This window comes from Paramacrobiotus metropolitanus, unplaced genomic scaffold (assembly GCF_019649055.1).
Source record: "Paramacrobiotus metropolitanus isolate TYO unplaced genomic scaffold, Prichtersi_v1.0 Parri_scaffold0000041, whole genome shotgun sequence".
Classification (NCBI taxonomy): Eukaryota; Metazoa; Tardigrada; class Eutardigrada; order Parachela; family Macrobiotidae; genus Paramacrobiotus; species Paramacrobiotus metropolitanus.
This window is the reverse complement of record NW_026570261.1, coordinates 266,578-387,680: the sequence shown is the minus strand read 5'-3', so window position 1 is coordinate 387,680 and position 121,103 is coordinate 266,578. Positions and strand designations below refer to the sequence as shown.

General features: G+C 42.2%; 12 protein-coding genes and 2 non-coding genes across 19 annotated transcripts; 7 read left to right on the top strand and 7 right to left on the bottom strand.

The window, feature by feature from the left end:
- Positions 1–4,966: 4,966 nt before the first annotated feature.
- On the bottom strand, positions 4,967–6,225 carry LOC129590724 (uncharacterized). Its single transcript, XM_055486081.1, has 2 exons — positions 5,409–6,225; positions 4,967–5,254 (listed from the first exon to the last, which is right to left on the bottom strand). Exons 1-2 carry the CDS (start codon positions 6,153–6,155, stop codon positions 5,150–5,152), a joined length of 852 nt encoding a protein of 283 aa, XP_055342056.1. The 5' UTR covers positions 6,156–6,225; the 3' UTR covers positions 4,967–5,149.
- A 23,397-nt stretch (positions 6,226–29,622) lies between these two features.
- Positions 29,623–36,210, bottom strand: LOC129590678 (proteinase-activated receptor 1-like). 4 transcript variants are annotated; one of them, XM_055486025.1, is made up of 4 exons: positions 35,809–36,210; positions 31,624–31,918; positions 30,110–31,300; positions 29,623–30,019 (listed from the first exon to the last, which is right to left on the bottom strand). In XM_055486025.1, the coding sequence occupies exons 3-4, from the start codon at positions 30,983–30,985 to the stop codon at positions 29,915–29,917; spliced, it is 981 nt and encodes a 326-aa protein (XP_055342000.1). In that variant the 5' UTR covers positions 30,986–31,300; positions 31,624–31,918; positions 35,809–36,210; the 3' UTR covers positions 29,623–29,914. The 4 variants fall into 4 exon arrangements, with proteins under 4 accessions (XP_055342000.1, XP_055341999.1, XP_055342003.1 ...); XM_055486024.1 differs by lacking the exon at positions 35,809–36,210 and adding an exon at positions 32,025–32,372; XM_055486028.1 differs by lacking the exons at positions 31,624–31,918; positions 35,809–36,210 and adding an exon at positions 31,444–31,578.
- On the top strand, positions 36,076–40,643 carry LOC129590677 (ectonucleoside triphosphate diphosphohydrolase 1-like). Its single transcript, XM_055486023.1, has 7 exons — positions 36,076–36,815; positions 37,768–37,915; positions 38,436–38,607; positions 38,702–39,214; positions 39,782–39,916; positions 39,992–40,135; positions 40,200–40,643. The coding sequence occupies exons 1-7, from the start codon at positions 36,488–36,490 to the stop codon at positions 40,377–40,379; spliced, it is 1,620 nt and encodes a 539-aa protein (XP_055341998.1). The 5' UTR covers positions 36,076–36,487; the 3' UTR covers positions 40,380–40,643.
- Positions 40,644–41,302: 659 nt separating this feature from the next.
- LOC129590632 (cytochrome P450 2U1-like) lies at positions 41,303–45,678 on the bottom strand. The gene is made up of 6 exons (XM_055485964.1): positions 45,082–45,678; positions 43,837–44,352; positions 43,181–43,254; positions 42,860–42,951; positions 42,479–42,753; positions 41,303–41,804 (listed from the first exon to the last, which is right to left on the bottom strand). Exons 1-6 carry the CDS (start codon positions 45,443–45,445, stop codon positions 41,599–41,601), a joined length of 1,527 nt encoding a protein of 508 aa, XP_055341939.1. The 5' UTR covers positions 45,446–45,678; the 3' UTR covers positions 41,303–41,598.
- Positions 45,679–47,668: 1,990 nt separating this feature from the next.
- LOC129590622 (mitochondrial import receptor subunit TOM70-like) lies at positions 47,669–54,307 on the top strand. 2 transcript variants are annotated; one of them, XM_055485943.1, is made up of 11 exons: positions 47,669–48,155; positions 48,215–48,406; positions 48,819–48,945; positions 49,155–49,264; positions 49,629–49,741; positions 50,282–50,501; positions 51,029–51,163; positions 51,710–51,934; positions 52,555–52,658; positions 52,761–52,883; positions 53,884–54,307. In XM_055485943.1, exons 1-11 carry the CDS (start codon positions 47,820–47,822, stop codon positions 54,071–54,073), a joined length of 1,875 nt encoding a protein of 624 aa, XP_055341918.1. In that variant the 5' UTR covers positions 47,669–47,819; the 3' UTR covers positions 54,074–54,307. The 2 variants fall into 2 exon arrangements, with proteins under 2 accessions (XP_055341918.1, XP_055341917.1); XM_055485942.1 differs by having other exon boundaries at positions 47,671–48,155; positions 49,629–49,747.
- A 1,123-nt stretch (positions 54,308–55,430) lies between these two features.
- Positions 55,431–58,403, top strand: LOC129590623 (secretory-abundant heat soluble protein 1-like). Its single transcript, XM_055485944.1, has 5 exons — positions 55,431–55,566; positions 56,278–56,436; positions 56,995–57,167; positions 57,840–57,950; positions 58,136–58,403. The coding sequence occupies exons 1-5, from the start codon at positions 55,542–55,544 to the stop codon at positions 58,193–58,195; spliced, it is 528 nt and encodes a 175-aa protein (XP_055341919.1). The 5' UTR covers positions 55,431–55,541; the 3' UTR covers positions 58,196–58,403.
- A 2,412-nt stretch (positions 58,404–60,815) lies between these two features.
- LOC129590624 (orexin receptor type 2-like) lies at positions 60,816–64,322 on the top strand. The gene is made up of 3 exons (XM_055485945.1): positions 60,816–61,245; positions 62,295–62,539; positions 63,326–64,322. Exons 1-3 carry the CDS (start codon positions 61,095–61,097, stop codon positions 64,166–64,168), a joined length of 1,239 nt encoding a protein of 412 aa, XP_055341920.1. The 5' UTR covers positions 60,816–61,094; the 3' UTR covers positions 64,169–64,322.
- A 15,089-nt stretch (positions 64,323–79,411) lies between these two features.
- LOC129590628 (unconventional myosin-Ia-like) lies at positions 79,412–98,265 on the top strand. 2 transcript variants are annotated; one of them, XM_055485950.1, is made up of 26 exons: positions 79,412–79,992; positions 84,972–85,348; positions 88,537–88,652; positions 88,731–88,825; positions 89,131–89,235; positions 89,304–89,350; positions 89,429–89,492; positions 89,564–89,577; positions 89,648–89,732; positions 89,814–89,920; positions 90,001–90,148; positions 90,436–90,557; positions 90,645–90,797; positions 90,865–91,032; positions 91,484–91,784; positions 91,843–91,898; positions 91,959–92,092; positions 92,320–92,536; positions 92,618–92,821; positions 93,826–94,308; positions 95,800–95,931; positions 96,159–96,265; positions 96,349–96,484; positions 96,864–97,016; positions 97,095–97,222; positions 97,781–98,265. In XM_055485950.1, the coding sequence occupies exons 2-26, from the start codon at positions 85,193–85,195 to the stop codon at positions 97,944–97,946; spliced, it is 3,597 nt and encodes a 1,198-aa protein (XP_055341925.1). In that variant the 5' UTR covers positions 79,412–79,992; positions 84,972–85,192; the 3' UTR covers positions 97,947–98,265. The 2 variants fall into 2 exon arrangements, with proteins under 2 accessions (XP_055341925.1, XP_055341926.1); XM_055485951.1 differs by lacking the exons at positions 79,412–79,992; positions 84,972–85,348 and adding an exon at positions 88,275–88,317.
- Trnar-acg (transfer RNA arginine (anticodon ACG)) lies at positions 94,500–94,572 on the bottom strand. Its single transcript has one exon. It is a non-coding gene; the product is annotated as a tRNA-Arg (tRNA).
- A 2,552-nt stretch (positions 98,266–100,817) lies between the features above and the next one.
- LOC129590682 (uncharacterized) lies at positions 100,818–102,249 on the bottom strand. The gene is made up of 2 exons (XM_055486033.1): positions 102,034–102,249; positions 100,818–101,935 (listed from the first exon to the last, which is right to left on the bottom strand). Exons 1-2 carry the CDS (start codon positions 102,101–102,103, stop codon positions 100,926–100,928), a joined length of 1,080 nt encoding a protein of 359 aa, XP_055342008.1. The 5' UTR covers positions 102,104–102,249; the 3' UTR covers positions 100,818–100,925.
- A 2,766-nt stretch (positions 102,250–105,015) lies between these two features.
- On the top strand, positions 105,016–108,468 carry LOC129590647 (uncharacterized). Its single transcript, XM_055485982.1, has 4 exons — positions 105,016–105,674; positions 106,047–107,599; positions 107,738–108,016; positions 108,189–108,468. The coding sequence occupies exons 1-2, from the start codon at positions 105,135–105,137 to the stop codon at positions 106,455–106,457; spliced, it is 951 nt and encodes a 316-aa protein (XP_055341957.1). The 5' UTR covers positions 105,016–105,134; the 3' UTR covers positions 106,458–107,599; positions 107,738–108,016; positions 108,189–108,468.
- Positions 108,469–109,002: 534 nt separating this feature from the next.
- LOC129590672 (inactive non-canonical poly(A) RNA polymerase protein Trf4-2-like) lies at positions 109,003–111,508 on the top strand. Its single transcript, XM_055486015.1, has 2 exons — positions 109,003–109,620; positions 110,684–111,508. The coding sequence occupies exons 1-2, from the start codon at positions 109,210–109,212 to the stop codon at positions 111,263–111,265; spliced, it is 993 nt and encodes a 330-aa protein (XP_055341990.1). The 5' UTR covers positions 109,003–109,209; the 3' UTR covers positions 111,266–111,508.
- A 4,958-nt stretch (positions 111,509–116,466) lies between these two features.
- On the bottom strand, positions 116,467–116,538 carry Trnaq-cug (transfer RNA glutamine (anticodon CUG)). The gene has a single exon. It is a non-coding gene; the product is annotated as a tRNA-Gln (tRNA).
- A 2,218-nt stretch (positions 116,539–118,756) lies between these two features.
- Positions 118,757–120,447, bottom strand: LOC129590667 (uncharacterized). The gene has a single exon (XM_055486005.1). The coding sequence runs from the start codon at positions 119,825–119,827 to the stop codon at positions 119,207–119,209; it is 621 nt and encodes a 206-aa protein (XP_055341980.1). The 5' UTR covers positions 119,828–120,447; the 3' UTR covers positions 118,757–119,206.
- Between the last annotated feature and the right edge of the window lie 656 nt (positions 120,448–121,103).

The window sequence follows — 121,103 nt, the reverse complement described above, 5'->3', positions numbered from 1 at the left end:
AGGGACAGCCCCAGAAGGCTACCGCGGTGGTGGCCATGTATAGCAGCATATTGACATGCTATACGGAAGTTGCTCTCAACTACCATACTCGATGACCAACCATACACAGTCGGTACAGTGGGAATACACCTTGGACTCCGATGAGTGGTCGTACACAACAAAGCCTACTTCCGCTAGGTACAGCGGATGTGCCTAACGAAAGCTACCGAAACCCAAACACTCAGGAACTTCCCAAATGTTTAATCAACAGAACAAACGCACTTCTACCAGAAGGCCACACCAACTTTCTAATAAAAGCTAACTTCACAGTCTTCAGACTCTTCTCACACGACAAGCCAAAGACTAACCATGCAATCAGAATCGCTAATCGAATTAGTGATCACAAAAGTTAGATAAGAACAGCAAGTCATGCGTAACGGAACCGACAACACGTACGTCACGTAATACACGCTTTCTACGCATAGCGTGTTAATATAGTAGCTGCAGAGTGCCGCCGATAACGTTATGCCCAGAGGCGCGAGGCCGAATTGGAGTATTGTCACGGTGCATGCTAGATGTATGGCGCAGCCGCCCTAGGTGGCTGCCGGTATAGATTTCCTGCATTTCCTGTGGAAGCGATCAGTTTATTGCTTCCCTTTTCCCATATTTCTGTATTTTTCCCCTTTTGGACAATAAACTCCTCATTTGTGGGAGACCCGTGTTCTCCCACATCCAGATTTTCTGTTATTTTGAGGGGTGTTAAACCTTCCTCGTGACAGTATGTAAGAGGGCCAGTGGAGAATGACAAGTTGGGATTCGGTGCACATCTGGTGGAGCAGTAACAGACGGGTACCGGCGAATAAAGACTTGCGCTTGATAATAATGGTTAGAAGGATGACGGTCAGAATGCTGGTCATTAAGCACAACGAGCTGGAGACGCTGATGAAAAGGATGAAACCGAAAGTGTTCTCGCGCCGTAGCGGACTGATAGCGGAGCTGTTGGGGTTCAGGCCAGCGTGTCTCGTTTGATCAGAATCTTTGTGAGAAAGTAGCGCAAAGAGTGTGTTTTTGTGGATGACCCCCTGTTTTGGCGGTAGGCAGTATACTTGAAGTAGTCGTCCAAAATCAGGAAATTATTAGAATGTACAGGGGTGCTACGCCAAGTTCGGACACTTTTTTAGAAAACCTGCCACAGGTCACCCATTACAAATAACTAACACATTACATTTTTATATGTGTCTACTATCTTTTGGACTATCAATCCTTACGCTGAGATCGTGTTTCGAATTGCAGTTTATCCGAAACTAGAGCGGACCAGTTTCAAAATGCTGTTCGACCCATGTACCACGGGAGCCTTCCTCCCAATTATAATTCGCTTAAAAATTCAGTTGACGTCGTTCTCCAAACTAAATATGTCTGACATGTTCGTCACTTAAGGCTCTTGCGAATTGTATCTCAGATCGTTCGGTTACACCCAAACCTACGTGATCTTTGGGATGTAACTATAGGCATAGTTTAAGTGCAGAGTGACCCTTTGTACACGCTTGCCCTACAACGTAGTGAAGTTTTCGACGACATTTTTTTATAAAATCTCATCTGTAGGATACTAAGTGATAGTTTAAACGCTTTAGTCCACCCAATAAGCCAAAGACAAGCTGATTTAACAAACCCAAACGGCAACCATCACTTTTTTTTCCTGTCGCTTTGTTAGCTTTTCCTTCCAATTTTCCGGCGCTTTCCCCTCCCTGTCTACGCAATAGATATTAATTAAAACGTTAAAATCGTTTAAAATGGACCATGTTCCATCTACGGAATATATCAGCTTGACGTTACTTACTTCTCTGTGCTAGGCAGCCCCATCCTTCGGTAGGTACGTCATAATATACAAGTCTATGGGAGACACAAGTTGTTTCGAAGCTGTTTCGATCACCAATGATGCGAAATTCTTTTCGTAACCCAAAACAGACACCTTTTGAGCCACTCAAAAGTTTTAAAAAAATTCCGTGCAAAAATATCGTTTGGGGAATTTTCATAAAGGCTGTTATAACCATCCCTGAAACGCTCACTGCCCCTCCCGCTTATTAAGGGCATAACTCGTTCCTGACAGACTTAACGGATCTGATTTTTGTATTATTAAATTTGCCATAAAAAGTTGCACTAGAAAAGTGCAAAACAAGAAACGAAAAGACCAACTGAAATACTTTATAATTTATTTTACCCAACTGTCCGAACTTGGCGTAGCACCCCTGTAAATAAGGCGTTGCCAAGCATGTTTCGTTGCCGAAATTTCAACTGGCGTTACTTCTGTAGTTTGTGTCGATAGAATAATACGATAATTATACGGTAAATTCATATTATGAGCAATAGGTACCTGCAATGTACAACGTACCTTATGTATGCACCGTATGTATATAATTTGTACATATGCAATAGTTAACCGCGATACCGACTACTATTGAACTGTTTAATATGTTAGTCAGCCCTCATCATTTGCCTTAGGCCATCGCACAACCTCGGAATAAAAAGCAGTGTATCAACTTTTCGACTACCTAAATCTTTCTGAAGTCAGCCACGTACAGTTAGTTAAACATACAGCTTCTCACACAAAGTTTGCAGTCTGTTCAGTCTGACCGGGGCTTGCCATGCCGCAGCTCAGCTGTACTGTCAACCCCAATCTCAGATTGTTCCTCTCTGTGCTGCTGCAGTCTGTCACGCCATCTTTTATTAATTTTGTCCAGAGCTGCCGGTACTACCGTGATCAGCGGCGGCCGAACTTTTCTCGTTCTCGGCGAAACAGCGGAAATCGCTTTAATTCGTAAGTGTACGATACAGCGGCGGCCACTGTGGACCCGTGCATTTGCGGACGAAAGCGATTTCCGCTGTTCCTAAGCGGGATGGAAATGCCTCTGCACCGCACCGGGATATGGTTGTGCACCGACATACGTGGTCGTTATGCAGCGAAAGCTAGCGGTGTGTGTGTGTGATCCCGTATTATCCCGTGGGATTCAACCGGTTTCAGCACGACAAAATTCGGAGACACGGCATACGACGACTCCCATTCCTCAAACCTTGTCATTTGTTCAATTAGTTTTCGCTGTTGCTTTGACTGTTCTTCTTAATTTTGGATTAACCACTAACTAGCGGCTACGCAGGGGCTCATTTACTACTTAGGGTAGGTGCAGGAGGCGCTATGACTCCCGTAAGCTACGGCTTGAATATCTTTAAATGTCCGGTAGCACCGGTACCCCTTACAGAATTTTAAGGGTAGATTACGAAAAAGTTAAAATATTTGCAGAGCAAAACACATCTGGTGGATAACGACTATATTATTTAAATATGCTTAAGCCAAGCAGATACTGTAATCTTAAGATCCGTATGCTACTTAATTTGTTCAGGATATTGAACTTTTTAAGGAAGATAATTCTGTGCTGAGATTTTTAAGAAAAGCAGTATAAGCTAAGTTTTCGATAATCATCCTTGAAGGTGGATAGTGGCGTGACATGGGTCCATAATTGCGTACGTGAATAACAATACGTGATTAAACGTTGCAAATCTTACAGCATCCTTAAATCCTTATGAAGCGTTTAATACGTTTCATCCTAAGAACCGTATATATTCACTTAATTAGAACCATGCTTTGTTCGATGTCTACAGAGCACAGCAGCTTAAAACTTAAATGACTACTTTTGACAGATGAAACCAGTCTGGTGCTGAGTAACCATAGCTGCGCTGGAACGGGAAGGGCAGTCATCCTGTCACGCGTTCTCGATAAAGACCGATTGGAACAGTCGTTCAGTATCTGTACATACAGATAGACATACATACAGACATACAAACACTAAGAAACAGACTTCTGTTACCAGTGTTTTACAGAAAGCAAAATGAATTTCCGATTTGTTAACATTTGTTATAATAATAATGGACTATCCAGAGGGGAATGAAAAGTATCTGGAATCTTTCTTAATTTAAAGCAGCAGCACCATTTTGTCGCGACGGCAAGGTATCTACAGATACAGACACATGTTAAAGTATAAATTTTTGTTTCTTGGAATTGTATCTAGTGACTGGTATTTATCCTGCATGTATCTGAACACTTTGTCGTCTTCTTCTTTTACTGCCGTATCCCGCAGTAATCTCTATATTTGCCGTTCCACATGTAATCTTTTAAGAATTCTAAAATGCCGTTCCACATGTAACCTGTTAAGAATTCTAAAAGATCTATTAATTTCATTAAAAAACTAATCCAATAAGTCTAACAAACTAATATTAATCAGTAAATAATAATATACGGTGGATACGTTGGCATACGTTGGTAAGGATACGTTGGCATTCTGGTGTTACATGTGGCTACTAAAGTTCAAATCGAAGACAGTTGGATACATATGAAAAATGGAAGATACATAAGAGATGCTGCGAGCATCTCTTATGTATCTTGTGTTGTGAGGCCTCGTGAGTCATGACTGCCTATCTCTGCATCTGCATTATGGATGATGCACATCACTAACGATGTAGGGGGGAAATGTGTGGTTTATTGATTGCAAAAAGGAGGGAAAATTATTTTAGTCGAACCAATTCACGGCCCTGCTTCCGTCACCCGGCTGGAGTGTGACGTTCCGGCAGTGCATATTTTTAAAGCCGGCGCGGTACATATACGGTACATGTATAAGGTTTGAGTAAAGCGGTTTTTCTCCTTATAGAAGTACATCGAGTATATGTACATAACAATTTGCGCATGGCACTATAAATGTTTAAGCACTGACTGTACATCACTACGTACTTACAAAATATGTTTGCTCCTCCATGCCAATTTACCTAATGTGTTTTGCTGCCCAAACTGTTGTCACGGATTTTAGTATTTGCGAAGTAATTAAGCGGACAGGAATATTGCCACGGGCAAATTTTTTCCTCATTACCCGTGGCAATTTAACGTACTGGATTTCAAGCTTTTTTTGCGCTGAAGCTTTACAAGCCTGCGTTTGCAGCGTCCACATAACTGGCAGCGGATGAACAGCCATACCAGCTTATTATAACACCGAGAAAATTTAACGAGCATTTGAAAGTATTTTCGGAAATTAACAAGATTCACTTTCGCGAATAGCGGAAACCTTTGAACGTTAACTAATAACACCATGTTACGAATGAATCGATAAAAAAGTTACGCAATATGGAATTACACTTTATCAGCAGACGCAACGGTGGTTGTAGAGGGCGGTGGCTTGATGAATATCCTTTTGGCACCTTCCCAACATTCCTTATTCAAAGCGAAAAACATCACCTGCAAAGATTGTCAGCACACGATTATTCTTCAAACTTTCTGTAAAAACAAATGAATGTGTGCGTATATGTTATTTAAAAAATATAGTGTCTAAAAATATATAAATGCGTATCTATGTATGTTTAACGATGTTAACTTCCTATGGTAAACACACCGGTGTTGACAGGTAGCCGAGACAGAAAAACTGACGCACCCATACTCGCGTCATCGGATCGCGATTATACGCTGCCGCAAAGAACGACTGCAGCACCGGGATGCTGGCAAAGCACACCGTGTGCACCACCGTCATCGCGAATAAGAGTCGCGCCAAGCGGATACGTCGCCGGAAATTTTGCACCAGCTCCGCCGACAGACTGCCCGACGAATTCCAGATCTGGCGTTTCCGGTTAATCGCCACGGCTTTAAGGAACAACAGGATATACATGAGCCCAGCCAAACCCAGCGGAAGATATGTACTGAAGATATTGGCGATGGCAAAGCTGATGGCCGGTCGCTGAAAACTGCAGATACCGAACGGCGACGTCGGGCCGAATCCGCCGTCACCGCCCACATAAAAATGCAGATGATCGAAGAAGCCAATGAACCAGGGAATCATGATCAACACCACGTTGATAGATAGGCGATTCCAGTGGGAATAATTGTGGGGACTGGCCACGGCCAGAAAACGATTGCCTGCTAGAACAGGCAGCCCCCATAAGCCGGCGGTCATTGTCGTCATATAAGCCATATTATAGTGCTGACAGAATCCCGTGGAAAAGTGGTAACTGTGCTGGGATAAGGCGAATTCTAGGATATACACCGGCCAGTGGATTACGGTCAGTTGGGATTCCACGAAAAGCTGGTGGAGAATTAACAGTTTGGCGCCGCTAAAGAGTGACCTTTGCCGGATAATGACGACCATTAGGAGAATGGTTAGACTGCATGTTACCAAGCATAGACACGATGAAACGGTAATGAATGCGATGGAACGGAATGCGGTTTCGTGCCGCAGCTGAATACCATGTCTTGCGGAGATGTTTGAAGCATTCATGGTTGCAAGCAGAACTTTAAAAATACTGTGGCTAAGTAAACACTATAGTATATTTTCTGGCGCTATTTTCGTGTTAAAGGCCAAAATGCATTGATGTGAAGAGATGGACTGGTAAAACTGTTTCCTGTTATTGTTCCGCTGAGAGTACTTTTACGTTAAATGAGTCTGTAGAAAGATCTGGATACCGCAGGCGTTAGTACCTGATTAATCAAGTCAAGTGGATTAATGCGTGGGTTTGTGTAATCACTGTGATGTCGTCCTCGTCCGTGCAGGGCGTTTATAGCGTTATTCACTGCGCATGCTCAAACGTGATTTTATTCCGAATTAACCAGAAAGATAACCGCAGATACGTCACGTGTTAATCAAGATCGAGGCATACATGCTAAACGAAGTGCCCATATAGTTTAGAAAAGATGAGCCGTGATTTGTTCTGCATGAAATTTCTAGGACAGATTAGTTGGTTTCTTTTAGCGTGACAAAATAGCGCAGTCAGCTGTCTACGTATAATTTTCGCGCGTATAATTGCCGCTAATTCCGGAAGCGACCTAATTATTTTAAAAGGCTGTCGTACACTTTTTAAGTTGTAACCTTGCGAAAACAACGATCAAAATAATTGTAAAAACTGCGAATGTCATCCACCCGCGAATGATTAGTCAAATGGAGTGGAATAACGAACAAATAAGGGCCGTGACGAAAGCTGCTGACTTTTTGCACTGTGACGGCAAGCGCCCTTTCCCCAGGGTGTTTTCGTAGGCCGTCACCAGAAAAAGCAGACAACAAATTAAAGTCACTTACCCAGTGTGTTCCCGAGCGAAAACCTGTAAACATTACCGAGAAATGTGGCAAGAAACTGCGCCCAAAGTCTATGCATTATTTCTACAAACATTCTGTTCACCGCAGCGTGATACTACTCTATCACGCCGCGTAAAAATGTGCGCTCATGCAGGAACAAATGCTAGTCATCATTAATGCCCAAATTTCATACGAGCATCTCTATTCGTGGAAATATAATCATCTGTTTTTGTATCGGGCTATCTGCATTTATCCCATTTTACTTCAGGTCAAAACTTTTACAAGTAATTTTGGACATACTGCAAAAGCTATAGGTGATCCTAAAACATCTCCATCAGAATTTGTTTATCTTAATTTATGCAGAACTTTCCATCCCATTTTATCCAGAAGCATGTTGCACGCACAATATACAGATTTTCACGCCAATGCACAAAGATCACATTTTGGATATACAATTTCATAAAACGATGCAGTGTCATAAAAGTGTTTCAGTACGTGCGAAAGCGAATGTCACCGGGCATGTACGTAAATCTAGTACTAGACACCGATCACTTGTACGCGTAAATAAAGTGTCGCTTGTGGGCAAAACTCGAATGGGCTTTACTGTTTCTGTTTACAAAAAACTGCCGTTGCTTTGTGCACAAGTAGTCCATGGATATAAATTGGCACTGCAAAACCATCGCGTACGTATTTAGTGTGAGTCTTACTCACCAATCCAGTAGATGTGGAACGGGACCTCGACTGCAAAAAGGCGGGGGTATTTTATGGTGACTTAACTAATTAATACTAGCATTCGTGCTAAACCTGGAAAGTAATGCTTTCCGCGTATAGGGCGAATGCCAGTATTACAACCACAACTGCAATCACGGCGTGTTGTAGTTCCGTCCATTTCAGTATCCACAGTAGGTAGTCCGATGGCAGCAAAAATTCTTGTTACTTATTCCGTTGAACGTATAAATGTAATAAACTAGGGAAGTGCACCGCTGCTGCTCGCTCGCACTAAAAGACCGAAGCGAAGCTAGAAATATTTCGAGAAGTATTTAGAACTGGGGGATTGAACTACACGCAGGGATGTTGAAGCAATGAGTAATTTTTCCTTTTACTGACCCTAATATCTATAATACTGACTGATAGAAAACTGCATGATATCAGATACTTTAATAGATTTATTTACACCTAACATTTACGAACGATATACTGTACATATGTATACTTACAATTAGTTAAAAAAAGCTGGCACAGGGCGTTTTGTTTTAACTGGCCAGTTCTCTTTACTATTGAGCGGTAGCTTTTTTCTCTTTTGGGGACTGCAGAAGATTCAAAGGGAAACCTGATCTAATAAATAATAATATTCGTTCGACCGAATAAAAAACAGAACTTTGGTAAGAATCAATAAAAGCTCACTAATTTATGCAAAAAAAGCTCACTAATTTATGCTCAAAAAGCTCACTAATTTATGCAGTTATTGATGATGATGCAGATGATGCAATGACTGCATTTATGTAGTTATACAGCGTCTCACCTTCTCCTTCAAGCCCGGAATTTGAATTTTGCTGGGTGAGGACATTTACCATATCTCCAGTTTTGCTACTGCGATTATGATGTAACTATGCGCACAATAGCATAACTGGAGACAGCGGAGCGCAAAATACATAGGTTCTCCCCTGCTACCGAATATGTTCCGGCAATAAGAAGGATCGGCAATATTGTAACACAGATTGGCATCAACACTCGGAATAAATTATTTAATGCAGATTGTTGATACCGTACTCCCATGATCCATCTTACAACCATTACAGGGCAAAGATTAGCAGATGTAACAAGCAATATGCAATACAGCAGCCAAGCATTGCCTGCTGTATTGCATACTGTTTGTAGCATCTAGCTTTTACGTAAATGTTAGATGTATCTTTGTCACTACCGGCAGCACTGGGAGCAGCATTTCCATGGAAAAATATTATTCCAGCGGTTGTCATACAGCAGCAGCGCCAGCAAAGAAACTTCTGTGGAGTTTACACTGTATTAACCGTCACATTTGTAGTTTGTTGCATGTTCTTTTATTTCCAATAGAGCGATAACAATATCAAGATTCAGTTACACTTAAACAAAACAGCAGTAGTACAGGTACAGCGTAAACTCCACAGAAGAAACCCAACTGAAGCACCGTTTAAAATGCAGTACGGGTATTCTGGTCACTAGGTAGTAGGTACTCACTGGTAACTGGTGTAAAATCCACGGAAGAAAATCAACCAAAACTGAATATTATGATAAACGGCTACAACGAGTATTATCGAATATAGAATTTCATACACTTTTTTTAAGTGCCCTTGATATTTGCCCAGTAGCACGTTAACTTAAAATTGTTAAGTAATTTTCAAAAGGCCTATCGCGCGTTTAGGTACAGTGCGAGTGTTACTCACTTCAATTTCTGCAATTTTGCCCCGTGTCACTTTGATTGGACAAGTGAGCCACTTGTCCAACAAATGTAACACGGGACCAAAGCTGCAAAGGAGGCGGAGGCAACTCACGATACCACAATCGCTAATGATATTTAACAGCACTTTCACGTTGTGCGCGAAGGCCAGGATAAACTACCACCTAAACTACCTTCATGTAATAGTGTGGTTGCATCCGTTTGTGTGTCCACAGACTCTGTGGATACACAAACACATGAAACCAAACCACTGAAACTTCTGCGGCAGAGATGTCTGCTTAAGGCGAATTGTCAACAATGCGTTCACAGGAGTAAAAAATGAAAACCATAGACTAGCAACACTGATGGTATCGAAAAGGTCACATTGTTTGTTTTTATTTTGACTACTTATCCGCTTTCGCGCGACTACGTTGATTTTATTCCTGCAGATCCACGATCGAGGAAGAGAACTCGCGTAACATATTAATCATTAGGATTACAGTGGAACCTCCTACTCTGAACACCCCCGAACGCTGAACACCTCCGAATCTTGAGCAACTTTTTTCGTACCGGCGCTTCTCGTAATGTATAACATTAGGGGGGACCTCTGAACCGTGAACACCTCTGAACTCTGAACCGTGAACACTCTCTTACGTACCGTAGTGTGTCTTCTTAGTAACTTAGACCTCCACGACTTGAACAGAGCAGTTCAGCAAAACATCCGGGCAGATCAAGCGTTCATGGTGTTTAAGTATATTAATCGTAACTATTCGTCTGCCGTTTAGTATTTTATTTTGTGGACAAATTTTTAGTTTTTATATGAACAGCACGGCAAGAAACACGTCGCGGACAAGCTAACCGCTCCTTATTCTGATAAGAGAAACTATATTCTGGATGATTTTCGGCCGACAAATATTAAAATTTGTCTTTTTAATTCTAATCGTCGTTTTAACCTGGTATCGAACTGAACATCAAAACAGGATACAAATAATACATTATAGATAGCTATATATAATTGATATAAAGCCAGGGGGCCTCCCTAATTGAAGGTTTCCGCCCCTAGGGGCAGTACCTCCGAATCATGAACACCTCTGAACCCTGAACAAGAGACTGCGTACCGAGAGTGTTCAGGGTCGGGAGGTTCCACTGTATCCTTGATCTATTCTTGCATGTACCGCACAGGATGGAAGAACAATTTTAGCTTCAATCATTCAGCCATTTACTGTAACAAGAGAGCCTACATCCACGAACGTTTACCTCGTGTTGTTTAATAAATCAGCACTAGTTAGACATTCGCAGATGTCTGCATCAGCTTGGCCCACAGAAAGGTGACAGTTCAGTTACCGGTTGTGCAGATCATCAGATGTAATCATGTAGAGGATACGCCATATTGACAAATGCATGTAAAGCGGAAGGAAAGACGCCAACATTTATCTTCACACGGATCGCACCACAAGTTGTACTGGAAATTACTGCATAAATGTCCATAATTAAAATGTGACGCAGGCAACCGACTATGTCAAAGTCAGCTGCAGAAATTAAACGACGAAAGATGAGCGTAATGTCAGTGCAGGTAGTCATCCTATCCTGTTGCTGCTTTTATAAGCACTCAAAATGTACATTTTATCGGAAACCCATTTGCATGCCCATGCACATAAGTAAACAGGCGCCTTCATTGTGCAAAAGCGGAGGTTAACATATAATACGTACAAGAGCTGGGTTTTTAGCTTGTGCTTTTGCACGTATAGCTTGAAAGGTATCCGATCGTATGGCAGGTAACCGGTAATTATCTTCGTTCAGTATTATTTGTTTAAGAAGAACGATTTACCATTGAGTACTCAACACAGTACGTTAGCACCCAAAGTGGATATGCATGCGGTACCGCAGTTGCCGCAGTACCTTGTCTACTCTAGTGTTAACGTTTTAAATGCTTCTGTACAAGCTGTTTGCTACCTGTAAGAAACGGATGTTTTGGCATCGATGAAGTATTTGCACTTTCTTAGTAGTGCAATATGCAGTTTGTGTGTGGCACAGTAAATACTTTATGTTTTCTCACCATCCTGCTCGGAAAACGCAGGAAAAAAGGACGTACTCGAGTAAATATGCATAGTCATATGGAAATTTCAAAGAAAATATTCAGAATGCCTGTTCACTTGGGATGACCAAATTCTATCATTATATTAACATTCCGGCAGCTTAAAAGGAGCCGCATTACGCCAGTACGGAAATGATTACAGCAGAAAATGAGGAAACAACGGACACAGCAGCATTACAATTAACCTTTAACGCGGCGTTTAAGTGCTTAATAGTAGACATTTTTATTACGATTACAGTACTATTTAAAGAAGTCACTGTAAATATTCTGCCGCAACTTATTAAATCGTTTCGCATCAGTTCTATCATTACTGTATTTATAGAAGTATTCTTCTGCTTTAGCGCGGTACCAGTTTTCTGCGGCAACGGAAATGCTTCCTTGCAGAAATATAAAATCAACTGTTTCCTGTTTTGGCCCTTTTGTGCAGCGTTAATGCGGTTGTTACACTCTTTTACTAAACGCTGGTGATAAATCCATTAATTTTTTAAAGTTCCATAAATAATCCGTGTCCAACCGTCTTTTTATGATTCAGCACTCTAGCACGAATATAAAATACAATGAAATTGCTGTAGGCACAGCTTGACTTTTTTTTGCATCACATGAGAGGAGAGTTACTAAAGAAAATGTGTTAATGTAAACGACTCATAATTGCGATTTATTACCTTTTTTGCAACTGCCAGTACTCTGACTGGCATTCATCTTGACTGCATAACCTGGCTTTCGTGGTTTTCCTTTGCCGTTGCACAAACTCGGAACAAGGAAGTTGAAGGAACTTTCCTGATAGCTGTCTCGAGGCAGTTTGTCTACAATTTTCCGGTTTTTTTGTAAATGCAGAAACATTGGGCATACCGGTTTATATATATGGATTCATGAACAAAGCGACTCTATTACTTTTCTTACTGGTGAACAAAAAGAATAAATGTTTTAGAGCAACGTGTAAGCTTGCCGCTGCTTTAACTTCACTTTCCCAGACGGTGTCGGTTTTTTTAGTTATTTCAAGATGCTTGATAACCAGTCCCGCAGTGTTTGCCTCCTTCTAATACTGATTTGGACAGTAACCGGCTATGTCTTTGCGGGTACTGTTAAGGAGACATCTAACGCAGCCTCATCGAATGCAAAAAATATTACGGCATCTGCAGCATCGAGTGCGAAGAATGTAAGTCTGCCTGCATCCAATGCCGCGTCTGCCAGCATAAGCAACCAGAACCCTTTGTCAAGCCAGCCAGCAGTGCCCAGCCTTGCAGCGTCTAACACAACGAGCCAGAACGCTAATGCTACGGCTAACGCTCTCCGTCCCCCAGTTAGTACGCGAATGAATCCGGGTGGACCTCAGGGTTGCGACCTACTTATTTTCCGAGATTATTGCAACTGGTCAATGGGAAATTTGTTCAAAGGTAAAAAATAGTTCAAAGTTTCTTGCATTTTCCGCAGTCTGAATGTGGATAAAGCTACTTGTACCGTAGCTTACCCGAAATTACTGTTTTTGTGAAGCGATTAAATGCATTTATTGTCCCACAACGAAGGTGTTGCTTCTAATTAGAAAATAAAGTAAGTGTCGTGACTACTCCAAAGAAGAATATTTTGAACGTCTTTGCGAATGCAGCTGATGTTTTTATCTAATGCTGTCTGCCACGGTGACGGAGAGATCAGTAAGACTGGAATAATTACCGTAATAATCTATCCTACCGACCTTTCTCAACGACAGAGTATGAGCTAAAATCTCAATGTGGCATTGCTAAGCCTAACCATGCCAGGATAGTGCCATATTGCTGATTGATTGATTGATCAATTGATTGTTTATTGAGTAGCCATGCTTGTCAACAGCCATTATTACATATCCTTAATCGCGAAGAACATCAAAATACCTAGACTAATCAATTCCTTAAAAATCGAGACTTACATCACTGAGTAGGATAAAATCTGTACTGTGTATTTTTGTATTAAAGCACTTCGTATTTTTATGTGATGATTTCGTTTTCGTATCAATAAAATTTAATTATTTGAAATATTTTTATTCCTCATTTTGTAACGAGCTTATCATGACAGATCTACGGTGCACAATGTAAGCAGATCGTCAGATGTAACAAAATTTTAGTACGTACTCGTAGCCCGTAGGCAATTAGCAGGCCACGGTAAATTTGAACAAGTATTATAATAATTGCACCAAGACCATATTACGAACGCAATGCCGAAGTGCCGATTACTTTACTATAAGTAATTACAAAACGTTAAAACTATGTTGAACGACGAATTTTATAACGATAACAATAATCAAGCTTTTTCAGGCATCCAGATTAAATTCTGCAAATTGTTGGCAATGTAGGTTCCTTGTTAACCTTGATTTTAGACGGGTTTTTTTAATCTGTAGAATTTCATTTATTTTTGAAACGATTGTTTACACGGCTTATTGCGGTTGGTGGGTGTGGGTCTGTTTGAATTCTGTAATTATTAACCACACACATGCAGATATTGTATCTCCCCGCCCGAAAACTATTATTAGCGTTTTAACACTGCCGATGTACATTGTGCAGTTCAGTTTGATTAACTCGTAGAAGCTCGAACGAAGGTTAACTAAATCAGTGGAGACTTTATCAGCAAAAACTGAAAATCGTAAGTAATTAAACTACTCATTCCAAAAAAGTTGTTCAGTGCAGATACGACCAAAGCGATGGGATGGAAATACAGCATTGCAGCGCCAAACCTACAGCTTCGATACAGGAAACCGATAGCGAACCCAGTTTCGATGTACGTTGCCTGTACCGTATCTTGGTGGCACGCACCAAAAAGTGTTCCATTTCTGTACTGCATACGGTGCTGTACCGTAGCGAGATACGCTACGAGGAGGATTATAGTTGAGTCGGTAGCGCATAGCTGCTGCGAGTTAAACTGAACACTGTGTTCGTAAGTTTTTGACGTAATTGCCAACCGTGGATGGTTGCACAAGCCAACAGCTGCGGTTGGTAAGTAAGCAATGCTACCCCCCACGGCTGACTTTTGCTCGGTTGTTGGAAATGCAATCATCCACGGTTGACTGTTACGTCATTAGCTTACGGAAATGTTGTTCAATTTAACTCGCAGCAGCTATTCGCTAACGACTCAACTATAATCCTCCTCGTATAGATATGAGACCATCCCTTATATAGACACGGCGCATCCGTGTAGAACAACCAAAAGTAAATCCGAACACAAAAGAGAAACGTCGAGAAAGTACAGTAGAAGAAATAACAGAAAGTACGAATAAAACCGTCCATTTACGTATCGCTACAGTACCAGTACAGTATCTATAATTATTTCGTCAATGGTGAGTGCTACCGTGAGACGTACAAAGTGCCGACCGAATACGAAATTGACAACCAGTCACTTACTATTTAGTTGTACGAGTATGTACTGTGTAATAAGAGTAATAGCAAAGTGTAAACGGTAAGAGGAATAGACAATAAAATGACCATTTTGTTCAAGACAGACCAAACATTGACAAATAATTCAAGTGCTGCACAATTACGTACCTAACTCATTTATTTTGACAATATACTCGTGTACTTCGGCCCCAGATCTCATTAATGTGGAGTCGCTGGACGCATAGAAAGAAATGTCCATGAAAAATGTTTTATGTATCGAAACCGTCTTACCGCCGCCGCAAATTTTTTTTCAGAGTATCTAAGACGTTACGAAATCGCCGTGAAAATACGAAGTATAAAACAAATTTTAAGCTGTAATCGCAGTAGCAAAAGTACAGAGAAATGGAATACCAAATAAGTAGCTCATTGGTGCCGAATCTGTACAGGCAATAAGGCGGCTTGGCAATAAGGATGAGAATATTCTGGGCAATTGTGGGTAAATGCAACACACAATACGCAATACAGTTAGCGAGCAGTCTCCTTGTTGCATCTTTGTTGTTCTCGGGAGCAGTATTTTCTAGGGCAAGTGAGGTTTTGCGGTTGTTATAAAGCAGCAGCGCCAGCAGAATCACATTCGTGACTGTTAACACCATGTACACCCCAAAAAAGAATATCAACTACAAACCGAAAATACTTGTGCCATGGCGTACATTTAGGTAAGTATGTACGAGAATTTTAACTCACCTGTCCAACTAAAGTGACACGGGTCCACAACTGTAAAGCAGGTGGCACCTCCGCCTTCTGTCCACTTGTGCTTGCATGGTGTCTTAACCAATAATAGTATTCAACGGCACCTTCCAGGTTCAGTGCAAAGGCTAATATAAAAGCCACCAGAACCGCCATCACGGCGTACTGCGGTTTCATTCGCTGGCGTAGCCACACTGGTCGGATTATCGCCACCATGCGCTCAACGGAATAGATGATGAGAATCCTGTAAGAATAAATAGTCAGAATTGTAATTTAATTTGTGCAGCTATTGATGACCGTGTGCAGAGTAGTTGACGTATTTCCAGTGTAGTATTACTAGTTGTATGGAGTTTATTATTTACCCTTTTTGCTGCGCTAATTGGCCGGTATTTTCTGTTTAAATCAGGAAGGAACATGATTTTTACTAACCCTGTAATTTTTAACCAATCAACGTTAAGTAATAGTCTTACCAGTCAATGGTGTGTATAATGGTGTTTTTGATACATGTCATCGCGCCATAAGAATTCAATAAAAACAATGCCAGCGAACTGTTGGCATGATGGGTGTCCTGTGCACTTTGGTAATCCGCGATCCGCTCAGGAAGCTGAAGCCACCTATAAATCGTGCCATGATTAATAATTAAACTTTCTTTTCTCAATGAGTAATGCACAAGATTTTTCTAAGAACCCATCGATTCGCTCGCACCAAAGCGGTCAGCTTCTTTGAATACAGTTCTGTATTACCGATGCTAGCGCTGATTATGTTACTGTATCTACTGAGTATGTGTACTTCGAAAAATTAGTTATATGGGCTCCTGCACAATACTTTCAGATATATGGGCTCCCGGGCGCTATCGGCAACCGGTCTTGTGCGCAGTTACGTAGTTACACAACAGTTTCGCAGCCGTTGATGTTATTAGTCATTAGTGGATAAAAATTTAGCTTTCTTGAACGAAATTAATTTATCTGTGCAAAGGCAGATTTTTGTCAGGTACTGAAAAATTGAGACTTATTATTTACAAACCCTAACTTATAACTCGGTAAATGGATCGCGAAGAGGCAGTTTTTGATTTTTTGGTTGTTTTCGTTGGTAAATTTGGTCGTTATGATCAAAAGAATATTTTGTTTTAATTTCTAGTAGTGTCAGTTGAGCGGGCATTTTCAATTAGCCGGGAGCCCATATATCTGAAAGTATTGTGCAGGGAGCCCATATAACTAATTTTTCGAAGTACAGTATTTCAACATCACGTGCTGTAGCCAGGCAAGCTTGCCTTAAAATATTTTAAGGAAAGATTTTCACCCGGTTCTTCAAATTGCCCAACATGGTTAATGCCTTTATAAAGGTCACAATATTGATTATTTGTTTCACTTGATTATTTACCTATTTCTATCCGTTCTATTATATAGATAATGTTGATTTAATTACGCACGCTTTCACTGATTTATTACTAGGCGGGTAACCACATCACACACAATAATTATACAGGATATTTTTTCTTACATATACACGATGCAGAGGAAGGACATCATGACCAGGTAGAAGTTTGTGGATGACTGCGTCAGCTTTCGACTCCACAGACAGACAATAGCTCCATTGCCGATAGTACAGAGTATCAACAAAACAGGAAACGCTACATTACCCAATACACGCAAAGTGGCAGGAAGGATGCCAACATAATATTGTTCGACACAGGTTCTGTTGGACTGCACTGTTAAATTGTCCATAACGAAAAGCATAAAGACGGCAAGCGACTCGGTATGACAATAGTTGGCGGCAAACGTCCACCGAGGTAAGAAAAGCGTAATGCGAGTGTAGACTCATCGTGCCGTGTTTCCCCTTTGTATCAGCTTCTTATAAAGTAATGTCCACTTCATCGTGTCGTCATGGAACGTTAATGCCTTAGTGTATGCACAGTCAAACTGGAACTTGCAAAAAAGAATCCAGGCAAACAAGGATCTCACCAGGAAAAACGCAATTGTGCAAGTCCATCCCAAGTAAACAACCATTTTCAAAACCATAAAAAGGTCAAGGTTAGTGTAATGCGTACAATGTTATGGTTTTCAGCAAACACTGCACCTTCCGCAAGTGTAGTTCGAAACCTAATCGATCTTTTTACTCCATACATTACTGTTTGTTGTAAAACATCGGCTGATATCGTTGAGTACGTTACCAACACAAACACGGAAAAGCATCCGGTGGCGCAGTGTTATCTATTGTGGATATTATGTATGTTCCTGTTAAAGCGTTTTGTTACCAGCATCGAACAAGCACGTTTTGCATGGTTGAAGTATTTACTATGTGCCAGTGTAAAACACTGTAAAGCGGTAATAGAGTGCACCTGCTGTGCCACACTGTCCGGATTCCTCAGAAGCACTAGACGTACCGCCATGAAACGGAAGTAGTGCACTTCTCGGACAAGCTCTTCTTTGCTCGGCCTGCGTAGATTTCGCTACCATCGAAAATAATACAAGTGACACGTAGGTCAGCGCCTCTCCTCTCTTCCAAGGGATCACTCTGTCCGGCCTTTTACCATCGGTTCTATAACGGGCAACGGAACCGGCTGATACTGCTCGAAATATTGCTAACCCAACGACTGAAGATACCACAGGAAATACAACGCTATATATACAGAACCGCTCGTACAGGAACAGGAAATACAAGAGGCGGGACAACCAAGCACATACTCGTACATACTAATACATGAGACAGGAATCCCCCGTTACACTCCCCTCTTACCAGACTGAAAACAGAATGTTTTCAGGAAAAAACTAAGAAAAAACATATACAAACGAAAATATAAAGCTTGCAATAGCACTAGAGAAATCGATCAGATTTTTTTTGGGAGTACAAAACGTAGATTTAGTTCGAAAACATTAGTAATAAAATAATAGGTAAATAAGGCAAATATGATCCGAATTCCGAAGCGTTCCACGTACGACGATAGTTGCTGTTACCGTCCGGTTCTACGTACGACGTTAATTGTTGTATCCGTTCGACGATCCACCCCACGTTGAAAAATGACCACTTAGTCCACACAGACATGCGTCATCGGGGTTCCTAATGGTCTTGGGAAAGGAAGAGTAATATCGATGTCCACGACGTCAGTACACCAGTAGAAAACCATTACAAACTTCTGGTTCTGAAAAACTCGAACACGCATTGACGCAACCCTACTTATATTTACAAATATTTTGTTCGTAATTTTGATATAACGCGCTAATTTAATTCAAGGATTCAATCATTGCAATTGCCGCAAAAAAATCGGATATTCCCGAAACGCAACCTTTAAAAAAACCTCGCCAAATTCTTACAGTCAGTGAAGTGTATGACATTGTATGGCTTAATAATGCGACAATGATTCATGAATGTACAATGACTGGAGCGAGATAAGGGACAATGCGCATGAAATGAGGTAAAAGAACAATGCGGATGAGATGGGGAGAGGCAAAGGCACGTGAGCAATACTGCGTAAAGCGAGCGCATTACAATGGGGTGAATTCGTGTGATAATTGGCAAGACAGAGTTATGAGGATCAGCAGTGCAGACAGGATGCTAGGAGCAAGAGATAACATGTGCTCTCTGTTTGTGTGAAGTGATGCGACGGGTATGCATGGACGCATGAGAACTGGTGAGGCGTGAACAAGAGAAAAGATAGAGCGGGGAGAGAATCGGGCCAAAGTTACTTTCCTAATAAAATCGAGAGGTGCTTTATCGGGCCAAATGGAAAATGAATATCCAGCGAATGCAGTGCTCTTCCCTGTTCTGGCTATACAGATTTGCTGAGAATAGTATGACAGGATGAAAAAGGTAAACGACCGGTATGACCAAGATTGGAAAAACTATAAGAGATGGAAAAAAAAGTGACGAAATTTTGGATGCTAAAAAAATTATGAGTGGCAAGAAGTCAGGATATGTATACAGTCATTGCTACGGATTCGGCAGTTCTCTCTGTTAGAATTCCCGTACTTCCGTTACTGAGATTAATTTTTGCTTTCACACTATGACCTATACATTAGCGACATAAGTACAGAAAATGTGAAAAAGCACGTTGACAATTATAATGTCACTATCGGCGGGTTCATAAAAAATTATTCGCACGGTCAAAGTTAAGTACAAACCAATATCAGCAAAACACCATCGCACGATGCATGACTTCAGACCAAAAACTTTATGATACCCATACTATGGGAGGGACGCCCATCTTTCCAGTACCGCGATATGCGCACGAAATATGAAAAAAATTTTTTTAAACAGCTTTTATGTTTTAAAAAAACAAAATACTTACCCTTAAAAGCACTGTGCAGCAGCGATGATGGTAGACTACCAACAGGCGAGCTCGACCGGGGTAACACAAAGTTGCCAGAAATTATTTGCTGTTGTGCATAAGGCAAATGTTTTCAAAATTAGATAACTTTTTTAGCATTTGCTCATTGAAATCGTCAGATGTTTAGGGCTTAATTGAGGGAATTGAACCAACAGGGACCGTTTATAGGCGCACCTGGATGACGACACGATTACAATAGAGACAGAGGGCACGGACAAGGACAAGCGTTTATAGCTGTGGCCCGTCTATATGATCTAGCATAAGATTACCACGCGACAAAACAAGGGTGGGCGTTTATAGCACGCACCCGTATATGAGCGAATATAAATAGGTTGATGCTCGTGCAAAGCCCTTTTTTATAAATTGTTCTTGATCTTCTTCAATTTCATTTTACGTGATTAGCGTTAATCAATTCAGCACAAATACTTACTTGAGCTGCCGTGGTATACAAGGGTGACCAAGCTGCGGCTTCTGTTCGACGAGATTATTAGTTAAATAAAAGAGCGCATAATGTTTACCATACACTTTACAGTTTACACAACCATAAAATCGAACCATTCAGTTATTTTCTTCGTAGTCAGAACGAACATTCATAATTGTCCGTTGCCCAAAATCCATGCGCATATTGCCGTAGTAAAACATAACCGCACCAGTTAATGGGAATTTCGAAAATAATATTTATGTTTTTGTGCCAAGTATGCCGTCATGTGTTGTGAACGCTGACATTTAAATTTATGATCTTGTTTTCGCTGGAATCGAAAAGCTTTAATTTATTTTTAACTTTTACTGGCAGTACATCTGGATTTTCACGATTTTATTCAAAATTTTATAATTTAAGTTGACATTAACGATCTCTGCCTGCCCGAAACAAGACGACAACATCTGGCATTTTATGTCATAAGCCGAACCAGCGGCGAGAATTAATGATAAATAAGATTTAAGCAATACTGCACATATGCGATAACAGTTTAAATATATCCCAAAATTATTTCTGCACATGACATTGACATTAACGATTACCGTTACCATCGCGAGGCTTTTCACATCTGGCCATCATCAAACAAAAATTCAGCAAATCAGCGCTGTCAACCTCAAAAATTTTCTCTCATCTGCCCTCTCCTCAATAACAATAAATACTGCTGCAGCCTTCAAACTCAACGGGCAGGCATCACTAATTATTAAACGCAATACCAAATTACGAACAAATTTTAAAGAGCACAAAAATTTACAAAACCTAAACAAATTTTTACGTACGAATGACAAATAGACCAGAAAAGTTAAATCTGCCATCTCGAATACGCCGATTGTGCACTACCGGTGACCTGAGATTCTGCAGACCAAAACTGCTGCGCCTAAGATGGTAATTTACCGGGTGTGTTAAAAGTCGGTTGCTGCGTCGTTGGCGGATGCTGTGCTACACCGAATGACATCGGATAACGATCTTCAGCTTGTTCTCCCTGTGCATACTGTGCCTGCGTAGAGTGGCCACCTCCAAACGGGCAAGCATACGAAAGATGATCATAACTACCGCAATTAGAGCATCCATTAACCTGGCCTGGCGCATCTGTGAGTCGAAGGGTTGACCGGTTCGCATTACCCGTTAAGTAATTCTGAGAAAGATCGTAACTGCCCTCTGATTCGTTATTTTCCTGTAAACACTTTATTTGTTCAGCAAGATGCTTCAGTCTTTCATCCAAACCTTTCATAAGGTTATGAGCGACAATCTGTATCTGATTCGAGGTAGGCGCTGTCGGTTGGCTGTATAGCGACAAAAGATTTGACTGATCTGCAACATTATTGAACGCCTGATATGAAGAATTTTGATTCTGCATTGCGAGCCTGTATTGTTGCTTAACGGACACATCACGTAAACGATTGAAAAATCGGCTACGGTTCTGGGGCTGTTAGTCACGAATGCCGGTTTAAATTCGGGGGCAAGGCTTCGAAGAGACGAACTGTTTTTCTACTTCGGTAGCTGCGGGATTACTGGTTTCCACGTAATCAAGAACACGATGGACAAAAGTACGAGGATCTGTAAATGCTAATGTACGACAACCTTCATTCATAAGATCAAGTTCAAAACGAGTTTTTCCGAAAGCTGTTAAAAAATGAGATCGAAGGTCTGGCCATGCGATACCTGCTAGTTCTGCGGTATACCAGCGAAGGCGTTATTCCGCAAACAGAGCGCAAAATGTTGGATTCTGTTAGCTGGTGTGAAGTTATTAGCAACGGCCATCGTCTCAAACTGCGTTAAAAAGTCCTGAGCGTCTTCGTAAGAAAAACCACCAAACTTCGGTAAATCGCCCAATTCGAGAGATGTTATACGGGTAACTGCAGCGGCATTTTGATTATTCAAAAAATTTAATAAATTCTGATGGGCGGTTGCGTTATCCTGAAGGCTTTGCTGTAAAGCGGCGTTCTGCTGTGCAGTAGCGAGATTAACGGTGTTAAGAATATTTTGCAGTGCTTGGGGGTCTAGAGCCATGATACTGGCTTGCTGGTAATTAGTGATATCAATTAAAGTCAGCCTCCTAACTGCGTAAAGTTGACTTTGCAGTTATCAATTAAATTACTTAAAAATGGCGCGTTATGGAATTCGAAAACAGCATTAGGTTGAAATCAGTTACAGCTGTTCTTTTGGAAAAAAATTGGACGTGATACATAAGGACTTACCTGTTGGCTGTTGGAACAGGGAGGCGGAGGGGTAGCGGTGGTAAAAGTTAAAAGGGCACTGAAACTGTCGACTTGGAAAAAAAAATTTCGTTCTCGGTATGCGACTCCAAGTATAACGGGCAACGGAACCGGCTGATACTGCTCGAAATATTGCTAACCCAACGACTGAAGATACCACAGGAAATACAACGCTATATATACAGAACCGCTCGTACAGGAACAGGAAATACAAGAGGCGGGACAACCAAGCACATACTCGTACATACTAATACATGAGACAGGAATCCCCCGTTACAGTTAGAGAGATTCCACAACGTTCTAGTTATTGTTACATCGAATTCGAAAGTCACATTTCTAATTCAGGCTAACCTAATTATAAGTAAGCCAGGATTACCGTACTCAGGGGTTGAAGTAAAATGCAATCCCCGTGTCGTAGTCTGTACAGGAAAAAATGGGACAGAACGGCTTATTAAATAATCATTACTCTTAACAAAACTAAATTACAGAAAGTATTAACACCGCGGAGGTAGGGCGTTCCCGTGCCGATTTCCCATGCACAAAGAGCAAAGTCAACACCAACAGTGTGGACGCTAAACATCCGGTTTACAGTTGAAATGTCTGTAGCTGTGCGTACGTAATGTACATAGAGGAATTCGGTGTCGCGTTATACACCTCCCTTGGAGTGCTCCAGTCAGCCGTACGGTTTGACATGCCATGACAGAACGGTAGTATTGTAAAGCGCTGCATTTATATAACTGCACGCGGATGCGGATAAGTAGTACATGTACCGCGCACTGCGCAGTGCTCATCGAACAATTTCTGCAGTGGAAAACAATGTTCGGAATAATTAATACAGTTTGAAAACTTTCGATTTATATTGATTCCTGATGTCGTTTATTAAGTATATATTTCTTTACAAGAGCTCATGTCATTTAGTGTTATTGTATGCTTCCTGGTTAGTATTTGTAAGCGATGACACTTTAGATCAGGAAGTGGTTTACAGCGGATACTTGCTTTGATAAGGCAATTAGGCAAGGAAAAACTTACATACTCGTTAGTTTTGCACTCAGATTAATGAAAAGTAACAAAGATTAGGACGGTACATGTACCTGCATCAGCAATCAGGTATAAATTTGGCGCTTACAAAACCCCTGTTCAGTCTTGACGTGTGAGACCGTAAGGATGACTGGAGCAGTACAGGGAAGGGAAGGTGTAATGCGTAATTGAGTTTCCCTTACGACACCATGAATTACAGGACATTTTATTCCGCTTTAAGCTCTATTGTCCATAAGTCGATCTGGGGTACATAGTATGTGAATAAGTAAGGGAGCGTTTGGAAATCTTGAATTTGGCGGCGCATCTTTTTGGAATGATAATCCCCAGTACCCATCCGTATCCTGACATATACATATCCTGCATGTATCCTCTTAACTTTTGGGATCATTTCGTTTCCGTACCGTATGTTACCGCATTCTCGCAGGATCATCTGTTTACCCTCCATGTATTCTACTGAAATTCCAGAAACTGAGAAACCTAAGAAATAATATAGCAGAATATACATACAGTATATGCGTTTAACTGCAAATTATAAATGGACCCTATCGCTATAGGTACCGTTGACTGAGCGCTTTTGGTGTGGTTAAACCACAAGCACCAACCTCTCGCCCGATAATAGGATAGGGAGGTACTAACAAGGAGCGTTCCCTAACAGGGAGGCTGATCCGATTCTATCACGGTCAGGAACGCTTCTTGTAAGAACAAGATCACGAAAACGAAGTTTACCTGACGTATACCATGTGTGCACCAAAATGTAAGCCAGAGCAAGTTTAAGTTTTCTGCAGATATTGCGAGAATCGTAACGGTATGCACAAACAAAAACCGATTTTCTCAGTGACCATTTATTAACGAGGAAAACCGGAAAAAACCGAGGCCGGTTACCAGCACACTAAATGTAGGAAACTTTCCAAAAGCAGCCTAAAGGTTTTTGACTTTCTAGCAGATACCATATCATTCAGTTAAGTATCCGTTTTTCAATTTTATTAGCGTCCTGTTCGTGCTTTTACGGAGTATGAAGTTGCTGTTTATGGATAATATTATCATACGAGTACTTCGACTGATGACAGCAAGGAAAGAGTACGGCAATTGTGGGAAGTAAGCAACAAAGAGTAACCAGTATAAGTTTTACTCAAAGCGGAATTTATTCGCCCATAACTTCCCAACCAGACGTTTCAAACCTTCCCCGTCGTTTTGTTGCGCGCACAAACGGTTTTCACACCAGCGTATACAAATTATTTGGCTACGGAATGCAACAAAACGATGCAGAAAAGTCTGTGGGAGTGCGCGAAAGTGGAAGCTTTCGTGTATGTATCCAGATTTGGCATCGTGTACCGGGCCACTTCTCTTAACATTTTGGCGCCGCTAAAGGATGACCTTTGTCGGATAACGACAACTATCAAAAGAAGGGTTAGACGCATGCTACCAGACGGGAGGCATAAACACAATGTACCGGTAACGAAAGCGGTGGAATGAAACGTGGTTTTCGTGGCGAAACTGAATTCCGTAAATCGCAGATGTGTTTTTTATGCTCATGGTTAGGCGACCTCGGCAAATGCATTGTGCATTGTACAATCTGTACAAAAATAGCAGGAAATGAAAGCGATTGTTGTGTACTCACTTTTGGACAGAAAACGTTTCATAATTAATGAAATACTCCTCCAGAACCGGACATGTCTAGACGTAATCTTCGTTGCGATGTCTCGGGAATTACTTGTGGGTACCCTAATAAAAAACAGATTTATATTTACTGCACTCTGTGATTCAGTTATACGGACAAAATCCAAATCGGCTTAAGTAAAAAACCTCGATACACGTAAATTGCACATGGGTAATTTACACTTTGACACGTACAAGCGTTGGGCTGTCAGTAAACAGAACGCCTTTTACATGTGGAGCTTACAACGAAATCGATCGTTTTTCTTTGTTCCTTTTTTGTTGTACATACATACTATCATTGATGACGCCATCAACAACAATCAGAAAGCCTCCGGTAGCGCGTTGAGTCCTCTGGTATTATAATGACGTCTTAAGGAGAATTTGTACTATGGTAGCAAGACTGAAAATGAGATTTTCGAAATTCTTCAGTGTAATAAGAATAGTTACATCTATTACTGGGCGAAAGTTGAGTAGATTCAGGCAGCAACGAAAAAACTTATTTAAGTTTTGTCGTTGCCGACCAGGAGCGATTTGACGGGCTAGCGTATCTTCCTACAGTACTGCCACCTGTGATCAAAATTAGTGAAAGAAAGATTGCACCGAGATGTGCTTTCGTTCCATCTGGAATATGCCTTGTGGCTCTTATATTCCATGCCAGATTGCAAGTGTAATAGACCCAGACAAGGCTCATGTTTACACAGTGAGGACGAATACAGCATAACAAAGACGCTAGAATGGAACACGTAGCGCTATCCCGTGAGTGCACATGAAAGAGTGGCCAAAGTCCACTCTTCGCTGTGCACACACTCAGTGTGGCGGCACTGCAAGCGCAGAATCGGTAAGACCAAAGGAAAGCGCAGAACAAAAGAAGGTTTTTCGTCACTTTCTGAAAATTTTTCCAAAATCGACTTCTAAATTCAATGACAGTTTTAATAGATGTCAGAAAATTCTGACATTTGATCAGATTCAAGCAAAATCATTTTCAAGAAGAATTGTGGAGCGTTTTTGTGAAAAATGATTGCGGATTCTGTAAAAAATAATGGAAAGTAACTTTGAGGTAAAAAAAGTTTGTTTTTCCAAGAATGGTTGAGTTTTTTGGAAAAACGCTCCACAGAACTTAGCGGAACACATCGCTACGCTTGAAAGAAAAATTTCAAAAATCTGCTTGAATTGTTATTGCTTCCGGAAAATAACGGCTTTTGATCAGTGACTTTTACATTTTAAAATTGTCTAACCAATTTCAGACTTTCAATGTATGTAGCGAAAATATCATAGTGTTAGGTCAGATGATTAGTTATGATGCAGCACAAGCGCACGGATTGCGCCAGCGAGAATAGTCAAAAGAGGTCGAAATCGGTATAATCTCTTCTTAATGTCCTGTAGAAGCTGCTCTGTATCTGTATAAGATACTTGTAGCAGGTTTCGCAACGATGAAGATTGAAGTGTATAATCTGTGCAAGAGGTTTCTCTTTAAATCTGTAACAGAACTCCTTACACCAACTCCTGTACTTGTTGCCGGTTGGAGTATGTGTCGTCGCGGCAATGCATTCGGCGCCGAATCCGAAGCGGCACATACGCATCTGGTTCAACTACGACGGATAACTTAGAAACAGGAAGCGTAAGCTGTTAAATGAAAGTGCAAATAGTGCAGATCTCAGAAGCCTTTCGTGCAGAAGCCCTCCGTATTCTTGGTCCCGCATGGTCGGGGGCCCTGTATTTACGTCTACGAACTCCAAATCCTAACTGTGTATGATCATGGTTTGAGAATTCAGGTTTCACCGCTCAAATTACGGCAGCAGGGATTATCCAGAAACACAAATCTCATAAAACTGTAAACTCTGTAGTTTACTGGGATAAAGTGTGAAATAACGGACCGCCATGTAGCTACTAGCTACTGCATGTACAGATCTGTATAAGGAAGCAAATACAATACATATGGACACGTTTAGAGAAAACATGCAAAATACATGGAAACTTCGTACATTACAAGGTATGTCTGGCAATACATCATTTATTTTACTATCGCAACATGCCTATCAGCGCAAATGTTTCGGAATAAAGTCTTAGAAAATTCGAGCAAGTTGCAACGGTAGCAGTACCCCTTCTAACGAGACACTATGGGACGTTTGTTGCTGGTGTAGTCCAGTAATAAAAACACCGCGAACAGGCCTAGATATTAAACCCGCACAGCAGCATGTGGAATGGTCCGAGTGTTGCGTAAATATCTCCTGGTTGTCCAAACAGGTGGAGCTAGCTGAACTGCACCATGGGATCCGCTCGACAGTTTCCGGAGAGCAAAAATAACCGGCGCAATAAAGGAGAACACGATGGCGAAACAGTATACAAGTGCAAGTGGGCCGAAGATACCTTTGTAATACCCTACGACCCATATATGCCAAATAAGCGTGGTTCTCTTGTAATGTAAGCACATCTGTACATGTATATTACAGACAGCATTGCTTATGATTTATTCCGAGAAAATCCTTTTAGGGAAGAGCAGTTACCGGTGCTGGCGAAAATGATTAGTCCGAAACCAATTAGGAGCTGCAGGGTAACAAATATCCGGATTAGGCGTCGACGCGGACTAAGCCAGACAGCATCATCAGTCTTAACAGGAATTCCAGCGTACGGTGCCATTTTCCGTAAAGCGTAAAACCGCGTCGTTTTTTAGTTACGTATTTTAGGGGTATTTTTGCTTTGGCTGTTCATAAACACAGAATACGGGCTTCTCCCGGATAGACCGAACAGTTGTCATTTAGCTTGATGCGAACGATCACGAAGAGCTCACTAAAGCGTGTTAATAGATGGTAATAAAGGGCCCTTTTGCAATATCTACCGACTACAGAAGTGTATACGATTACGGATTGGTTTGAAGTGCTAAACTGTAAGCACCAACCTCGCGCCCGATGAAAAGATAAGCAGCCTAGATATCGCGGTAAAGATGTTTACATTGTTGACACCCCGCATGCGCACTTAAGATAGTTAAGTCAAAGCAGGTTTAAAAGTTTACTGCATGCAGAAGGAGTACTCTGCACTTCGATTACGTATTTTGACTACGAGTATCCTTGTACTGTAAGAAAAAAAGAAAGTACTGTAAATCACACAGCCGCGCACGCGAGAGTTATTAATTGCACCCAAAAACCGGATTTGTGGCGGCAGTCTTCAATCCCTGACTCACTGCTACAAGTATAAACGTGTACATACGTGCATACGTGCTTGTCGGCTGTGCGGTTGCCGGCAATTAAGGGCAGTCGACCGCCTCAACCGTGTACGCCTGACAGCAAAACGCCATTCCGTGCTATAAAATTGGTCGCCTCGTCGTATCTTTCTCCATTGACTCTTGTGTTAAACTCAAACACTTGCACCTCCTTCATTTCTCCACAGAATTACCTAACCGAAATTTTAAAAGATAGCGAAAAAATAAAGAAGATTTTTGAAACCAAATAAGGTGCTGTTAAAAGCGAGTATGACAACATAGAGCCATTAGGGATTTCTCGTAGGCTACGGGTAAGCATTGAATGCATGGTCAGGGTTGTGCAATACGCAGAGATCCTATACCATGTCTACGAGAATTCGAAATGGGAACATCTTGGCCTAGTAGCCATCAGTGGTACCTTGTTTGGTATCGAAAAACTTCTTAATTTTGTCTTTACCTATGAAGATATCGGTTGCATGGTTTCATTTAGAAATCTGTAAAACACAAGTCGAAGAGCTTAACGTACTCGTATAAGTCTATGGGATAAAACACTGTAAGGCGGCCAATTTCACAGCATTGTCACGCTGTTTTGCCCAGGGAGGCGTACACGGTTGAGGCAATCGACTGCCAGTCTGCCATTAACTGTATTATGTGGTCGGAATAGTCAAAAATTAACAATCGAAGTACCCTAGGTCAGGGTAACTATAATTATTATAATACATATGAAAAAGACACGTTACAGTACTTCCCTGTAAAGACTCTCCATATACAATACGGTTGCATGCACCAAACGGTTTCGATTCTCCAGGAAACAGTTTCAACAAACGAAAACGGGAAAACCTGAGATGAGTAAATGCATGCTGACTGTCTCACTGTGAATAAAATTGCCGAAAGTGCCACATAATGTTTTTGACTTCACACGTCATGTCGTTCAGTTATATCAATTTTTTATTTTGTATTCTTTTAACAGGTGTTCTGCTTATAGTTTACAAAGTACTAAATTAGCGACCCTTAATGGCCATTCTAATAGACTGTACATGTCGCGCTGTTTTAATCATGGTCTGTCGCACTGTTTAACATGAGGGAAAGGATAACGATAACATAAAGCGTTCTGCCCATAGTTTGTGACATTACTACTTAGGTCATTCGAGTATGTACAACTATAATGTAAACACCTACTCAGTACTCTGTACGGTAGAAACAAGTAGTGATAATCAGAAATCAGAAGAAACAGGTAGCAGCAATCTGGATTGATAAGTTTGACTAATCAGGACGTTATCTCCGGGCTCTCAGCAGAAAAGAAAACCTAAGGAAAATCAAACGATTACGAGTGTGCGGAATCAAACTTTTTTAACAGATGTATCCGTGGGTGTAAGCGGCGGTTGTTGGAGAAAAATCCTTTTGGCACCTTCCCAGCATTCCTTATTAAGAGCAAAGAACATCACCTGTAAGAAAACGCATAATAAAAGAATCAGCAATCAACTTTTTGTGTATAATACAAAAGCTGTTGCGTTCTCGAGAATCCACCTACGCACCGGTGTCGATAGATAGCCGAGGCAGAAGAACTGCCGCACCCATAACTGCGTCATCGGATCGCTTTTGTACGCTGCCATAAAGAATGACTGCAATAAGGGAATGCTGGCAAAGCACAGCGTGTGTATTACTGTCATCGCGAATAAAAGTCGCGCTAAGCGGATACGTCGCCGGAAATTCTGTACCAACTCCGCGGATAAGCTGCCCGACGAATTCCAGATCTGGCGTTTCCGGTTAATCGCCACCGCTTTAAGGAACAACAGAATATACATGAGCCCGGCCAAACCCAGCGGAAGATATGTACTAAAGGTATTAGCGATGGCGAAGCTGACACCTCGTTGCAGAAAAGTGCAGATGCCGAACGGCGCCATCGGACCAAACCCACCGTCACCGCCCAAATAAAAATACAGATAATCAAAGAAGCCAATAAACCACGGAGTTATTATCAGCACCACATTAATGGACAGGCGATCCCAGTGGGAAAAATTGTAGGGACTAGCGATGGCCAGCAAACGGTGGCAGGCCAGAATAAGAAGTCCCCATAAACCGGCAGTCATTGTCGTCATATAAGCAATCAAATAGTGGCGGCAGAATGTCGTTGAAAAATAGTAATCATTCTGCGATACGGCATATGCGATGATATGCACCGGCCAGTGAATTACGGTCATCTGAAGTTCGACAACAAGCTGGTGGAGGATCAACATTTTGGCGCCAGAGAACAGTGACTTTTGTCGGATAATAACGACCATCAAAAGTATCGTCAGGCTGCATGTTACCAAGCATAAACACGAGGAAACGGTAATAAAAACGATGGAACGGAGTACGGTTTCGTGATGGAGCTGAATCCCGTGGCTGGAAGATGCGTTTGTGAAGTTCATTCTTTAATTCTGCAGCCAGGCGCGAAATATCATAATGCATACGCTGGTATGGGGAGAAATCCAAACTGCAGTCTGAAGTGATGTAAAGAAATTCGCGCAATGCCAGGTATTAGCCAGGATTCAGGCGCCCTCGCTGAACGAAACAATCAATTAACCATACGAGGAGGTACCCAGTCACGTTTCCGGTGCATTAATTCCCCCGATGAATATCCGTGGAGCTACCTATCACGTCGCTAGCCGATTCATTTATGCAGCGATAACCCCCGCTGTAACAGAATCCAGGAGAACTGATTTTCGATGCACTCGCATAAATCCCTAGAGCAGATTAGATGGCTTATACTCGTACTTATTACATACGAAGCTGAGATAATAACGCTGGCTGTTATTTACGTAGCTGTTGCTAGTTCTACTCGTAGTAGTTGTTATTACTTGTTAACAACTGCGAAACGGCTTACAACCTTGGAGACATCTTCCTTCCATTTAAAAAGCTGTAATATAATAATATCTTGATTATTTGAATTTATTTCATTGCGAAAACAACGGCTGAAATACACAGAATACCAAAAACAAATGAGACAATAGCTGCAAAAGTGTTACAATGTTAAACCAGCGCATAACAAATGAAATGGAAAATTTACCAAGAAGAAGACACAAGGTTTGCGTGTGGCAGATACAGTATTATGGGCTGTTGCCTGCTGGTATTGTGGCGGAAGGCGCCCTTCCCCCAAGGGTATTCTCGTAGTCCGCCATCAGATAAAGACGCAAAGAATTAGGGCTGCAGATGCCCATGTGTGACGCCGATCAAGCATAAACATTACCGGGAGATATGGTCTAGAACTGCGCGAACATTCGATGCTGAGTTCGGTCATATTGTTGCTTACACGCCGCCGGATGTGCTTTTGCACTGCAGGACGTGCACTCGAGCCAAAGTTCCTGTAAATATTTAATACTAGAAAAATGCACGTTAGCGTGCATTGGCAGACCGGAGCCTGACTTAAGGGAAATGACCAAGGAAATGGTACCAAATTGGTGTACATACACGAAAAACTTCCGCTTTCGCGCACTCCCAAACACATTTAAATTTCAGAATATAGGGGGCAAAACCAAACGTGATCCACCGTTCCGGCTACTGCTGATGTCAGCCAGCTGGTGGTTTACATTTTGGCTAAAAAGCATTTTATGTATTGCGCTGCTCTTGGTTGTGGGATAATACATCAGTCAAATTGCAATAAACCTGCGGGTACCTACGCGGGCAGACACAATGATTTTAAATTTATTAACATTGAAACGACAGCTAAAAATCGTTCGTACGTTAGTGTTTGTAAAGTTTTAAGAGACGCGTAAATCTTCAAACTTGACTCACTGTAATTATTAGAACCGTTTTCTTCTCAACGTAATACAACATGACAGCGTTTATTTTTTGGAGAATGATGCCAAAAAAAGAGCCTGCATGTACTAGTATTTTGCAACTTAACTGAACGAGGTGCTGACTTTGACCATTGTGATAAAATCGCTGCATTTCATATTATTTGTTTGCTGTCAGATGGTGAGTTGTAATTAGCCACGCTAACTTGGAAACCCGCCCATGGCTAAAACTTGCAATACAAAAGTAATTCATGGACCCTAACACTGCTTCAGATACGGATAGACCGATTGAAATCAAACATTTTCGGGTCCAGCAAGAGCGGTTTAGACCCCTCGATAGTGAGTAATACGGTGCTCTTAATTTAATCTAAGAGCAACATTTCAAACGGCGAGCTGGTCCAAAAGAACATATCCACTCTGCTGTCACGATAGAAATTGCGGTATTACTTACTAAGTTTGTACTTGTATTACGATACTTATTAAAGGTTCATAAAAATAATTACGGTAAAAGCGCTATCTGTAAAACTTGCAAAAGCAGTCTCTTTGAAACAGAAGCATGGGCCACGTATACTCAACGGCTTTCTTGACGCTGTGTTTCGCAGCAGCATCCATTGCTGATGTCGCCAAAATGCAGCCACACCCACAATGCAAATCTCTGCCTAGCAGTGGCCTCTATTTCGAACTGCACTGCACCAAAGCGAATCTAATCATTCCCACCAACTTCAATATCAGCGCCCTGACTACACCCACCGCCTCCCGGTAATTGACATTATTCTGGACTGTCCAACCAGCAAAGCGCGTACCTACTGCAATGTCATTCAGAAGGATGCAGCGCCATTTCCACCTATCAACTCTCTAATTGCCATCCACTTGATTGGCTTTAAAGGATCTGAAGGGCCGCGTCTGCCGATCGGACCTTTGCTGGCCAACGTCAAACACGCTCTGACCAAGTTGGTAGTGCAGTATTCGCGAGTTGGCCAACTGGATGCGGAGTTCTTCGCCGGATTTGACAAGCTCAACTCGTTGGGCCTGCGAAATAACGATATCGCCAGTATTGCAGCAGACACCTTTGAACCGCTGTCAGCCAACAGCCTGGTATATGTGAATTTAGGCGGGAATGCGTTAAGCAGTTTCGACTTTGGAGTCTTGAAGCCGGTTGCCAGCAAATTGGTACCTACTGGGACGGTACATATATCATTGGCGGTATATATACTGTATATCATTGGCATAACTGTTAATTTTGTTTACTGCAAAAGTAAACTATGAAACTCTTATAGAGTAGTACAGCTTCCTTTCGGGGCGATACGAATTTAAGGCTGTTGGTTTTGAAACATTCGGCAGTTTTGGTACATCTGCCAAAGGATTTGTTAACGAGATTGGGAAGAGAATTTTGCTACAAACCGGCGAGATTCGTAGTCTGGAGATTTTGAAACAGAACATCTCTTTAGCAATTCAACGTGGTAATGCTGCTTCAGTAATGGGGACCGTCGAGAATGTTGTTTCGTTTGACCGTAATTAGATCTTGATATTGTTATCACGCTATTGAAGAAAATAATTACTGAAAACTATGAAACTCAAATAAAACAGTAGGTTTTTTACTTTGTAAACGATTCGGTTTTTATTGACGTTTTATATGGGTTTTGTCCACATGCGCAAGCTTTGTACGTACAGCGTGCGTGAGCTAAAACGAATTTTGAATTAAAGCACTCGTTTGCATGTTTTTCCAGTGTATAAACTGAACCACTGTTTTAACTACTGTGTTCTTTAAAATTACTTGTACCAGTGCCGTAAGTACAAAACTGGAAAGCAAAACGAGTGTCAGCTGCATTATAACCGATGCAGCGGTGTTACTTGTAGGTAAAGACTAGTAAAAGTAATAATTAATATAGAATAATGGGTAATGATGAATTAACAGCATTCAAAAGAGTGTTTGCCGACACATGCTCATTTCAATAAAGCGGTCTTCTGATAAACCGTCAAAAACCTCCCTTGCAATCCCTCCAGCGCACTACGCCATCATTCCCCTTGAAACTGAGCATGTTGGCCCTTGCCGACGGTCGCCTACCATACGTTCCAAAGGACGTTCTGGAGGTGCTGGTCGTCGATAAGAATAAACCAATGAGGTTGCTCATGAATCACAATCCCGTCTGCGCCGAGCACGACACCTGTACTTGCTGCGACCTGAAGGAGTTGGCCCACTGGTTTGCTAACGCCAGTCAGCACACCGACAAAGTCGAGGTGCACATGCATTGTGGCAAAGGATGGAGTACTAGTGAACTGCTTCGATACCGTCCTCGGGATCGCCCGCTATTGCCCAGCACGTTTCAAGCGTGCCAGTGAAGTCGCAAAAATTGCTTTCAAGATTCAACTCAGCCTTAAGTTCCAAGGTGTTTTAATGACCTCAGCATTTGGGCACAATAATTTGGTACCGTACAACGAAGTTTCTCGACTAATGCTTATTTAATGTTGTAGTGAGTTGTATTGTATTGGGGATTATCGCAGCGCGGAAAAGAAAATTACCTTCCTGTTTTTTATCTAAGATACTTTTAATTAAGAATATCTTTAATTAGCAACTACTTAGCAAAAGAGATAGCGGAAATAGATTAAAAGGAGGTGAAGGTTGAAATTTTGATGGGTATTGCATAAGAATTACTGTAGCCCGTGCACAACTTGAACCACAGAGTTTGTGCACGGGAAACCAGCATACGGGCGGCGCGTGTAGTGCTCGGGCAATGCATAGGCAAGCAAATGCTGTCCATGCGCTCATTTCCCCGTATACAAACTCTGTGGTTCAAGTTGGGCGAGCGGCTACAGTATACGTACAAATCATCGCCCATGCCACTTCACAGTCAGTGGTTGAAACTGTTAAACTCAAACGCTAAAACACGCCGGGATGATCATACGTTTTTTTACAGTCTGCTAATTGCAAGTTGCAGTGCACTTTTTCAGACCAAAGATTTTTTCCGGAATAGCTAAAAAAAATCCATTTGCACCACATTCTCGTAGCGGTGATCGTGTTCTTCAAATGATAGTCTGCTCTCCTTGACGGATCGGTTTAATTGCACTTGAAAAGAGCTTTTTCCCAACTCTAGTATCATCGGGGAGTTAAACGTGCCACCACCGTAAAAACGCTGCCTTTACGCCGCTAACCAGCTTCCCAATCACATTCAATCGCAAACAATGCCCGTTCAAATTACCGTCAAACCCGGCACTAAATGCCGATGCTCCGCGGCCATCGATTGGCAGCGTGTGTATGTGTGTCGGTTGCGGCAATTACCGCATTCTTGTTTCCCTCCCCACCCCATCAATTAGACACTGCACGACAACGCCCGGATAATTCCCCTTATATCTCTCCATAATCCGCTGACCAGTCACTTGGCACCATCTCGTCAATGGAAACATGTTGGCCCACACATTTCTGCACCCTAAAACCCCGATATAAACATTTACGTTCGCACCGGCTGCCGTTGCTGATGGCGGCGTTCACTCGTCAGCTGTGTGCCACTGCAACACATACACATCTGGCTGTCCACGCCTTCCACCACGCTCAACATCCTCCATTAACACGGCAGCCCGCTCTCGGTCCCGGCTTAAGAAAGAAAGGCATTAATATTTTACGCACATCACGCATACGCTACGGGCTAAAGAAGAGTTTACAACTCGGGCTGTAACCGTTTTCCAAACGGACGCTCTGTTCTTAAAATCGCAGTCGAAGGCAAAGTGGGCCCGGAAACGGCGCCTGCGTGCGGGCAGTATACGTTCGTGTGTGTGACAGCCAGTTCAAAAGGCGGATCAGTATTATGTGTAGTGTGTCGAGTTAGCATGACAAATTGCCCGCCACTGCAGCGAGATTAATTATCCTTTCCCAGATTGCCGATAAAAGTGAGAGCGTGCGCGCAATTTCTTCTAACACGTTATAGCATCGCGCGTTTGCCGGGCTGGCTACTTATCGCTCGTATTTACATACAATGCCGGTATTATCCAACAGCAACATAATACCCTTATCGATTGCCTGTATTGTACGCTACGGCAATCGATGATAATTTCTCCAATGTTGTGTGGACATAATCTTTCACTGCGTTTTCGTCCGCTCGCGATCTGTTGATTTATGTAGTATTTTTTTTCCTGGACGGGAAAATGTTCAATGTGTTGATTGCGTTGTTGAGCGTTAGCGCGGCGTCAGGATGGACCGCCCGGCGGCTAGCGCCGTTGCCGGCCCCGGCCGTCGTCCGTCCGCCGCAGACCTACTCCACCGCCACCCACAGGATGATGGATGTGCGGACCACGCGCGATGTGGAATGGGCGGCCACGCTCAACGCCCACAATGCGTCGCTGCTGCAGTATAATTATGCCGTCTTCTTCGACGCCGGTTCCAGCGGGACGCGCATGTATATTTACCACTGGAACGAGGTGATGAACAATACCGGCCTGGTCACCCCGCAGAACGATGCGCGGAACTGCAGCAGTAAGGGTTGTAATTATAGAAACGTCAGTTTGCTGGAGCGTCATAATCGCTCAATGTTTTATGGGTTTTTCGCTCGGTCGTAAACATATAATATCGGTCATTTCCCGTCCTTGCGCACTAGTAACAACTGACGATCAATTTTTCCTTTATTTTTTCAGTTGAGCGTAAATTTTTATATTCTGTTCAACTATACGAAGTATTGATTTTCAATAAAATGTTCGATGAATATATCCGTTGAACATTTGTTTACGGTATGCTGGGATGAACACTGGGCAAGACATTGCTGCAGGATATTTTGTGCAGACTTGACTATCTCTGTGTTTATTTTACGCAGGCAGTGACTGCAGAGATAAACAACCATCAGTTTGTGTTTATTCCGTATCGTTATTTTGTGTACGGCAATATGGGTCATGGGAACAGGAAAACCTTTCAAGCTTTCACCGTCTGCTATAGTACCGTTAATTCAGTATTTGCAAAATAGGTTTTAGAAAAATCGTGTGTCTAGAAGCTGGACCCGTGCTGCAATCTACAGATAACTAGGTATCGCTTCTCAAAGAAAACTGCAAGAATAACTTGTCTATGCAGAATTCTGATAACATTGATTGCGAACTGTTCGCCTAAATAAATTGTGTTTTGTAACAGCCCGTATTTTGTAACAGCTATAATTACCGGTAGTAAAAATATTTAAGTTGACTACATTACAAGTGAAGTACGTACTATGAGTCTATGATCGTATTGTTGCGATGTAACTTTAAATCAATGGGACTTTCTTAAAATTGCTCCGCGTTGCTATAAATCGATTTTTATTAGTACGGTATGGGTCCTGGTCGTTTTAATTAACACCGATGCAGCGCTAACGTAGTTAGAAAATTGCACAGGTTGCTTGTCAAATGCAATTACTGACAGCTGACTTTCAACTGCGCATGTGATTAATGACGTTGTAAACTTACAGCACGGCTAAGCGATTTTCGTGACGAGCCGGAAAGGGTCGGACCCAGCCTGAAAGCCTGCTTCGATTTTGCCGCGCAGAGCATTCCAGCGGATAAGCACACCGCGACACGGGTTCGGTTGGGAGCCACAGCCGGCATGCGAATCGTTGCGTAAGCACGTAAATAAAAGTATTTACTGTTCATTTAGTGTAACTACTTACACAGCTCAATAAGGCTTAACATTAACAAAACTTTGAAAGCGCTATGCAGCCAAAAATTTTGAAGAGCAAAGTTTAACTTTGCGCCCGAATTTTTCCGGTGTTTAGAAGTGACCTTACATTATGAAGAAACCGTTAATAACAGTGTTTTTTGTAATTACATGACAATACCTTGTAAACAAATTTTTTGTCGGTTTAAATGTACTGTACTGCTACCCTGCACTTGTCCATTTATTTTGCAGTGCAGGCGCACGTACGTTGTATGAGCCCATTCAGCTCGCTGTTCACGATTCACATACACGGCCTACAACTGCGTGCAGAGAGCAGGCAACTGATTGAACGTGAGCGGCTTTAGCTCTCACTCGCCTACAGAGTCTACAGTGTAGACGACTCAAACCGTACAAAAGTCTGGACAAGTGCAGGGTAGCAGTACAGTAACTAAAAAAATGTTGACCTTTGTGCATTGTTGCCAGCACGGAAAATGCCACTGCCGCTAATGGAGTATTGACCGCCATCTACCAGTATCTGCGAGCCAATTACAATTTTTCCGTCACCGAGGGTGACATTCACATACTGCCGGCTGAAGACGAAACAGCCTACGTCTGGGCGGCTGTCAATTACGCTGCCAAAGTGCTACAGGATCCGGTATAATACATTTTCCCTTTAACGCTTTAAACGCAGGATAAGCGGTTTTCCATCACGCAAGGCTTCCATAAAATTGTCCCTTGTTAATTTCCAGCTGGAACGCAACAACACATGGACTTCATTGTACATGGGCGGCGCCTCCACCGACGTCTCCATGGATGTCAGCAAGCGGGACAGTACAGCGACAGCCGGATTGGCTGCCGATTACTCCTTAACCCTCTTCGATCATACGTTTCCGTTATTCATTAAAAATTTTATCTGTTACGGGAAAGATCAGGCCTTCCTGCGCTATCAAGCGCTGCTGGTGAAGAGCAGCAATTTCGTCAGTCCGGTGTATAATCCCTGCGGGGCCTGGAATCACACGATTATCGTCCGCCATAAGGATCTCTTTAATGCCGCCTGCAGTACGGTGCGTGTGCCCGAGGAGCTGACGAGCCAGGAGAGCTATGAGATTATCGGGACGGCGGATTTCCAGGGCTGCCGGAATATGACGCGGCGACTGTTTATGCTGGATTTTGCGCTGCAGCCGGCGCAGTGCCCGTTTAACGATGCTGGGACGTGTCCGCTGGTGACTGGAGGCGGGCATATTTTTTACGGACGGTTATTGGTGGGTAGAGTTAGTTGTTTTATGGGTTTCATAATTACTACTCATTTAATTAAAACGTAATTTAACCAAAATGAAGCCACAACTGAATTAAAAATATTTTATTCTTTAGTGTTGATTTATTATTGATTAAAATGTTTTATTCTTTAGAGTGCGTCATACTTAAACGCTGTTTCTATTTAATAGTAATTATTGTATTAAGTACGCAATCGTCTGTTCCGTATTCGAAAGATTGCTCTCAAATTCATGCGCCCTTCGTTTGGCTGGATTTATTTAGCGCCTTTTTATTAACTGTTAACTGCTGAAAAATAAACTGTGTTTCTAAAAACAACTTTGCTACACTTTTCTGCTTGTAAATTTAAAATCAAACCGGATGTAACAAAACAGTATTATCCAGTACACTCTGTACATCGATTACGCTTGTCTGACGGATTAGTTCCCAGCTTAATTATAGAACAAACTGCACGCTAGCAACTTATTACCGCCGGTCGTTTACCTAATGATGCAACAAAAAGCCCACTTTGTTGTTGTACCCTTTACCCATGCGTTTATCTTCCCACACGCACACAGGCTTCTGGTGGATTTGCCTACGATGCCAGCACACTGAGTCTGCTATCCAACCGGACGTTTGTCGTCAGTGTGCCGTTTGACATTGATGGACAGCGGCGGGCGCTGCATGAATTATGCTCCACACGCTACGTTGACGTGAGAAGAAAAACTCCTCCATTAATTATTAATCTACAGCATACTTGGATGTATGACATAATCATAACACTGCAGGTCATGGACATGGCCTACTCCGCTAATGTGAAAGCGGAGTTTGCCCTGCGCGCCTGCTTTGACGGGGTGTACAGTGGGACGATGCTGAGTGATGTGTACCGGCTGGATGATGAGACACTGAAGAATTCCGTGTTCAGTCGATCGGTTAGAAAAATAATCAGCAGTGCTAATTTAAAAAACTGACAACTTAGTCGACGCTAATTTGTAGGTGAATGATGAGGATGTGAGCTGGACGTTGGGATGGGCGCTAATCACTTCCGTGACGAAGAATACGACGGTTACGTCGCCAAACTCTGCCGGTGTATTGCGAGCGGTTTCACTTTCGGCAGTATCTTTTCTTGTATTCGTTCCGTTTCTATTTTCTTTTGTGATACACTTGCAATTTTAACTAAATTTCAAACTGCAATGCAAAAACCGATCAAGCCCGGGTTGTAGAGTTTACGACGACTGCATTGCAGAGTAGCCATATAGGGTATTCTGAATTCGATAAAGCTGCAGGAGATTCGAAGAAACACGAGCAATTCAAAGGTCACTATCGTTGGCACATTGTTCTGCCGTCACTATTTTGCTATAAACTGCATACGTCAACCGATTTTTTAACGACAACGGTTGCGTTACGCCCCATTCGCCCCGTGGCCAAGGTCACCATGTTTTGCATAATCTTCATCTCTCGTCTTTCGGTATGAAAATTAAAGTGATTGGCTATGAGGTTGCTGCAGCAGGCGCTTATAGGTATATTACAGCGCACGACCCTTGTTTCGCCACAAAAGTATGCGGGACCAGGAAGTTATTTGATCAATTTTGAAGGGATCAAGAACGTCATGGTACGTGATGTGCTGATATATTGCAGCCTTAGCCGATCGACCGGAAACTTTGCTTCGATACTAATAGCGACCACATCGGTTCCAACATACAACGCATGTACCGGTACATGCATGCCTTGTATATGCCTACTTCACGATTCTCTGTATTACAAAAGTTTCTGGAGATATCTTGCGGGACGTTATCTGAATGTCCCTCCACGCTGACAAAGAACTGTGGATATTTTTATCCCGTTTACAAAGACTGAATATTTCCGTCCCCGTGAATATTTTTACAATAAATTAGATTATGTGGTTTTTTATAGCACGAAACGCCCAATTTCAAAATAAGAGCTAATGGTACACTTGAAATTGCTATTTATTGAAATTGAGATTGCTATTTATTGGCCGTTGATGATCATGCTGAAATAGTTCTATTGACATGAATGTACGTTCTTTGTTGTGTATACTGTAGTTTATAAAGTTGTAGTGAGTAATGCGTATCGGATGAGTTTATTTTTGAGCGTGTGCCGGCAGTATTGCACAGAAAAAGCTTTAACGACGATCCCCAGTTACTGGAAATGGTATCGAATATCAATAATGAAAATTCTGCAGAAACGATAATTCTGGTCTATGTGCACATTTGTACAGGACTACAGGTATCTGGGGCAACAAAATTACAACAATTAAGTACTCGTATTGTAACAAACGATTCTATAGCTGCAGGTTCCAGACACATGTAAATACACTGCAGTGTGCCTGTTGCATAACCATAGTTATATACAGCTGGTAAGCGTCCAGTTTCCACTACTCAGGCTGATTTTGTTCCGGGCAGATTGTGCGTTTACTAATAACAATTTGGTAAGGTTTAGCATCGTACGTCGATCCCGTACTGGGAGATAAATCGGGAACCACGCCGGCCGGGAGACTAACGTCAAAGTTCTGCAACAACGTCCCGACGAAGAGTAGCAGCTCCATCTTGGCCAGATTCTCACCGGGACACACCCTTATTCCTGTCAAGCATACAATAACTGTTTACCACTTGGACAGTAAAGGGAAGTGGCCCGGTACATGATACCAAACTCGTGTACATGCGCGAAAACTTTCACATTCGCGTACCCCCGGTTCGGGAGTTAATGTTGTAAGAAAATTCCAAAACGTTTAAGTGCATTCACGTGTACGGAAACTTTCTTTACGCACCGATCTCTTAAGATTTTGCACGTAAATGGGCGTAACTATGAAGATCATTTTTAGTACACCGGATCTGCATAATTTCTTTCAAATTTTCTGTAAGAATTCATTTTAAATTTTGAAAAAAATTCCAAAAGCGCGGTACGGTGTAGAAACAATCTTCAAAAATATCATCAGCATATGTGCGGTTACATGCAAAATTTAAAAACGATCGGTTAATAAGTAATGAGACTTTTTTATAAGTGAGTGCATTTAAAATTTTTGAAATTTTCTTGCAGCAAAAATTCCCTGACCAGATGTTGCGCGCACAATCGGTTTTCACCTCTACGTATGCAAATCATCTGGCTGCAGAATGTCATAAAAGGAAGCAGTAAAGTGTTTGGGAGTGCACGAATGTGAAAGCTTTCGCGCATGTACACGAATTTGGTACCCTGTTACCACGCCACTCCCCTTAAATCGCTGTATATTTTAAAATAAAATCCGTAATTAATTCTACCTGTCCCAAATGGTAAGAACCCCTCGGGGATTTTCACATGTCCATCCGGACCGATAAACCGGCTGGGGCAGAACTTGTCGGGTTCCGGGAATAATTGCGGATCATGGTGGATGTACCAGGCATTCGGCAGCAGCACCGTATCCGCGGGAATGTAATACTCGCCGATCGTGGTGTTCTGGAGAGTCCGGCGTGGTATAAGGAACGGCACGACCGTGGCCAGACGCTGCGACTCCAGGATGGTGGCTTCCAGGAAGGTCAAGCTGGACCTGTCGGACCTGCGTAAACATTGCAAATGGTTACGTAATTCTTCTCGCAATAAGCTACTTATTGTGGACCACACAGTGTATCGGCTTCGGGCAAGTTAAAACAGTTTTTGCGTACCATTGTAGCTGCCGGGTTAAGCCGACATGTTTATCCAGTTCAGCGTGTATGGCGTCCTGGATATCACGGTGTATGGCAATGTACAGCAGTATCTGCATGGTGAAAACATTTCTCAGAAAGGTACAAGTGAGTGCCATAAGGTTTAAACGCTGTTGTAATACTTTATCCAGGTTGGTTTACGCACGGTGTGCGAATACGCTTTTGACATATATGCTGAATTTTTTCGTGTAAAGTGATATTCGATTTCTGCTGATTTTGCGATGTAGAAAAAGATTCTCATAATTGCAGACGTTTATTTATGAGCAAATGCTGTAATCGTACCCAGCGTATGGTTGACGCGGTGGTGGCGAATCCCGCCGCAAAGATCTCACCGACGCACTGCCGCATTTGGAAATCTGCAAATCACTTTCGCGTTACTACAATTTTTCGGACAGAAACATTTAAGACATCGGCAATAAAGAATAATTAACAAGGTTTTAGCGCGCGGCGTATGGAACAAGGCCGTTAATGAAAAGATTTGCATAATTACTATAAACGTAATATCAGCGTCATTCGAGGATTTAATTGGCAGACGTATTTGCAGATCAATAAATCATTAAAAAAAAACAAACGTTTATGTATATCTGCCGGCATAATTCTATAACATTTTAACATGCTGTACTAGCAATGTTACTAATCTGTCTTTCGTCCATAAGAAACTGTTGCTTGTCACTACACTACAATTCGCATATGCCATAGCACTTCTGTGAACGATACGTCGTATTAAAAGCAGAGAGCGAAAATTCGCTTGCTTATCAAAACAAAAAAACTGAAATTTTCAAGAAGTATTATTCTACATGAAACATACCATAAATACTAGAGTAAGTAATTCAGAATATTATTCTATGATCGTAAACAACTTTGACGTGTGACTTACAAATCACTAATGATGCTACCGATTTGTATACTTTCCAAATCTCCCACAGTCCCATACATACCAGTAAAATACGGATCTTTCGTTGTTTCCATATGACTCAGGAACGCATCGACATAATTCTGTACCGACGCATCATGGACCGGCAGTTCCCCGCGGCCTTTGATCAGCATGGCCTTCCGCTGCCGGAAGTGCTCCAGCTCCTTGCGCAGCGACTGATACTGCCGGGAGAACGGCGGGATATACCGCAGCCAGGGAAAGAAATTCAGCAGCGCCGAACTGGCCATGTTCTCTTCGATGGTCTGATCGATGAACTTCACCGTGTGCCGGAAGTTCTCGTCTTCATGGGAGAAGCGCGTGCCAAAGAGAATGTAGGCGATGACGTTGCCCACCGCTTTCTTAATCAACCACGTATTATCAAAGGGTTTTCCGCATTCCTGCTCGAAATCATTGCACAGTGCCACGGCTTCCTCGTTGATGACTTGCTCGAAGACGTTGGTGCCCACGCCGAAATCACGGAAGACTTTCTGCGCGAAACGCCGGTGCACTTTCCATGCTTCGCCTTCGTTCAGGACAATGCCTAAAGGTTAAATAGAGAACGGTGGTTTAAAAATTAACGGAAAATTACGCTTTAATTTACCGCTTTACGTACATAACGTCACTAACGTGTATTATCTTAAATAATTTGTAAATTTTCTTAGCGCAATACAAACTACAGATACTGGTGCAGTTCAATGATAATTAAATTTTAATTATGCTCCTAAATCGTAATACCAATTTAATGTACTGTAACTGCAACCTAGCGCTCTTATCCCGGTATAAAATTATGCGTACAAGTTTAAATAGAACCTGTATTTTGAAAACAGTAAAGGATTATTCAACGGGCAGGTTGAAATTTGTGTATCGTATTACAGTAAGCTCATATATTTTATCATATACAACTACTAAACTCGGTTTAATTTTTCTCAGGTAAACAAACCAAAACACATGTACAGAGTATACGAGCATGCATTAAAAGTTCCATTTTTAAATGAGGAACGTATTAATTTGTATGTAGCGTATTAATATTTACGATCTGCTTAAAAATTCTTTCAGGAGCTTATAATCAACGTAATCAAAAAGAACATATATACGTAAATAAACATACATACGTACGCTCGTATAATTTTTACAAGGTTTTTTTTTTTTTTTTTACATAATATCTACATAGCACATACCACAGTACACACATATGAAATCAAACAGAATTCATGCCATAAAAACAGTGTGCCTTTAAGTGAACTGCATATACACCCTGTATGTAACCAACCTTTGGAAAACGGCTCATCTTTCTTCAGCGACATCTGCGTGAGGAAGAAATTGGGCCGTCCCCCAAACACCTCGCAGGAGGCATGCAGAATCTGCTTGACCAGCCGGAAGTCGTTGAGGACAATGTAGACTTTGGGTCCCAAGTAGCAGGAGAAAATATTCCCATATTTCAACGCCCATTTACGCAGGGTTAAATGCAATCCAGCTGGATCCACAAACGGTAGCGATCCCAGGAAAGGAAGGGAAAACGGCGAAGGCGGCAGTGTTTTCTTGCTTTTTAAGCTGGATCTCCGGACAACGCGGGCGGCCGCCATAATCATCAACGCACAAACGGCCAAAACAGACGCTGCGATAACAACATCCATGACTGATACAAATAATTTAAATAAATGAAATTAAATCCAATAAAATTTATACCATCAGAAAACGGTAAAACATTCTTCTGCGTGCAGCACTGTGATGATTTTATTAATCCAGTATAATACGACTGTTATCACTGCGGGAAGAATTAGGCTTGCACACCATCTGATATTTTTAAAGCAAGAAATACACGTTCATTGAAAAAGACGTTGGAAATAATTCTGCACCACCAACAAACCGATTATTACCAGCATTTTATACTACACAAGGCGTTTCGTACATGCACACGATAGACAACCGTAGTCAGTGAGGTTATTGATCCGGTTTTAACCTTGAACTTAATACATTACGCCAGCAAATGTCACAGCCTTATCGGCGACACACTCGACACGAAAGGTGAACGGACAAACCGGTTTTATCAGCACACTTCCGCATGGCCTGCACGTATATCTGCACCGTTATAATAATTATTGTTAACGTGATTTTGCGGTGTTACCACATAATCTGCCCGTTAATGATTTCTTACGATGCGGTACATGTTTATCTTGGCTACAGTGGCCCGCCGGCTATCATGATACGCGGCCAGGCATGCATGTTTGTTTGATAATTGTAACGATTTCCTATCAGTCGTGATGCACAATACGATTATATGATTTTTATAGTATAGTACTGACTTTGCCCTGGCGATGTATACGTCCTTTATTCTGAAAACCTTTATCGTAAACTATATTCAACGCATGCGGAGACCAGTTGGTTCGTTCACACCGAACGGAAGAATGGGCTTGGGAAAATTGTGCCGGTTCCATTTTCCACATCGAAATTTGGTAGAAGGTGTTTCGTTGCCGTTACAGCACTTATTTGGTCCTAATACCATCTTACCATCTATCACTTTTATCGCGGCATTATATGAATATTTTATATTTTACTTTGGAGTCGAACGTAAAAAAATGGACGAACAATATAAAAATCCTGCGAATATTTCTCTGGCATACAATGCTCTTAGCTTATACAGATTTTGTACTTTTCATTTTGAAATTACGTAATATGAGTCATATGACTCTGCATATCTATAATATGTGCACCTACAGATACGGCCACGGTTGTAGTATGTACTCTGTACAGGACATTGCATTCGCTAAATTATTTCTTCAAGCGTCTTTCTCATTCTTAATTTCTTAGCGGATACAAACTATAAACTAAGAATACTCTGTGCAGAATAAGTAATAATATTAAGTAGATTCATTTTACAAGATCGGCATAGTTATAGTAATTAATATGCAATTATTTGTAAAGCTGAACGAATACTAACGTACTGTATAATAATCTGAATTAGAAATCAGCCGCAGAATTCTTGACACAAATCCACGTAGTCAGTTAATGAAATACCGTATTTTTCGGATTAGAATTTTCATTGATACCCAGGGGGAGGGCCGGGCCCGGGAGGCTTATACGGTAGAGTATTTTGAAAAAAACAAAGGGGGGAGTATGGTAAATTCAGAGGGAGATGGGGCTTATACAGATATGGTAGAGGACGCTACAATTCTGGAGAAGGCTTTCATTTCGAGAAATACAGTATCTTAATTATTTAACAGGCGAACACATGGTAGCATGTCGATGACGGTACGCAATAGCCAGATTTGAAAGCTCCAGCATCCGACCGCACATGTTGATGCACAACACATACTTCCGGTCACGGGTGATTTAAACCGACCCGGCCAGTAACACAATCCAGTGGCAAGTTCACCTGCAACTGCCTGCGCCACTGCCTGGCAAATTGCTCCAAATCCTCGAAAATAAATCTACTCGGGAAAAGAAGCCGTATTTGTTTGACTGGATTACATGTACAGGCACAAAGAACAGTAATTTAGGAACGCTACCAGCTAGAGTAGGTACAAATATCTATATACAACGACCGCGTGGGAATTCCACGTATAAGCACATAAATCTTCGCTTCCCCTTGTGGAATAGGACTGAGCGCGTGCCCCCACCATCATTAATTATGGTAAATTAAAATCATTACTTAATTTATTTACCACAACCTGGTTTTATGAATAATCTGTGCTAGCGATTCCCATGCAGTTAATGTCTTCTTCGTTTTTTGCAAAGCATATTGTACGTCGTAACTGTAAGTTTGTAACTTGTGAGATACAGACTTGAATGAAAATACTTTTATTCACCCCCCCCCTCAGTAAAGCTAAGCGCGTGGCCCCGCCACAGCATTCTATACGCCAGTGACCCAGTCTGCAGAAACATGCTGCAGCAGAGTAGCAAACCTAACAAAAATTTCTCCAGTTATCCATATCTTGTCTCCATCGGAAATTCACCATTCCCAAAATCACATTCGACGTTATTTTTGTCCAATAATTTTCGGGTGACACGATGCCGCCTCCGGCTCATCCCGCCGCGTACCCGTTCACCCCCAGCCCTCCACTCGAGACCCCCACCTTCCTCACTGCATCCCCTACCTGGCAGCTGTCCTCCCCCGCCACCTGGCCCAAATGGGCCATTGCCCTCCTCATCGGCGTACCCGTCACAGCGGCCGCGGCCTACCTCTACCTCCACCGTCAGCCCCCTCGCTCGCGCCCCAACGGCCGCACCCCTAGCGATCGGGTGGACCGGGGGAAGACCCGCGCGTACCATCCGCGGTCCGCCGGGGATGCGCCGTCCCAGACGGGTCTGGACGCCGAGAAGGGCGGTCGTCCGCTCAGTGAACCCGTAAGAACACTCAGACAACTTCCGCGGGCGGTTGGTGATAGTGTCAGGGTGTGTTGTAGAAGACCGTGGCGGAACGGCTGAACGCGCTGAAGAACCAGGGGAACGCGCTGTTCCGGGATAAGCGCTTCCTGGAGGCCAAGAAGAAGTACTCGGAGGCGGTGGAGTTGGCGTGGGCGTTCCGCGAGAATAAGGAGGTGAAGGAGGATCTGGCGCAGTCCTTCCAGAATCGCGCGGCCTGCAATGAGAGCCTGGTAAGACGGAAATTATGGTGCATAGTCATACGTGAGTTGGTCGTTTGGATCAGCGTTGTCAGTTCTCCTAAGCACATAATTTGGTTTTTTATTCATTTTTGTTTTCTCTTACATTTTACTCTAATTTTACGTTTTTTATTTTTAATCTTTAACACCAGAATAACTAAATTGTTTAAAATAGGATAGGATTGTTTGTTTAAAATACGGCTCCTCTCATTGCTGTTTTAATTCTCGAAAAATTGATTATCAGCGTAGTTTGATGGCTTCCGAGTTGAAAATGACTGTTTCTACCTATTTCTGTGGATCGTTCCATGTAAATTGCAAATAATTGCTGCTAATGGAGTTAACGAACAATTTATGCCGAATTATGTTTTATTTTAGAATAAAATAAATACGTGGTTTTTTTTTGTAGAAATTATTCGAGGATGTGGTGAGTGACTGTACGGAAGCGCTGCAGCTGGATAATCACTACGCGAAAGCCTACGCACGGCGCAGTCGCGGACACGAACGCTGCGGCAATTTATTACAAGCCGTTTACGGTAAATTAAAATATTAGACTTTTTTCCACGCACGCCTACAGCTAAATTGGCTGCTTCTAAAGTTTCTGAAATATACGGAAAAATTCAGAGATACGGATACAAAAATGTCAAATTTCCGAAAAAATAAAAACAGAAATTCAGTGGTGATATTATGGCATTTGCTGTGGTACATTTGTAACCGTAATTTCATTCTGTTTTTCTCTGTTCAGATTTAGTGGCCGCGGCCATTCTGACCAATTTTAAAATCGAAGAATACCGCGAGCGCTCGGAGAAGCTCATGGTGCAGCTGGCCGTTAAAATGGCCAAAGACGAGATGCGGGTGAGTTCACTGGCAAACCGAAAAACAAATGTTTATAAAATTTTCTAATTCACCCAGAAGCATTTGTCCAGCATCCTGATAAAATACTACACTTGCTGGATTTTGGATTCTTTTTTTGTGGAATAATAATTAAACATCGTTGTGTCGTTAATTTCATTCGACATTTTCTGCCAGGCAACTATCTGTAGGTCTGATTTTTATTCCGGTTTATATGAAATATTTTCTGATAAGTGGAATATTTTGTGATATATATGGAATATTTTCTGATATATTATGTATGGAATATTTTCTGATTATTTGCACCGTTATATGGGATTTGTTTTGCTTGTCGCTTTGACGGTTTTTGTGGATTTTATTATTCCAGAGACGTTCGTCGGAGGGTCACACGCCGAAGCTGAGCAAGGTCTTTGTCCGCCAGTTCAATCAGGGTTTCAGCCAGGATCCCATCCAGATTGCCGTCAAGAATATGGACTCTAAGTATGGGTAAGCGGGAATTAGTGAACAAATGATAAATAAAAGAAAATTGGCGCTGTCTGTGAAATAAATCGATATTTTTATTTGACCAACTATTTGTGATGTGTCAGTGTATCCAACTGTCCCGTAAGCGCCGGGGAAGATGATTATCCGCTGACAGGTTTCATTTTCGATTTATTCCTTTTTTATCTATTTTAAATTTTTTCATTAATATTTGTAAGTTTTTTTGCGTTTGTTGTTGTGCTTATTTGTTTCTTACTTTGATAATTTGATGTACTCATTTTCCTGTCAATTTTGTAATGTATCTGTATTTGATTGTGCTATCGTTCGTTCTGGTGGTTACGTATTTATTCAAACAATTTCGTTTACGGTTATGTTTCTATTATAAGTTTTTGTACTTTTGTACCTGCTGTTGTTGTGATAATTTATTTCTTATTTTATCAGAGTAATTTTTTTTTATTTTTGTTGATTTTTATGGAAATTGTGCTGGGTGAGTACGGGATTGTGTGTTGCTGATGTTCTGTGTCTGTGTATTTCCGGCAGATCGACGAAGAAGGCGCTGGAAGCCTGGTCGCGGCACCGCTACGACGCCGTACTGGAGGAGTGCGAGAAGGTGGTGGCCGAGGCTTCGGCGCTGGGCACCCGCGACGATCTCAATCTGGCGCTGCTGCTGCGCGCCACATTACAGTTCCTCATGGGCCACATCCACGACGCCAAGGTCGACTTCAACCGCGTCATCAACGCCCACGACGCCTCCACGGCGGTACGTGGATTTAGCCAAATTTCAAACAAACATCAAAAGCTTATCGAATTAAATTCATTAAGTTGAATAATACAAATAAACTAATATCAGTTTTCGCAAAAAAAAATACTGTATAAATATATACTGAAACCATATGCTTTTTTATTCATAAATGTATAATATGTAGTTGTTATCGATTTCGGCTGTTCTTCTTCTCGTACAGTAGCTGTACAACGACTGATAGGAACGATGAGTACTGTAGTGCAGTGGCTTGTTGAATCGGGCTTGCTTTTGGCTGGATACCAATATCCCAAGCAATATTATCCGCAGTAATTGTTAGCACGTAATTTATCAGTTTTTTATTTTTTTTATTCAGTGTATTGACAATTTGATCAGTAACATGAATTCTCCGATTCACACTTGTTTCTTCGTAAAAGAAAAACGGGGGAAAATGTAATAAAAAGGTTACTTGACGGTTTTGGTGGTTTCCGGTGAATGTGACTGTGTGTCGTAATTTTTATTAATATGATTCGCTATTGTTTTGACAGGAGAAGACCAATGCCAAGATTAAGATGGCCTGCATCCATCTGCAGGAGAACAATCCGGAGCAGTGTCTGGCCGTGCTGAACGAAGCCCTGAGCAGTGATCCCACCTGTCCCGACACCTACTTCCACCGGGCCCAGGTATGCGTGGGGCTTGTGACAGCCACTAAGAATTTTTCTGATTGTGATTATTTCGTTTTCTTTTTACTCGGTTATTTAGTCGCTTTTAACCTGTGTAATAAATTTTTCTACTTTGTTTTTATTCCTGATTTATATTTCTATAATTTGTTCCTGTGTATCTGTTTTTTTATTGTTTCATTGATTTCATTTGCTTTATATTTTTATTTGGCTATTGTGGTTAACTTGTGTGATAAATTTTCCTGTTTAATTCTATTTATACTCCTAATTTATTTATTCTGTTTTGTTCCTGTAAATCTGTTTTTTTTAATTGTTTCATTTGATTTCATTTGCTTTATTTTTTTATTAGGCTATTTTGGTTAACTTATGTGATAAATTTTCCTGTTTAATTATATTTATACTCCTAATTTATTTATTTTGTTCCTGTAAATCTGTTTTTTTTTTGTTGGTTAATTGATTTCATCTGCTTTTTATTTTCATTAATTTTGGTTGTTCTGTTTGTATTGACTGAATATTTCGGTAAGATAAGGTGCCTTTGCTGGTGAGTAGGTGCACATGCTGGTGAACAACATGGAGGACTGCCTGACGGACTTCCGGCAGTGCAGCACCCTCAACGGCGGCTGCGACCCGGTGGCGGCCTTCCACGTGGCCCACATCGAGTACCGGCTGCATGTGCTGCAGGAGCCGGCCGATCAGCAGCGCGCCCTGCGCATCTTAGAAGAAACCGTGTGTAAGAATATCAAGAGCGTCGATGCCTACACCCTCGTGGCACAGGTCAGCATAATACGCTTTTTAAAAAAAATTTGTTGGATTATTTCAAATATTATTGTGGAATATTGGTGAACTGTTCATGGAACCGACGTAGTAAATTATAGTGCAGTGGCACAGTGTTATCCTCGGTGAGCTGACGGTGATGTTACAGTTGTTAGAAAAATATTACGTCGAAAGTTTAAACTTTTTTTGATTTCTAGCGAAACACTGTTTATCGCGTTGATAATACTTAATTTGTTTATCAGCTGTAATACGAGTATGAGCATAATATTCGATTATTTTCAGTTACTTGTATTTTGATTATTTCTTTAGTAGCAGCTGCTTGTACATTTGGTATTCGCTTCGCGTGCTGTTGCCTGTTCGCATTGTATGACTGTACATATTTCACACACTGAACGTTAAATCTTGTTTGACTTTCCGTAATTTCCACATTTTTGAAATTTATTTTCGCCTAAAAACTCTTGGTGTAAAATTGACCAAAAAAGATTTCAGAAAATAAGTGGTAATTAGAAGGAACTAAAATAAAAGACAGTTATTACTGATGTCAAATTGCAGTAATAACTTATTCATTGTTTACGATTTTCTCCGGGTTTCTGCCTAATAAAAACGGCTGGTCCTTGCAGTTGTACATGGAGCTGCAGGAATTCGATAAAGCGGAGCAGCTCCTAAAGCAGGCTCTGTCCAAGACCAGCGATCCCCACAACGCCGTTGTATACACACAACTCGGGTAATAATAATAATGCGTTTTTAATCCGGAATTTTCGCTCAAATATTAAAGGAAAAATGGCCGATATTCCGGTGTGTTGAAACGGTTGTTATTTGTGGGTAGTTTGGTGGAGTGTGTGGCGCGGGAGAACCGGGACGCCTGCATTGTCCTGCTGACCAAGGCCATGGAGGCCGACGAGCACTACACACCGGCCATCGAGATGCTGATGGATATGGAATTACAAGCGTACGTTAATCTGATATGAATAGTAAAATGGACGTTTCACATACCAAATAATGTTATTCTGCAATGCAAAGTGAAAAAATATTTTTTTTATTATATAATATGTAAATAAAAAAGGAGAATCGTTATAGTTTGAGGTTTTAATTTATCGTGTGCCGTGCTATGTTAAATGTATACGGTTAACTTTGGTGATCCGGAAGGCGTAAGCCACTCTACTACATTTTATCATGGATACTGTTGGAATTGTGGCTGTTGTAAATCTATTCTGTATACTGCGTTTAAATTTGCTGTAATTCTACAATTATTTCTAAATTTAATATAAGAAAGTCGTTGTTTACAAATGTGTATGTATGGAATTTTTTGCTACAGCTCAGATCGCTAGTAAATTGTATAAAATATGCGGGATTTATTTTGAAGACTGAAGCCGTTTTCAAGCCGATTTATTTTTATATATGATTGTGACAGTATGTCGATTTATTTGGTATAGTTTATTATGAATATCTGTACAATTTAACTTTTAAACAGCCAGTGTGATAAGTATGAAATTTGACCATCCAGAGTGGGCAGACAATTTCGAATGCATAAGCCGTCTATACAACGTTTATTTTTACCTGGAAAACGAGGGTGTTAAGCAATTTTTAGTCATATCAATTTAATTAATAATATGTAGAAATTTTATTAATATTAAAAATTTGTTTGCTACAGATTTTTCGAATTTTGATTTTTAGTTTCATCTCTGTGGTTTTGAACGTATTACACATTTAGACTTTTAATTAGAATGCTTTCGAAGCGTCCAGTGGCAGTGGGATAAATAGGAATACGGGAAATGTTCGAATTTTATTTTGTTTTTATTTTATTCCTGGCATCCAGGGTGGGCAGATAATATCAAACGCAGGCGGTCAACAAAGCGCTATTTTTACCGGAAAAACAGTTGAATAAAATAGTATTTAAATGGTTGAATTTATTCCCCATGGCCCCTAACGTGCGTCTGTTGGCTCGGCAGGGGGAATCTGCGGGAAGCGCGCGTGTTGTACGAGCGCTGCCTGGATCTGGCCAAGAGCGAGGCGGAGATGATGCCGCTGATCCAGGCCTACCAGGTGGGCGAAGCCGGCCAGATCGTCCACGAGCAGCTGGGGCTGGCCGTCAAGAGCCCCGCCGGCGGCGCCGTGGGGGCGGCACATCCCGGCTTCTGATCCTCTCTCAACGCCGAACGGACCGACCGGGATGATTTTATTGTGTTATTGTCGTCTTCTTTCTTTTTCTGTGCTGGTGTGGGTAGGTGGTTTTTTTTCTATTTTTCTTAAGGAATTGCTGGTGTCATTCCCCTGCGTGGTGTTTATGGGGGGTATTTATGGGAGACGGTGGAATGGGGTTTTTATTGAGTTTCTCTCTTGATTTTGTAAGCGTTATTAAATTGACAGCGTGGAGCAGAGCGTCGGCTTTCAGTTATTCAAATGGCGATTGACGTCCGCAGGTGAATAAATTATTAAAAGAAAATCCTTTGAAGCCGATTGCCGGAAACTGCTGACTTGAATTTACGATAAAATGCTAAAAAATAATTGAATAATAAATAAATACTGTGGATTAACGACAGCATATTTGGTTACAGTATAATAATTATATAAATAAATACAGTGGATTGCACTGACAGTGAAAATTGCTAAATTAAATTTGCCATCCAATATTTGCTAATAAATACATAAATAAACACAGCATCTTGCACTGAAAACTGCTAAATTAAATTTGACCAGCAAATGCCTGCTGATAAACAAAAGGCGCTAATAAGGAAAAATTTCGCTAATAAGTAATAAGCATAAAAAGAAAAAATTCAGCGGATTACACTGAAAACTGCTAAAAGAAATTAAGGATAAAAATTCTAATAAATAATCTGCACGGTTTAAAGTTTAAACCTTATGTACAGTACTGCACATCCTAACAGCGTACAGTATAAGGATTTAAATTCAGAGGGAAAATGCGGCCGCTGCTTTGGAAGTGTAGGTTGTTTTAAAGAGTTAGAAAGGTTGTTTTACTTGATCTAGTCTCTTTTATTTTGAACTTGATACGTATCTGTCGGTTCAAACATGTTGTTTTTGGGATTTTCCTAAGCTTTTCGCATCTGCCAACGTATACGGTTAATGTAGTTTTACCGTGGCTTATGATTTGCGATATATTACCGGCAACGCACGTAAATTCTCTCAGAAATAAAAACCACAGAAAACGCAATATGGATATTACAGAATAATATTAAACATAGTCTGAAAATAAATGGATAACATGACGCTTATAAAAGCGTCAAGTTAAAACGGCAGTAAATACGTATACATGAACAACTTCAAGCAAATTGTAGTAGTTTTTTTCTTCTCACGGCAAGTCAAAGGTCAGCTTGACACCGGCATTGTGCGGTGTTAATGGACCCGGTGTCAGGCCAATCTCCACGTCGCATGCAAAATTAATTATTGTTTACCGATGACCTTTGCACGGTGCGCGTGGCAATTTCCGCACATCTGCACCTGATGCGTATAAATCGCTGCAAATAATTCATGGCGGCTATTTCAGGCTGTTGTTTCATTTCGCTCCGGTGCACACCTTTCGTTGACATTTTTGCCTTCTTCACCTTCTGGTACAGGCTATTTCTTCACTTTTCCAATTAACACCGGCCCAATGTTGCGTGAAATCTTCGTCATTGGTAAGGGGAGAAGCGAGGTGTTTAATAGGCCAGCTTTAGGCGAATCAAACTCATTTATTATTCGCCTTTTAATAATTTCACTGGAACGAAATAGAAATAGAAATAGAAATTAATTATGGAGTAAAAATGTGCGATGCGTTTATTTTAAAACTTGTTATATTGCGAATTCATTGGTCAATGACACATTTATTGAAATTCTACTCGTAATTTACTGAACCAGTATAAATCTAATTAACTGAGTATATGTTATTTAACAGTATTCGTCTTCCAGGAATAATAATGTTCATTATTCAGCGTTGAAGATATTTTTAGACATCCAGCTTGTTCTTAAAATATTTTTGTTGTTGGAGCTGTTATTTTTATTAAATTCTTATTACTGTATTATCATTGATAATATGTTGCGTGTACTACCTCAATGTGAAGAAATCGATAATTAAGGCCGACTTATATATAATTTTGCATAACGAACCATGATACCGGTTATGAGGTGTTGTTTGTACTCACATAAATTTCTGCTTAAAAATTGGATAATTATAGCGCAATTATTAAAAGTAATACTACAAAGTAGTGATACGTATCCTGCATAAAAATAAATATTAAGTATTATTTTCAATATGTATGTCAGCGTTGAGGTAACAATCAATGGGTAGGTAAATGTTATGTAATAATTATATGTACAAAGTCAGTATTTACGCATTTATCTGTTTTCAGCGGCAGTGTGCTTTGTCGGCGCGCACGCTGCCGTCGGGCGGGCGCACATGAAGAATCAGGGCGGCTCCAGCGACGAAAACGTGGCGCATATGTGGCTGGGAAAATGGGAATCCGAGCAAGGAAGTGAAGAGAATTTCGACCAGTTACTGGATGCCATAAGTAAGATCACTCTTTCCACCCGGCACAGTTGCACGCATAAATTTTTGTGTAGAAATATTTAGAATTTCACAGTACATTAGTAATTCTTTGCTATTAAGTGTGATTATTATGATATTGTGCGTCGCTTATAATATGGTCAGTGAAAAACGTAAAACGTTTGATCGGGAAATCCTAGCTAATTATTTTAAAACAGTTTTATGTATGTGTCTAATTAAATTTATACCCGAGGTTTTTTTATGGATCTTAGTTTATGAAAAAGGCTTTTCGTGCATTTATAAATCCGTAATAGAAATCTTTGGCATTTCGGATTTTATTTACATAATTACTTTATTTATGATTACTTTAATTAGCATTTTTGATTACTTAGACAGTTAGACATGTGCATAAATAATAAAACCAACAGTTTGTTGTAATAAATTCTGGTGAGAATTTTTTTTTAAATTACTGCCTATTTAATTAATTTAATCTATTAAATTATTTTTTAGGTTTTAATTATTAATTTAATATTAATTTGTTTATTAATATGTTGATTACGAATTTGATAAACTTGTTTTGCAGAGGAGGCTTTCCCATACTATACCAATAAGAAAATTATCCACGACTTTGTCCGCAAGAGCGATGACGACTACGTGCATAAAGTGAAGATCGGCCAAGGTGAAGATCAATATCAGGTCAGCTTCAAGCTGAACGAAGAAGGGACCCTGCACAAAGCGGGTGCGCCGGAAGTGAAGGTCAGTACGTACACAGTGTCGTATTGCCGGTTCTTCTATTTCAGTACACTCCAGGAATTCTGACGATTGCCTTTAGCAGTATTTGGGTGTAGTTCAGTGTCATATCCGCTCATCTATCCGAATTACTTTAGCTAGTACGCAGCCGATGTTTTACTTTTGTCTTTCAACGCATAAAGCATTTCTTATTATGTCGATTAAGTGGAAAACTAACACTAGCAATAACTATGTAGCTGGCATACGTATCTTTACTCAGTGCACGATAAAATCTCAAGTGATAAAATTATCAATTCACGACAGGAGATAATGTGCATAACATTTGTGAAAAGGTCAAAAGTTTTGCTGGTTTACTTATCCAGTGCTTACAACTTTATGTACAGACTCTGTATGTGCATTATGCGCATGCGTCATCGTGTACACGCGCTGCATAAGAAATAACCGCTTATTAGTGTAATCTTCATAGGATTTTGATAAAATTTGGTTTTGTTTAAATAGTACGAGTAGGCGGTTTGAAAAAAATACCTGGTACGAGTGTTGAAAAGTCTGGTATATTCCCTGAATTAATTTATTTTGCTATTTTACTAATTAGTTGATTTGTGCATATAACAATTTCGCCCACTGGCGCTTTGGCGAACTGTACGGTAAGACGCTCTCATTCTTAATTTTTTTTTGCAGTTTGTCTACAAGGAAACGTCCGGCAACAAACTGGTGGTCCAGCAGCGTGTGGCCTCCAAGAACATTGTCCTGGAGGAGATCTACAACGTCCAAGGCGATAAGATCATGAAGGTAAGCGGGACAGAGCAAAACCGTGTCGAATCGATAGTACTGCATAGGGGTGCGGCGCAATGTGCCGGTAAATGTTTAAATTTAATCAGCGACGTCGAGCCGCTTTTGTGCCGGCGATTGGTTCCGCCCCGGCGAAACGTGGTGGATCGGCGTGCGCATTGACTAATTGTTGCACTTTGTCGTAGGAGTATGTCAGCGGAGATATCCGGGCTAAACGGATCTACCGCCGGATGAACCACTTGTAAATCCACGGCCGACCCGCGCACAATGCTTTGTTGGCTACCGTTTTTATATCTGCGTATTGTGGCATGAAAATGCTTCTGGTTAACGATTCACTCCTTTACGCGGTAATATCAGTAGGCCTAAGATTTCTTGACATTTGCTCCGCTGCTTGACATTAAAATGGACGGTTTTTCTGAAATTCGTCTGGGAATATTAAAAATAAAGGCGGCGTTTGAACAGCAGTGTTCTGCTCCTTCTTATTATGATGTAAGGTCACCACTGCCGGATCGTGTCCGTTTACACAATCTGAATGTCACCGCGTGCATCAGCGTGCAACAACACCGATGATACTGTATGTACTCTGTAAATACAGATAAAGGTTTATCTTAATGTTATTTTTTTTTTAAGTAGTGCTGTAGACGTAAACATAAGGTCATCGATAACCCATCTAAGAGCAAGTAATTCTACTCTGTAGATCCTAACAAGATTTATCGACAAAAGCGCAGTTAAGGTATTCAGCGAAATACAAAACCGATGCCAGTCGACTTTTACATCTGTGATGAAATTAAAATTGCATCATAAATTTCGGACGTGGAAGTACGTAATTGAACGATTGCATAATAAATACATGTAAATACGTGAGAACGAAGAGGGGAGGTGCTCCGTCTTGCCACTACAAACACGTATAGTTTTCCTTCCTGTCGTTACTGTACATACTCTGGTTGAAGGAAAATGATCTAGTAAATCCTTCAGGCTTTACAATCAGGATTTCTTGTTAAAACTGTAGCCGATCGCGCGCTCCTGATAGTTCTTTTAAAAATACCGTACTTGTTGCGTTTCGCCATTCTGCAGCGTGTACAGATGTGCACTGGTGTAATACGGAGTACAGACGCAACAACCGGTTGGACAAATGTATGAGTATTACGAGTATAGAATGATGTTAAAAGGTTAATATTTATTAAGCGCATGCTGGAGCATTGAAAGTCCACTTTCGGAATTTCTTTTTGTGGCTCACAGTGAGTGCATATGAAACCAAAGTTTTCACATCAGAACAAAGTCGTGGTGGTTTTCTGAAATTTCAAAATGAACTGATACAAATTTACAAAATTAAGAAATTTAAAAATCATACGAAGACGGCCAAGGAAAGTTAAATCCAGTTAAAGTATTTCATAGTGACAGGTAGAAATTATCTGCGTAAATAATTACGTGCATTTACGTGAGAACATTAAAGAAGAACAATCCCTAACGGAGTAACGGGACGTTCAGGGAACTAACATGTGCCCAATCCTATCGGATTTATCTTATCCAAATCTGCTCAACCGGATGTTGCGCCCACAATCCGTTTCCACACTAAGAAAAAATTATACCAAACAGTTGGATTTTATAGATCGTACTTGAAAAACTGTTATATATGAAGTGAAGCTATTATATATGACCTTTAGCAAATGGTGATTATAAACGGTCATATCATGAACCCGGCAGCCGCTTGCGGTGGTTGCATATTTACCGGACTTTATTTAAAATTGGCTTTCATCAGCCATTTCAGATGACTCGTGTCCAAAAGACGTGAAACATCATTCGAGAGAATAAGGAATGGTTTTTCAAAATAACCACTGGTGACTGTTGCATAATAAAAGTTTCAGTTTCCTGTAGAAATTATTGTACCGATTTCTTTCTCGAACGTGGAAGCATCCGCTGTTGCCGTGGCAACGCACGTTACAAAATGGCTTAGACAACTGAAAAAAATATTCCGCCTTTAAATCTCTAAGAGCTTTTTCTCTCTATCTTTTTTCTTTAAGAAACGTTTAGCACCCGAACTGTTGGAATATCAAATCTACTTTTGCGTGACTTCATTAATTTTGCTGCTGATTATTTCTATAATATAGCGTAAGAGCTGTTTAAAATATTTGAACCCAAGTACAGCATTTACAGCTAGCGTATCGTCTAGTTTATCTGGTACAATTTTAGAGAAACGTGACCTCCGGCAAAACCTACGAGAAGGATAATCTAAATGCACGACATCCCTATCACTGCAATAAAGAGTAATTATCTCCTGACAAATTATTCCCAAATCCCAATTATCCTACGCAAACAGTGACGTCACTTAACGAGCGGCGCATTGTATTACCATGAGTTCCTCATGACAGATGACGGCGTTGTCCTGTAACTCACTGCCGGCCATTTTATTTATACTAAAACAAAAAGTAGGAAATGTTCCCCATAGAGCAGCGATCAGAATCCCCTGCCACCGCTAACCATCCCGAGTACAATCCCCTAACTTCTTAGCAGATAGCTCGGGATCGGTGCTGTCTCAGCAATCAGATCCAGCAAGCGGAAATTTATCCACCCACGTATGATGCCTTAAATATCCTATCTTTTCAATATCACATACCGGCCACCGTCGTCATCCCCAAACATACGCAAGCAGTCTCATTATTTCTTCATAAAGGCCAGCACATCATTTCCAGATTGTTATATATAAACGGCCCGACACAATATAAATAACGCCACATCGGCTATTTGATAGGGACCTGACCAAATTGCAGGACTAATCGCTTTTTCTAATAATACAACGCGGGCTCAGCGCTGCCGGCTACGCCGAAAGTCGGGACTCCGGTATATATCCGTTTGTGTAAAGGGCAATGTGACCTCAATCTGTTACCAGCGGTGTGTTGTTTCAGTAATCAGCGCTGGGCTGTGTAATTGTGCGTGTACTCTGTATATAAGGCATCGGTGTGTGAAGAATGGAGATCTGTCGCTTGACTCACGTGAACCTCTTGAATCGACCAGCGAGCCTGCGGCAGTTTGGTGCTTTTTGACGGGTCGGAGTCGTTTCAGTGTCTACGGACTGGATGCTTTCTTTATTGGAGCGCGATTTAACTCGGGAAGATATTGATTTAACCGTTATTTAATTGCCCGTTGATGATGGATGAAGAGATGGATAATTCCAGCATCTGGGAGTTTCTCAACAGCACCGATGGACTGAACGGCGCTCAGTCGCATCCTACCATTTACCCGCCAAAATGGCTAATCATTACGGCGTATGTTATTGTCCATACTGCGTGCATTTTTGGTAAGTAAAACCAATTTTTTTATCATGAGATTATAAAAGATAGTCAACTAAAAAATCTTCCTTGAGTAATTGTCCTTAAAGTATAACTGATAAGAACGTGCGCTTATATATGTAAACAGCATATGTAAAAATAAAGCTGTTATTTACCGCTTTCTGTGAAATAAACCGGGATTTTCAATACTCATACATAATTTATGATTAACTTTAATCAATTACCAACTCGTACTTTTAAAAATCGTAAAACTTTATCGAATGGTTGCCTACTATATGCATATGACTACAGCTACAATGTCCTTTACGGTATTTGCAGTTTCGACCAACGATTTTGGGCCGTGCACGTGCTATCGGCAACATTTAATCGAATTTTTTTGTCTGTTAGGATATGATATTAAAAAAATTTCCAGCAGTTTGTGCAAGCACGTATCTTTCATTATTTAGTAATATTTACTACTCGTACGGCTAGATGCCGCGCCTCTAAATTTAGAAAAATCTTCACTCTAGGAAAAAGCTAGAATGATTTCTTTCGTACTGTACCTTAAAGCTGAAAGGCAGTTCTTTCGGTGATGGTTAACATCACTACTAAACAAAAAACTTATGGCTAAACAAGATAAATCACTACATATTACAATACTGTACGGACATTTTCCGGGAATTTACAGAGTACATATATTTACAGAGTACTAATTCACAGAAAATGTTTTCAAGTTTACTACGGTAGTAATTTACCTTTCTGCCAAAAAAGAGAATTTTCTGAATTTAGACCCGCCGAATGTCTATGAAAGATGTACATACTTAGTTTACGGAACGATTATAATTTCTCACTATGGCCGCAGATATAGCGTTCTCCGAAATCCATAACGAACCTGATACAAATTAATCTATTTTGTACCGATTTTTTAGAAATTTATTGCGTGCCACATTAGATCACGTTTCTGTCACATTTATCTTTATGCTTTTACTATTCATTTATTTATATGTACTCGTACAATGCACATATATAGGCGCGCCTTGCTAAGTAATAACATACGTAAATCATTTATTACGTTCAGGCAACGCCTTGGTATTGGCCGTTGTATCCACCCATCCCAAGATGCGCGGCATCACCAATTTCCTGCTAGCCCAACTGGCCATCGCCGATCTCTCCGTGGCGCTCTTCTGCACCGGTCAACACTATATCCTCCTTATCGGCCTAGAAGACTGGATATTCGGATTCGGTCCCGTCGGGCAGGGATTATGCAAAGCGTACGGATTCGTTCGCAACGTGGCGTACATGTCATCCATTAATGTTCTGATGGTGAGTGTCCGTGCATGGTGTCAACAATAAAATAATGTCGCGTCGGTGATAGATGCCAGCTTTTGTAGTTCAGCTAGTTTCGCGCATTTGAAATATCATGCTTTAGCCACGTGAATACTAAATGCCGCATCCTGATTTTAATAGTAGTGTAATATTAACGATCTAACAACATAGTACGAGTATATCAAAGACATATTAATTATTTATTCCTGTACGTGGGAATGATAGGATGGCGTTCTAAATAAGAAATAACTTGTTGAACCCAGTGCACCCGCTACTGTTTACTAGGGAATTCCGGTCTATATTTAGACTTTAGCACAGAATATTCATGTGGTTTGTCGCCGTGTAAACGTCAGCTGTACAATTAATCTTTCATACTTCCAGCAGTTTTAATTGTTTTGTTTTCACGAGACGCGATCGCGTGAAATGGTTTACGCTGCATATCACGGCTAGAAGAAGCGTCATCAGGATGTTTTATTGTTGAACTTTTTTCCATTTGCTTTTGCTTCGTTACGCATTCCAGCTTTATTACTGGAAATGGTGACCGGGTACATGCACTGATGCTATGCTATAGTACAAGTGCAACTAGAAATCCATTAAGCTTCGTTTTACCGGATACGAATTACTCTGTTTGAGCCCAGAGCTACGGATTTATGCACACTGGACTCCGGCTAATTTGTTGATTTCAATAAGTAAAAATTTTGAACCGTAGACCGACTGACCGAATTCCACTTTTTAGTCGTACATTGTTATACGGTAACTACTGTAACTGGTGTTTCTTTGCAGTTGATCGCCCTGGAGCGCTTTTTGGCCATCGTCCACCCGTTCAGCAGTCGCACCTTCCTCATGTCACGGACCTCTTTAAAAATCATGGTCATCCTCGGCTGGCTGATCAGCTGTATCGTCAGCCTACCCAACATTCTCGGCTACGAAGCTTTCCCTAACTTTTACGTAGAATACATCAACGGCGTCCCGGTAATCATCAACCAGACCATATGCTCGCGCAACTACAACACCACTTCCCTCTTCTTCACCTACATTAACTGGACCACGTACGACTTCATCACCTTCGCCCTGTGGTACGCCGTCCCAGCGACCCTGATGACGGTCTGCTACGTCGCCATCAGCCGGCGCCTGTGGAGCTCCAGCAAACCCGATCTAGGCGTCAACGACTCGTTCCGCCATACGGTGTCCCTACGCAGCTATACCTCTGTCTCCTCGCATCCCTCCTCGCCCGTCCGCACACCGGAACGCGAAGCGATCAACGGAGGGTTCGCCGCGGCGGCCGCGGTCCCGGTGGTGGAGGATGTGGAGGAGGAGGACCGGCGCCGGCAGAGCTGTGTCATCCACAGCCGGCGGAAGGTGGTGCGCATCCTGATGACGGTGGTGGCGGTGTTCGTGTTGTGCTGGCTGCCGTTGCATGTCCGCAAGGCGGTTTTCTATTTCCACGGGTATGAGGACTGGATTGGGGATGTGTTGATGCCGGTCAGTGACTGGTTGATTAATCTCAACAGTGCACTGAACCCACTGATCTATACGGTGTTCTCCCGGAAATTTCGCCGCTGCGCCTATGATATGCTGACCTGCCAGGCGATTAAACAGCGCTGGGTGCGCCGGCCCATGATATGATTACGCTCTTGCCTAGTTTACAATCAGTGCATTGTAAATGCATCCTCTGCTTACGGAACGATATCCGCTCTTTAATATTTTTTGCTGTTTCCTTACAATATTTTTGTATTTTCTATTCCTGAAGCATACTATAAATCTTTCAGATTACTCTGTATACGTGTCCTTATCTTTTTGCAGCGTGGCAGACCGTTTTTGTGATTTATGTTTGCATACATTGATATTCTAGTCTTAGATTCAAATATACCTTTTTTTGTTGGCATCAATTCTGTGAATATCGAGAATGAAATTTATTTGGATAAAAAACTGCGTCTTGTTAGTTTACGAGCCCCTCAGTTCCAAGAATCACAACATATATCAGCGTACATGATATAAATTTGCGAACGCATAAGGAAGACGAAGAGCTGAAAATTAAGCAAACAGGCTTTGTACAAAGTACGAGAAGGCATGCACTTTCAAATGTACGACCATAAACATTTTCGTTTAGCCAACAAACCGAGTACGTACTCGGTACTCGGTTTGCGTAGCGTAGTACAAGCTTTGTGCAGTGTAGTAGAAAGAACCGTTTTTCCCTATAGTTGCTGGATATAATTAAGCGCTCTCGCCATGAATGACTCCTATTTTGGTTATTCGTATATTTATTTATTATGGATCTCGAGCGAATTTCGCACGTAAGTTTTGACTTGAGCACCGCACGGTTCCACATCGCCTGTCAAAGCTGTCTTCATCGAAATTTCGGAGTACTGTGTATGATCGGAAGATAACCAGATCAATATTAACAGAAGGCTGTGTTTTTAGTCAGCTGTGGTACAACGAAAGTTTTATACATAACCACGCCACCCAAGTTTTTACAGAAGGCAATATGTTATTGACAGGCACCTCTCTCGCCTCAGAAAAGTGGAGACTTTTGCCGATCCTAGGTTGCGCTGAATAAGGTTATCCTATGACCTTTGCGCCTAAACTTTTGGTCAGCTAGCACTACTTGAGTGTTGAGTACTTGGTATTTTTACTTTTCCAAGGCGGAAGCCGATGGCAGTGTGCCGGTAGCGTGGCGCGGCTGCGGACCGGTAGCATGCAGAAATGTACCAGTCGTATTACGTAACGTCGCCCTGTGATGACGCTGATAAGTTAGACCCGGTGGACACCGGTTCCTTGCCGTTCAACCAAATCCGCTTGTTTTTGGCTTACACTGAACCCAACGGGAACCTGCGCGCCGGGACGGTACAGTACTACAAAACGGAGAGTCACTGCAGATACCAGTCTGTGAGAGGTTTTCCTTTAGAGAGCATTTTCTCGAACCACACGTCGGTGAGTCGGTGTTTTCTTAAATGTTTTTTCATATGACATGGAGATAACGGTTTTGTACTTATTTTTTGGTGACTTATTTCTCACGATGTACGTATCTGTATGTGATGCTTGTAGACTGTACAATAGGTTCTGGACAATCTCAAACCGTCTCCGGTGGGCATTGTTAAAAATTCTCAAATTAAGCAGAAAGAAACAAATTCAGTAGCCTTGATGATTATTGGACCTCTACCTTCATGCCAGCGGCTGTAACGAGATGAAACGATATTCTATAAAAACGAACAACATGATCTTATTATGCGTCTATAGACTATAAGGATACAACACTTTATAGAACACTCTGGTGTAATAAAATTTTCGCAATATTCATATCAGCGAGCACCACTCACTGGCACTCAGTAAATTAAACGAAGAATTTGTCCTAGTTAACAAGGGATGGGACTGTACACAAAACACTCATAGCGCTACCACGCATTATTTCCAAACTTAAACGTCGAAACAAAAAAACAAGAGAGGGACTCTCATAAACAGTTTCTTGCCAATCTCTTTTAACGAAACCACGGTGCCCTCACAAAACGTCCCAAATGTCTCGTAGGCAATGGGAACAAAATTACATATCTGGTGTACTTGTTGGCAATGACCTTGTCTGAAATGGCGGATAATACTCTCTACCATGTGTCAAATGCAGGTTTATTGTCCTTACAATGAACCGCCTATCTATAGATTCGTATACTCCTACGTTCTTTTTTTCGCGAAATTATCTCCTAATTCAAGGTTCACATTTCAGAACCGTTCATATTTTTAAAAAACCTAGCGTCCATAAAAGGTGGTCACCTGCACTTTGAAAAACATTTTTGGTCTTCCAGAACGTTTTAAAAACGTTTTTAGGTTTTCAGTGCTTTAGCCCTTAAGTTTTCAGAAATTTCTAGAAACATCTAGGATGAATCAAAACATACAGGTTTGCAAGTTAGCAACATAGACAATAATGCTGCTAACTATAATAACACGAATTAGTTTACGCCCCTCTATTGTTCAGTGCATATTTTTAAATATTTCTGGTCGGTCCACAGCTTTAAATTCCATGTTCTCAAATACTAAAGTATCTGAATACATATCACATTATCTTACTGTCTCAGTATCTAAATATTGAAATACATGTTTAAAAATACATTTTACCTCCAGTTTTTTGCGATTCAGAATTTCGAAATCAGGCGTTCAAAGTATTTAAATACCTGGATATCTTACTGATCAAAACCATTAAATGTATGTCTATTTCTAAATACCACAAATATTTCTAAACGTTTCTAAATGTTTCTAAATACCTCGAAATCCAGGCCGGCCCCGCGCACCTGGATTGGACGTCCAAAACCATGTTTACATACCTAAAACACAGCTGGTGGCGCGCTAGCGCCACCGATACTTGTATGTATGTATATGGACCACTACGCGTAGACTTTAGACAATATCAGACAGAAGATGCGGGTCTCGGCACAAAAAAAGATCAAGAAACGATAAGGTCACGCTAACACAAGGATGCCGAACGTAAAGTAAATAAGACTGATCTACTGTAAAAACCGTTAACGGATTGTGATATTAAGACATTAAGTTAATAGATTAATACATTTTATTGCATCGTGAGTACCTCCAGCGTTATGGTTTAAGTACCGCAAGCGTATTGCTTAGCTTGGGCTGCAAGACTTTCAATGCTGAATTTACTCAGAAGTCACAGTAATGTTTAAAACATAAGGCTGTTAATTTTGTTTTAGTAATAAGTGGGTGTCATGATAAGGAAGTAGATGATAATCTGCCGTGATGGCGGGCTTATTGAAGTTGCACCGGTCGTCTTTAAGACGTAGTCTGGATGGTTCACAGGGCGATTCGACAACAATAGTACGCAACGGCTTAAACTTCACAAAAGCTTATTGTATTTTTAGTCTATACATTTTACGCAAGTGGCAGGGCGATTCGACAAACGGTGGAACACGGGCGTTTCAGCAAACCATTATTTTACTTTAAATGTTTCTCCCTCGTTACACTGTTACAGTTAAGTTATGAGTTACTCGATCAGCCTTCCTCATAACAACTGCAAAAACTATATAACAACTGAGAAATAATATGACTTCATAAAAACGGTTGAAAATATTGCCGTCCTTCAGCTGGAAAGTGGCAAGAAAGATGTTTGTTGTGACATCCAAGTACGTTTGCCTGCGACCATTAAGCGTAGAAATATCGATACCGTGCCGGTGCTGTTGTATTAACCCTTCGTATAGGTAACTGTTGCTCATCCTTGAGTTAACTTTGCGGGTGTGATAATAACCTCGATAAATAATCGCCATCTAATTACGCTTAGTTGTTGTAAATATAAGATCTTCGTCCATTTTGAAGACTTCTTATTACACGCAAATAAGATAAATGAAATGATGACAAATGATGTTAAGGTTGTTAACTATTTGTTAAAAATAAGGTTTGCTGAATCGCCCCAATGGGTTGTCGAATCGCCCGACGAAAAACAATGGACACGGAACCAGAGTTGCGCACCCGGATCCACTGTTGGATCCGGGTTTCTCGAATCGCCCTACGTACCAGTCTGGATATCCCTTCCCGTAATGACGATATGTGGACAGGATTCAATGTAGACGTACGCCAGTACCACCAGTCTTCCAGACGATGGCGAAGAACGTTGTTGTATTCATTTAGCAAATTAGTTTGACATAACTCATGTTAAGAATCCAGCATATTGCCGGCGTGATGGTAGTATGATGGTGGATCTAGGAAGAATCCACGGGCAGAGACCAATACGGGATTGATCCTGCTGAGTGGGCAGCGTTGTATGCTGCGAGCCTGCCTGCTACGTAGATATACGAAACACTCGACAAACAACTGCACACTTTATCGACCCACAATACAGTACACTACAGAAGCTCCCGCAGCAAAATGCTGCGGGGCCAAAAGGACAGCAAATCACTCAGACGACGATCGCTAGCAACTGCAGAATCTACCAGATCGAAGATCTGGTAGATGGAGAAATCACTAGCAAAAAACAGCAAAATAACTTAATAGCTACCTGACTGCGGGTTTACGGGGAGGCCGCTCCTCCTCACAGTAGGATGACGTGAGCTTATGTACTGTAATCGCCTGATCGGCGACGGACGTTTCGGTTTGGCTTTCGGGTAGCGATAGATTGCCGATAGAATTCCTGTTTATTCCTGAAACCGGTGACTTGCACTGGAGGAAGTGAACGATCACAACACTTGCAACGACAGTCGGTTTAAATGCATGTGGTTCTAGTACGTGAGTAACGGGTGGTTAACCTACTGTACTCGTACAGATACTTCATAATTAATTAGTCTGTCCGCTATTACCGCCTGTTTGTGGGAGAAAGGCTGGCATGATCTGCAGCGATGCTAACCAGAAACTGACCAACATTTACGGCGCCCTTGTCATAACCGTTAACGCATCCCTAGAAAATTAAGAATTGCAGATTAATCTAGAGTTAGATGTTGATCGTAGATGAGGAACACGTTTCTTTCAAAAGAAAGAGTTTACTGTCCAAGAAAGAACCCATAGAAATTGCGCAATGGAATGACGCGATCATTTCCATCCATGACGCTGAAATCACCGTAAGCGGCTGCCTGATACAGTAAATCAAGCAGACAGCATGGCACAACATAACGCAAGGTCATCTCGACGGTTCATGGATTACGGTATTAGCGGTTACACACAGCGAGCAAATTAAGGTGGGCTAGGGGCAAGAGCAGAAAATAAGACAACAGGACTCAGTTCAAGACGGAAAAAAGACTAACTCTGAAAAAATTTTTACCGTGAAACGCTTTCGATAATAGTGTAGAGAAGTTAGCACAGCCAATTGCCAAACATCAGTGAATGGTGTTAAATCAAACAATCCAATCTATTAAGTCAGAGCCAGACACGTACTTATTTTGTGATAGGCAAAAACTTGATGCTTCCATTAACATCAGCAGCATATATATGACTCCTTCGGATAGTGAAAAAGGCTCCGTAGGTACATAAGCGTTAAACAATTTGCTTGTGCTCGTTACGCGAGTTCGGAAATTGCAGATTTGCTTGCGCCAGATTTATCCAGAGCCATGCCATAAGCAAGGTTGTTGTAGAAAGCGATCTTGTTAGTGGTACTAATGCCGCGGATTTTCAGCACCAAGGTGAAGCGAGGTAACCTGAAACGCAAAATAAAATCTTTTAGGTGTAACAATTCTTTACAGGTCTCCTCCATGACATTTTATTCTTGGGTACTGGCATTAGGCATTCCAGAAATTGTTTAACTGACCAGGGCCCCGTCACCGGATGTAAATTCAAAACATTCTGATTTTTCACTAGGAGCATTATCATACAAAAAATTATTCCTTGTATACAGTTAACTAAAAAAATGCCCTTTTGCACGCTTTAATCTGGGAATAGTGTTGCTTTGTGCAATTACGTAAGAAGCGTTATTCGATGATGATCGATCGTTACTTTCCAGCCATTCATTATGTTACGGAATTCAGTACTTATACTTTCTTTCGTACACTGCCTTTCTTATACTTGCTTATTCTTATACTTACAGCCTAGGACAAAAAAGACGCAGAATCCCACCCACAGCATTCCGAACGCATGCAGCGCAGTGCGCTGTACGGCTCAGCTAAAATATCCGGTTGTCGTACAAGTGCACTTGCCACATGCGTACGGATATCTGGGTGTGGGGTTATGCGTCTTTTTTGTCCTAAGCTGTACCTACCTACCCGAAGTTGTCTCAAGCGAATCAGTCCGGGCAAGTCTTCGATCAGCACTTCCACATTTTTTGTAACAACAAAAGTTTCTCACCAAGGTCCCGAAAACTCAGGCAAAAAATTATCGCATCCAGTAATGGCTGCAGCGCAAATAGAATGTCAGCTACCGTATGGAATGTTTCCATTATTTCTGCCGAAATGACCATCGCCATGTTGTAGTAGAAGAGAGACGGAATCCAGCAAATGACGACAGACAGCGTGAGTAAAGTCACCGCTAAGAACGGTCGCGACCGGCCTTTCCTCTGGTGAGCATGTCTGTGTAGTGAATTTTCTTGAACAGACAGTTCTTTTCTCGGAATCGCATTATCACCGGATGGCATTACGGGTCGTAATTTGACTCGTTCTTTCACAATCTTCCACAGCAGAAAAGGGTAACAGACGAGAATGAAAACCTTGGGTATCGTAAAAAGTACGATGGATTTGATCGTGGACCAGATAACTTGTGATCGGGTGTCCAACCAACAGCCTTTTTTCGCGGGGATTCGGTAATACATAGCCTCCAAGATCAATCCTGGCAGTAATATTATATGAACGTAAATAACGGTTGCCACGCAGATAGATAAAGCACATGTTAAGGTGTGGCGCTCACGGAAAGATGTAGGCCAAAAAAACGCCCAGACACGCGTCAGACTTATCAGAAGATGAGTCTGGACAATAATGGCACCGACAACATTAATGAAATAGATATGCAAAGTGCACGCCGAATATCCGATCGGCCAGTATGAGTACGGCAGGGTTACGATTTTCAATGGCCCTTCGACGGCCACGTAGAGAGCATTACTGGAGAGCAGTAGGATGATGTACGCATCAAAAGGAACGCGTTGATATCGACTTTTGGCCATAACCACAATAACTCCACAGTTAACGAAAAAAGCAGCGAGGGATGCCACAATAGTCATCAATCCGGCAAGGGAAAAACTTCCCGTACTGCTGTTACCGGACTGCACAGGTGGATAAGTTGAATTACCGAAACCGAACAAGAAATTGTGCGTAGAATTTGCCGCCATCACACCACGAGCTTTACCGTATTACGTTTTCAAAACTTATCTGTAGTCTGTATTATACTCTACGAGCAGGCTTCAGTTATGTGATATGCATAAGTTTCTACATGCCTGTCTAAGCAAATAGGGTGTCTATAATGTTATGGAAGTAACAGGACTGCCACAATAACTATTCCCTCTGTACTCTAGATACTTTTGCATAGCATCGAGCGGCACGAGATGCTGCCAGTTTTAAAGATTATTCGAAGAATGCTTAGCTTTTACCATTCATAGGCATCGAAGCGACTCTTAACGAGCCGCCTTTCTTGTGCGCTTCAAGAAATTGATAATAAAGGCAGAGCGGATGTAAAGCAAAATTAAATTAGATTTCCTGGAGGCTGTGACAAGAAGACCTTTAAAGTAGGGAGTAAGTATCCGGCTGGTTGTAGGATGATGTGAAAGCCGTATACTGTGCAGTGCAGGCACCCTATCATTTCGGCAATCGTTCATTTCAAAAACCATTCATTTCGGAAACCATTCGTTTCGGAAACCAAAAATTTCGAAACCAGAAAGAAAGCGAAAGAAAAGATGAGAATCGCGTAAGAAAACATAAAAATATAAGATAACCTAAGAAAGTTAATAAAAAAGCAAGAATAACATACAGCGGGGGAACGCGGCCTCAGTTTTGGGAACAATGCATGGAAGGAGCAGAAAAGTTAAACGAAGTTTTAATGTTGTAAAATTGTGAAGTTTTTTGATTATGTAACAATACGATGTACCACAGGTGAATAAAGAGTATATAGAATAACATAAGAAAAACTAAGAAACCTATGAAAGCCTTTTAATTAAGAAACCTAATTAAAAACTAAAGAAAACCTAAGATGCCTAAAACATTTGAATAATACCACCGCATTAAGAAAATCACCTCACTAAGAACCCTAATTAAGAAGCCTAATTAAGAACTTAAGAAAACCTGAGAAACCTAAGAGTCATTTGAATAATAACATAAAAAAGCATAAGAAAGCCGAAGAAAATGTTTCCAAAATGCACGATTTCCGAAATGAATGGTCTCCGACATGAATGGTTTCCGAAATGAACGGACACCGTAGTGCACAGCTACAAGTATGATTGCATTTTCTGCTCGAATAGTGGGAAACAAAATTTCCGATGCAAAGGTGATCAGAGAAAGCAGAGCTTCCGGTTTCCTGAACCGGCGCACCTTGTTAAGCTTAAAGAAGGCAAAGGCCGCCGCTGTTTCACATACCCTGCCAGATCCAAATTAGATGTCAACGGAGATAATTGTGGTTGTTTTATCAGTTACGATTGTGCAAATATTTTGAATTCATGTGTTTGTGTGCACAAAAGTAAAAATAATACTACAGCTCTGAAGAGATTTTTAAACTCGGCTAAATGCAACATTGCATTATTATATGCCACGAGGCATGTATGATAAAAAGTGCCCGAATAATGCGGTTAAACACGCAATGCTTCAATAATGTAGTCGGTCGTAACTGCTCTAGAAATGTGAGCCTGCTTTGGACTCTTGTTACAAAATAAGCTATACTTGTATGCCACATTGACGTCTACTAAATTAGTCTCCTTGTATTCAGTGTGTTAAAGATGCCACCAAATTTTTTCTGTTAAGAATTCAAGGGGTGAAACCCACCAGATGGCCAGTGTCAAAACGCCGGCAGAATTTTTGTCTGGTCAAAATGCCGGCCGAATTTCCGGTGGTCAAAACGCCGGCAGAATTTTTTTAACATTTTCAACTGACAGCCAAAATTACAAATACAAAATAATATTACCTGCCTCGAGGTATACTTGCCATGCGATGTACGTGTATAACAAAGAATTGTGGATTCTGTACTTACAATCACATAGGTAAGTATCTTTAGCGGCACGATTTAGTACTTTGGCATTGACAGCGTGTAGAAACAGAATTCTCTTGTGCGTAAATTTGTTTACCGAATTTACTTGTATTTGTTTTACGGAGTTACGGAAAGGGTCAACACATTAAATGTACAGATACACTGTATTCAGTGAATCATAATTAGGCTACTAGCAAAACAACAAGAAAAGCTATCACTTCTTAGTATCAAATCGCAGCGGCGGTTGCGATGCGCGACCAATAATTTTCTGCCGTTAAATGCATCGACGAACGCTGTTTTTTTGCGTCTGCGCGTGGAAATTCCCTCACGGGAGTCAGCTGTGCCAGTATAGACTCAGAAGTTCTAACTCATCTAGGATTCAAAACGATTCAAAAACGACTCGAAACAATACGATACGATACGATACGATACGATTCACAAGGGACCAGACTAGCTCACATTTCGGTGTCATTGCCGCAGTGGCATTTTTTTAAAACCTTGATTGTCTCTTCCCTTTGGTTACCCTGTATGTCCTTTTTGTTCTCTTCCGAGCTTTCTATGCAAGCTGTCAATGCAACACCAAAAACGTGCCAAATAATGTGACAGCCGATAAAGATATTGCACTTATTTAAGTGTGTGTAATAATATTCGTACATACACTGTGTGTCAGGTAATATTTCTTTATTATTTTAATTTGACTATACTTGAGTTCAAAATGTTAAAAAAATTCTGCCGGCGTTTTGACCACCGGAAATTTGGCCGGCGTTTTGACCAGACAAAAATTCTGCCGGCAGGAAATTCTGCCGGCGTTTTGACACTGGCCAACCAGATCGGTGGTCTGGCTTCGTCTGTGATTAAATAAAAATACGGCGTTGACCATCCACGTGCCGACAGGATCTGGACAGAAGTCCTCGTATTGGTAAAAGAACTGCATTTGGGCCGTGATCTTCCCACACTCTTACAGCTGGCGCCATTCAGCGCCACCAGAAAAAATGGTAATATACCCGTGTCAGTGCGTGTTGCTGTTCGGAGTTATATAACCATGCGATAGTAATTTGCAATAATAATAATAACGAAGTTTATTGTCCTTGCAACGGAGCGGTTGCCCCCTCTAGGCTTCAGACAGCAGAACAACATGGATAGAACACAACAGGAAATAAGCGGTTATAGAATAAAAACATGAAATTATTTTATGGCACCATGCAAAAGAAAGCAGCACAAAAACCAGTGCTCTGTACGGTTGCGATACGTTAATTTTATTAATTTTTGGAAAAAGGTAGGGAGGCGATCGCGCTGGCGTTGATGCATACACCCACACACATTAATTATTGTTAAATCACAAATTTTCAAAAATTTGAAATAAAACCGTGGAAAAAAGGTAAGAAAGAACACTTTCGCACGTAATCTTTAAGTGTGATATTAACTGAATCGCAACCGTGGTACCTGTAAACAGACGAAATGAATTAGACTAATAAAAAATCAACTAAACGAACTTTCTCCCCATTTTCTGAAGTGACAACAGCTTTTCCCATTCCACAGTTTTCAGTGCTGCGGTGAAGAATTTCGGGGAGGTGTAGACGATAGGTTTCTGGGTAATTTCGTTCCACACGGGGCATGGATGGTCCCTCATGCGCTGGGCAATCTGGTGTTGCCTGAAACAGACTCAAGTACAGCAGCCCAAAGTTTTCGTATTTCGGCTGTTAAACGGAAGTACAGTGCGATAGTTTCCCTCAAAGGGATAATGCGAAACACCGGTTTATAAAGGAACGCAAGCGCTTTTTCAAACAGCGCACGTGCCGGTTATCCCACTTAATCCTTCAGTGTGTCCTCGGAGTTCAAGACGTTGTTGCCGAGTCGTATTGTTATATGGAATCGCCTCTGGCATTGTTCGAGATTACCAGCCGATTTCTTTAGGTAAGGGTTTGTAACCGAACCACAGCGGTCAATGACGGACATTACAAGTGATTACAAGTCCATGCTTCGGGCATGACCTTTCCACGAACTGGATTCTCTGTGGTATTGTTTGCTGGGAAGCATTTACGGAAGCCAAAAATGCCCAAAATGCCATTCATAATAACCTTAACCGTTGGCTTTAACCGTTGCATAGCAGACTGCCGTCAAACACTTTACCGTTTCTCGACTTTGTTGTAAATTGACAGTTTATGAAATCATACAGTGTCAGACTTGAACATTGTAAACGCTGAACATCGGAAACTGGGTGCATTGAAGAAAGAGATTGAGTAGGTGCTCAAAACGGACGGCAAACTGGTGCAAAATGCGGACCGTGCGTTATCAAGCAGCATCCCACCGGCACCATCCACTGAGACAAAGGTTGCGAAAGAACCAAAGCTTGCACGATGGCGTTCGTGGCAGCATTTTCGGGGAACACGACAGATTTTTGCTGACTTGCGACAGGGATAGAAACACTTATAATCTAATGTTATCGAAAGAATCGTTGTTAAGGGAATGCTTATCTCTTTGAAATAATTTCTAATACAATGATTTCCTATCCTTTCCTGTTGATTCCGTTGGGCAATCAAACCTGTGGGCTCTGGATAAAGTTTATGCAAAGTAAGTCCTCGTCCACGTCTGTGAATATTGTATGCGTCCATTTGCAACCAATAGCCCTGATACAGGCGATTGTAGTTTGAACAATAAATTTGTATTTATGTTTACAACTGCAAAATAATAGAGAATTTTACAACTCTTGGGATCGCCTGAAAGTATGCTATACGGTTACCACTTTCCTTAAGCACAAATCTCCACATATACTCTACCGAGCCCACTTTTTTTATTAACAGACGAATCCGACGAAACAATTTTTTTTAAGCGACTATCCCGGTTCGATTTCGTAATAAGGCATTCATGGATTAGATGTGCCGAGCACCGTCAAAATACGGAGCCAGGACGGATGCGTTTTAATTGTAACAATTTCGTTGTAATTTTACGTAGTCTACGTACTCCGGACGTACCAATTAACGTCAAACATTGCGCGATAACTCTACTTAAACATACTGTCCCCGTCACGTCTCGGGTCTGCACAACACACTTCAAAAAAGTGCTACCTGGCGAACCGGGTATCCCGGAGACAAGACGATAATTCTTATTTACAGTCTCACGCTGATCAGATGCATGGAAAACTGGGTTACCGTATTTATTCTAATAGTATGCGGGCAGGTCTACCAAAGATTTGCGGTTGCGAGTGCACACCTGGGCATATAACTCGATAAAAGAACGGCAGCCGTATAGATAATATACGAGGTACTCTATGACAGTCTATGTAACACAAATTTTGGGAACTAAGGGGGTTTGCTAGTAGTTAAAAAAAAACAGCGCCCACGTAGCTCTCAGTGCAGTACAAAAATGCTACAATCGGTTTTAGGAACTTTACCGGGAACGGACAAACTTGATGCTATTGGTGATTTTGGTTGTTTTTCAATTCTTGATTGTGCAATGCCGGCCGTGGTGACATTACCCATGAGGCCCTATTTTTTTGCTACAAACCCGTCACAGGTCTGATTGCCCCCCAGTGGCCACAATAGGTCAGCTGATATCTCCAGATACATGGACATGGGGTAAATGGACAATGATCCGCCGGCTCTCGAAATTTGTAGTGCATGTAAGTACTCGTACAAAGGTTGTACGAGTATCTCGTGAATTTGAAAAGATGTCCTGAGGATAGTGCGCCGTAGCAACGGGATAGTAAATGTCCAGTGTTGTTGTTGTGCATGCTCAGAGTTTACTTGCCTGGTTGGCTCCGTAGCGGGCAGTCGTATTAATAAGGTATACGCCGCCGCTACAAGTACATACATCACAACAATAGGTCAGCTGATATCTCCAGATAATGGGCAGTGATCCGCCTGCTCTAGAAATTACAGCAGAAAAAAACGTGTCTAAGCTGGTAACCTTGTAACTGCCAGTTTCTGACCAGTTCGGGGCAGAATTTTCGAAAGCTGACCAAGCCATCCCTAACCGGATTTTATTCGATGCCCCGAGATTCCGAAACACAGCTGAATATTACAATTCGAATTGAACAGCTACAGAAGTATACTTAACTAAATACTCGTACTCGTTTTTTTGTCGGTCTTCCTGTTTGCTGGGTTCAAGAATGTCGCAAAATCATCTTCATTGTCAGTTGTTTTCAGCTGTCTTGGTTCGTGAAGGTTGGAAATACTCGTACATGTACAACATCAGCCCATCGCTCATCTGATGGCTATTCTAGTCTTTTGGAATCATCTTTTACCTTCTTTTAATCAGTGATCTTTCAGTGGTCAGTTTGTGTATGCCTTTGGATATTATACAGACTATATTTATATTTATATATTTATCTTTTAATATATTTAATTAATTTAATTTTAAATTTTAAATATTTAATTTTTAATTTTAGATATTTATTAATATACTTATTAGTATATTTATTATATTAATATATTTATTAATATAGATTTATTATTAATATATTTATTTAATAATATATTTATTTAATATATTTATTTAATATATTTATTTAATATGTTTATTTATTATGTTTATTTATTATGTTTATTTAATATATTTATTTAATATATTTATTTAATGTTTATTTATATTTATTATGTTTATTTATATTTTATTTAATATATTTATTTTATTATATTTATTTAATATATTTATTTAATATATTTATTTATTATGTTTATTTAATATATGTTTATTTAATATATTTATTTAATATGTTTGTTTATTATGTTTATTTTAATATATTTATTTAATATATTTATTTAATATATTTTATTATTGTTTTATTTTATTTAATATATTTGTTTAATATATTTATTTAATATATTTATTTAATATATTTATTTAATATATTTATTTAATATATTTATTTAATATATTTATTTAATATATTTATTTAATATATTTATTTAATATATTTATTTAATAAAGTACGATCGGATAGCATGCATTACAGACATATACTGTGATAGTGTGATTTACCACAGGAGCACATACGTACATGTCTGTTCTTGACCATATTCTGTGCGTAGCAAGACACCCATCAGATTTGCGCGGCAGTTTAATAACTTACAGATGAGTACAGATTATTGCTTAAATGATACTATAACTTTGTTGGTTCGCTACGTACTTCATTAATACTCGTACATAACAATTATACACCAGCGAAGTAATCGCCGAATACATGTCATAATAATAATAATAATTCATTATCCCCATGACACTGTGTTGTACCGCGTACATTATCAGTACTGCAGCTTCCAAGCGCGTTGTTACAGCAATTGACCACCCCTGTACGAGATGTTGCTGCTTGCACAGTACTGCTGAGTGCAGACCAATCCGTACGAGTTGTGCGTTCAAATCGGGATACATGTACTGGCGAGCATAGACATTGGTTGGTACATCTCCCCGTACGAGCGAGCACTGATACTGGCGTAACCGCCACTCACTTCCTCTTCCGCATCTATAATCCTGCTACATACCCCGCTCACCAGACAGACAAATGATCCCGGGCCAAACTGGTTAAGACAGAGTCAACCGTCAGGGAAAAGGAGCGTAGAATTGAATCTTTAAACTTCTTACAGTTACGGTACCAAAGCCTTTAGCATACTAAACGCAGTAAACTAACAGTGGTGCATGGAAACCTCGTCTTCCGCGCCTAATAACGTGTAGTCAAATATCGTCCATATTGTGACCAGTGTTAAACTGTTACCGCGAAACATCAGGGTCATATCTTTCCGTCTTTTTTTGTTGAAGAATGAAAAGCGACAACAAGTCATCGCTCGTCAACTCGTATGTAGCCACATGGCCTAGCAAACGTGCCCGCTAAATTTATTTCACTGCGGAAAAATCTCAATAGAAAACTTTATTTTATCATTCCTAAGTTTTTTTTCCAAAGCGTGTTTTAGTGTAAGTCGGAACCGTTTATAACAATTAATAATACCAACATCAGGCAATTTTTTTTGCGTTCACGAGTGGTGATCCTTTCCCACCCACCGTGCACCACGGTATCATGCGGGCACGCTGCGTCTGAGCAGTCAGTCAGTTGCAGTGGGAGCATGCGCAACACACACTACCATCCAGCTGAATCATGCAGCGGACTGTGAATGGCGGATACTGCGCGCCGCACTACACCAAGTTGCAAAACACGGGATGAAGTATGCACAGCAGTGTATGAGCCGCAACAGTGTTTTTCCCGGCGTCATTTCCAGCCGGCGTACGTACAGTGGCACACACACTCCGCCAGCATCCAACGCTACAAGAAAACGGCATGGCACTTGATCACTAGATCACTTCCATGCTCTCCTCTCTCTCTGCTCTCTTCCTCTCTCTCCTCTCTTTCTTTACTCTCGTGTCTCGCTTGCCCACACTGCTACACACACAAACACGAGCGCATATATCGGCAAACTCTCCGACCTAATACATAATTTTCCTTCGGAGAAAATTACACAACCTATCCTCATCTCGCGCGCGCGGCTGTGTGCAATATCTCTCCCCGCAATAACCCATATATCCTTTGCGTGTCGTCGTCGTGCGCTGGAGGAACCGTGTATGTGTCGGTGTTTTATCGCCACTTTCCGCGGCGCGTTCACTGATCATCATGATTACCGATCAACGCTGATCACCACTGTGTCCTGCTAATCTCCCACATCCGCCATGGAAGCGGGTATTGTAATACGCGGATAAATAATTATACCATAACCGGGCTTGTGTTGAAAATTGGTGGATTTGCTATTTGCGGCGCGCACCGCCTGAATGCGTGGCTGTGTGCCTAAAACGGAGGGATATGAATAATTCATTAGGCGCGCTGATCGCTCATTACTCCATTAGTCCGTGCACCGCCATTAGGACACTGCGCTGGGCCACGTGACCAGGTAAAGCACAGTGTGCGCGTATAGTGCAAAAGGTGCCTTTGACATCGGGGATTAATAGAGTGTCCATTGTACGGCGTCAAACGCCGGAGTGTTGCGGTAAAAATAGCAGGGATGTGTCAACATGATATCCTGCTGCTTAACGATCACCTAATATCCTGTGCATACATTGGCGTAGATTGAGTGTATTATTGGCAGGTAGAAAAGTGTGCGTTATATACATTCAGAATGCTGTGTGTGTTGTGTGTATTACGCGGCCCGGGAAACGTTGATCACGCCAGCCGCTATCCGGGAATTTGACTGCTTGTTCTCCTGTCAAACTTCATTTCACAATCACTTTGTAATCGATATGGATACTTGATGTCTTACGTAACGCGTGCTGCGCCGGCGTGCTGGCTGTGCTGTTTAACGCGGGCCCGAGCCGCGCGCGCGCAACGCGCCGGCTCTCTATGGGAAAAAGTGCAACACATTTCTTTTGATTAACCAGCTTAGCACTGACAGGGCATTTGATTTATTTCCACCCGACTACCGAAAAAAAAACTACAGCGCCGATATCGCCAATTACTTTGCACTGCGTCTGTATTCCTTTCCAATGGCAAAATCGTAAGGTGTCAAGAATACACATCACCGATAAAACATTACACAGCAGCGGATATTTTAATAAATTATCGGGTATCGATTTGCGGGTGTCCCTCTTCCCGGGGACGAATTGCTGGAATTGTCTTATAGATCCATCTCGTAGATTAGCCGCATATCTGTATACATTTTCCCCGGCGTGTCGGTTATGATGATGGCGTGTAGACGCAGACCCCAGCTGTGTTGCGGAGACTGGAGACACACTGTGGTCCCCGCAGTATCTGAAGGTTACCATCAGACTGCGCGGCGCGCGCACGACTGCCACTGTTGCCATTGCCCGGCGTTTGACCTTCGTTCGAAGGACACTCCGTAGCTGAGGTGTATTATGTGTATACATGTATACAGACAAACCGCCGCCGCCACACGTTTAACCCAGACGCTTTGCGCCACTCTCTCACACCGATACATCATAATGTCCGGCTTTTCAAATGTCAAGGAACTTTGTCATTTTCTTGTATCGTTTCTATGCGAGCGCCGCCGTTACGTAAGCGCCATAACAATATCTACTATGTAGGACCAAAACCGTGAAAATTTGCCAGTTAAAAAATATAATAAAATAGCAGACAGTGGGCGAAGCGCTTTTTTGCGCGATATGCGTGAACATCTAACATTTTTTAGTCCAACATTGTGTTGTGGGTATGTATGCTGATCACGGCGCAGTCGGGCAACGCAGCGCCCGGGAATCTCAGTAAAGCTCCCCGTTTAATCCTAATCAGATCTCTCTGTGCCTGCCCCTGGTGGCGGGGACGTGGGGGCGGATAGTTTCGGACAACACGGCCGGGAAAAATTAATTCCACGGGTGTCAGTCAACACACTGCTTATCATCTTGCGGGTATACGGCCACACCATGCCACGGCCCGGCTCGTTTCTGCGCGCACCGGATCGCGATGCTTGTCGCTGTGTCAGGAGGGATAGATGTGTGTGTGGGCCTGCGCGGTCTTCTCTGTTTCTCTCTCTCGTTTTTCTCTCTCGTGCAATCGCGTCGTCTTATCGCCAGCACTTATACTAAACAGATTCCACATTTGCCGGAATAAATGCTCCCATCGAACCCCGGTCAAAACTGGATGTTCCCGCAGTTTTGTCTTAATGAAGTCGATCTGGTATACAGTGGGCAGTAACAGCTACGTATATCACGTGTTTATACCAAAAAAATTTTAGCAAATTCGTTGCAGCGAATGCACAAAAGTGTGATATATTTAAAACCTGTATTTTCGCTATAAGGTTTCGTGGAATTAACAGGAGTTCTCTTTGTAAAAAAAGCTGTGTGTACGTTGTACCTGTGTAAAAAAGAGGTTAACGTTCTTTTGAAAAATTTAGTGATGGTTTTGTCAAAGATACGCTACATTACAGCCGCACCCGCAGTGCCGAAGTTGATATAGTATTATAGACGCAGTGTGCTACAAGTTTTTGGGATAATTACATTAACGATGCCAGATGAGATCGGCGGCGGGCCCGCAGCGCTGTACATGCGGATTTTTTCCCCTCCATCGACGACTGACTGCAGCCAACAGCAGCAGCAGCAGCGTGCCGCCCTGCAGCCGCAGCGATTTTTCTGGCAAGTGATTTTCAGCGGATTGACTTGTCGATAATATTGGACACGGTTGGGCAGGATTGTGGCCCAAGCCTGTGCGCGGAATAGGAAAAGCACTGCTTGTAAGGTATCTGGCATTCCAAGACATTGTTCTATCATGTCAGTCGTACAACTGACCAAAAACTGAATGGTCAAGCCGGCGTCCACTTTGGTCGCTCGATGAAAGCGGTTTTTTTAGTGTTTTCCTAAAAAAAAACGGTCTTTGTAGAACTAAAAAAACCAGTCGGCCAGTGGTTAAAAAAATACAATAACAAAAATCAAAAAACATTGTGCAGTGGATGCACAGTCGCCAAAGGGTTCGAACAGAGAGGCGCTTGTTGGCGCAGAGGCCTTAAAACGAGTATTTACAGATACTGTTTTGTACGCTTTTTTTATGAGCGCTAAAACGAGTTGCCTGCTTATCTAGTCCTATATTGTACGCTTCCTTATGAACGCAGAATTACTTTGTTGCGCTTTAAGCATCAATATGAGGCGGAAACGGAATATTGTCCTGAACAGTGCATAGTATACGGATCACTATACGCATTCCCAGTGCGTTCAGTCAGGAATCCTTGGCAGGATTTTCTGTGGGTATATAATATGGACACACGGCGCCCCCGGGCATATCCCGCGATATATATTCCCGCGTCCGCTTAATTGCCGCGCTGCTCGCTCGCGTACCCTGCACCATGGACGCGCCTTAAACGCGGGCGCGCTGCACATTATGGAGCGGGCGTTAAAAGTTCTCCACAATTGAATTTTGCTGGGGGAAAACGCCAACGCTCACTGCTCAGTCCGAGAGAGAGAAATGGAATGAGGGAGAAAAAGTGGTGTGTAACCAAGCATACGCGGACTGCACGGTTTACGGGCTACGGCAGAAAATGCGCCGGTTGAGCCAGCCGGAAGTCGGCTGGATTATGTGCTGGGGCTCATGAAACCCGCGTTTATGACGCTGGAAATGGCCGTGCGAAGAAACGACGACCAGAAACCAATGGAGCTGTTTTTTTGTTCGCTGTAAACAGCTTCATGCTGCTGATATAATATTATGCGATCTTCGCACAGCTTTTATTACGCCGTTTTTTATAAAAGTATACGTGTTTTTTCAGCAGGGTTTAGCGAGGTTTTCTCCACAAATACAGGATGCTATACGGCCGGAAAAAACATATTGCAATTTTTGCATAAAAAGCAGCGCTGCATTTTACGCTGTCCATAACAGCACAGTGCAACGCGCGCGCTTCCCGGGGCATTCCCAGGAGATTGTGACAGGAGATTATGCACCAGCAACTCGACATTCATTTCCGGTTGTTCGTCCTCTTTCCTGGGCCGCAGCGCGCGCCTCGGTATATCTATACTATAGATGCCGGAGCGCAGCCGCACAGCGCAATGAAATTAGTTTACAAGACCGCCGAGAACAACTCCACCACATGTTCTTTTCCAGCCAACACACCAGAGGAAAAAACACTCGGTACACGTACACCACAACGCAATCAGGCCGTGGCTATATTCGGACATAATTCCCCGAAATATTCCCCTTGTGCAAATTGCCCGCGCCGGAAGTGGTGGAGTGCCACGGTGCGGTACAAGGGAAGAAGATCGTACATGCCTATATGTTTATCCCTATAAATATATACACATGAATCATGATTGACGGTTTTATTGCCGGCCGGGCCAGTATATCGCTGCGACCGCAGTCTATATACGCTTGAATGGCCGTTAATTACAGTATCTGATCGCACTTTAACGGGGCCCCCCTCCCCTCACGCGGTGGCTACAGTCGCTGTATGGATGTGTGTGTGCTGCACATGACGGGCTTTTGATATGGGCCCGTGATGATGATGACGAGCCTGCGCGTTGCGGGCTGGAATGATGATGATGATGGGCCAGCTAGAGTGCACTTGATAGGAAATTCATTGTCAAAACAGCAAATTTGCATGCACACTCTGTGTGTGTGTAGACTGTATCGTGTGTATGTGTGGGTAGACGGGAATCAGTCCAGATTGATTTAATGCCGCAACTGGCGCTGAATTGCGCCCCATTCACCAGCTGTACCAGTGTGTATACACACACGATAGATTAGTATCCGCTGTTGTCGTTGTGTCGATGCCGGGTATACGAAACAGGAAGAACACACCCGATGGTGGAGAGGCAGCGGAGGGAACGGTGGTTTTTTTGCTTGTACGGGGACATAGCATGCAGAGACCAAACAGAATTTTTTTCGCCGGCGTTGAGAACGATGCCGCGTGCTTTACTTTCGCATCGACTGGCAGCGCTGATTAAATATTTTCATCCGCTCTTGTCGACTACCAGTATAAACGTTGTTTTCACTATTCACCACTAATTTCGAAAATACTAAAATCCCGATACACGAAATGCCCCAATTTTCCTGATCAAAAAATTGTTTCGAAACAGAGATGTCTTTTAAATTGTTTCTACGTATTACAAAGAAATTTGGCGGGCCGGTTTTGGCATGTGTTTTCTGCAATCAGAACTTCGAGATCGTCGCGTTCCTCGTTCGCATAATCAAAAATAAAACTTTCATATGATACTCGACTTAAAGCAGAATCTAAAATCTTTTGACAAGTTTGCAGTGATGTAGACAGGAACAATGATCCTCCTGTCTAGAAAAGCGGCGCCAGTTCTAAGCGGTCGACACGTAGGCGATACAGACGTAATTGGCAGTTGACATTTTCACGATGCAATAAAATACTCATGCACCAAACTAAATATCTACTGCTTCACACTGTAAATCCACCAATTACACCAGTGTGTCTTGCAGATTGGGTACTACGCAGTCCGGGATCTCCCTGTTTATCCTGCAACCCACAGCGTCGTACCGTTCCTCAGCCCAGCCCATCCTGGCGGGCATCGCACTGCGCCCGGCGTGGCTGTCAATGCCGGCACCTGGCCGGATGATTGCCGGCGTCGTGCTCCTGCCTGTCGTCTGAGAGCGCGTGGTGCTGCACCGCCCCCGCCCGCGGAATCGGCTGCACAAGAACCATGTCCGATGGCCTGCAGGCGCGCCCCCAGTCCGCCGCCGCCGCCGTCAACGCCACCGAAGATATCGGCATCAGTGATCTGCTCTTCCTGGAGCCGCTAACCGAGCAGTCCTTCATCGACAATCTCCGTCGCCGCTTCCATGCTGATAAGATTTATGTAAGTTAGACCATTCATGCCACGCCTTACGCGTAATGCAGTCAGGCGCAGCAGCCCGTGCTCGCCCAACCGCGGCCGAGCACGTGCTCGTATAATGGCTGCTCCCAAAAATAATCCCGGTAATCATATTTTCGCTTTTGGGCACAGTGTAGAGGAATCTTTTCGGGCTGCTTTTTAGTCGATACTATGTGAGGGCTTTTTAGTCGATACTGTTTGAGCATCCCAACTTTGTTGAGCGTTACGCATTTTTTGAAAAGAAGTGAGCCGGTACATAGTAGCAAATTCGCGTACATGCAGGGAAGCTTCGTTTTCGCGCGCATCTAAATACTTTTTTGCCTCGATTTTTGATTCAGTAGCCAAATGATTTGTAGACAACCATTTGTAGACAACCATTTGTAGACAACCATTGGCGTGAAAACCATTTTTGTGGGCAACATTTTTGTTGCCGAGTTAGAGTTCACCGATGGTCGTTAGTATACCGGATCAAAATTTTGTTTGTAGCGGTTTTTTGTAGGATTTAAAATAAATCTTAAAGATTTTAACAACCCTGAAATACGTAAAAAAATAGTCGGAGCCTTGTTGCTTGTTATAAAAAGAGATTTGTTGCCTTGCCTTTGTATTCGATACTTTCTGTGCGTATGCCGGTATGCGCAATGACCAGATTACTGGGCTTTTCCATAGAAAAGAAAAGGATTAACCGCTTTTCATTCACATCCCAAAAAAAGTCACTTTCCACACTTCGCTAATCGTGCACGCATGAGAAACCCGGGGAATAATACCCGGCCCGACAAAAGCAGCGCCATAAACGGCCCGGAAAGCCGTGGCGCGAACCATTACCAAACCGCGCATCAGTCTCTCGCTTGGTCGTTCGCGGTGACAGTGTGTGTGTATGCGGCCATCACCGCGTAACTAAGAGCGTTAATGGTCAGCACGCCGTTAATGACACCATTGCCGCCTTTCCGTCCCCCTCGGCGACCATTCAGCGCGCGCTGGTTTCTCCCAACCGCGGGCGTAGGTTCCTTCGTACAGTATATGACAAATCTATTCCGGAACACGCGGACGGAAGTATAGCATGCTGGGCCGCTCCTAATGGACGCCACGTGTGTGCACTAGAAATTGAAGAATTAGCGTGTCTGCGCTGTCTCTCTCTCCCGCTCTCTTCCTCTCTCGTGTCTTTCACTCAGAGTCTCTCACACACATGCACTGCCATTTTTAGCCAATGTCAGCGCAAGGCTATATATGTGCCAGCTGTCGTGGAATCGGCGAAATGTATGAATGTACATGTGAGAGAGTGCGCCGCTCCCTAAAAACCACCCAGGGTTCCTCACGTGAGCCAGCCACATCTTGTGAATGAACCGCTGAGATATTTCGCGGTACTCTGGCGACCAGCCAAACGTGTGTGTGCTGTCGTTTTCTTAATGACCTTTTTTGGCCAACCGGCAAGCGGGTTGTGATTGACAGGTCGTTGGTTGGCGCACGAGAGAGAGAGAAAGTACCAGGCATCAAAGATCTCTGTGTGTTTGCACACCATGCCCCGCAATATTTGGCAGCGGGAGTGAGAGTGTGTGTCACGTGAGGCAATGGAACGAGAGAGCAAGGAGAAACATTGACAGGGACGGGATTATTTCCGGTAGAGTGCCGGCCGCCGTTCGGGTTTGTTCGGGCAGAAAATTGGCCGAGGAGAAATCTGCGCCTGATTGAACGAATTAATATACACTTATACAGCCCGGTTATTGGGCAAACGGCCGCGGCAAAACCTTAGAGATGCCCATTAACGGGCAAATGTTTAGCGAGAGAAATTTCCAGGGTTTTCGTGCTGCGATAAAGCGTACAGTTGCCAACGTCATTTTCTGTCCACAGCGCAGCAATTTTTGCTGGCTTCTCAGAGAACTTTTTTCTCCGAAAGACATTTTTTCTTGGGCACAGTTAGCCTGATAGTTCGATCGTCATTCCTAAATTTTTTTATTACTGCTGTAATTTGTCGTCAGCGTAGGCAGCGTGTTTTTCGTCAGAACACGACAAGCGCTAACACAATTTCGCCGGGTGCTTTTAGCTATGTAAATATTCCGTGTTGTCAGAAATAAATACACTGCACATGTGTGTGGCTTTATGTAACAAGTTTTCCCTTCCACGTTCCCCGTTAATAACACGCACATGAAATGTCGGTGGTTGGCAAGTGGCAGAAAATATCCCACGAAATGACCTTGCGTGTTTTGCCCGCACGCCACCAACACAGGATAATTCTCCACGGCAGCGTTTTGCACGTCACTCTGTGCACATCCACGAAAAAGCCGGGATTGCAGGGAGTATGCAGCGGACAAGTGGCGAAGGGGGAGAGTTAATCAAATTTTGTATTTGTAGAGAAAATATTATTCTTTGGCATTTGAACGATTCCTTATTGATCTCCCCCTTTTGCTGTCTCGTTCCTGCTGCCGGTTCTCGGGCGTCTCTCTCTCTCTCGCTTCCTCTCTCGCTCCGGCTTTTTCTGTCGCGTCTGCATGGATAAATAATGTTGGGGGGGTTACCAGAGCTCTTCAGAAACTGTACACACAAACGCACACTATCCATGTCCACACCCGGCATAAAGCGCGGATCGAAGACTGATCGCTTTTGGCCGTTTATGCCCGGAAAATTGTCCGTCTTCAAAACCCTCTGAATTTTTAATTTATTATGTAGAAACTGAACGAATTTTTTTTGTGGGAAATTCTTCGATATAAAGCTCAAGATTTTTTATGAAAATTAATTACGCCCGTGGTGAGCGGGCGTGGGATGATAAATGGTCGCGATCAGCGCCGCCAGAAATCCGTGAAGAATATTCACGGTCGACGCCGGATATGATTGCCCCAGCTTTTCCGGCGGCGGCGGAATGTTGGCCCAATAATGTGTCAGCTGTAATTAACTATCCGGCTGCGATTTAGTTTCTCCGTGTTGGTAATGACGGTGCGGCCTTTACAAGCCGGCAACGATGAGTAATTGTCCTATCAACAGCCAAATAGACATTTATAATCGCTTGCAAAATTACGTACTTTTAAAAACAAAAAATGACGGTACTTATAAAAAATTGCAAATGAAAATGCTCAACGCAAGATGATAAACGTTATTGAGCTATTGTCAGCCATGACGCAGTCATGGCGGGATTTATTTGGGAAATGGATCGTTTGTATTTACACTCCGGGTTTGGTTTGCAGACGTCGATGGGCAACCTGATTCTGTCGCTTAATCCGTACCGGCCCTTGAACCTCTATGATGAACAGACGCTCAGGCTGTACCGGCATCAGCGCATCACCGATCTGCCACCGCACATGTATGCCATTATTATCATCGATTATCCAATTTAACTGGACTTCGATGTTAAACAAAGTTTACTGGATTTGGTTTGTAGTTTTGGGGTGGCCGGTGCGGCATACCGCGAGCTCACTCTGCATGGCCTTAATCAAGCGGTACTCCTTACCGGAGAAAGCGGCTCGGGAAAGACAGGTAAAGGATCTTGTAGAAAAAACTTTTACTACTTGTTGAATTTGGCAGTTTCAGTTTTGAATAATTTCTATAATTTTAAATACTTTTTTGCAAAATTTTTCGCGGACCGGCTTACTACCTTTACTTTCGTGCTCTCCGTGTATCAAAAACAATCTTTTAATTTACGTACAATTCAAACGTCATATCAACATGATTCCGTAATCGCTTGTTTGAAATGACGAAAATCGGTGTTTTAATAAAACAGATTTTTATTCATTCAGTTATAATGCTTGTGTTTCTTAGCTAAAACGGTACGTTATCTACAGAAAACACGAAGCTCATCATCCATACGGTGGCGTCGCTGGCATCCAATACGAAGGAGGCGGAGAAGGTCACTAATCGCTTGCTGCAGTTCAACCAAGTACTCGAAGGTAATTACAGTGCGGTCAACTAGCGCCACTTAACCGGGGCTCGACAAAGGCCAATCTGTTGTTTACAGCGTTCGGGAATGCCAAGACGGAGAAGAACGACAACGCTTCGAGATTTGTAAGTTGCAATCTGACGTCAATGCGAAAGTGTGCTTTCATGACAATTATAAACACTGCGCGATGTTCTCCTGTTTAGGGAAAATACATCGATATTGCCTTTGATTCTCATGGTGATACGTTAGGAGCCAATTTAACTGCTTGTACGTACCAAAAAAATGCGATTTTATGTGAACATTATAAGCGTTAAATTTGCTGTTTATCTGCATTGCAGATCAATTGGATAAGGTAAGCGTCGTAGATTCGTGGAGCTGTATATCGGAGATTTACTGAGAGATTTGTATGGTGTCGCTTGCAGTCGCGCGTAATCTTCCAGAATCCGCGTGAGCGGAATTTCCATGTCTTCTACCAAATCCTTGCCGGTGCAGATGTACATTTACTCAGTCAGTCTCCGCTTATTCGCTCTTTCCACTGTATTCCTCGTTGCACTGTTAACCGTTATTTGTTTCTTTTTCGCTCTACAGAAGCTTTAAAACTACAACGAAACGTTGAGAAATACAGTATTCTCCGCTTCAGCGGGGTATATAAACTTGAGGGCCTTGATGAGAAGAGAGAATTTGTGATTACAAAGGTAACAGCTCGCTACACTATACATGATCCAGCCAATCAGAAGCGTTCGGTACGGTAACAGCATGCGTTGTGCTTGAACAGGAAGCCTTGGAGATCCTCGGATTCTCAGCTGCCGAATGCCAGTGTGTCTTTCAGATTGTTGCCGCGGTATTAAAACTAGGCAACATCCAGTTCCTGCCCAAGACCAATGTCGATGGGACGGAATCTGCCACAATGCTCAATGAACACGGTAAAATAGTGCTTTGAGCAGTCGCAAATGCAATACAGCGTTTACAAGGTCTCCATTGTACTGCTACTTAAATCCGAAAGTCACAAGTCTGAAAAAAGTTTACTGTTTTCACATTTTTTCTATTATACGTATAATCGCGTGCGAGTCACAGTGTTGCCTTGTGCTTGACACTAACAAGTGACGTATATCGCTTTGTCGGTGGGACTAAATTACTTATGTAAAACGCTTGTAATCTTCAATAGAACGCTGTTTCTCACATGTTTGATTACCGGGCTTGACCTTTATAGAAGCGGGAGATGTCGCCGAATTACTGGAGTGTCCTGATGTCAAATCACTTGTACGTGTGCTGAACAAGGGATCCATTCAGTTGCGCGACGAACAGATGGAGATGACACTCAGCGCACAAGAGGTACGGATTCACCATCAACATTTCTGTTTTTTGCGGTGTACGGTACATACAATATTTGGTATTCTAAAAAACCGCTGCTCCGTGCAGGCCAGCGCACTGCGGGATCAGTTGTGTAAAGCCCTCTACAACCGCCTGGTAACGTGGATCATCTCCAAAATCAACAGTGGCCTTTCATACCTTAGCTCAAGCAGTCGCTCGCTCTACGGCGTACTGGATATGTACGGATTCGAGAATCTGGAAGTACGTTGGCACGCGCTGTTGTATTCGTATATGGTTGCTGATTGGTGGGTTGCCGGTGTGTTTGCAGCACAATGGATTCGAGCAGTTCCTCATCAACTACGCATCCGAGAAGCTGCACTGTTTCGTTATGGATCTGGTACTGAAATACGAACAAGAGGAATACATTCGGGAGGGGTTGCCCTGGAATAATGTGCCCTATACAACGAATAGCGAAGTTTGTGATATCATAGAAAAGGTACGTGGAAAAGGTAGTAAAGAAAAAGTTTGTGATATCATAGAAATAAAGGTTGTTCGAAAATCGCAGCGGTTGAATTATTGTTAATTTTGTCTGATACACGTAGTTTCTCAAATAAAGCTCAAACATGTATCCAAAGCTCACCGTAAATAAAGCCGGCTTATTGAGAGGCGTTTTAAATCTTCCTAATAACCGTTAAACCGCCTTTTTAACTGGTTAGCTTGATCATTCAAGCAACTGCAACGTAAAACTAAAAACAATCTTCTAACACATTTTGCGCAAATAAAAGCTTCTGTTTCTGAAACCAGCGCTGGCATTGTATGCGAGTTTAATGTGCTCTTGCACAGTATTTGCTGATTTTATTAAAGCTGTAGGCTGTGGAGTGACTTTACATGAATGCTTTGATCTTTCACTGGGGTGACGATTATCTAATAGCATCGGTGATAATTAGGGCCATCACAGCCTGTTAGCCATCCTGGACGAAGTGTGTCTGCGCGAGGACTCCGTCAGTGATGAGCACCTCCTGCACAAGTTCACCCGTCATCAGGGCGCCGAGTCGGTCTTTCAGCCGCCCCAGGAGCGCGCCGGCAACAACGTTCCCATGGACCAATTCAAGATTCGCCATTTTGCCGGCACCGTCACCTACCATTCGCGGGGTTTTGCGGAGAAGAACCTGGATATCCTGCCGCGCAGTGTCGCCGAGGTTATGCACTCGTGCCGGATGCCGTTGGTTAAGGAGCTCTTTCCCGACGGTAATGCTGGATCAAAGATAAATCTAGCAACGCTGTAAACAATTGGTTTGTCTTATAGGAAATCCAGCGCGGACCATTGCCAAGCGGCCACTGACTATGGCGGCCAGCCTACGCGTACAGTTATCCTAAAGGTTTGCGTTGAAAAGCTTTTGCCTAGAAGAAACTGTGTTGCAGGCTTCCTTGTCGGCATTGCTCAGTGGACTGTCCGGGAGGAGTTTCACGCTCATCAAATGTATTAAACCCAACGACAGTAAACGACCGGGGTTTTTCGATGAAGAACGCGTCAAACACCAAGTTCGCTACATGAGGTACCATTATTGCCTGTTTCCTGCAGTCTAGAACAGCAAAATTTTTAAAAAAACACGTTCAGCTGAGAAGTGCAGAGTTGTAACCGATTTCTGAGTACAGTTATACAAGCTGCAATATATAAGTATAAAATTAAAAATAGAAGTCATTTTATAAAATTAAAAAAATTCCGAACCTTTTTCGATTGGAATTATCGACCATACATACAATTGCGCGGGTATGCCTGTAGATTGGTGGATCAAGTGCAGGTGCGGCGTGCCGGCTACGCCTACCGTGATACCTTCGAGAATTTCATGCGCCACTACAAGATGCTGACGTCGTTAACATGGCCACTGTATCCCGGTGATGCCAAGGATGGTGTGCGGCTGATTCTCTTAACGCTGGCCATGAACAAGATGGAATACATTATCGGCAGGACCAAAGTGTACATCAAATTTTATGAAACGGTTAGTGAAATTTGGATAGTTACATTCTGTTTCACTGGGAAACAATTCGACGGCTTACCGGATGGATGTTTTTGTGGGCAGATAAACCGGTTGGATGATCTCAGGCGCGCGGCCTTACAGGATGTGGCAGTATTGATACAAAAGTCTTTCCGTGGGTATCGCACACGGAAACATCTCAAGCTCATGGCCATTAACTCAGCACCCAGTTCCAGTCAAAGCTCAAAGGACAGCGGCCGCCGCGGGGAGAGACTGTCCAAACTATTGCTCCGGTCGCTCTGCAATGACGTGAGCATCTGTACATTTTGCATTCGTATGAGTTGGTGTTTGTATTGCATTGCATTATGATGTTTGTATTGCATTTTCCGAGGGCACACAGAAAAGTAATCTTAATTCGTTTGCCATAATGTCCGGCTGAACCATGCTTACCCTACAAAAAAAAATCTAAAGACTACGATAGTGCACTAGTCTACTGCGAGCGCTAAATTAAAACAGCGCAAAAAATCTGAGCTGTCAATGACTTTGCACAATTGGTGCCAATATGTTCAGTTAAGTAATGTTATGGGCTTTGTTAATTTTAATGAGTAATGACTATTTTCTTTCGTCCCGCAGTCAGTAATTTCTATATCTGTAGGATTATAATACTGACGGCTTTATTTAAGTCTGAAAATACAATATAATTGGGCATAATGACATTACAATAGTTGCAAAACGTAACCACTAACCACATTTAGCGGTCCGTAGGCTATTTTTCGGCGGACAAATACTCGTGCAAACCCGTCCGTATAATTTTTTATCGTTTTGTTGTTTTCTGGTAATCATTTTTTTAAATTGTTTAATAATGGTGTTTCGTCTCCCTGCGGTTTGTTGGTAAATTTTTTTTGCTTATCCAGTTCATTTATGCGCAGATTAACCTAAACCGTGCTGATATGTACCGTCGCTTTAGGAAAATGCAAGAAGTGGCTGCGAAGAACAGATAAAGGACATTTTCGATTAGCGCTAAATACCGACATCCCAAAATGCGCTTCGGTTGACGCAACGTAAAACTAATAATTATAATAAGCGCGTGTTATAACGGCAGCCGACAAGCCAACAATCAACAGTTTATCGAAGCTAAATTATTAATATATGCGCTTACGTAATACCAAAGCTGAAATACTGCACCTCAAATATAATTATCAAAATATGGTACAAATATGCATAACTGTAGTAGTGTGGACACTTGTTCTCGACAACCTATCAGTCGTAATTAAAAGTGTTATATCTACGAGTGTCTTCTTTTTTTGGCTCAGCAACACTCGTCGGTGTCTTCCTCCATGGACTCCTCCCAGTCGGTCCCGTACACGCCCATCTGCAACAACATCAGCCAGTACCCCTCGGCCATGCCCTTCACCATCACCCCCACCACCATCGCCACCTCCGCCATCCACACCGCCACCATCGGCACCTCCACCTCGGCTGGCCCGAGTGCCGTGTCGGTGGCCACCTCGCCGCATCCTCCGCCCCCCACCGCGGCCGCCATCCTCTCCGCCGTCGTGGCCGCCACCACCGCCGCCCCAGCCCCCTTCACCCCGGTGGCCTTCGTCAATCCCACGCCACCACCGCCCGTGCCGCCCAAGCCCAAGATCACCCCGTCGATGAGCATTAATAGCATTCCACGGAGTAAACCACCCCCGCCCATGAGGCGGACCGCCACCATCGGCAACTGCGTTGACCGTCGGCTGGATCCCAACGAGGCCGCCCGCCGCATCACGGAGTGCTGCCGAAATTATCATGTAAGCACGCTGTATACAGCAACACTGGTTGGATGTTTTTTAAACATTATTTAATGTAATTTCATTTGTTTTGCTTTTAATTACCAGATTTTTGAAGTTTATTATTCAGAAATTATAGAAATAAGAGTCATCGATATTCGATATATCTAGTTATGGTTTGACTAAAAAAACGAGGTTTAGAAAGAAAAAAGTGACCACGGTGGGAGTTGAACCCACAATCTCCTGATTCGTAGTCAGGCGCCTTAACCATTGGGCCACGCGGCCTATCTTGCTGTACATTCGTGTTGTGTTTACCGTTTGGTGTGCGATGCGCTGGCTTGAATGTGTAGTTTATCAGCATATCAATCGACAATCTGGACAGCTCCATTTAACCGCGTAAATCGCATTTCCATACAGTAATATTATTATGTAACTTGAATTAAATAATGGGTCAGCCTGGATGGCATAAAATTTAAGCACAATGTTTGTACTTTTCATCACTAAGTAATGATTTTTGCGTTACAACTGTATATGCCTTGGATTCGATAGTTCGAATCTGTACGGTAGGGAGCGTTTTTCTCTTAAATGATATACAATCAACTTAAGACAATGGAAATCTTCTAAATTAATGTTAACAAGGTTTTCAACAGAAGTCGGATATTTTCATGAAAATTTAGTGGGGTTTGGGCACCGTAGTTTAGTAACAATAATAACATCTGCTATGATGTTTATTGTGAAGGCTGATGAAATCTTTCGTTATCCTTGCACGATTAGTTGATTAGTGACTGGTGGATTACCATTATACGTACACGATCAGCAGTTTAATTTAAAGAATTAATGCTGAGCTGGGATATGGGCAACGTTTGAAGCATTTATCCGTTTTTCTGGTTTGTAGTACTTACAGCGCTGCAAAGTAAGTACTGCTATAATTATGAGCACATGTGGTACTAACCGAACGTAGTGTAGAGGCATGCTTCACAAGGACACTATCCATGTACATGTACACGCACACCAGTGTCAGGAATCAACTGCTGTAAATTAACTTACGACCAGTTAGTTATTACTTTTTTTTTAATCCATCAGCGTATAAACGAGTGGTAATTGTTCTTTACAGCTCTATATTATGAACTTTGGGAAGTTTATTTCAAAGTGCTCATAAAAAAACAGTTAGTAAATGTCTAAACGTACATGCGTGTTATTAGCGTGTACATATGCATACCCGATAGCAACTATCAATTATCACAACAGAGCAGGTTTACATTTTGGAGCTGTTCTCCTCTTTGCAAAATGGCTTTTGCAAATATTGCTTTGTACTCTGTAGCTTATATAAAATACAGAATACTTTGTAGCTTATAAAAATTAGGAAATGCAGCTATAAGTCAGCTTGCAGAGCGCCATAATAATTAAAACCCGGGAAATATCATCGTAAAATGTTTATAAACTATCTTAAAACCGTGGCAATATATTGAAAAAATCACGAAGTTGCTACGTATAAATGCATGTCATTTGCAGCGCTACAAATTCCTGCTCTTCCTGCTCCGACATCTGCCATCCATGTCGCCCGTGGATCAGCGCTGGCCGCCCAGTCCGTCCTTTCTTATGATGACCAATCTGATACTCAGGGATACTTTCCATCGATGGCGGGTAATCATCATTTACTTAATCTTTTTCAGTAAAAGTTTTCAACTTCTATCTAAATTCAACTTTACATTCAGATACATAATTTACAAAGCACAAAATAACCAGTATAAATCGTCCGCATAATACGAGCATGTACTCTGTAGAGCAAAAGCCGCGCGGTGGAAACAGTCTTTTATTTCGATTATTAATAAATTGTATAGTAGCGTATTTTTTTCGTATTATTAACGTAGTGTCGGAAGTATCGTCTGCGCTTCGATCAGACATCCATCAGTCGGATGCGGGAGAAAGTGGCTGCCAGTTCCATCTTCCTGGGCAAAAAGATCACCTATCCGAAAACGTAAGTGTCAACCGGTAACCTTTCCCAAGATAGCCGATGTAGCGGATTGTCTGATATCGTTAATAAGTTGCTGCAATTTACAGGGTTCCGCATCCCTTTCGCGGTGACTATGTGCGTTTGCGGCAGAATGTCAAATGGCGGAAATTAGCGGCGGATACCAACGATCAATACGTGGTCTTTGCGGATATTATGCCCAAGATCAACCGGACAACCGGACGTGTGAGTCAAATGGCTAACATAAACACGAACTACCGGAAATTATCCAGCTAATAAATTCTGAGTCGAAGGCGCATAAATTGCATAATCAAATTCCAAAGAAAATGCGTAGAATTTATTTAACCGTCGGGGCATTCGGAGAGTGATTCAGTAAATAAATACAAACTAAAACATATAGAATTTATTTTGTAACCGAGCTAACGGAAGTTACCCAGTTAATAAATTCCAAATAAAGTTCATATAATTTTAATTTGCAGTCGTGTTATCCGGAAATTATCTGGCAAATAAATTGCGAATAAAATGTGTACAGTTTATGTTCTCGTACAACCGAACTATTATTTAGTAATGAATTCTAAATACAACCCTTTATTAATTTGTGCAGCCGAGCTATGTGCTCTCCGTGATATCCACCAAAGCCTTCCTGGTCATCGACCAGCGGACTATGATCGTCAAATATCGCATCCAGGCCGGCGATATTGCCCGGATATCCGTCAGTCCCTATGCGGATGATATAGTGGTCATCCACTTGAAACCGGTACCGGCTTCGTTGGATTTAAAGAACCAGTAGATTAAATACAGATAGAATTTGCATAATAAGGCCAAATATTTTCAGGGAGAACTGTTTAAGCGCAAAGGGGATTTCATGTTCCAGTGCGCCCATGTGATTGAAATGGTGACCAAATTGTGCCTGGTTGTGCAGAATATCACGCAGAAACCGCCGGAAATTATGATAGCGCCCGAGTACGTACCACGTATTCTAATAAATCATGCTCAAATAATTCATAAAATAACATTAAGTTATTTTAATATCGTAATAATAGTACAAAAGAATTATATTCACAATTGTTACAATAATATTGTTAATTTAAAAAACAAATCATAATATTCATTATTCCCATAAATATTAATAATAATATGGGAATGATGAATTATTAACATGCACATAATTATGTGCATGTTAATATTCTATACTAATATTATTTCGGAAAATAAGGACAAAACTTAATGTGTTATCTAATAAATTATCTTTAGCATGTTACAAGTGCATATTGTGAAAATAAATGCTGTAATTAAATATTTATTAAACGGTAGGGAGAATCAGTCCCAAAAAGTGCTAGTAGGTAGTCCTGAATTTTTTTAGTTTATTTATTGGTTTTGAAGCAGTTTTCCCAAACCGATTGGAAATAAAGTACTACATTGCTGAAATTCGGATTATTTTAATTAATGTGTATTAATGCAGGCATCTTTTTTCGTATTAAAGCTGGCTATCGGTGAATAAAAAACAATGCTTTTATTTAGGTTTCCTGTGTACTTCGGCAGCAGTATGCTGTTAGTGCATTTTGACGCCAATGCCTCACAGGGCACACCCGACATGACGCCGGACGTCACCCCGCCGGGCTCGGTGAAAGTCGCCCGGAAGAACAACCGCATGGAGATCTCTCTCAGTCTGGACAAGAGCGGCTAAAGAAAGGCAATACATATCGGCGGCGTCTTGACCGAAAACATGCAGGCAGTTGGCGGTCGATAGTCCGGGCAACACTAAACAATAATGCTGATTCGCACACGTTCATATTTTCGTACCGGTTTGTTTAGGCTTTCGAGAAATCCACAGGCTTCCCTAAGGTTGCCATTTCTGGCGCGGATAACGGCCGCATTTAATGTATTGTCGTTTTCCAGCCGTATTTATGACGGTTAGCAGAGAGATTATTGAAGTTATTTGGAGCTAAAATAATTATTGTTGTTTTTCTTTATTTGTACGGTTTTTTGACTAATAAAGAGATTTATCGCGAATATTACAGCTTTACAAGCATTCCACTACAGTAGTTGTTGACAACCCCAAATGTTTACTAAACTATACAGCTGGGCGGTCACTATACGTAATAATTATTACTGTGGTCACTTTATGATTATGATGTAATCGTCGGCCCATCAGATTACACGCGCATAAAAAAACAGCTTCGACTTGCCTTCGCGTTTCTGATGATCTGCGGGCGCACATAAAAACCTAAAAAGTAGTAACTTAAACTACCTCTCTGGCATTCACTAACTGCGAGGAGAAAACAGTCACGTACTTCCTCGGATTCTTCGAACCGCACGCTCCCGGGCCATCCAGCTTCCGGTTTCAGTGGTGACTAGTGTTGGTACCAACCGCGTACCGGGACGGAGAGAGCACGCTTTATTTTGGCATGAATTCGGCATCCGTTTCACTGGTATCCGCTCCTGGGCGGTTTAGACGCCGGATTTTGCTTATCAATCGGTCCAGTTGGGCGCGGTCGCCGTTGCATTTCGACAGATCGGCCTGGTGACGGCGGACAACCGCCTTTGGGGCATTTTCCTGAAAACGATCTCGGCCCTGTTCACAGCCCTCCCACCGGCCACATTTTAGGTCGGGATTCGGTCGTGGAGGCTGAGCCACCTGCGGCATCGAGTGTGCCGCAGGGGCAGGTAGTCCGGGGTTCCCATCTTGTTCTCCGTTGAGCTGACGATTTGCTTTTCCGCTACGATCCGTTTCCGCTCCCTGCCGTAAAATGTTGACATCGGTGATGCTTTCGGGACGGGTTTGGTTTTCGGGAAGAGTGTGGGAAGAAATCCCAGAGAGTTTGGGAAGAAGTCCCCGAGAACTGCTAATCCGCCGTGCCGATGGGAAGGCCGTTTAACCCCTAATGGCTCCATCTGGCTTTATCGGCATTAGTATCCGGAGGAATCCCTCCGGACTGGCAGGATGCGCCGCTTCCAGGATACGTCGAGTAGGCGCCTCATGTCGTCAGTTGGTGACGGCGTTTTCTCGTTGCCCGATATTTCGGCCCGAACATCGGCGGTGGCGCCGGAAGTGTCGTTTTCGAGCGGACGGTCTTGATTGGCACAAGGCGATGTTCCCTGTGCTGCTGGGCAATGGTACGTTGACCTGCCTCGACGTACCCTCGTCTTGACCAAGGCAGTCGGTGCTTTCACCGGTGAAATTTTGAATTTGACCGTTAATGTGGGGTTTCGATCGGTGAAATCGGGTTCCGACCCGGTACTGGGTTTCGGGCCAAAGAATTCGGGTTGTTCGCCGTTGACGTCCGCTTAAGGGTCGCCTGTTATGAACATCCGGTTCGGGAGTTACGGTTGTTCGAAAATTCCAAAAAGTTACCAAAATAAGGACATTCAGATGTACCAAAAGTCTCATTACGGACCGATCTCTTTCCGACATTGCACGGTAAATGCGCATAGCCACGAAGAACGCCAGTGTATAAAAATCATTTGGCTACAGAATGTCATAAACCGAAACAAAAATATGTTTGAGAGTGCCCGAAAGTGAAAGTTTCCGTGCATGTGCACGAATTTGGCACCATGTACCGGGCTATTTCCCTTTAGTCAAAAGTTTTAACCGGTTGACCCAAGTTACTAAATATGGACCAGCATGTCGGTAAGAGTATGCTGAAAAGCTGGGTCAAAATTTACGAGAGAAAAGAGTAATACAGTGTACTCCCGAAAACAACAAAATAGACACAAGCCATAAACATGCCAGAGAGCTGGAAATGTAATTTTAATACCAATGATAGGGTAACCGCACTGTTGTATCGCAATAAGGAATGTGTTTTCACTAAAATGGCAAATAGGTGGTCAAACCTGCGCAAAGCGGCAGGCGGTATCAGTCCCGGAAGCAGGCGTGTGGATTCACGCATTGCCGGCAGCTTGCCTCGGTAATCTGTTAGACGACAACGCTTTTCGCATAAGTGTCGCGCTGCGTCTGGGAGCTCCGATCGTCACTCCGCACGTATGCGTTTGTGGTGCGCTGGTCGACGAGTTCGGCCGGCACGGACTTCGTTGTAAGCGGTCTGCCGGAAGATTACCACGACACGACGGAATCAGCGCGGAATTCACTCGGGGCCTGAAATCAACTGGCTTTCCTTCGAGAATGGAACCAAAAGGTCTATCCCTGAAAGATAAGAAGAGGCCGGATGTGATCACCCTCATTCCGTGGAAGCGCGGAAAACCGCTGGCAGTGGATGTGATTTGCGTGGACACGCTGGCGGCCTCGTACATCGACCGCACTTCCGTGAACGCCGGCGCAGCAGCCGAACTTGCTGAAAGAAAGAAACTGGCGAAACACGCATGGATGCAAACAAGATACGATTTTGTTGCTGCAGCCTTCGAAATTTACGGACCTTTTGGAGACGGTACTAAAAAGCTAGTAGAAACGGTTGGAAACGGTATAGCGACTTCAACTGGACAAAAGCGGGCGAAAGAGTTCTTTAAACAGCGAATATCTATGCAAATACAACGGGGAAACGCGATTTGTGTGATGGGTACGATCCCCGATCAGGATAGCATAGAGGAAGTGTTTCTTTTGTAAGCGCCGTTTTGTTGTGGTGCATAGTTTGTACTCGTACCATGATACTTATTAAAAGTTAAATAACAGCTTACAGTTTGGACTGTTAGCCATACGTACACGCTGTAGTTAGCAAGTCAAATTATAGCACTGCATGTTGTAAGCAAATGGTGCAGCCACGCCGGGAGGCACATTGGGAAGGTTTGCAAAGTTTAACGGCAGAGAGCAATCAACATTCAGATAAGGACGGAATTCTCCCTTCACACCAAATCCAGTCGTGCGATAATTCCCAACAATGGCCACTTCGCCGTCGCCTCTGTCTTGCAGAAGATACGGTTTCGTTTTAAGGAAGTTGCGGAGCCACGCGTAGAAGCAGTCACAGTGCAGTCGCCGCATGTGTTCCATATCGGCCTTGCTGGGCAGTGTACGAAGAGACACTGGCCCGGTTTTGCCGTACCACAGTAGATCAGAAAGGCCGCGCTCTAACATTAAACTGCGCAGATTAACCAGATCGGTGAAGGTGTGCGCTTCGATTTCCGCAATCGATGAAGTTATGGCTTCGAACACCCGCAACTGTGGCATCAGGGCGAAATCCCTCTTTTTAATTGTCATATTGTAGCAGTTGCGCATTTCGAGTCGGATGAGGCTAGGCAGCAGACCCACGCTGTACATTTTGTATGTCGCATCGGGCGTGCTGCAGTGTCGGCGCGACAGCTCCACCACTTGCCGCCGAATGGGCTGGAAAACATCAGTGTGCAGAGCGTCTTCTGCGGGGCTGAGTAATTCAGACTGGAGAAGGTCATTACATTCGACGGTGACGGTAACGGCGCGGGTTGGACTTATTGTGCTAATCAAGCGGGTGGCGTTGATGGCATTGGTGCCGGCGATGAAGCGTACAGGAACATATGTTATCCTGCGTGGGTTGAAGCTGGACGTCGCGGTCCCAGGGTCTTGGCACTGGTCTGGTTCCCAGAACGTGATGTCGTGCATCCAGTGGCGGCCATAGGCGGCGCATTCTGCAGCAGTTAGCAAGTCTGTTCGGAAAGGAAAGATGACCGCAGTTGACAACTGGTCATTCGGTGCTGGCAGTGGCTGCGGGCTGCAGTCTGTTTCTAAATCCGTGGAAATTGTTGGCAGTCCTAAAAGTAAAGAATGATGTTCTTCTGATCAAGCTCGAGCATAGCATTTGACAAAACGACACACAATAATGCGTAACCTAAATTTCGACATTTTTTACCAGTCAAGCCGCCGTGGGCTGTTGAAGCTATTCCATGAAATGCAAAAAGAAGAAACACCCAAAAAAGCATTTTTGATTTATTTGAAAAATGCTTATGTAATGCCAATAATGTATTGGAAAATTGTCTGACTCGAAACGCTTTTAACGAGCTGGTACTCCAGCGAAAACCTACAACAAGAAAATCCAAGGTTGCACACTAGTGGCAATTGCGTGTCCGCTAACGGCGTCCAAATTCGCAAGTTCCAGCTATGCGGCTTGTCGAAAGAATGCCGGTTACTCTCTTATCATCGGAAAACATCTTCCTGCGCTTGCATATACCGATTAGATACTATCGTATTTGCCTGGCTTTATTGCTGTGTGCCTGCCAATGTGCTCTTTTGTTGCAAGACGGTTGTAACATAACTGGCGCATGCAGCCGCGGCGGGAAGGTTTACGGGTAAATGGTGTACGAACAAAGAAGCCGCTTAAACCTTGCTGCCGTGCAGATTGGTCTATGCTATCATTGCTATGTAAACCGCGGTAACTCATCAATTCTCTAACCTCCGTCAATCTAATCAGTTCTCCTTGCTTCCCGACAATTTGCGGACCGAGATGTTCCCGTTTAAATACAGTATGGATGGTTTTCTTTTATTTATACTCATCTGATATTGAATACTCGTACATACCTATTTTAACATAGTAGACACAAAAATTGTCCTTAATTCTCATTTGCCGCCCTAGTTACAAATGAAGAAATTAAATGGCTGTATAAACTAAAAAATAATGAACAAGTACTTTTTGTGCAGCGCTACAAATTCCCGCTCTTCCTACTCCGACACCTAAGCCATCCATGCCGCCGGTGGACCAGCGTTGGGCCGCTGGCCGCCCAGTCCGTCCTTTCTTATGATGACCAGTCTGATACTCACACTCAGGGATATTTTCCACCCATGGCGGGTTATAAATCCGATTTTTTATCAAAATATTCTTTCGATTTTCCTTCCACAGATAAGCAGTAATTTCTTCACAACGCTGTAAACGGACACGTAGTCTGTAACGTCAGCTGCGGTGTTCAAACAGTTTTCACGTCGGCTATTCGGTAAAGGTATTTTTTTATTATTACTTAATATATAGTGCCGGAAGTATCGTCTGTGCTTTGATCTGACATCCATCAGTCGGATGCGGGAGAAAGCAGCCGCCAGCTCCATCTTCCTGGGCAAGAAGATCACCTACCCAAAAACGTACGTATAAACCGGTGACCTTTCCCAAGACAGCCGATGTTGCGGGCTGTCTTACTGTATGTAATTTTCAAGTTCCTGCAATTCTACAGGGTTCCGCATCCCTTTCGCGGTGACTACATAGATATCAACTACCAATACGTGGACTTTGTGGATATTATGCCCAGGGTCAAACGCACAACGGGACGTTGCCCGATGCGAAATGCACGGCCTCCGTGTAGCCGCCAGAGACCCTCTCGTTAATAGGCCGCTGGCATGCCTACGGGATGTTCTCCGTGCGGCCACCTGATGCCATCCCAAAGATGGCCGCTTTCTGCCAGCCAGCTGGACGATGCCGGCAAATGTGCAGGCCGACAGAAAGGGTTGTCAGTCCAGCTGGCTGGACACTGAAGAACCTCCACCATGACAATGACAGGCGTCAGCTATCGCGGGACGCGCGTCTAATGTTCGCGCTGTATAACAGAATGCAATGAATTCTTATTAAGCGGTTTGGCCTCGAAAACGAACAAAATCAGCTGCCATTTATCGCGCATCCGAAAAGCATGTACATTTATCAGGTTACAAATTTTTAAGTAATCCATAATTACATACAGCTGATAAAAATTTAATCGACTTCGTGGATATGTGATTAACTAAATGGAGACAATGGCATCACTTCTGTAACTTATGTAGTTGTTTTTAATTCAGAACCCAGGACGAATTGAACTACAAACTACAAGTAGTTTGTTTACTACGTCTTGACGCGGCTACATGTTAATTATGCGTAAATTGCTAATTATGCGTTACATTATACGGCGTACTACAGTTAAGCTAGTATGTACAATACGTACTTGCTTATATCTATATTGCTTAATGTTGACCAGTCTGGTGTAATTAAATTAAAGGCATCATAGAAAGCATGCAAATTTGATTACCACTTACAAAGTTTTTAAGAAATGCCTTTTAATTACGCCAGACTGATTATTACAGTAATTATTTTGAGAAAAAATGTATGCCACAAATCACCAGTTTACTGTCATTAATCTACAGTATAAGGGTAGCCTAAAGTTAACACCACCAGAGGCGTGTATTACCAACATTAAGTGATCAGCCATGCAAAATACGTTTATAATACGTTTGTGATAACATAAATATGTTTAAAATATTGTAAATATTATTTTTATGATATTATTAATTTTATATCGATTACGATACAAACCCGGCATGGACCGCTGCATGTACGCGAATAGTGTGGCGGCGCGCATATTATAATTATGTAACTTGGCGTAACCCATGAATCTGTATATATTTCGCGATACTGATCCGTGGGAGTTTTGGGGGCAAGCTTGTACAGTAAATTTGTTGGTAACATGTTAATTTATTGAAACATAAACTTTGCAGTTTGCTCTTTTATTAAGTTACGTTAACTATTGAGAGGAATACTTTGTCGTTGTGGTAGACGTGGTGTAGTGGCTCGAGCGCTCATAGCACAACCTTTCCGTTAAACCCGTGATGCTAGAAATTACGGGACAATTTTGTACAGTACGCACAATAATTGTGTGTCAGATGTGTGTCATTTGTTTACTACTATAACATTATCGTTCAAAGTGGCAGCAGCGGTTGCCAAAATTAATAATTACAAGCCGCATTTTTGCCTTATCATGACAGTTCCGTACTGCAAATCCCAACCCGCACGCAGCCTTAGGGCTGCAATTTACCTGGTTCTCAGTACATAATATGTATGCGGAATATCAACTGCACCTAACAGGTCTCCGGTCTGTTTCTCTGTAGAAAAACGCCGACAGTTTCCTTTCGTGTATATTTAAGGAAGTATTCGAGGCTGTCATTTATACGTAATTCTTTGTGTATTGCGGTGATATCAACGTCAAATTTGTTTCCTTTGTAAAAATGAGTCGGCAGATACTGGTTTTGTTTCTGTTTTACGCTTTTGTACAAGTCACAGTACAATTAACGTTAACGGGGAGTCATTGTCAGCTCAATGACCAGACGTATTACTGCGAAGTTGCAACCGTAGCTGACCTGTTCAACGCTAGCCTTCTTCCCAAAGAGACTGCGCAGCTGACCCTGGGCAATTTATTTAACAAGTCGTATTTGGAAAATATTCCAGCTTTACCTCATTATCTACATGATATACGCAATCTGTACTTCGAGACCTTCATCTTCAACGACACCGGTATCATCCAGTCATTTCTGATCAATATCAGAAGCACAGTGGTGTCCTTGGCGTTCATATACGGACAGTTTCTGTCACTTAACGCTGGAATGTTTCAGGGTTTTGATCGTTTAGAGGGCTTAGAAGTTATACGTACCGGCTTGGCTCATATTGCCCCGGGATCGTTTGACGGGACGCCGGTGTTAAAATGGCTTAAATTAACCGACAACCAAATGCCGGAATTCGATCTGTCTATCTTACCGGCCACTCTGCAGGTTGGTTTCTGAACTTTCTTCATCAGCGTGTTTTTCCATGTACAAGTACATTTTTTAACAACCCTATAGATAACACTAATGGTCCCATTTAATGGTGTTTACGGTATGAAAACCCTGCAAACAAGCCCGAATACCGGTTTTAAACGTTTCGGCACTGAGGCAAAATTAATAGTCAACTGCTATTGGTAAGCTATAGGTAAAGCCGGTTCTGCACAAAATGACTCCCTAAAGGATGGAGTACCGAATAACAGGTCAAGCAATATTTTAACCGAGAACAGAATTTGCATGTATTTCCTTTGTTATGTAGAGTGTAACTGAACATCGCAGGCATGTTCTTATAGCCACACAGCAGGCTTACTGTTCCATATGTAGGAGCTCGGTGCAGAATCGGACAATATTACCACTCTCAAGGCTTCCTCAGCCCTGAATCTTCCTCATCTGGACACGGTTTATCTTGGACATAACAACTTTATCGCGCTGCCGGACGAACTGATCCGCTTTCTGCAGAATGTCACGACTCCTATAAGCTTGTACTTCGAAGGAATGCCTTTAACAGCCAATAGAGATCTTTGCGCCAATCAACATCTGCAATCTCTACTGCGGGTGGCACATGACCGAAAACATATCGTGAAGGTGGAATACATTTGCGGAAGACATGCAGAAGAGTTTTGTGGACCAAATACATTGAGACCCAGAGTGAAAGCCGACTTCCACTGCCAAGATTGTCGGGCTACCTTTTTCCCTGACCAGTTTGCACGCGCTTATGATATATGCCTAAACTGATGCGAGTAGGTGGTATACTATCTGCAAACGGAGCGTAGATCGTGAGGCAGGGTGACCTTTACCAATAATAACTATAATTATCACACATTTTGCCCATTGTAGTTTCAAGGAACGGCTGTTCAGTGACGCGTCGACCGATACACTTTATCCGTTACTTCCATGTAGCGAATGATAGCGCTGAAGCGGGCACGTTGCACTACGTTAATGCTTCCGATTTTTTTGTCAGCTATTGTCGGTCATGTTTGTCGTTTGGTTTAGGTTATTCATTGAGCAGACAAACCCTTGAGGCACTACCAAGTCTAAGCAGCACACTTTTACATGTTTCCTACAAAATATTTCTTACAAAACGTTTTTAATCCACTAAAATAGTCATTTCCGGTTCATCTAGGAAAACCATATTATTATGTAGTTACAGGGTGCTGATCAACGAAAAAGAGCTATGTAGGTAAAATTATTATTTATAAAATACACTTCCTGCGTTACTGAAATGTCAAACTACAAAACAACTTCTGATGACAGAGTACAGCCGCATTTGATTACTTTGACTGCAAGAAGTCTTACTGATTCTAAAAATTAAAGGAAGATCTTTTGGCCGCGATAAGCTTGCATAATCTCGGGAACCATCATGTTTGTTGCTCGGATAAGTTTGCCGCAGTGCCTTAAATTTTTTCGATATCCGATCTTCGATTTCACAAAATTTCTTGGAAGATGTTTTGCCGCGATAAGCTTACACAACCTTCGGGAACCATCATGTTTGTTGCTCGCATAAGTCTGCCTATAAATTTCTTCGACATTACGCTGCAGCGGTGGTATTTTCACATTAACAACATTCGGTTACCCGTCAGCGGCAACGGATTTTGTTCCTGACCCAAGGACTGCTTGACAGCTATGGATTTCCGTTTTCGTTTTACACTATGTATGGTTATTGCAATAGCAGGAAGCCACCTGGGAGTATCACTTGCAGCCACGGGGTCGCAAAGCACCTGTACACCGGAAAGTCAGAGAGGGGCCGAGCAATGCGCGCGATCCTTCGACTCACTGATAGAGACGAGCACACTAAAAATGCAAATGGTGCAATCAGCGATCTTCGCAGATTTCATTAACGAGACCACTGCCGCAGCTATAGTTGAATTTTTCTGTGGGTAAGCCAAATCGCAAAAGGCAACTTTGTTTATGCCAGTATGAGAGTGTCAGCGATCTCAAGTTTATGTTTGAAGTTTTCAACTGACACTAAAGCATTCGGTCTGAATTAATGCCAAATATTTACTTATCCGTTGTAGCCCGGTTGCTGGCGTGGTTAGCTGCTTAACCAATGCACCCCGTGAGTGTCCTTACCAAGGGTCACGACACATGCCTTTTTATTGGGAGCACCTCAATCTCACCGGCTTCCTTCACCAAATGTGCCGCGTTCCGCACCCCGATCAACAATTAATCCGCATTGTTGAATGCAAAAAAGCGCTGACAAACGTCTCCACTATCAGAAACGATGGCCTGCTGAGTGAGATTGGCGCACAACCTTCGCACGAAACCGTTGCGAGTTCCCTTGACTGGCAGTGCCGGTAAATAAGTCACTTACTAAAGCTAATGTGTCAACGCTATCTACAAAGTACAAACCCCATTACATAATGAGCATATATATATATATATATATATATTATATATCTTCTCTTACATGCTTAACATGTGATCGAAATCCACATAGGTACAGCCGACTGGCTATCTTTTTTACAGAGTGTATCGTCGTCTAATGGAGACGTATACCTTGGATATCGTTAAGGCGACATGTGGCGAAGGTGCTGGTGCCACATATACAACGTTGAAACCACTAATGCAAGAGGTCTTGTCCTGCCACGTCTAAATAAGCCTGTCGCGGAGAAGGCGGCGGTGCGGTCGTTCTACTACAATGCGTACATAAAAGTTACAGAATTTTTGATAACTACTGTAACTGTTTCAGTTTTTTGATTTTCTTTTATTGCTTCGAATAAAGCATAATAAAGGATTTCCTAAGGAAGACGAGTTTATTCGGTTTATTTCCCGGTAGCAACCTGTAGAACCAAAGTGCAATTATTCTAATTATGTCTAATTGTCAATTCATCTCATTACAACTGAATGAGTGTGATTTCTTATATAAAATTTTAATATTTTCTGTGATTTCTGTTTTGTTATTCTATGATTTGTAAACCCTAATTTTTTTACAAGCACTAATTTCTTGTAGCAAATGAAAGGCGTGGCAAGTCACATACACACTACGGAGATAGCGCTACCCAAGTGGCGCCGGAAAATTTACGCCGCTTTTTTTCATGATGCCCTGATAAAGGCGGAAAAATCATTCATCCGTCTCTAATGTGTATTCGTACGTGACAAAATGATACAATAAACGGCTGCCGGCTTGTTGGTCTTGTTAACCGTTACAGCGGCGAAGCTTATCAGACATGACAACAGACAAGATAAGAAGCAGGAGGAATGCACTACACAACACATGCCGTTCTAATCGCAAAATGAGTAAACGTGATTGCTTATGATTTCATTTTGATCCAGAAAGACACAGTTTGCATATTTTTGTGCATTGTGCGGTTGACCAGAAATGTTCCATAAGACGTGGAAGACATAATTGCGGTCGGTCGCAACACTACAGCTATATATACCGGTGCCAGTGTGGTACATGTCGTTACATTAGCTTACGCTGGTTTTGGAATTCATTGTAAGAAATTTTGTCTTTACTACGTACAGTTGCGCTATTTCCGTTGTGACTATGGCACGCTATAACGATCAGGGTTATGCGGCATTCACCCGTGCGCTTGACGGCGAAATCAGCGCCTTCTACAACAACATCCACGGGTACGCCAGCGAAAAGACCAAACGAACGGAGGTGGTGCAGCGTTTGCGCCGGTTCTTCACCGACAACTGGTCTGATATCAGGGTGGAGGCCTTTGGCAGCTCCGTGACGGAGAGCGGGTTACCATCCAGTGACGTTGATGTGGTGGTCGTGGTGCCGACACGGTATAGTAACGCATCCGATCCTGCCGGCTGCCTGCGAGCATTTCAGAGCGTCATGTCGAACGGTAATTCCTACGCGCTGGTCCCGGTAAACCTGATCAGCAGTGCCAACGTACCGGTGCTGAAAGTGCGGGATCAACGGACGCAGCTGACACTGGACATTTCGGTAAGGGTCGGTCGGTGTCGGGTTATGATTGAGAATTTGCGATGATAGCAGATAACTGGTGCTGTTGTACAGTCCAGACCTGGGCAGTTATGGAAAATGCGCACCCCGTTAGCGTTTAGCGTTACAGGGAGAGTGCAAGTTACCCTAGGAGATACGCTATTCATTCATGCAAGTCAGCCGAGTTTAGAGTTATATCGCAAGCCACGTTACCATAGGCAATAGTCACAATATACATAATTTTTATGAGAGCTACATTAGAGCTAAGTTTTTTTGGTAGCGAGTTACGCTTCAGAGTTTAACGTCAAAACTCAATGAACCGCAAAAAACCAGCGTTCAGTTAAATGGTGAAGCTATAACTGCCCAAATCCGTTACACACTGTATTGGTCTTTTTTATAATTATATGATTTTTAAGCGTTTTAGCACTGAAATGTCTTAGCACTGCGCATCGGTTAGATTTCCCTGTCAAATGAAATAGGATTTTGGCATAATTTGCGTTCTTGTATGACTCTCTTGTTCTGAACCGTTTCACTCCTTTTGCGCGTAATGCCACGTACTCAATGCACGGTAACCACTAACCAGTAACCAGTTACCACCGTACTGGAATAAAGTTGTTGCCACGGTAGTCGTTTATATGAACCGTTCAGATATTGAATTTCTAAATAAGTGTTTGACATGCAGTCTCTTTTTGGACGATTACAAGTACAACCAGAATGTAAGACCTGTAAGGACCGGAAACGGTCAGTTTGTTCAATTTGCGACGGAAACGGTCAAATTGCACTGTCGTGCTTCGGAGGTGAAGCTCATAAATGTTTCTCTTGCAACAACACTAGCACGACTTTTTGGTACAGCCAAGATTCTCAGTTAGTACCACTACATGTACTCGTACTTCACTGCGAAACATCTACAGCATTACGCTCATGACCTTGTTGTCCATATCTGTGTACAGCGCTGTAGGTTCCCTTTATTTTGTATGCAGTAATGTAATCCACTCAGCAGTAGCTTATGACGTGAACGTCCCATTTAATTCACTGTCCTGACTCTGATTTTCTTGTACGTACATAGTGTATGAAGGAAGGAAGCGTGCACCGCGGACTGCAAAACACCGAATGGATCCAGTCCCGAATCCGCCAGTACCCCAGCGTGCCCCGCCTGGTCGTTGTGCTGAAAGAGCTGCTTCGGCGTCACCAGCGCACCGATATCAACTCCGGCGGTATCAGCTCCTACGTCCTGACGCTGATGGTCGTTGGCTTTGTCATGAAGCGCCAAAACACCGGCGACAATCTGGGCGATCTGTTGCTGAGATTTCTCAAGTACTTTGGACAGGATTTCAACTACCGCGACCACGCTATCATGATGGCGCAGGATGGGGACGTTGTCAACAAATCCGATTTACGGCGCGTGCTGGACGAGGAACCCAGCACGCTGCTCTGCATCCAGGAACCGTTGGATGCCGGAAAAGATGCTGCGAAGACATCGGAGCGCGGCGTTCTGGCGGTTAAAGCCATATTCTCGGATGCGTACAACCGGCTGAATCGCCTGATTCCGGCAGCGCACGATCGGTACTACAATACTATTCGCAGCAACTTACTTGGCGAAATGTTTTCAGAGAATAAATGCGGCTTTACATTAAGCCGTCCATTATAGCATAAGCATCTAGCTTCGGCTGCCTTTTTTGTGCTGTTCTTAATTAAGATACGCTGTCGCCAATTCTTTGAGTAATTGTTGCTTTGAAACCACGCTTTTTATACTTTCCTTGATTGCGTCCGTTCGTTATTCGCTATCGACTATATATAATTTTCTTTGATTTGCCAGAATGTTCGCTAGTGTCTTTAATAAGCATTGTTCGTGTCAGCACTTGCGCGTTACTAATAAAAAGTGTTGTCTCTGCCAGATCATTCCATAATGCCGGGAAGAGTAATAATATGATTTCACGCACTTCGAGAACGCGACGATAATTTAGTGCCGTATATTGACAGTGCCGGTAAAAAACGGTATCTGTATTAAATTCTGCCTGGCAGCATATTTTCATAAGGTATCAAAAACCAGATTTCCTGCTGTAAAGTATGAAAGCGCAGCCGAGTAGCGCGCCATAATTCAATAATGTACTGTTACGATTTACCACTTTCAAGCAGTGTCAGGCTTTGTGATATTCGCAGTAAACACATTTACTGAATTTATTTATGATCACACCTGTAGTGCAATTTGTCGGTATCCTGACTGTACTGCTTTGTGCGGCGATAAAAGCTCAAAAGCCGGCACCGTAACTTGCAGTTATGCGGATTAACGGTCCAAGTTTCTTTACATGCTTCCATTAATTTTACAAACCAATCTCCGGCAAATCTGCAGCATTCGTACTACATTTTGCACTTTATTCGGAATAGTTTTAATTAGTTTATACCAGCACGGGCTAATTGTTACGAGAGTTAGCAGTTACCGAATTTAAACGGTTCAGCATTCTCATCGAGAAAAGCTATGTTGTGGCAGTATGTTGTTGTCACCTGTGGTTTCCTGAGCACGGCATGGCTGCTGTTGATCTGCATCGAGATTGTGTGTGTTGTGGGACAGCCACAAACGTCCATCTGCTGGAGTAATCGCACCAATGCCGATGATTTTACCGCATCATTCAATGCTTCAGTTGAAAAGGTCAATGCTACCATCGAGATGAGCGGCTCCCTTATGCGGTCATTATTGAAAGCCAGATGAAGGAGGTCGCAGCGTTTATTTTCGGTTGGCGATGTGTGCACTGTATAGATAAATAATTCACGTATACTGTAAATAACTCACGTATATTATAAATTTATAATTATTCATGTATAATGTGTTTTATGCATTCTGTACGATAGCTTCACGGCTCGCATGTTTTACCTACCAGTGTTTACTTAAAGTTATGTTCGTCATCATATGACGCTGTTATGCCAATGCTCAGTTTGCCTAACAAGCGGCAGGCCTTTGCTTCCTACAAATGGAAATTGCTACTGCTCGTTGTGCATGCAAGTTTTAAAGACACGAAAACGAAGCCAATATTTTTGGTGTTTTCCCATCCCATCTTATTAAAAAGCAGTGTCCTTTGGCTGTATTATACTTTTTTTTAACTTTAATGCCGAACCGAAGTAGTTTTACCGTTCGCAGGCAAACCTCGTACAAGAATGGTGATCTCAGACAAAACCATTTAACCAGTTACCAAATCATTCAAAGCACTTAATAATTATTAACCACAAAAAAGCATAAAATGGTCATCAGATTTTTCAAAACTATTGTTGTACCGATAATTTACTTGTATATATTCATAACTCGCCCCAAAGTCAAGTGAGCGTATGTATGAACAAATACAAATGTATGATCTAAGTCATATATAAATATAACCGTCTCTATTTGCCTAATCCAATCCGTGATCCTGGGCTATTTCCTATGGTATTGTACTGCACATTTGATTACAGAACTTGTACCTGTGCGCCTGCATCTCTCTGCATGCATGAAGCGCACTCAGCATGTTTTTAGCAACCTTTTCGTACTCATGAGTAAATAAACGATAGCAGTGCGAACCTTATCAGCTTATTGGTCTTACCGTCCTACCGGCTCCTTCGGTTTCTTCAGCATGGCATCAGTTGATTCTATATCTCTATATCTCTATATCTGATTAATAAATTGCGGAGTACGTTAATAAACGCTGAAACAACAAGCCGGACAATAGAAAATTGCGGCTGTTTTGTGAAATTTTAACCACCTAATCGCAGAATTGTAAAACTGACTCTGTCTCCTTTACTGAGCCTTAGGTACTCGAGCATCAGGAAGTGAGCTACCATCACTACAGGGAATATTAAAAAATCAAAACCTTTATCTCGCCTCGAGTAAAAAAGCAAAGTGCCCAACACAGAAGTGACATTTCCGTTACCCACAGGTAACATCCAAAAGAAACGCTGCTTACGAAAAGTAACGGGCTACATTATATTGCTGACGAGCTGCTGGCTCCTTGTTCTAGGGTGCAGTACAGTACATTCTGCACCGGGGACTCCACAACAGAAAATGGATCCAGTCCGTTGTCCGTGCCTATCCTCATTTCGCTCGCCTCCTCGTCGTTCTCAAAGAGCTCATCCGACGTCGTTACCTAACCAATAACAACATCGGCAGCTGCAACTCGTACATCGTATCACTAATGGTCATTAGTTTCCTTCAGCGAACCGACAGCTGGGCGAGTTATTTACTGGGATTTCTCCAGCTCTTCGGCCAGGAGCTGGACTACAAAGCGGATTCCCTTTTGGTATCCGATGGAACGTTTGTCATTCAGCAGGACCTGCGGTGCCTACTACGCGATGCGCCGAGGAAGTTTCGCTGCACCCATGAGCGGCTGGATACTGGAGAAAACGGCGGGAAGACCTCGCAGCGCTTTTTACTTCCGGCCCAAAATATATATATATATATATATATATATATATATATATATATATATATATATATATATATAAACGATGCGATGCATTCTGTACATCTCTATGGGTGCATAGTTCTGATCGAGAGTGACGCGCTTCATCGCGTTGAAACTGCCGGCTCGACAACGGACCCGTGGGCATCCCGAAGCAACCCCCATGGACGCCGGAGCCAGGTGCATCCTGTCGGAGATTTCGACGACACGATCAGGATTCACTGCCAGGGAAGAGGGACACGGAAGCACCCTGGGAGCCACCGCACGAGTTAATATTAGGGCACTGGACTTTATCAGTGCAGGGAGCTTTGAAACAGGGGTCCCGAACCAGATCATAAGCGGCGGAGACGCACACGACGAAGAAGAACAAGGCCAAGACAATGAGATAGGTAGCCTGCATTTTGTCGTCGGTAGAGGTTTAGGCAGCGGAACTGCTAAGTGCGGAAGAGAGCTAGCAAATGACGTTTGACTCTGTAGCATATTGCCGCAGTTGGGCCACGCGTCCGCTTATATACCAAGACAGATGCAGGCTGTTGACAAATATATTATTTCTTGTGGAAGGTTTCGTTACTGTACTGTTACCCTGCACTTGCCGAAAGTTTCAGTGGTGCAGCGAGGCGTACGTTGTACAATCGCTATCACGATTCACAATTTCACATAGACGGCATACAGCACCTAACTGCGCACACTGTACGAAACTTCGGCAAGTGCAGGGTAACAGTACAGTACTTTCGTTTGTGCAAGTTGGTCTGTTCCAGGCAAGTTAACAACCGAACTAACCAAAGCAAGCCATTTCCTTAACCAAAGCCAGTGTCTACATGTTTGAATCACAATACGTAGCGCATGTGATGCTTCGAGTTGTTGTCGAAGGCTCGGTCATGCGGTGACCTTTCCGTTCCTTATTAGATTATGAGTAATCCGGAAATGATGTTGGAACACTTCCCATGGAGACTGGTTGGGAACGTTTTAATCACAATACCGCGGATCGTTATATCAGCTGGTCGGCTCAGGAAGCAGGAATGCAGGATCAATTACTTAAATATCACAAGTTGGAGATGCCGTCTGCCGTGCATTCGCATCCAGTTGCCATACCGTTGCTGGCTCACGTATCGCAGTGCACGGATGTATTAACCTTGCTCTCGGTGTCCTTGATATAGTTTTATGGAATCAGTATGACCACAATTATTAACAGCAATTATATATAATAATATGTATACGGAACAACGCGGCAATTGTTAGATAAGCCAGCTAAAGGTCACCTTTGTTCTGCATAGCCAGGCACAGCAGGAAACCGTATTTATTTTTATTTGTAATTTAGGCGATTCTGCAGTATTATGACGAAGCGAAAACATACTTCATGCTTCATGCACGCGGTACATTTTGTACATTGTCCCAGTGTAGGCACTCTTCGGTGAGTTTCATTCCTGGTATCTTTTTTTACCTTTCTTAATGCTTGTAATAAATTTAACAGATTTTTTTTATAATTATATTTTTTAAAAAAATTTTAATATAATAAACTAGATATTAACATAAATTAATATGATATGCGTGACATATGCTTTTATTAGGAAAATCGGCTGGATCATCTAACATGTGCCACTGTCACGACCTCTGTAAACAGAAACAACTGCACAGCGATTTAGAGGTACTGTAACGTGTAATAAATAAGACAAATGGTGCTTCCGCCAACCTAAATTTTTTTATGTAGGAGGGAAAACCACTTTACTCGATCGGTTTCCCAGTTCCCTGTACTGCTGCCGTCTCCCGGCTGGAGCGTGTTTAAATGGCAGAATATGGCGCTGCTTTACGATGCCAGATTTGAATTCGAATCATTTTAATAAGTCGCATTTCGCGAATGCACCTTTCTGCAATATTTACCTGTTTGCTGTACTTTTTTTGCTTTTGTCTTTTTGCCTTAAGTATCTGTACTGATGGCTTTGTGGCCTAATAAATGAAGATTTCTATGATTTATAGATGACTTCGATTTTTCAAATGTTTTTAATCTACCAATAGTAAATATGTACCTGGCGCTTAAACATGGAAAAACACTGAATTGAGCATTTTTGTGATAGACAGTGTGCAGAGTGCAGACGTGCAGTGCGCAATATCTAAGCTTGATAGCATGTATTTGAATAATTATGAAGTCAATGCAACGTTTAAACTGCATTCGCATCTCCAGTATGTACGGATAGTACGTAAAGATAGTACATAGACGGATAGTACGTACCGTATCACTGTAGTGACTGTACCTACATACCATGCACAGAACGGGTATGCGCAATACACGCGTACAGCTGTGGATGCGGAAGAACGGGCGGTATCCAATTAATTTCTTAATGAATCTTGCACAAAACAGGTTTATAACTGATCCTTTACAAAAAACATTTATCTGGAAAGGTTTTGGCACATAAAAAAGCAAAAAAAGAGGGCATACCGAGAATCGAACTCGGGTCGACGGATTCAGAGTCCGACGTGCTAGCCGCTACACCATACGCCCTCAGCTCTAAACGCCATAGTTTAACCACCGCAATAAAAGGATCAATTAGTGTTTTGCGTGAAAACGCTGAGCCGGTACGCACAAAAATTCCCCAACCACTTACGTTAGGTGCGTAAAACCTTTTGGGCACATGCTTCTAGGAGAAAATGCTGATTACAACTTGGATGAAAATGAAACCAACGGGTAATCGTCTTAAAAAGACGGAGAAGTAAAACACTGCATTCTAAATTAATAATCTTTGCAAATTCCCAATGACATTTGATACAGATCAATATCTACGAATAATTCAATCATTTTTAAAATTCAATCATTTTAATTAGTTTAAATCTGCGCAGGCTTTTTGTCATTGAGTACGGGCTGTTGCCGAATAAAAACTATATCTACGAATTTTGCAGGTAGTGTCGGACTTGTATTTCTCCATATTAGGGGAAATGGCCCGCTACATTTTTGTGCCAGTTTGAGTCCATATACGAAAACCTCCACTTTCGCGCACACCCAAACACTTTTATGCATCGTTTTGTTGCATTCTCTAGCCAAATGATTAGTACACGTTGGTGCGAAAATCGTTGTGCGCGCAACATCCGGTTGGGAAATTATGAAGTGAAATATGATTCCGAAAAGGTTAGATGCAAGAAGGTGTACCAAAAGCCTCATTGTGAACCGATCTCTTTCAAATTTTGCAGAAAAAGGCACATACGTATAAAGAAAGTTTTAACACTCAACGTCCAGGTTTCCATGGTGTTTTTCAAATTTTAAAATGAATTTCAAAATTTTAAAATTTATTTTAAAATTGGAAAAAATGCCAGAATTAACACAATAAAATGCCAGTGTGTTCCGTAAGATTGGCAAGGAACAAGAATGTTCCGTTTGGTCAAATATGTATTTAAAGTAAAGCTAAATATTTCCGCAAATTTTTTATCGAACTGGGAGTGATTCATATGCGTACGCAAAACACTATGTATACGAGTCTACGTGTTATATTGTGCAACAGATACGTATACGAGTACAAAATACAGTATCCCGGCATTTTTGATTCAAAATTTGGCAATATTCGCTTAATTCACGCGGTCGTACACTTGCGTATCGTAATACCGTTTGCCAACATTTCGGCTGCGTATTAGACATGCAGTTAATTGCGCTGAAGGAAATGTTAGTCAACCATGCATTAACAAATCTATGTAATGTATATTTTCCAGATACTCGGAATTTTCAGCCCCAGATTTCTCTAGGCAGCATTACTATATTAGGTTTCTGGGAAATGTTTTGAACATTCTCTTGATCCAGGTGCTAGCATGTCTGTCGGCATGTAAAGTTCTTAAATTAAAATGTCTGGTGGCAAAAAGTGCGTTTTCACACAAATTATACAGAAAGTATGGTCATTTAACTCGATAAAGATAATATGATTTATTTTACATGCAACTGTACATGTATACTTCGTAAATACATCATTTTTAAACGTGGCCAATCAAATGCAACCATATTAAAAATACTTATAAAACACGCCTACTGAAACCTCAAATACGCACATAATTTCAAGTATCACTTTAACTACTGACCAACAGAAATAATTTAAAAATTAACTGCAAAACGTCCAGAGTATTTTCGTTATACAAACGTTCAAAAGTCATGACGAGACTTTAGGGTGAAGCATATTTTATTTGGGAGAGTTTAATGACGCAGCAGAGTATGGAATAAAATATAAAAAATATACTCATAAAATGAAATTTACTAACAAAAACTAACGTATCAAAGAACGGCTAACCAGAATTATTATTATATGCATAGAATTTAAGCTTACCTTTGGTTTCTGCATTAAGAAGAAATCAGAGCCATGTATCTGCGAATTAGAATGTTATTATACCGGCAAAATACGCTCCGCCGTATGTGATAATTTTGTTGCTGAAATTTCCATTAGCCTGCATTAATCGCGTGTTGAATTTTTTCCATGTCTACGTAGGTAATTTACTATCCGATCGATCATAATAATTTATTGCGGTCCTACTGCACTCTATTAATTGTCCCAATAAAGCACGGCGCTGGTTGAGTGCCGCTCTATCGCAGCGGTGTATTTTGGTTTTGCCAATTTTCCCGGTAGCTCTTAGCCAAATATTAATGTAATTGTATTTCTACGTCACAGTGAGAAATTATACGTTATTTCAGTTACAGTAATCGGTAGTTCCCTCGACATATACATAACCACGAAATTATACCCGATGGGACTTCAGATTTCCTTTAATTTCCAATCATTGCAGCGTTGGTAACTGGTCAATTTTATAGAAAATCTGTGCGTGTTTTCACTTGTGCTCTTTTATAAAAAAATATATACACTGAACAGAAAAAAAATAAAAACAAATATCCAAACATCAAAACAACGAAATTATCCCGGCAAAAATCGTTGAAGCATGCACGCCTCCGTCTGCTGATGGAATTAATCGGAGCTATACAGGCAAAAAGCTCGATACCGTAATTACGATGCGTGCACGGCATGCCTTGCAAAATCAATACCGAATCGATCCGGTGATGCCAGTAAAAATGCCACTCCAGTTGTTGGAACATCTTCATAATTAATTTTCTATGATACTGCTCCGGTCATGGAAATATATACATCAATGCCAAAAAAATAAAATTTAATTATGTACATATATAAAAAAACCAGTCCGCATTTTTTTTACCGAGTGAGATTTTTCAAGACGGCCATGAGCTGGTCATTGCCGGCGAGTTTCTCCCGCAGCTGTCCAATCTCCGCGTCCAGCACCCGCTTCTCGCCCTGCATCCGGTCCATGCGCACCCGCGACTCGGCGATGGCTTTGCGCATACTTATTCGATACAACTCCATATCGCCGATGTATTTCTTCCGGCGTTCCCGGTTGAATTTGGCGTACACGGCGTGCGACGTCGAGCGGCCACCGGATTCATCCGTATGGGAATTGGACCACGAGGACCCGGCGTCGCTGTGTTTCCGCTTCAGGGCACGCCGACGCCGGTGTCCGGGGCCGTTGACTTCCGGTCCCCGGGAGGGTCCCGGGGACGTCGGAAAGGACGGGGCTTTCTGGATAATACTGGGCGAGAGTTTGGTCTTGTCCGTGTGGCAGATGACGCTGGTATGGTTGCGCGGCGCGGGCGACTCGGGGCTGGCCGGGACCGGGTAGAGATTCCACAGGGGAAGAATCGGGGGCGCCGGCTCCATGCTGTTGATGTAGCGGTCCGGAGGGAAGGTCGGGAGGCCATAGAAACGCGAATGGTAATAGCCGATGGGGCCCATGATCGTCACGGGCTGATAGGGGGGCATGGCGACCTCCGGGTCGGGGGGACGAGGGGAGAAGGACGGGAGGGGGTTAATGAAGTGCGGGGGCTGGCGGGGAAGTCCGGATAGCGACTGCTGCTGCTTGTTGATAGGGGCCCACGCGGACGGGGGCTGGACGGATGGGGGAGGGGCTTGGCGAAGGTCCGGTCATCCATGTGCGGAGGTGGGAACCACTAGACATAATAATACACACACCGTTCCCCGGGAATAACAAGATCTGTGGCCCCTGGTTGTGGGCTGACTAGAACATGGTTGAAAGCAATGAGTGGGCGCTTTGTATAATAATTATCTGATAAACAGCTCTGGATCACAGCGGTCCCTGTTGCCGTTCTTCCTGTTATTTAGCACATACCACGGTAGCTCTCGCTGAACAAACCGCGAGAGACACACACCGCGAGTGCTAAACACCCGAACCGGGGACGATGAAGAAGAAGTTTACCAATAATAAAAATTTGTGGGTCCAACTACGGAATACTGCAGTACACGATGCAGTAAAACGCCGATAAATCCGCAACGCTATGTGTGTATATATGTGTGTGCGTCGGCCGTCGCATATTTGCGTGTGTGTGTATGTCAATATCGGCCGTGGCCCGTGTGGATAGACAGGTTATCTTGCAGCGCCACGTGCGCATTTTCGTAATCAGCTGCCGGCATATACACAGCGTGTACTGTACGTACCGGCGTTGTAATCATACTGCTGCCGTCTTCTTCGCGGTTTCCGCAAAGGATGCTGTTGTATAGTCATCCACAGTACTACCGGTTGCACGGTGTATCCGCGGGTTAGTGAATGTACCATCGCCGACGGAGGCTGATTAATCACCGTGTAACAGACACGGTGGGAATGACAGGCACCTTATTACAGGGTAATAAAGGACCGGATTAGGCCGCCGTTATGCAACGCCTACTGCGGGAAACGGGGTTCCGGGAAACCGTGCCCAACCCGCTAACGGGAATTGTCAGGCCTAAATAAGGCAGCGATTATTTAACAATATGGGCGTAGATTTTATTGATTTCCACTAGCGAAAAACTTGAAAATAACAATTTTTTTTATTATATTTATTTCTTAATACGAGTATTCTTCTTGGTTTTTCTTTATTATTCGAACGAATATTTGCAATTATTTGATACCATTCGTAACATTATCAATAACTTGAAAATCGCTGGTACAAAATTCACTCGTTTGATTGTACTGTAATAGAAAAATATTCAAAATAAAGAATTTTAAAATATTACGAATAAATACATAATTGTATAAATTACT

Excerpts from the sequence above, each read along its gene's own strand:
- LOC129590724 (XM_055486081.1), bottom strand. The coding sequence starts at position 6,155 with ATGGTCGTCATTATCCGGCAAAGGTCACTCTTTAGCGGCGCCAAACTG. Across the intron at positions 5,255-5,408 it reads TCGGCTACCTGTCAACACCG|GTGATGTTTTTCGCTTTGAA; the intron begins GTGTGTTTACCA and ends CAATCTTTGCAG.
- LOC129590678 (XM_055486025.1), bottom strand. The coding sequence starts at position 30,985 with ATGAACTTCACAAACGCATCTTCCAGCCACGGGATTCAGCTCCATCAC. Across the intron at positions 30,020-30,109 it reads TCGGCTATCTATCGACACCG|GTGATGTTCTTTGCTCTTAA; the intron begins GTGCGTAGGTGG and ends GTTTTCTTACAG.
- LOC129590677 (XM_055486023.1), top strand. The coding sequence starts at position 36,488 with ATGTTCAATGTGTTGATTGCGTTGTTGAGCGTTAGCGCGGCGTCAGGA. Across the intron at positions 36,816-37,767 it reads CGATGCGCGGAACTGCAGCA|CACGGCTAAGCGATTTTCGT; the intron begins GTAAGGGTTGTA and ends GTAAACTTACAG. Across the intron at positions 40,136-40,199 it reads ATTCCGTGTTCAGTCGATCG|GTGAATGATGAGGATGTGAG; the intron begins GTTAGAAAAATA and ends GCTAATTTGTAG.
- LOC129590632 (XM_055485964.1), bottom strand. The coding sequence starts at position 45,445 with ATGGATGTTGTTATCGCAGCGTCTGTTTTGGCCGTTTGTGCGTTGATG. Across the intron at positions 42,952-43,180 it reads CCGCGTCAACCATACGCTGG|ATACTGCTGTACATTGCCAT; the intron begins GTACGATTACAG and ends TTCACCATGCAG. Across the intron at positions 42,754-42,859 it reads TTAACCCGGCAGCTACAATG|GTCCGACAGGTCCAGCTTGA; the intron begins GTACGCAAAAAC and ends ATGTTTACGCAG.
- LOC129590622 (XM_055485942.1), top strand. The coding sequence starts at position 47,820 with ATGCCGCCTCCGGCTCATCCCGCCGCGTACCCGTTCACCCCCAGCCCT. Across the intron at positions 48,156-48,214 it reads GTCGTCCGCTCAGTGAACCC|AAGACCGTGGCGGAACGGCT; the intron begins GTAAGAACACTC and ends GGTGTGTTGTAG. Across the intron at positions 51,935-52,554 it reads CCTACACCCTCGTGGCACAG|TTGTACATGGAGCTGCAGGA; the intron begins GTCAGCATAATA and ends TGGTCCTTGCAG.
- LOC129590623 (XM_055485944.1), top strand. The coding sequence starts at position 55,542 with ATGTTGCGTGAAATCTTCGTCATTG. Across the intron at positions 55,567-56,277 it reads GCGTGAAATCTTCGTCATTG|CGGCAGTGTGCTTTGTCGGC; the intron begins GTAAGGGGAGAA and ends ATCTGTTTTCAG. Across the intron at positions 57,168-57,839 it reads CGGGTGCGCCGGAAGTGAAG|TTTGTCTACAAGGAAACGTC; the intron begins GTCAGTACGTAC and ends TTTTTTTTGCAG.
- LOC129590624 (XM_055485945.1), top strand. The coding sequence starts at position 61,095 with ATGATGGATGAAGAGATGGATAATTCCAGCATCTGGGAGTTTCTCAAC. Across the intron at positions 61,246-62,294 it reads CCATACTGCGTGCATTTTTG|GCAACGCCTTGGTATTGGCC; the intron begins GTAAGTAAAACC and ends TATTACGTTCAG. Across the intron at positions 62,540-63,325 it reads CATCCATTAATGTTCTGATG|TTGATCGCCCTGGAGCGCTT; the intron begins GTGAGTGTCCGT and ends GTTTCTTTGCAG.
- LOC129590628 (XM_055485950.1), top strand. The coding sequence starts at position 85,193 with ATGTCCGATGGCCTGCAGGCGCGCCCCCAGTCCGCCGCCGCCGCCGTC. Across the intron at positions 89,921-90,000 it reads GAGAATTTGTGATTACAAAG|GAAGCCTTGGAGATCCTCGG; the intron begins GTAACAGCTCGC and ends GTGCTTGAACAG. Across the intron at positions 91,033-91,483 it reads TTTGTGATATCATAGAAAAG|GGCCATCACAGCCTGTTAGC; the intron begins GTACGTGGAAAA and ends GGTGATAATTAG.
- LOC129590682 (XM_055486033.1), bottom strand. The coding sequence starts at position 102,103 with ATGCTTTTTTGGGTGTTTCTTCTTTTTGCATTTCATGGAATAGCTTCA. Across the intron at positions 101,936-102,033 it reads AGCCCACGGCGGCTTGACTG|GACTGCCAACAATTTCCACG; the intron begins GTAAAAAATGTC and ends CTTTACTTTTAG.
- LOC129590647 (XM_055485982.1), top strand. The coding sequence starts at position 105,135 with ATGAGTCGGCAGATACTGGTTTTGTTTCTGTTTTACGCTTTTGTACAA. Across the intron at positions 105,675-106,046 it reads TCTTACCGGCCACTCTGCAG|GAGCTCGGTGCAGAATCGGA; the intron begins GTTGGTTTCTGA and ends TTCCATATGTAG.
- LOC129590672 (XM_055486015.1), top strand. The coding sequence starts at position 109,210 with ATGGCACGCTATAACGATCAGGGTTATGCGGCATTCACCCGTGCGCTT. Across the intron at positions 109,621-110,683 it reads AGCTGACACTGGACATTTCG|TGTATGAAGGAAGGAAGCGT; the intron begins GTAAGGGTCGGT and ends GTACGTACATAG.
- LOC129590667 (XM_055486005.1), bottom strand. The coding sequence starts at position 119,827 with ATGCCCCCCTATCAGCCCGTGACGATCATGGGCCCCATCGGCTATTAC.